Source organism: Ursus maritimus, unplaced genomic scaffold (assembly GCF_017311325.1).
Source record: "Ursus maritimus isolate PB19 unplaced genomic scaffold, ASM1731132v1 scaffold_20, whole genome shotgun sequence".
Taxonomy (NCBI): Eukaryota; Metazoa; Chordata; class Mammalia; order Carnivora; family Ursidae; genus Ursus; species Ursus maritimus.
The window spans coordinates 16138475-16282653 of NW_024424453.1; positions in this window are offsets into that span (position 1 = coordinate 16138475).

The window sequence follows — 144179 nt, forward strand, 5'->3', positions numbered from 1 at the left end:
ATCTATTTTGAGCTAATTTATATAGAGAGAGATTAAGGAAGAAGTCCAATATGATTTTTTTGCCAGGTGGTTATCCAGTTGTTCTAGCACTATTTATTGAAGGGATTACACTTTCCAAATAGAATGTTCTTGACATTTTGTCAAAATTTATTGACCATAGACACTGGGTTTATTTCTGGACTCTCAATTCTATTCTATTTATGTTTATCCTTATTCCAGTATCACCCTCTTTAATTACTGTAGCATTGTAGTAAGTTTTAAAATAAAAAAAAGGGGGGCACCTGGGTGGCACAGCGGTTAAGCGTCTGCCTTCGGCTCAGGGCGTGATCCTGGCGATATGGGATCAAGCCCCACGTCAGGCTCCTCTGCTACGAGCCTGCTTCTTTCTCTCCCTCCCACTCCCCCTGCTTGTGTTCCTTCTCTCGCTGGCTGTCTCTATCTCTGTCGAATAAATAAATAAAATCTTTAAAATAAAATAAAATAAAATAAATATTTGAGTTCTCTAACTTTTTCTTTTTCAATATTGTTTTTAGTGACTTAGGGCCCCTTCAAATTTGGTATGATTTTAAGGATATGTTTTTCCATTTCTACAGAAAAGGCAATTATAGTTTTGGTAGGGATTGTATTGAATCAGTAGATTACTTTGTCAGGCATTGCCATTTTAACAATTTTAACCTATCAATATGTGATGATTTCCTATTTAATTAGGTCTTCCTTAATTTCAACATTTTTCTTTTTTTGTGATTTTCAGTGTACAAATTTTCACTTTTTTGTTAAATTTATTCCTAGATATTTTATTTTATTATTTTATTTTTATTTCTAAAAAGATTTTATTTATTTATTTGACAGAGAGAGAGCACAAACAGTGGGAGCAACAGGCAGAGGGAGAGGGAGAAGCAGGCCCCCCACTGAGTAGAGGGCCCAATGATGCAGGGCTCAATCCTAGGACCCTGAGATCATGACCCGAGCCAAAGGCAGCCGCTTAACCAACTGAGCCACCCAGGTGCCCCCTAGATATTTTATTATTTTGGATTATTTTGTAGATGGAATTGTTTTCTGGATTTTAGATTATTCATTGACAGTATATAAAAACACACCTGATTTTACATATTGACCTTGAATTTGAGCAGTGTCTAACAGTATTTTTGTGATTATTGGGATAGTCTATGTATAGAATCATGTCATCTGCCAATAGAGATAGCTTTACTTTTTCCTTTCCAATTTGGATACCTTATTTTTTTTTCTTGCCTATGTACTCTGGCTAGGTCTTGCATTACAATGTTGAATAGCAGTGGCAAAAGTGGACACCTTGTCTTGTCTCTGATCTTAGGGGTAAAGCTTTCAGTCTTTTACCACTGAATACATGATATTAGCCATAGGTTTTTCATCAGTGTCTTACATCTTAGGAAATTCCCTGTACCTGACTATTTTTTTTTCTTTGTTCTAAGTATATGGCCTACTAAATTAATTTATTTTCTTATGTTGAGCCATTCATAGGATAAATCCTACTTGGTCTTTGTGTATAATCTTTTAATTTGCTGTTGGATTTGGTTTGCAAGTTATCTGTTAAGGATTTTTGCATCAATATTCATGAGATGTGGCTCTGTGGTTTTCTTCTCTGGCGGTATCTTTGTCCTTTGTATCAGGGTAATACTGTCCTCATAGAATGTACTAGGAAGTATTCTCTCTTCTTCTCCCCCTGCCCTTTTTTTTTCTTCTTTTGTTTAGAAGAATTTGAGGAGAACTGGTGTTAATTCTTCTTTAAATGTTTGGTAGAATTGACCAGCGAAGTCATCTGGTATTGAAATTTTCTTTTTTGGGAAGTTTTTGATTACTGAATCAATCTCTCTACCTGTTTCATGTCTGTAGAGATTTTCTAGTTCATCTTGAGTCAGTCTGGTAATTGCATGTTTCCAGGAATTTGTTCATTTTATCTAGATTATTAAATTTGTTGGTGTATGATTGTTCATTATTCTCTTAATACCCTTTTAATTTCTGTAAGATAAATAATAAAGTCTCCAGTTGCATTTCTGATTTTAGCTAATTGCATCTTTTTTTTTTTAAATCTAGGTAAAAGGTTGTAATTTTGTTGAGTTTTTCAAAGAACCAACTTTTGGTTTTGTCGATTCTCTTTATTAATCACCTTTGAGATGCTAGTGGTAACATTATATCTTTTTCCAAAAAAAAAAAAAAAGGTAAACTTAGGAGGAGTTTTGGACAGTTATTAGATAAATTAATTTAACATTTGGAGAATATCAATTTTGCAGCTATAGAGACTGAGTCAGTTCCTTCAATAAATGGTCTAACATCTATGTTAGTGTTTGAAATAGTGAATTTCTTCTATTGAAGTACTCGTCAACTTCTCTACAACAATATCAATAGGTTAGGAGATAGTAAAAAAAATGTTGATGAAACAGATATTATAATTAAATGTACATTGTTATTAAGGAAAGACCTTATGGTCTAATGGTGTCAGGGAAATATAAAAATTGTGGTTTTTACCAGCTCTTTTTAGTGGGTCAGCCAAAATGGATTCTCTAACTTTGCCAGAGATAGATAAAACAATTCTAAATAAATACAAGGGGAAAAAAAGACACTAAAATACTTGAAAAAGGACATAAACAAGAAACCAAGCCAGCTGGTAAAGTAAAATGGAAATTTTACTAATGCAGATTCCTTGATTTTCTTTTAAATTGTAGTTCTACTTTGCTGCTTTTGGTCTGTGGTTGTTGAATGCCCTCCAGTCATCAATCTGAAATGGAGATTTGCAATCCAGCAAACTCCCTCCCAGATCACCATAAACACAAATCAAACTAGAATCAAAACTTTTTGGAAACCCAGAGAAAAAGAGGAGAATGATGTTAAAATACATACTTTTCATTTCCATCAAACTCTGTTTTCCTGATTCCTACTGGAATAGAAGTGTTGAAATCCTGAAAGTGTTCATGTGACAAGTTATCCACAAAACTCAGCAAACCAAATACAACTTTGTAAGATGCCAAAATCATACGTGCTGTTAAATTACTCCCAGACTCTATCTTTTATGGCAAAGTGCAACTGGTTTTAAGTACTGTTCATTGTTTACAATTTCACAAACTTTTTGAAGTTAAATATTTCTAATTTAAGCTTACTGAAGTGTAATAAGCATGTTATTTCAAAAGAAATGCCAGAACACCAGAGATATCTGTGTTGTTTTTCTTCCTGTGTCATTTCTATGCAATTTTTGGCCTCCTCTAACCCATTATTATATCCAGTAAAACAAGATAAAACAACAAAATAAATAGTGCATTTAAAATATAGAGACTTTAAGGAGTGCCTGAGTGGTTCGGTTGGTTAAGTGTCCGACACTTGAATTTGGCTCAGGTCATGATCTCTGAGTGGTGGGAACGAGCCCTGTGTCTGGCCCCACCTCAACAGGGAGTCTGCTTGGGATTCTTTCTCTCTCTCTGCCCCTCATCCTGTTCTCTCTTTCTAAAATAAATAAATAAATAAATCTTTAAAAAGATATAGAGAGAGACTTTAAAAAACATTCCAGGAAAGAAGTTTTAGAGTAGGAAGAAGCCTTACTAAATCAAATTTATTCATTTTATAGGTAAGAACACTGAAATCTCAAAAGGTCAAGACTTGGTGACAGTGAAATTGTTAGTGGCATAGTCAGGGTAAGAGGTGAATTTCCGGTCACCCAAATCAGGGCAATTTCTTAATTGATATTACTGACTTTCATTTCATGCCTCATACAATCTAGAGTACTTCTAGTTAATAATTTATTCTATTGTCCCCTTTTTGTCTATAGATTATTTTACTTGTAATGTGAGTAAGTTCCATTAATGAAGTTGTTATCAACATTCACGGTGTTTAAATCTGCACTTTTAACTTAAGGCTAGTTAATTCTTTTAAAATTTATATTACTATTTTCCATAAAATGCACAGATGTATTGATCTTTAGTATGATTTGACGGTGATCAAATTCATTGTTTAATACTTATGTTCTAACCGACTCCAAAAAGGATATACAAAAAAGGATGACATGAAAGCAGGTATCACAGAACGGTAAGCCAATAAAGCATAAGAAAGAATGGAGAGTCAAGTAGTATAAAGACAGAAGAGAGATACGATTATGCCATAAAAACTAATGTATTCTAGGCTTTCCCAACAAAATTTCAATTTGAGCTTCCTGAGAACCAAGGAGAAAGGAGGAACAAAATGGTTTATAGAACTCTCACACAACAAAAAGAGATTGTCTCCCCTTTCGTTTTATCTCAGGAAACTCAGATCTAAAACACACATGACATATCACCATTTTAATGATTCTACTCTTTTCTTTTGTCTGTTTTCTTAGCATGAGCGTCCTAAGAAGAATTACTCATGTGAATTTTAAGTAAAAGATAATGAGTAGCATAAAACATAGGATCTTTTTTCTTAGTCACTTTATTGTTTTTATTTTAATATCTAATGCAGATGTTTTGTTCATGACTTTCCTACTTCGGTTCTAGATTAAAGGTGTGACATAATTTAAAATCAAATAATTATTGTATATAATCCTATAGAGGCAATTTTGTGCAAAGCCGTGCTAATAAAATGTGAGTTTGCAGCTTTCTGATGCCATACAATAGTGATTGGAATGTAGATAGCAAAGAATAATTGTATTTTATAAATTTAGATACAAAAGCATAAGTGTAAAAATACACTTAAAGTTATTCTACGAACAAAAGGTATTTTTCTGTCTAAACATGTTGTACAAAGTTTTGTTTGATCTTTAAAAGTAGAAAGAAACTTTTTCATTGAGTTGAACACTTGCAATTTTCTGTGTCTTAACACATTCAGTTCAATTATTATAAAGTGGGGAAGATAATTTTTTATAATCTTTGTACAACTCAGAAATGTTCGCACAATTTTTTAAAAGTTCAAAAGCAATTACTGTAGTACAACAAAGCAAAGGATTTTAAAGATATTATTTCAAATTGTTAAGCCAAAAGGAGTTTATGCTTTCAAAATCTGCATCCTCCAACAACTACCATGATGGGAATAAACCTCTTCCCTCCCCCTAAAACTTCACGTCAACCCCTTACATGTGTTTTATTGGATTGAGCTGTTAAGTTTTCACTCTTTTGCTAAATATTCTCTATTCTCTGTCCCATTTCTTAGCTCATGCCTGGAATGTAGGCATGGGCTAAGATCACTAAGATCACTCCTGGTCTCAAGGACTGCTCCCCTACAGGTTACCAGGGCCTTCCTACACACGGATCTTTCCTGAGTCCCAACCCTACACTTCACTCTGTTGCTTTCCTGTGTCCCAAACCAGTCTCTCTTGGTTCAACTGACCCTGCACTTTTCTCACTGCTCTTCTCTGTTGTTATTCATGTTTCTCTTCCCTTACACTGCTGTTTTCTCTTACGGGAACTCACGTTTCTGTTCTTGATATCTACAATTTTAACTTAGCAGTTTTATTAAATTAGTACCTTCATTGCTTAGCTTTTATTTTTTATCCCGATTACTTCTAACTGTGGAACTCCATTCATAACCACTGTCTTTGTCTCTGTGCCGGTTCGCAGCTCACACAAGTCCACATAAGGAGTACTCAAATGCAATCAATACATCCAACAGGGAAATTATTTCTTCCTCCAAGACCAGTACTCCTTTCGAAGAGCTCTGTTTCCATCAGAGGTATCAACATTAGCAATCTTTTAAACTGGAAAGCCCAGATAATGTTTTTCCTTCATATCTTGTATAAAACTATTTTAATATTGTCATCAATTCCTTCCAAACGTATCAGAAAGAAGAAAATCACACAGACCAATTTAAACCAAATCCCCACAGCTGAGCACAGAAGTTAAGTCTCGAAAGTGATAAACACTAGTTTACTAACTTCCATTGGACCTCTACAGTTGCTTACCCGGACTTTTATTTCATTTTGTAAGGGTTCCATGAATGTTTCAGTAAGGGTTATTCATGCCTTCTTTTCATACAATCTCAAATCTTCATTTTACCCGACTTTTGGTGGACAATCTCAGATACAACTCTATGGAGAAGATTTAAAGATGGCACCTTCAAAGAAACAATGACCTCAATTCAGGAGCCCATCAAAATTTATTAGTCAAAGATTAGGCCTAGAATCAGACTAAGTTATATTCAAATACTGCAGTTATGGAAACTTAAACTTTTTATGCCCAAGATGAGTATATTTTCGGTGGCATGTCTCTTGCCTGGAATATTGTAGATTATGCCATATCTATTACGAATGTTAGTAAGGAATAGAAAACCCATCCATAGAGGTTTAGACAAATGCAGTGCTGTTTTTGTTACCTAACAAGGTGCCTCAGGTGAGCAGTTGCTGGTGCTGGTTGAGCAGCTCAGTGAAGTGACGCTGACACTGTTTTCTTGGTGGCTCCCGTTGATACACCTGCATTCCAACAAGAAGAAGCAAGCAAAGGGATCTGAGGAAGGCAACAGGCTTCCCAGGATTGCACGGCCGGCTTTCTCTTCAATGTCATCCTTCAGAACTCTCATATGATCTTCTTCCAACTGAAATGTGTCTGCGACTGGGGATTACGTTTACCAATAATATCCATATGCTTCCTTCGGTCCAAATTATGCTTTTTTTCCCCCAAAGCTTACCTAAAATCTCAACTCCTTCATAAAAATTTGTCCAGCTGCTCCTGACCACACACATCCCTAATTCCTGCAGCTTTCCATTTCAATTATAGCAGTCCCATGCAGTATACTATTCATATTTCCATGCTCTACTATTTTCCATTTAATGCTTTGTTTTCTAAAAATGTAAGTGTGCACTGAGGGCTGAGGCTATGTTGTCCTCTTTTCTGTCCACAAAGAACAGAACACCTTGCTAGGCACATAGTGATGTTCCGTGTGATTTGGGGGTTTCAATTCAGGGCAGCTCAAATCTGAAATTAGGAACCACTAATTTTAATTGCATAGTCCTAGCAAGAGAATTTACCTTTCAAGTTTGTTTTTTCCTCTATAAATGTGAAAAAAAGATAGCTCATGAGAAAATGATGAGAAGCCAATATAATAAAATGTATCGAACATGGTATGTGTCTAATATGCATTATTTTCCTTCAGAAATGCTTGATTATAGTTGATATACATATGCTTTCTACTTACTATGGTGTGTGGAACTTATATATTTAATAGCCAAAACTCAAAACTTTAGAAATTAATCCCTTTAGAAGTCACTCTATTACAAAAGACAACTTTATTTTCCTTAAGTTAAAATGTATTTCAATTTCGTTTAGTACTTAGTTCAAGGCTATTAAATATGTTATTTGCTGATTATATTCATTTTAGATAGATTTCAGGTAATCATATTACAGCAATCTTTAAAGATAATATCTTTTCACATTTATAGTCTTATTTTGCTATAGTCAGAGCTCAAGGGGTCTTACCTGGAAGCTGTGTTTATCAAGAAAGCACACTGTTTTACTCACAGAGCAAGCTTATTTGTGGTAGAGCGAGAACTAGTATGTCATGGGGGGATACCTAAATTATTTCCGAAGTTTCTTCGTGGTGCGGCCTCTACTTTATAGTCCTACATCTTTTTGTTGGTGTGACTTTTCCATTAAGATTTATTTTTTGGAAAGTTGCTGAAAATCGGTAAGGATAATCCAAATGCATATAAATATTATTAGAGAAAAAATTAGCAAAGATATATAAAAGGACTCTTTTTAAAGAAAAAGAAAAGTTCCTAATACTAACTAAAATATCAATAGTTTTCATTTAAATTACATCCTTGCAAAATAAAGAAAAATGAAAATCAATTTTAAAAGTTATATGGATTAAAATATACATGAAAGTAGATAAAATATTATGATAACTCCTCACATTTTTTCATTATCCAGCATCAAAAACTCAACTGATAATCTAGTTTTGTACATACTGTATTAATTATCTATTGCTGCCAAAAAAGAAAAAAAAAACCCACAGAACAACAGCACGTTAGGAGTTTAGAACAATAAACATGTCTTATCTTATTCTCTGTGGGTCAGAAATTTAGGAGCAACTTAGCTGGGTCATTCTGAGAGTCACCCATGAAACTGCAGTCAAGACGTTGGTTTGGGCCGTGGTTACTTAAAGTATGACTGGGACCAGAGGGTCCACTTCAAGGCGATCATCTCACATGGCTATTGGCAAGAGGCCTCAGGGGTTGTTGGTAAGAAGATTCATTTCCTCACCAACTAGGTGGTGGATTGTTCTCGTGACATGGCCAACGTTTTCCCCACACAGCAAGAGATACAAGAGAAACAACAAAGAGGAAACCATAATGACTCGTATGATTTAGTTTTGGAAATCACACACTGTTACTTCTGCCATATTCTACTTGTTAGAAGTAGGTCACTGCATACAACCAACACTGGACGAGAGAGGAATCAATCTCCACATCTTGAAAGGAGGAGTATCAGAGAATTTTTGAACATAGTTTAAAATCACCATAATATATCAGCCACTCTCTGTTCACCATTCCAATGACTTTGAAGGAATTCCAGACGACACATCGTCTCATCTATACTTAAAAAAAAACCCACAAAAAACCAAACCACAATGCCATTCTCACAACTGAAAAACGTAAGTTTAATGTCATCAAATATCCAGTGTTCAGATTTTTTTGATTTTTTTTCATAATTATTTTTTTACAGTTGGTTTGGTTTGTTTGAGTCAGAAAAAAATACAAGATGGCGTTCTTTACAAAGGTTCTCTGGAATGATACGCATCCGCTGCTTTGCTTCTGCCTTGCTTATTGTTCTCTGCATAAGAAACACTCAAGAAAGTAAGCCAGCAGATTTTCCTAGGTTACCTTTGAACCTGGAAGTTGTGCTGCCACTTTGGTTATATTCCTAATAAGCCACAGGTGTATACTACAGGAGCGAGTGGAAACGGAGACAGGGATGTGACGACAGTTAATTGTCCATAATCCATTTATCCCAAGGAGCACTTATACATCTGCTACATATTTAGGTATTTGCTACTTGTCGTTTTTTCATGATTTTTGAGCAGACACGCATCTATACCTAAAGCACCATAAAAAGGGAAAATGCTATCAAGGGGCTTTAAAGTAGCAAGACAAAGAAAGTACAGCTTTTTGTGTCTCGGAAATGAATGGCTCCATTCATTTCAATAGGGATTTTGTTTTATTTGTACTGTATTAGGTTTGGGCACTAAACACTTGACTCTCATTTTAGCATGAATCACTTTGTTAAATGCAGGTATTTGAACAGGATAGGTACTTTAACTACTCAATTCTCCAATCTTGTTTCATTAAATATTTTATAGTGTTATCCTCTATTCTTTCTTTAATATGTGTATATGGATATATGTATGTGTGTTTTATATAGGGGTATGCATTTATAGATAAATATGCGTATGATATATATGTTTTATATATGCTCAGAAAATATAGAAGTAGCTCATAAAATTTGTCCTCTACCCTATCTTTACTATATTTCTAAACTAATTATGGTTTTAGATCCCTAGTTACAACAGCAAATTTTTTAAAGTATAATTGCGTTACTTTTGCATAAATGATATTCAAAATGTAAAATGCTCACAATTTTAAAAAATGAAAAGTCTATAGCTTATTATATCATAGGTGTGTGTGATAAATTTAGATTGAATCATATATGAAGATATAAAATTTGAACTAATAATTTATTTAGAAAACATTTGGAAATACTTAAACATTCTCCGCAGGTGGTTGTTTCCCAAATCAATACATACACGCTTTTTCGTTAAAATAGAGTTTTTTTTCTGATATTTTATTTTCACTCTATGCATTTTACATTAATAAATACCAACTTTATGAATTGCTAGACGATTCATCGCTACGTGAATGTGCAAGTCCACTATGACAAGGTTTCCATAGCTGATTTTTATATTATTTGGTAAAATAGCAAGAATATAATTATTAATAAATTCAAACAGACTCTTCAACTTTATTTCACAAGTCACAGCCATTTACGCCAAGAACTGTACACAAACCAGGCTCCTCTTTGCAGCTGGCAATAAACTTGGAGAGCAGTTGACTTTGTTATCTAGATCCCATTTTTAATGCTTACTGTTAAGTTTTCTTTCTTTCTTTTTTTAAAATTTCCAAACCACCAGAGGATGATTTCCTTAAGAATGTTCTCCCAGGTATGTTCAGAATATTAATTAGGCCCATCTATTTCTGTCGGGAAATAACAATGTCCGCAGGCTGAATGGACGCTGTGACCTGTAAAAGAACCATTCACATGCTTTAGTCTGCCCTAGCGCATTCTTTCACGAGGGAACATAGACCTTTTTCACAGTCATCTGAAATGTTTCAACTGTGTGTTTCACGTTTGGTTCCTGCCTCTCCCGCCATATAGCTTCTCTGCCTCTTTTGGGGAAGACTTCCTTGCTCTGCTCATTTAAATGTTTCTGCCTTTATGACTATTTTACTGCCATACCTATGGGGCTTCTTACTGTATTTGCCTGTAAGTGAAGGAGATTTTAAAGGAATTAAATTTATTCCGACTAAATCTTCTGGGGCACGCAAAGGCATCTTAAACAATTAGCAATAATTAAAAAGCATCTATTCAGACTGGATAAAAGGTAAATAGATTTCATTTAAATATACTAGTGACTTGGTACAGTTTTCCCATTTGCATGTTTTTTTTTAAACCTCCTGTTGGCGAATAACTCTGAAATAACAAAAGAAACATTGACTTTTGTCAGTTTGTGTAATTTTTTACTCCTGAGTGCTATTAACAACTTGCTATACTACAAAATTTAATTGTCTTTAATTTAGATGGTGCGACTAACACTGGGTATAATAGCATGACAACGATGCCTGAGTAAAACCTGGGTTTGCTTTTTGAATTCTTAATCTGAAATTAGTGTGGAACTGGCTGAAAGACCTATGGTTATTCAACTTCTGATATTTTCCTATAAATCTGATATTTATTTGCCTCAATCAGCTATTTGCTTTGTATCGTGAAAGCGTAAAATGCCTAATTGTTTTCGAAAGTCCTCCTTAAGTTGTTTCAAATTAGGACTTCTCTTGTGATAGTAAGACAAGACAGGTAATATTTTTATTCGAGACATTTATAAGCACCAGCAAGTATATGTTTAAATACAGTACTGCACGAAAGTAGTTTTCTGTGTGTACATGTGTATATGAGCAAACACACACACACTGATTTATACAAAAACAAATACACTTAAGCTCTTTTGCTCGAAATATTTATAATTTAGTAGATTAGGCAACCATTTATATGATGTGTTTGAGGGGGGCACCAAGTAAGGCGTCTAAAATCTGTCCCTTGATATTTTGGTTTTATAGTTTCATTCTTGAGAATTTTAAGTAAAATATATTTTTAAAATATGACCAGTTAACATATTTAAAAAATGATAATGAGGCTGGGGAAAAAAATGTGGTGTGGATGAATTAGACTGGGAGAAAGAAAGAAAGAGACATGAAGCACCATTAAAAATACTGAAAAAAAATGTGGCAGCCCTTCTTTTCCCCCAACAGCTGTCTAAACTCAGCCATTCCATGGTAGTCAAAAATATGTGTAATAATTTTTGGTGCAAAATAGGACCACTAAGATCAGAGCAGAGCATTATTTTTTTTTTTAATGATTTTTTATTATATTATGTTAGTCACCATACAGTACATCCCCGGTTTCCGATGTAAGGCTCGATGATTCATTAGTTGTGTATAACACCCAGTGCACCATGCAATACGTGCCCTCCTTACTACCCATCACCGGTCTATCCCATTCCCTAACCCCCTCCCCTCTGAAGTCCTCAGTTTGTTTCTCATAGTCCATAGTCTCTCATGTTTCATTCCCCCTTCTGATTACCCCCCCCCTTTCTTTATCCCTTTCTTCCCCTACTGATCATCCTAGTTCTTATGTTCCATAGATGAGAGAAATCATATGATAGTTGTCTTTCTCTGCTTGACTTATTTCACTTAGCATTATCTCCTCCAGTGCTGTCCATGTTGTAGCAAATGTTGAGAACTCGTTCTTTCTGATAGCTGAGTAATATTCCATTGTATATATGGACCACAACTTCTTAATCCAGTCATCTGTTGAAGGGCATCTCGGCTCCTTCCACAATTTAGCTATTGTGGACATTGCTGCTATGAACATTGGGGTGCATATGGCCCTTCTCTTCACTACGTCTGTATCTTTGGGGTAAATACCCAGTAGTGCAATGGCTGGATCATAGGGTAGCTCAATTTTTAACTTTTTAAGGGACCTCCACACTGTTTTCCAGAGTGGCTGTACCAACTTGCATTCCCACCAACAATGTAGGAGGGATCCCCTTTCTCCACATCCTCTCCAACAATTGTTGTTTCTTGCCTTGTCTATTTTTGCCATTCTAACTGGCGTAAGGTGGTATCTCAGTGTGGTTTTGATTTGAATTTCCTTGATGGCTAATGATTTTGAACATTTTTTCATGTGTCTGTTAGCCATTTGTATGTCTTCATTGGAAAAGTGTCTGTTCATATCTTCTGCCCATTTTTTGATTTGTTTATTTGTTTCTCGTGTATTGAGTTTGAGAAGTTCTTTGTAGATCTTGGATACCAGTCCTTTATCTGTAGTGTCATTTGCAAATATATTCTCCCATTCCGTGGGCTGCCTCTTAGTTTTTCTGACTGTTTCCTTGGCTGTGCAGAAACTTTTAATCTTGATGAAGTCCCATAAATTCATTTTATCTTTTGTTTCTCTTGCCTTTGGGGATGTGTCATGAAAAAGGTTGCTTTGGCCGATGTCGTAGAGGTTGCTGCCTATGTTCTCCTCTAGAATTTTGATGGATTCCTGTCTCACATCGAGGTCTTTCATCCATTTGGAGTTTATTTTTGTGTATGGTGTGAGAGAGTGGTCAAGTTTCATTCTTTTGCATGTAGCTGTCCAATTTTCCCAGCACCATTTATTGAAGAGACTGTCTTTTTCCCACCGGATGTTTTTTCCTGCTTTATCAAATATTAGTTGCCCAAAGAGCCGAGGGTCCATTTCTGGGCTCTCTATTCTGTTCCATTGGTCTATGTGTCTGTTTTTGTGCCAGTACCATGCTGTCTTTGTGATCACAGCTTTGTAGTACAGCTCGAAATCCGGCATTGTGATGCCCCCAGCTTTGTTTTTCCTTTTCAACAGTTCCTTGGAGATTCGGGGCCTTTTCTGTTTCCATACAAATTTAAGGACTATTTGTTCCAGTTCTTTGAAAAATGTCCTCGGTATTTTGATCGGGATAGCATTGAAAGTGTAGATTGCTCTGGGTAGCATGGACATTTTAACTATGTTAATTCTTCCAATCCATGAGCATGGAATATCTTTCCATCTTTTTATGTCTTCCTCAATGTCTTTCAAGAGTGATTTATAGTTTCTAGAATATAGGTCCTTTACGTCTCTGGTTAAGTTAATTCCAAGGTAACGTATGGTTTTTGGTGCTATTGTAAATGGGATGGATTCCCTAATTTCTCTTTCTTCGGTCTCGTTATTCGTGTATAGAAATGCAACTGATTTCTGAGCATTGATTTTGTATCCCGCCACGTTACTGAATTGCTCTATAACTTCTAATAGTTTGGGAGTGGCTTCTTTTGGGTTTTCCATATAGAGTATCATGTCATCTGCAAAGAGAGACATTTTGACTTCTTCTTTGCCAATTTGAATACCTTTGATCCCTTTTTGTCGTCTGATTGCTGTTGCAAGGACTTCTAGTACTATGTTGAATAATAGTGGCGAGAGTGGGCATCCTTGTCGAGTTCCTGATCTTAAGGGAAAGGCTTCCAGCTTTTCCCCATTGAGAATAATATTTGCAGTAGGCTTTTCATAGATGGCTTTTATGAGATTGAGAAATGTACCTTCTATTCCTACACTCTGAAGGGTTTTAATCAGGAAAGGATGCTGTATTTTGTCAAATGCTTTTTCGGCATCGATTGAGAGGATCATATGGTTCCTGAGTCTTTTCTTGTTGATATGATGTATCACGCTGATTGATTTGCGAATATTGAACCACGCTTGCATCCCAGGTATGAATCCCACTTGATCGTGATGGATAATCCTTTTAATGTACTGTTGGATTCTATTAGCAAGTATCTTGTTGAGGATTTTGGCGTCCATATTCATTAGGGAAATCGGTCTGTAATTCTCCTTTTTGAGGGGGTCTTTGCCTGGTTTGGGGATCAAGGTAATATTGGCCTCATAGAATGAGTTTGGTAGCTTTCCTTCTGTTTCTATTTTTTGAAATAGCTTTAGGAGAATAGGTATTATTTCTTCTTTGAATGTTTGGTAGAATTCCCCAGGAAAACCGTCCGGGCCTGGAGTTTTGTTATTTGGAAGGTTGTTTATCACTGACTCAATTTCTTCATAATTAATTGGCCTGTTTAAGGAATCAATTTCTTCCGGTTTCAATCTTGGTAGTTTATAGGTTTCCAGGAAGGATTCCATCTCTTCCAGATTGCTTAGTTTATTGGCATATAGCTGTTGATAAAAATTTCTAATAATCCTTCCAATTTCAATGGTGCTCGTCGTGACCTCTCCTTTTTCATTCATAATTTTAATAATCTGGGTCCTTTCTCTTTTCTTTTGGATAAGTCTTGCCAGTGGTCTGTCAATTTTATTGATTCTCTCAAAGAACCAGCTTCTAGTCCTGTTGATCTGCTCTACTGTACTTCTGGTTTCTGCTTGATTGATTTCAGCTCTAATTTTGGTCAACTGCTTCCTCGTGCGTGGATTAGGCCTGTCCCTCTGTTGCTGTTCCAGCTTCTTGAGGTGAGAATATAAAAACTGCATTTTAGATTTTTCTATTCTTTTGAGTGAGGCTTGGATGGCTATGTATTTCCCCCTTAGGACTGCCTTTGCAGTATCCCATAGGTTTTGGACTGTTGTATTTTCATTCTCATTGGTCTCCATAAATTGTTTAATTTGATTTTTGATTTCCTGGTTTATCGAGTCATTCCTGAGCAGTATGGCTCTTAGTCTCCAAGTGTTTGAGTTTCTTCCAAATTTTTCCTTGTGGTTGAGTTCCAATTTCAGAGCGTTGTGGTCTGAGAATATGCAGGGGATAATTTCAATCTTTTGGTATCGGTTGAGACCTGTTTTGTGTCCCAGAACATGGTCTATTCTTGAGAATGTTCCATGGGCATTAGAATAGAATGAGTATTCTTTGGTTCTGGGGTGTAGTGTTCTATATATATCTATGAGGTCCAACTCGTCGAGTATGGCATTCAAAGCCTTTGATTCTTTGCTTAGTTTTTGCCAGGGTGTTCTGTCTATTTCTGATAGTGGAGTGTTGAGGTCCCCTACTATTAATGTATTTTCATTTATATGTCTCTTTATTCTGGATAAGAGTTGGCTTGTGTATCTTGCTGCTCCCCTGTTGGGGGCATATATATTTATAATTGTCATATCCACTTGTTGAATACTTCCCTTAAGAATAATATAGTGCCCTTCTGCGTCTCTAACTATAGTCTGTAGTTTAAAATCCAATTTATCTGATATGAGAATTGCTACCCCAGCTTTCTTTTGAGGACCATTTGCGTGAAAGATGGTACTCCATCCCCTTACTCTCAGTCTGAATGCATCTTTGGGTTTGAGATGAGTCTCTTGTAGACAGCAAATGGATGGGTCATTTCTTTTTATCCAATCTGCAACCCTGTGGCGTTTTATGGGATGGTTCAAACCATTTACATTAAGACTGATTACTGATAGATATGATTTTAATGTTGCCATGTTAGAGCAGAGCATTATTGAGATTAAACTTAGAGATTTGATCTCCTATAAGACACTCAACTCCACTTATGTGCAACTACCCACCTCCTCAGATATTTTGCAAATGCATCATAAATAAGAGATTAGAAATAAAACAGAGGGAATAAATAATCACCTCTGGAAGAGAACAAACAAAATTGAGAGTATAGTCACTTTATAGTGATGATTGGTTATGCAATCTTTAGGTGTAGAAAAAAGCACATTGCTTGAAAGTATTCTCAGGTTTGGGGAAATAAAGTATTTTTTGCATTATGATGAACTGCAAACAAGACTTTAGTCAAAACAAATCTGGGTCTAGAAAATGGCTCTACTAACACATTGTCTCAGGGAGCTGCCCCTCCCCAAATACGAGCCTTTATAAGGAGAATAATAATCCATTCCTTGAGGAGTAGTTGTGAGGATTAAGAAATAACCTAAGTGTAATAACACAATATAATAACTATCTCAGGAAAATGAAACACTAAAATGTAATTTCCATGTAATTAGTCTCATGTAATATTGCTGACAGCAAAATCACTATCTTCTAAATACAGAAAAAGAGCAATAAAGACATAATAAAGATAAAATAAAGAATTTAATGAAAGTAACATACTTAATAACACAAAAATCAAATATAAGTGTTTAGATGACATTTAGAAACAGACTTCTAGGACTACCTCAGCATGTGAAGTCCCCAAACTTTACCCTCATACCTGCAGGTTGTGTTCCTTCCTGACTGGCACAGAAGATTATGGTGTACTCTTCCTTCCATCCTTCTCTGTGATCTACTGCTTGTGCTGCCCTCTGTTCCTTACCTGACTCACAAAATGCACCAAAGCTTCCAGGAGAACATTCTAGAACCATTTCATCTTTTCAAAATACTTAGCCCTAGTCCCAGTATTAATTTTGTTTCACAAAAGCCTTATTAATACTTCGCTAATTAACATATTATGATCAAATAACTCTACATTTAATAGTTTAGCTTTACATTCTTAACAGTCTAGGCATTTTTAAAATTTACATTAGTGGAAAAAGCACTTACATCTAATTGTACACTGACATCGTATAATTTGTACTTGCAGATTTTGAAAATAGATTTAATGTGCTTACCTATCCAATAGGGAGTCTCGCTTTGCTATAATGTTATATATATAACATTATAATATAATGTTTTATATAATACACTACTTTATTAGGATGAGACACTTTAAAATATGAATAAATATGAATAAAAATGCTGAAATTCAATGATCATTTATGATAATATATGACAAATAAAAACATCTGTCTTTGGAACTGTTTAGAAATTACCATATGCAGCATTCATGGAGAAAATTTTTAAAAGATCAGTTACTATGCTCATGATCTTGATTAGGTAGAGAATTTTAAGCATCAGTTCATAAATGAGATGCCAAATAAGGTGACACATAAATTGTGAAATTATTGGCTCAATTATTGGTTACCAAAATTTACCTCATCATAGGGGGGATAAATCATGTGAAATAAAAAGAATACTTACCTGTGAGATTTGGTGACTTTGAAGAATGTTTGGAAGCTAAGCACAGAGAAAGTAACCACTCAAGGATATTCAAATTCCTATAAGCTTGGCTAAAAAACATTAGCCTGTCCTTAGGGGATTGCTAGCATTACTGGTAACTAACGCTACTAATTAGCTATGTAATTTCTATGACTTTAGAAAGGCCGCTCTCAGCTAAAATAATAAAATTTATTTTTAATCTGGAAGTTTCCCTAAAGAGATCTGTACAAGTTTGAAAAAAGTATGGCTTTATTAATGAGCTTATAATGACTTGCTTTAACTAATGAACGGTTAACATCCCACATCAGTAGTAAATCTCATTCTCTTGATGTCCAATAATATGATTTAATAGCTGCACTCTGCTATACAGATATTTTTATACTATTTTCTTTTGTGTCCATTTTTAATAAGCTATTATCATTCCTGTAAGGTAGATACAACCCAATACAGATCACAGTTCTGAAGATGAGGTGACAAAATGAACACAACAGCAAGACTGCTTTCAATTTTATATCATTGTTTTAATCTTGTAAGGTCAACAGAGAGAGCCTATTTTTTATCATAACTTTTCCTTTTGAATTTCATGAAAACAAGCTGTCCCCAAATATAAAGAGATGATGTGGTGGGAAGGACTTAAGTCAAGGTGGAAATCCTGGTTTACCATGTATTGATCCTATGACCTTAAGAACATGATTCTAACTCTCCTTAAACCCATTATTTCCCTCCAAAGAAAGCTCAATATTACTCACATGTTTCTGACTCTAGGGAAATAGGTAAACGACTCATTTAAATTCTGTGTAATATGAAAAGTATAATATCGACCCTGCAAAGTTGTTACATCCAGGCAATAAGTGAGGCAACTGTAACAGCACTTGGAAAAGGACGAAGTCGCTCAGTAAATGGTTATATAAAAAACATTGCGGTACTTTTCCTTGTTGATAGGGCTCCGAGGCAAAACAAGGTTTTGATTGGAGAGACCCAATGTATAAAAATGTTAGGAGCACTGCTCTTCTGAGGAGTCCATCCATGAGGTACCATTTTTGAGATCTTCAGAACTGCCCAAGACTCTGCCATCCAGAGTTAGTTTCTATTATACATTAATAAAAACACCCTGAACTTTCATTTTGAAATAACATTGATTAAGGAAGAATTTTGCAAATGATCTTACTCAGTTCTTAACTAATAATTCACATGTAAGAAAGAGCAGAGTACTGAACATGGAAGTTCTGCAGATCTCAACTTGTGTCCTGAAGATCAGGACGTAGAGCTTGTGAACAATCAAGTAAAAACAACTTCAAATTTCTTTGTGAAAAGGAAAACCTTAATTTCCTTGTGAAAAAGAATATATATATATCTATGTAATTTTCTGAATAAGGATTAATTTATATTTTATTTTTCCTTTAAATTTTTAAAAGAATCAAAGAAATAAGGATGCAGAACTTCTGCTTCGAAGTCATGTCGGAATAAGCAACTTGAGCCAACCCTCCCACTGAGAACAACCGGAAAAGCTAGATAAAACATTTTTTTAAACCTGCTTCAATACATCAGAGAACTAAAAAGGCAGCGAGGACTCACAAGGCCAGAAGTCAGTGAAAGATGGCTCCCCGGATTGATGACACTGCATTTGTACTAGAAGCATTTGCTGAGCAAAACTGAGCAAAACTTCCATCAGCCTCTAAACTAGGAGGATCGCTCCTGGATCCAGTGTCTGCCTCGAGTATGGTTTGGTAAACATCCTCACAAGCACTCTCTGAGATCGGACCCTGAAAGGCGATTATCTTGGAATGAAGGGGAAACTGGAAGTAGACTACACCTAGCAAGCCCCAAAGCCTAGCTTTAAAATATCAAAAACCTGGAGTACAATTAAATTAGTTTGGATTGCCAATGTCCTAGCCACTTACCAGGAGCAAGTGTGAATTCTATTGAGAAGCCTCAGTTATTACAATGACGTTTCATATAAATAATTGATCCTTAATCAAAATTAACTGTAAATGAAAAGGAAACGAATGAAAGAGCGAGTAGAAACGAGAGTCAGTTGAAATACAGTCACGGATGTGAAGATAATGCAGTAGGGAGATGTATATTATACATGATCTATAGTTATGTGTTTAAGAAGATCAACAAGAAAATTGAAAATGTTGTCAGGAAACTGAAAACTATAAAAAATAACAAAACAGAAATTTTGGAACTAAAAAATACAGTAAATTATATTAGGAACTCAGTGGAAGGTTTAGTAGTAGCTTAAACATATCTGAAGAAGAAAGTTTATAAGCCAGAAAATAAATCAAAAGAAAATGCCCAGAATGAAGTCTTAATACTTTGATTACCAATATTACTGCCCGCTGCCCAATTGCTTGCCAGGTTAAAGAACAGTGAAAGAACAAGAAAACGGAACAAATGTAATATGACTGTTGGCCTAGATACAGACACACACAAAGAGAAAGATAAAAATCGAAGTATTCATACACGCATGCCAGTGTTTATTTTTAATAATGAGTTGCCTTCACAACTCAACTGATACGGATATTTTTTTCCAGGATTCTATTATCAACAGATATACGAGGATAACCTAGGATTTCTAACGTGTCTGAATATTTGACATCTTGAGGATTTATGTTGGCTTTCTGTTTGTCTGTTTACTTGCCCTTATTCACCAGATTTAGCCCTTAATCAACTACAGTCTCCTCGGGGACAGAGGACTTTCTCTATGTCTTTCCAGTTACACCTTCCACACTTTGTACCATCCTCAACAGATAATAGGCCCTTGATTAAAGTTGAATAAATACATGTTTGAGTTAATCAATTAATAAAAACAGTCTGAAAAATATATTCTCCAATAAATTATTTTCTTTCTTTTGGTTTTTGTTTAATATCTTCTTTTGGGGGAACTTTTCCATGTGGCCAGCTCCGACTCACAGCGTGGCAGGCTCAGGATTGTCAGGTTTCTTGCATGGTGGCTGGCTTCCCCAAGGGTGCTCCTTCTGAGAAAGTAAGAAAGAAGTTACTAGGCTTCTTACGACTTGACCTTAGAAGTTACAGTCATTTGGAAATTAAATAAAAACTTTAAAAATGTTTTTAAGATTTTAAAACAGTGACAGCCATTTCCACTGCATTCTACGGATTGTACCGAGCCTGCCTAGATTCAACCTAAAGGGGACTACACAAAGGTACTAATACCAGGAGGCACAGCTCAGTGGGGCATCTTAGAAGAAGTTCTGCCATCTTTCATAACCATGTATGTTTCATAACATACATAACGTAACATACATAGAGTAACTTTCACACTAGGTTCTAGGTAAGTGCAATAGACACTCTCCTGTCGTCTTCAGTTTATGGTTGTTGTTCTGGTTTAGCACATTAATTTCCTGAAGGATTCATGCTGTCTTAACTAAAAATAAAATGCCGTATGAAATTCAAAGTATTTCAGGATATACTCACTGAATACCTACTATACACTACATGCCAAATGCTAGGGATACACCGATTTTAAAATTCTGTCTTATCTTCAGAGAGCTTAGGATAACGACAGAGAATTTTTTTACATTTCAGTTTTTACGTTTCAATTTCCCCTTGCACAGCTCCTTATATATAGTTTGTCCAAAAAAAAAAAATGTTTTTTTCCTGACCCTCACATTTTATATGGGATTCCCTTCATGCTGAAAAGACGCTGTCTTTCAGGTTCCAAAAAGAGGTTAGCAAATGAAACAGTACAAGTGATAAATGTGAACTGTTACTCCTTCTTTCCTTCCCCTATGCGATTTCAGGTGGGATTTATTAAGAGAAGATGTATTTCTTCTTCTGGGTCATGAAGAACATTTTTTTTTTTATCTGTAACCTCCAAGGAAGCTCATGGTGAAATAGATAAAATGTCAGAAATAATTAAGAAAAATGCAGGGGTATCCAACAACCTAAAATTATACCTTTTGGTGAAGCCTCGTTTTCATTTCTTTGGTCCCTTGACAGAGAGAAACACCAACTTATCACATTCTTTAGATGATGGTGTGTTAAATCAATGTGGATGAACTCGTGGTACAGTAAATGGGGAGGATGAAAAAGAAATTCTCTTAGCAAGCAGAGGTCATGGGATCTAGGAGGTCAATATACACTATGCAATAGATACAAGATCTAGAATCTCTTAGAATTGTCTAAAAAGCCTCGTAAATCTCTCTCGACATTTTCTCTAGTTTCAATCATACTTCCATTTTCATCACCTTTTCACCTACTATTTTCTTTAACCACAAAAATTGCTTTTTTGAACGTATGTTTCGGTTTTTCCCCTTCCCTCTCAGCAGCAGTGTTTTCGATCACTATGGTAGTAAAATCAGCACACAGAGCAAGTGGATTGCCTGTATCAGAAAGGTGACACCTCACAATCACGGACTCTCCTTTGTAAAGACCAAGCACGTATTTTCCTACCTCCATTGAAATACTCTTACTCTCCATATATAAACTGTTAAAATGAAGTGTACTTAGGAATCAGTTTTGTTTCTGCTTAGCCATAATCAATAGATATGGATCATTTATTAGTATTCCACTAACTATTTGAAGCACATTCTACAAAATCTTTGACCAAGTAGACAAAATATCTGCAACTACATTAATCTGCCTATCTAGAATTTTTAATTACTCATTAGTAGCAGTAGTTAAAGTAAAATAGATAAAAGCTCTTAGATATACCAGTGTCAAGCACGCTGAGGAAGTTGCCCACGGTAAGCATAAATTTAGCTCTGCTTTCCCTAGGCACGCATTTTACACAGGCAAGGTCATCCTGAGACAACCCTGTCTTTGGATGGGTAAATATGCTTAATACCGAAAATGATAGATATTTCATTTGCCTGCAGATATAAACCACATTCTCCAATATTAGCTACGTAAGTAATAAAAGTCTGTAATTGTCCTTAGCTTTCCTTTTCTGATAAACTTGGATAGGGGACAAGTTATTGGCTTTTAGGCTTCTTAAGATGCCAATGATGCTAAGACCTTATCTGGATAAAAATTCTAATTCATGTAATCTACGATAACGATATTTTATTACATCTAACACATCAAAGTTGCAGTATTGGCTTACAAATGTATTTTTGTATATTTTTCTATAATATCTTGGCTAGCTCACAAAAATTCTCATAAGTGAGGAACTAAAAACTATATCCTTGTATCTAGAGATACATATCTTGGATACGTAAGTAAGAATATATTTGCAATGAGAAAATGTACTTTGAGGGGCACCTGGGTGGCTCAGTCAGTTAAGCATCTGACTCTTGGTTTCAGTTCAGGTCATGATCTCAGGGTCATGAGACTGGAGCCCCACACTGTCTGTTTGGGATTCTCTCCCTCTCTTACTCCCCCTGCCCCTCCCCCGACTCCCTCTCTAAAATAAATAAATAAATCTTAAAAAAAAAAAGAAAAGAAAATGTACTTCGAGGTGCGCAAGACCACATTATGGGTTTAACATGTTCACCTTTAATTTTTTTTTAATTTACCCCAACGAAGAAGTGAAATCCATCGGGGGAGTTCAGATGGAGGAGTAGTGGGGGACCCTGAGCTTGCTTTCTGCCTTGAACACAGCCAGATTGGCATCAAAATATTTTGAACAACTAGGAAATTGATCTGAGGATTAAATTTACCCCAACCTTCAAATTTTTAATTCAAGTTTTTATTTGACAACCATGAGATATAAAAAATTTTGGAACATTTTAAACTAAATGCATACTTAAAGGACATTTTGGACACTTAAAATATACATACTTTAAATAATTTAATTTAAAGTGTATTTTTGAAAGTTGATTTTCCATATGCATAAATGTGTACATATATGTTAATGTTAAGCATTCTATCTTATATACATAAAATTCAATATATTGCTGTTTGATATTTTTTGCTGTTTTGACAATTAATATATATTTAAGGCATATAATTTGATGATTTGATATACATACATATTGTGAAGTAATCACCACATTTGAGCTAATTAACATATCCATCACTTCAGATAGTTACCACATTTTTGGTTTGCTGAGAACACTTTAAATTTACTTTATTAACAAATTGCAAGTATAAGATAGTATTGCTAACTTCAGTCACCTTGTTGTACATTAGATCTCCAGAACTTACTCATTTTGCATAACTGCAACTTTGTACCTCTTAACCAACATTTCTGCATTTATCCCTCCCCCCCAGCTCCTGGACCCTACCGTTCTTCTCTCCCCTTATATGAGTCAACTATTTTAGATTCTACATATAAGTGAGATCATGCAGTATTTACCTTTCTACATTGAGCTTATTATACTTAGTGCAATGTTCTCCGCATTCATTCATGTTGTCACAAATGACAGGATTTCCTTCTTTTCTCAGGATGAATACTATTCCATTGTGTGTGGGGGGGATGTGTGTACACACACTACATTTTCTTTCTTTCTTCATTCATTGTCAGACATTTAGGTCGTTCCCATATTTGGCTATTGTGAATAATGCTGACATGAACATGGAAGTACAGAAATCTTTTCAAGATCCTAATTTTGTTTCCTTAGGGTTTATACCCAGAAGTGCTCCACAGTGTTCCTGCAGCTCTCTCATTGTAATCCAGAGCTCTCCCAGAGCTATTTTCATTGGAGTTTTGTATTCATTGTTGTTGTTTTTGTCTGAATAATGAGCATTGGGTTCTCCTAGCCTGCCATCTTCCTGATGTCACCCCTCAGTTTACTGCTATTTAATATTGAAATGTCAATATTCTGCCAGATTATAATTTTTAAACTATAGTTAAATACACGTATCATACATATTGCCATTTTTGTTGCTTTTACTCTGTCTATTCCCCTGCCTTGAAACGTGGGGGATGCTGCGGAATCCAGATATCCGAAAAGGCAGGTTCCAAATGAGTCACCATCTGAGCATATAGTGAAAGGAAATGGTTGTCTTGGCAACTGAAACAGAATTAATGTCCTCAATTCTGACTCTTCTATCAGGTAACATTTTAATTCAGTAGTTTGCAGATGTACTTTGATACTAAAAGTCAGATCTCTTATTACAAATGGAAATTTATCAATTATCTTTTTTTTTAACTGAAGAAAAGTTGATACATAATGTTACATTAGTTTTGGGTGTACAACGTAGTGATTGGAGAACTCTATATATTATGCTATGTTTACAACAAGGGTAGTCACCATACAACGCTGCTACGAAATCATTAACTCTATTCCCTGCGCTGTACCTTTCACCCCTATGACTTATTCATTCCATAACTGGAAGCCCAGGCTTCTCATTCCCCTTCTTATTCAGAAGTTGAATCTTTTCAATTGTAATTTTATTGGCTGTACTTGGACCATACAAGACCTTCAATTATTCCAGCTGAACAAGTTTTAATACACTTTAATAGCAATTTAATCTGTAAAGCAAAGTGTTTAGAAAATTTTAAAATTTTATCTTTTGTGTTTCATTACATTTTTATGAATTCAAATATTCAAATACTTGTCCCAATTTGAAGTAATATAAATTCCTCAAAAAGAAATTGTAGCATGTAGAAAAGTTAAGAAGAAAACAAAAATTATCTAAAAATTCATTGTATTTATTTTGCTACATTTTATTCCAATATTTTCCTCATGCATCTTTTGGAATGGTGCCGTATTATCCTCTTCATGCCAATTACTCTTTCAGGAACATGTTACTAACAGTCTGTCTTATCACTATGACAGTTTGTAATGGCAGTGTCCTACAGTATCAGTAACGTCACTATTGTACTCAGTGTATTTGAACTGTTATACTATATTTAATTTGTACTATTGTATTATTTAAACTATTGTAAAATAATTGTATGTAAATCTTTTTACGTGTCCTTATGCCCTCAGAATATCTTCTTATAAGTGGAATGTGGGATCAACTAGTGTACCATTTTGCAGTTTTTCTTACATACTGTCAAATTATTCTCTAGATTCTAAAATAATTCTAGAGTCTGGAATTTTTTCACCGATTTATCACCTTCCATCAAAATAAGAAAGCTCCACTCTCATCCTACTCTATTCAGCACTGGGATTTGACAATAGAATAATCCCCATGGGAGCATTTTGAAATTCATTTCTTCATCAGTGAGTTTGAACATACTTTTATACTTTATTGACAATATTAATTTTAAGTAAATTATCGATCTTCAGCTCTTATTTTCTTCTTTGTTGATGTGGTTCCTATTTTTTTCCCTTTTAATTTTTTTTTTTAAAGATTTATTTATTTATTTATTTATTTATTTATTAGACAGAAAGAGACAGCCAGCGAGAGAGGGAACACAAGCAGGGGGAGTGGGAGAGGAAGAAGCAGGCTCCTAGTGGAGAAGACTGATGTGGGGCTCGATCCCGGAACGCCGCGATCACGCCCTGAGCCGAAGGCAGACGCTTAACGACTGAGCCACCCAGGCGCCCCTTCCCTTTTAATTTTTAAGATCAAAAAGTTTTTTTTTTTTAATTCGGTGTAAGTCAAATTAATTTTCTCTCTTGCTAGTGTCATTTTTTGTTTCTATGTTTAGACAATCCTTCCCAAACCCAGGATAAGAAAAAAAAAATGCTTTCTTTATTTTCTTCTGAGTGCTTCATGATTTTGTTACATTTCACTTTGGTTTACTTTATGGGATTTATTTTAACGATTGGTTAGAGGAAAACGCCTCAACTGGGACAGTACATCGACAGTAGTTCATTTAACTACCACATCAATTGCATGAGACAGTTGTCACTATTCTTTACAGGAAAGAGAGCAAGAGAGATGTTTTACAGATGGCCAAACATCTAGTAAGTGGTGTATTTAGCTGTTATAATCCAGAATAGTATACAAAGTCTTCTCAGCAGCTTTATTGCCATAAATTAGCTTTCTACAAGAATTTCCTGGAGTGTTGCCTAATCAGACTTGATTATGGAATTTTGCGATTAGTTAGTTCCAGTCTCTGCATCATGCAACCAAAATGCTTCTTTTGGTTCTGATGAACTTCACCAGATGGCCGCTCTACTATGTACCACTTTTTCACCAGGGACTAGCGTTGCCATCTTTCCTCTGGTATCAAACGCTAATATCTGTTTATCTACTCCCTCAAGCATAGACCAGCCCTTTTTCCTTGTTTTGTATAGGCTCAGGAGAGCAGAGATCAGGAAATAATTTTTCATGAAACTTTGTTTAATGATTAGAAACAATGGAAGGGAAATTCAAAACAGACAACAGTACTACACAAGCCCAGGTGCTCTCCCCGGAATGACCCTAACTTCAATAAGCCAGAGACATCTCACCCCCACTATTGAGCAGACAAAACTCAACTTTATCACCTGTAGGGGTAGTTCACTCCCAAATCTACCACCACAATAGGGCTCCAGGCATCTTTGTGTTTCAGTCTAGGTGAGAATAACTCCTAACCCCAAAGGGAAGAGAAAAGTTTTCCCTTTACAAACTCACTTGTTCACTCACCCCCTCACTCCTTGAGTTTCGATTTCCTGCTCCAGCAGTGGTCTCTTTAGAGTATAATTTAAAGTGGGAATATACACGTTCTTCTGGGGAAACTCTATACTTAAATACATACACACACATGCCCAGGTCTGGTCTTCTCTGGTCCTACGGCACCAATAAAAGGTCTTGAGACAGTAGTCCGATACCCCCAAGACTAGGTTATGAAGACTTAGGTAATACATAAACAATTCTCAGTCTTCTAGATGAAGCCATGACAGATTTGCTCAGATTTATTTTCATACTTTTCTAATCAGCTATCTAAAATAGTCTGTGATCTATTTTGGCTATTTTCATCTGTGTGGAAAAAGCAGCCCCACCACCCCCAAATCAATGACTTAAACAAATTTATTTTGCTCACAAGTTTGTCTATAAATTATGCAGGACTTAGTGTGGCAAACTAGTCTCTCTGTTTTGCGTTGGCAGAGATGGCCTGATTGCTGGGAACTAGAATCATCGTAAGGCTTACTCACTTACATGTCTGGCAGCTGTTGTTGTCTGTCAATTGGGATTTTGGCTGAGACTACCAGGCACAACACCTATACATGATGTTTTGATGTGGCCTGGGATATCGTGTTTGGGTTCAAAGGGTGAGTGTCCCAAAAGGCAGAGAGCCAGGTGGAAGCCATATTACTTTATGAGATAGAATTGAAAATCATGTAGCATCATTTCCACCACATTTTATTAAATCGAAACAGCTACAAAGTTCCATCTAGTTTCAAAGAGATGGGAAATAGACTGTAATTCTTCACTGAGGGATGACAAGGCTCTGGAAAAATTTGTAGGGCCAGAAATAATGTTGTGTCTGATTTTATAAAATACAACCTGACGCAGTCTTCCCTCTGGTTACAAAATCCACATTCATCCCACATGTAAAATAATTTACCTCCCTTCTAAGTCCCCCCGGATTTCATCCCATTATGGTTTCAGGTTCAAATCCAAATTTAAATTATGTTCACTTGCATAGGAGGCTCCTCAGTGGGTAGTTCTTAAATATCAGCTCCTTGAGAATAGTCAGTCTCAATTAAAAAGACAAACTGTAAACTAAATAGGTAAGTTATCAGCTCCCAACACACCCAACGGTCAATGGCAGGACAAGTATTAGGTAACCAGGGGAGTACTCTTATTCAAAAAAGAGACCAAGACCAATCCCTGGTCCACTGTGAAATCCTGGAAGGTGTGTGTTGACAGTCCCTTGAGTGGTGTTTATGTAATAAGGGTAAAGAGGGTTAAAGGGATTTTTATTTATTGACTTATCAGCTTCTTAATATTTAAAATGTATACAGTGAGCATTCATTTATGGATAATTTTGTAATTGTAATAATGTAAACGTGTTTCATTTGGAAAAAGGTTAAATGAGGAATTCATAAGGCAAAAAAATAGAATCAATAATCCAAACACAAAAAAGATTTGAAATCAAAATGATAAATATGACAAATAAATTACAACATAAATAAATTATAAATACAATATAAATTAAAACCTGCTTATAATTTTAAGTGTGTGTTTTGAATATGAATATAGCATGACTATAAGATAAAAACAAATAAGTATGGTGTCCATTTTTTGTTTGTTTGTTTAGTTTAGTTTTGTTTTGTTTTACTTTATATTCTCCTGGGATCTACTGAAGCACTAAGAAATAAATGGAACCGACATATTTTGTGGAGTATAATATAAGCTATTTAGAACTCTTGAGGATTTTGCAATGTGGGTAAGCTCATCCCCAGAACAAGTGATTATTCAACATGAAATTATCAACATTTAAAAATTAACTTTAATTCAGATGAAAATATTTCTAAAATAGAAACAGTCTCGTGATATTTTAAATACACCCTTGCTCAGTTAGGATAATTAGCTTTATTTTATTCAACATAAATAAAAACTTCTTGTATAATTATAAGTTTAAAATCGATTGAAATATGAAATTCAACTTTTTCCATTATCTGTTTCTATGAAACAATGATTACCATCCTCATTGAACGGTTAAGTAACTGAGAGACGGTCTAACAAGCCAAATACAGATATGAAGGGAAAAGTGGAGTAAAACATACATAGGCCTGCATGACGTTTCCAACTCTGGGTTTTGGAAATTAGCACATGGACATAAGAAAAAAAACAAAGTATGATGGCCAAGATTATTTTACTTTATCCCCCTGGAATCTACTGTAGGCAAAATAAATCATAAAATGAAAGGCTGCTGTAGTTTCTGAAATTTTGAATGCTATCACTTTCCACTAATATACATAGACTGGGTTATGGCAGGCCCCGTGTAATTGTTATTCCTAATTTTGACTTTGAAGCTGGATGACTAAGTTCAGGGCACTGTGAATTAAGCAAAAATAAATCATTTCAATAAAATACCTGAAATAAATCATCTTTGAGCAGTAACTCCGCAGGCTTTGTGGTAAGTAAAAGTCAATTTGAACTTCGCCTAATGGGTTTTCTTTGCGGGGGTCTTACTTGCTTGCTTCATGCTTTGTACTGTGTTCCAAACAGGTATTATTGCAAGGTGGCTGGGGCTAGAATACATGGTTTGTGGTTGTGTGATTACATATTTTTGTAAAATATTTGTGTCAGAATTCTTAAAACACCATTTTGTAGTGAGAGTAGAGACAGTAGGAAATAAACTCATATTCATCCTTTGAAATCCCGTTTTCCAAATGCTTAGTTCTGGAAAGGAACTGAAGTCTGTATTTTATTTCTGAGGTTTCTGAACTCTCTTCTGAAATCTCTGATCCCAATCACACACTGGAGAGTAATGGGCAGAACATCTCATTGCAAATGTATATTCCTCAACCCTTCAGTGCCCACTGAATATCTGCTAGACTGGCTTCATAGGACACCAAAGCAGAAAAACAGCCAACCTGCAAGATCCTCTGAAACCTTAAAAACAACAATGGGTAAGACGGTAATTTATGTACTCAATGCCCCTCTGTCCTATTCAGCACATTTCGTAGAGTAGCTCATTTTCTAAAGCACTTTGAGAGGTCACCTTTAATGAAATCAAAGCTTTTAAGGGGAAAGGACTGATGATATTGCAGCCCTGATATTCTCTCTCTACCAGATGGGCATGGCGTTAGATGCTTAACTTAGCACAGTGTTAGCTGCAAGATGCATGAGTTCCAAAATGATTCTAAGTGTTCATTTAACATGAGGCTTCCTTTGAGAAAAGGCTGCCAGTGGTGCATAATTGTGCCAAATGTGCAGTAGTTTCATAATGTGGGCTGTAATCCACTAGGAACTAAATCCTGCTATTACTCTCTTTAGGGAGACTTCTAAAATTCTGCTCTTCTTATTGTGAATAGTAACCTGGAGTAGTTAGAGGTTACTGGAAATCTCCTTAAAAAATTGCTACACATGCACTGAAGCTTTCTTAAAGGAAGTCACAGTAATGTGTTTATCAATTGGGTTTCCCTCCAGCCATAAGATGGGGCATCCAACATATAATCTCTTCTTCTCTAATAAGTCAATGTTTTATTTTTTTATGTACTATGCTTTAGTTTTAATCTAATTGACTCTTAAAAATTAAATCATCATTGCCTTCTTCAATAACTGGAATTTTTTTGTGTGTACTGACAGGAACCATACTTATTTCCATGGTGCTGATGATACAATGGAATCTGGCCTATGAAAACGTGGATGTGTGCGGAAGCGTGCCTTTCCCATGAGATTTCAATTCACCACTCACGTATTTGTACTTGTGAGTGTGTAAATGCTTCTGTATATGTGTGTGTGTTGCAGTGTTGACATTCGCCTATCTAAGGAGCAAACCCAGTAACCATTTCCCAGAGCACCGCCACATTCCGTAACTGTTCGGGCACGGAGTGAAGAGCTCCTTATCGAACTGAACCAACCAGGGGCCTTTAAAGGAAGCAGAATGCAATTACCCAAATTGAAATTTGGCCAGGACACTGGAGCTAGTGACTCCACTCTTCCAGAAAATACCAGGAATCTGGTTTTATGTCCTATTGAAAGTTGATGCCTACAGTCAAGAAGTGCCTTGCTTTCACACATTGTTAGGTAATCCAGAGCTGAAGCTCCCATTAAATAAATAAATAAATAAATAAATAAATAAATAAATAAATAAACAAATAAACAAATAGTGAAATGGTGCAACCAGTCCTCATGGGGGCGGTTGTTCTTTTACTTTTTAAAAGAGAAAAATAAGGATTTTGTTTTTCTCAGAGCAGTTCAGTCGTGTGTCTTACTTCAATGACTAACATACTGCCTCTAAGTGCCTATGATTTATAGGAAAATTTACCCTATCTCTTACCAAAGCAAAACAAGATAAATAATTTTGTTCTGTATCTTTTCATATAATTTTATCTAGAGATAGTACATTTAAAGTTTCTGATATTAGTAGAGCTTCCATATATCATCAGGTAATTAAAGTATTAATGAATTTATATGAAAGGATTTTAGTAAAACAGATTCAAGATAATAATTCAGAACGATCATTATTAATAGAGATAAGATGCATGGTAGGTATCTAATTATCAATTAAAGAGTCTTCATAATATTTGATGGGAAAGAATTACTTGGCAGTATTTAATTATAACCTAAATATATTTCAATATTCAATATATTTCAATTGAAATTTCTAAAAATAACACAATTTCAGCATATGTTTCAAATAGACCTAATAAATGAATAACAAATGCATCTCTTAAAAAGAAAAAGGCTTAAAGACTTTTTAGTAGCCTTAATTATTATAATAAGATTTGGTTCTTATTAACTAAGGAAATATTAAAGAAAAGGTAATTCGGATGTTAGTTAAAAGGAATAATAATGTAATTCAATTTACAAGGGTAATAGTTTTCAGTTTAAGTTTTATGTTTCAAATATCATACAATTATCCAAGTGTCTCTACTTGTGAGAGGAATTTATTTTCTCATTTATCTTTATACTCATAGAACTAATCCCAAAGTTACTCTTAAATGTACTGCTCAAGCTTTTCTATTTCCGTTTGGGTCAGGGGGTCAGAACACTATTCTCATGAGGTCAGGGTCATCCTCATTAGCGTTGCTCTGTTCTGAGACCGCCGATTATGCCTTTCGTCCTGAGAAGCCTGGGGTGCCTGGAAGGAAAAGCAGATGGATCCGGAAAAATCTATCATGGGCATAAGTGCCCCGACTAATGGCAGGTCAGGACTGCCATTTTCATATACAAAGAATAGCATATTATCATTCTTCACCCTCTACATTCTTCTTAAATTTACTCATTAAAAAAAAAAAGACAAAACCCCTACAAAACCTGCCTGTATCAAGCATACACCAAAACAAAGTTAGCATATTTTAATTTAAAAATTATGTTTCTCCAATAATAAAGGAAGACTTTTATAAAAGCATTGCATTTGTAAGATAGTTTGCTAAATAGATCTAATTAAAATTTTTTCACAGAAATTTAATGGCATAGAGAAATTCTCATAATGTAATTTTAATTAAATTATGCTCATAATACAATGTTGAATTGTGTAGGAAATTTTACATAATAAATCTATATTATGATTCTAATTACATTGCTATGCATTAATTGTATGATATTATATATTCATATGTTACACTATTAATATATAATATTAGTGATTGATATATAGCATAGGTTATTATATAATTAATATCACATATTAATTATAATTATATTATAAACTATTATAATTATATTAAATGCATTATAACACATGATTGCAATATTATAATTCCAAAATAATATTACATATTATTATATCCCTGAGGAAACAGCCTTCATGAGAGGTAAAACCAACACACAAAAGGCAGCAGAAGCAAGGGATGGAATGAGAGGAGCAAGAGGGAGAAAGAGAAGAGAAAGGAGGTCATGAGTGACGGCAAATGACATAATTTGACACCCTGGATTCGAGTGTGTCAAAAGGAGACTGATTTAGTCCTAGAATTTTAATTACGAAAAAATTATAAAGCCCTCCTTTTTTTCTTACGTTGATTTGAGTTAAAAACTCAAAAGATTCCTTATTAATACATCTGATATTTGCCCCAATTAACAGGTATTTAACTAAAGAAATAAATTATACAAAACTTCAAAATTGAAAGCATCTGTGTTCATGCCTGCAGAGTGTTTCGTGATTCCAGTGTATATGTATATCTTACAGGGAGAAAAAAGAGCTCATTTTATTAAAAAAAAAAAAAAGATAGAGTTAATAATTTTAGGATTAAATTATTTAAAAGTATTGTTTAATGATAAATAAAAATATATAATAGTAAAGGCAACCTGCGGACTAGGAGACAAGATTTGCAAAAAATATATTTAATATAAAGGTAAATATCCGAAACATGTGATGACCTCATATAACACAATAACAATAAGTATCTGATTTAAAAATGGACAGAGGAACTAAAAAGACATCTTTCCAAAGAAGACATCCAAATGGTCAACAAGTACATGAAAAGATGCTCAACAGCTTTAATCATCAGGGAAATGGAAATCAAAACCACAATGAGATAGCAACTCACACTTGCAAGATTGACTATCATCAAGAAGATGAGATAACAAGTGTTGGTGAGGATGTGGAGAACAAAGGAAAACCCCTCTACATTTTTGGTGGAATGTAAATTGGAACAGCCATGTTGAAAAACAGTATGGAGGTCACTCAAAAAATTAAAAAAAGAACAATCATGTTCCAGCAAAACCCCTTCTGGGTATAAAACCAAAGGAAATGAAATCACTATCTCAAAGATATCTGCACCCCCATCATCACTGCAGCATTATTCACAATAGTGAAGATATGGAAACAACCAAAATGTTCTTCAACAGATGAAAGGATAAAAAAGACGTGCTGTATATACAAATATATATGATGTTATTCAGTCATGAGAAAGGAGGAAATCCTACCATTTGTGAAAACATGGATGAACATGAAGAACATTAAGGTAAGTGAAAGGAACCAAACAGAGAAAGACAAATACAATATGATCTCACTTATATGTAGAATCTAAAAACAAACAAAAATTTGAACTAACAGAAACAGAGAATAGGACCATGGTTGCCAGGGGCTGGGAGGTGGGGCGAGATGGGGAGATGCAGGTCAAAGGGTATAAGCCTTTATGAGTAAGTTCTGGGGACCTGATGGATACCATAGCTGTAGTTAATACTAGCTATTGTATACTTGAGACGTGCTAAGAGAGTAGATCTTAAGCATTCTCACCACACACATAAACAAGTAACTATGCAAGGTAATGGATGTGTTAATTAACCTGATTGTGGCAATCATGTCACGACGTATCAAATCATCATGTTGTATACTTTGGATAAGTACAATTTGCTTGTCAATTGTACTTCGATAAAGCTGGGGAAAATAGAATCGAGACATTTCATATAGTATTGCTCCTTATATATAAAAATAAGAGCTCCAAACTTACCCATTTATTTGGTGGATGTACTGAACACTTCCAGAGTGACACACACTGTAGACACTGGAGGCACAAAGAGAATTCTCTGGCAGCCCAGGAAGAGAGTGTAGCCTAGAGGGATAGAGACAGAAAAGTGAAGGTCAAGAAGCAACTCTCTAGTGTTCACACTGACAGGCATCTTGATTACGATCGAGATGACAGATAGTAGATCGATCGATCGATCGATATAGAGCCACGTCCATTTGATACATACAGCATAAAATACATTTTTGTCTTTGTAGATAGTAATGGCTCTTTCCTTCCATATCAGAGGTCTTTTAAAATCCAAATATATTTTACGTGGAGCCTTAAATAGTTTTCAGATACTGTGACATTCCAAAGTGAAGTTCCCATGAAAATTTTCTTCTCATTTCCTCTTTCTTCTTGACTGGACATGGTAAAGATCAGGCAAGGCCCCAGATGGACAACGCATGGATAAAGAGCCGTTTTAGAGGGGGGGTAGACGTAGAAGATTTCCTGGGCCATTCCTGGCTGCTGCCTTGAGCAGAAAAACTGCCACAATCCTGAAAGTCACCTGGAGACTGTAGCCATACTCCTCTGCTGTGCCTGACCCATTTGGAAGCATATGTCTTCTCCAGTATAAAGGACTAAATGACATCACTCCCCCAGGCCATTTAGCTCCTTCCTCAGTCTTAGACTGTCTAAATTCATAAGTCAAATAGTGAGGGTCCATGACGCAACAGATCTCTCTACTGCCATTTTCACTTTGACAATATCAGCCAACATTTTGGATCAAGCTTACAGGTTTCCCCTCCCTGCCTTATAAACCCATCCAGTCTGCTTTCTCTTTCCTTCCCTCCTGCTGCTTAGGTGCTAGCAAACTGTGACAGTGTATGGATGCCTTGCTTCCAAAACTAGTGAACTGAGGCCCCAACTCTTTAACTTTCAAAGCTCAGCTGAGCTTACAGAATTGTCATTGTATGTTAAAGAAAACCTCCAGGAAAATTGTTCTCTGGAGGATTTTTGTAAAATACTGTACTTACTTTACTTAAAGGGAAGGTAACCCAAGCAAGAATAACAGAACATTAGAATGAGGAAAATGAATTCTAGAAACCACAGTAGAGGAAACCCTGTTAGACTGTAAACTGTGATATTAGTACGTTTTGTAGGAAAACATGATTAAGTTGACTAAGATTGAGTTGCAAAACGGGGTGGAACCAAGCAATGTGTGGGCTGATACAAAATTAGGGGAGATCCTCTTTAAGAAAAGTCATACAAAATTATACATAAAAAGCTAGGAATTAATGTATATTAATTTAAAATGAGAAAAAAATAGCATTCAAAATCATCAAAAAGCTGACCAAAAATATAGCATACACCACAAATAAAGAGGCCCATGCAAACTTTACTGGTGTCTCAGTAATCCATTTCTGATTCCAAATGATTTTCCAAGATAATTGTAAGCAACTCTCCATTCTCAATTACATCATCTTTTTATTCTAGTGCTTTCTTTCATGCATGTCTTCTCTATTCAGGTTTAAACGTGCTCAACATCTGCCAGCTTAATTTTTAACAATTTCCCTATGACCTGTATCCCACTACTAGTATTACCCTAACATTCTGCAACCAGACTTCTGTCTGACATTGTTTCTGACCCCCTCTGACTCAAACGCTGTCAGAAACCTGGCCTTTTACCTTCACCAAAACATCTCTCGCTAAGAGCTACCTAAGGTTAATGACGGCCTTAATATCCAAATAAATCCATATCTTCCCCTAATTTTTAGCATGATTTTATTCTGTTAATATTCTCTTTATCTGAAACACCTTTCTCTTGTCTTTGGTTGGGCCACACTCTGCTTGTCTTTTTCTTTTCTGTCTGTGTATCTTCCCAGTGTATCTTCCTCTGCTAAGTTATCAAATGGGGGCATTTTCCAAGCTCAGGCTTAGGACTCTTTTCTTCTAACATATTTTCTGAGAAATCTCATTCAAGCCCATGGTTTCAGTTGACATTTATGGAGAGAAGACCCACAGATTAGTATCTCAAAGCCACACCTGCCTCTTAGACACCTCCTTTTGGTATGTCAGCCCATCAAATGGTGCTGTGATCTTCCCCATGAGACCTATTCAGGCATCATTATCTGTTCAATTCCCAGGACAGCATTCCATGCACGAGTCAACTCGAACTCCTCCCTTCCTCTTACACTCAAGTCTAATCCAGTATGAAATCATGCCAGTCACACCTCTTGAGTATCTCCCCAGTTCATCCATGGATCCTCCTACAATGCTTTCACTCTAATCAAGTCACCATCATCTTATAGCCAAAGAACAATGGTAGCCTACCAAGAATCTTCCCTTAGTCACCACAGGGTTGTCAAAGGAATACTTGTAAATTATACACCTGATCGTTCACTCTCTGTTAAATACTTCCAATGATTATCTAGTAAGCTTAGGATATAGATGCAGATCCCTTTGATGGCCAGTAACATCCTGCTTGGTCTGGCAGTGCTCCCCTCCCCTCAGTCTCCATGCTCAAGTCTTCCTGGGCATCTTCCACTTACTGAGTCCTGCTGAACTCCCCCATCCAGTCTTTGTGCTCATGAATTCCCTTTGTTTGGAATACTGCTGATTTCCCACACACTTATGGAATCTCAGCAAAAATAAAAACAGAAACAAAACAAAGAAAGCCCTTCCTTGGGAAAGCTTCCCCAGATTTGTAGCTACACACCGTCACCACCACCACAATGGATCTGGCTTCCCTATTCCCTACTGTAATAGAACACCTTTCTCTTCATGATTAGCAGCTAATTTAGTATGTAATTACATATTCATATGATGATTTGTATCTTTTATTGACTTGAGAGCTTTATGAGAGCAAGAACCAATCCTGAATATACCTGCCACTGCATCTCTGCCACCTGACAAATCACCTGGCAGATACGAATCTTTTCAGTGAACATGAATAATGTTGAATAAAGTAGGCCCTCAACCCTTACCTCCAATAGAAAGTATAGCTCTGCCTTAAACAGACAAACAAGCAAACACAAGAAAAACAATGAACCGAACAACAACAACATAAACCCAACTTGGCAAATAGCTCAACTCAAGCGAATTGCTCCAGCTCACAGCTTCAGCCCTCTATACCAGCTTTCTTGGATTCTAAAGCTTTTGATATCTCTACGTGGCTGGTCTTTCTTTGGTTTCTTTGACTTTAGAAATCTCTCTTCATAGCATTTATTTTTCTATTAATTAAAAACTCTCACAAAATACAAATTCTGTCAAGGTTCCTCCTTCACCAGTATCTGTCTATAGCTTGAAACTCCAGAGGCTATGCCCACTGCCCAGCCTGGGCCCTGGTGCTCTAGGGACGAGGACATCTCCAGGTTTCCACTGTGCTCAGGAGACATATCAGACACATAGAACATGAGAGTTTCCAGTTGGTTCTACCAGCTTGAATCACTAACATCAGCTCTTCTTAGATTCTATATCATGCTTTAAATACATTTACATCCCCCTTATGCCCCATTATCACCAAACTGCCCAATGTACTCCTCACTAGGATAATATATTAATGGAGAGTATGTTTTAATTTAAACAGAGACCTTCTGGAAACAGTATTGTTTTAGAATGAGAGCTTTCAGCATCTTTTATTTGAAAAGTTTTTTGATTTTACCTGTTGAGACATATTGATATATTTTCTTCAGCTACCTAAGATAGCTCACATAATAAACTAATGCTCTCCAATAGTTAATGTCAATTCTACAGGATTCTCCCAGAAAAGGGTATACTTAAAAAATTGAGTTCATTGAAAGTCATGGTGGTTTGTGTACTGTACAGAAAATAAATAGGATACTGCATCGGCCTTAGATGACTTCCATCTGCTATTAGGGAAGTTTAACTATGAGGAAATAGGCAAAGTCTTCTAATTCATCAAGAACTTCATGAGAATATTTTAATGACAAATCTGCACCTAAATTTAAAGCATCCTAGATATTAGACTAAAGACCTCAAAAAGTGTCGGGAAAATTTTTCATAACTTCATGATTTAGTGGGACTAAATCAACAAAATGGTTTAAATAGGCCTTCTGAGAAAATAACCGCTTTTTAAAATTAGTCATTCTAAACATCAGTCTATGGGATAACGGTGTGTTTCAAAGTAGCATACAAATGTTTATTTTGAACATTACTTATTCCCTTAACTATCTACAATCGATAATAAAATAATAAGAGCTTTCATTTATTTGAGCACCTATCATGTGCAAGATGTTACACTAAGAGCTTGAAATATATTAACTCACTTATCTCCTTATGTATATGTGTCTCCATATTTATTTCCTACATATATATGTATCAAGGGGCACCTGGGTGGATCAATCGATTAAGCGTCTGACTCTTGATTTCAGCTCAGGTCATGATCTCAGGATCATGAGGTAGAGCCATTCATTGGGCTCTGTGCTCACCACAGAGTCTGCTTGAGAATCTCTGTCTCCCTCTGCCCCACTCCCACCGCACCTCACTCTCTCTCTCAAATAAATAAATAAATAAATTCAAGTACTTTAAAAAATAATTATTTGTATCAGATAAACTGCTCATTTTACAGCTGAGGATATTGGAGTTTGGTATTGTGCTCAAGATTACTTAGCTAGTAAGTGGCAATGAAGATTCAAAACAAAGAATTTGACTGGTGGTTCTCAACTGGGGACACATTTAACAATGTGTGGAAACATTTTTCATTGCCACTACTTGGAGGGTACTACTAGCACCTCATGAGTAGAGGCCAGGCTGCCGCTGACAATCCTCCAATACACAAGGCCCCTCCCAACAACAAAGAATGTTGAAAACGTCACTGTTGCTAAGGTTGAGAAGATCAGTACTAAATAAACCAAGATGGCTCAGGAACACTTGACAAAAATTAAAAACTTTAAACAATTAAGGGTACATATGTTCTCTATTAAAGGAAAGGTGGAATTCTTTCAACAATGATCGGACAGATCAAACATCTATAACACGTGGCCTGCCGCTAACAGGCTGAAATGGACAGGGCCACCATGCCTAGTCCAGCTCTATGAGGTGGCCCTCAGGGCCTCATGCGTCTGCCTATGTGTTCAGTCACATCTACAATCCCAGGAAGTCTGTTAGAGAGAATTACAGGGTGGGGTGGAATGAAGGTTGTATCAGGGACAGAGGGTCACGATGTACTAAAATCTATTTCTGGGTAGAATTAGAAACTCAAACTTTAGAGATTAAGGTGCCTCTGAAACTGGAATAAAAAAGACAGATGTTAGAATTAGAGGGCCACCCAAAAAAATTTCCCCAAGTGAATCACTTCCCAGTTGCTCAAGAGGCCTTAAAGTGCATGTTGATGAATTGACAAATTCAGAATCCATGAATAATGAGGATTGACTATAATACACAACTCGCAGGGAGATTCTCAAGATTATGTAAACATTAGGGACCTCATCCTAACCTCCCTGCCCCACCTTTGATTTACCGTACAGTTATTCTTTTCTTAATAGGTGCTTACAGTGACAGTGGCAAAATAGTTCCTAATTCCATTGTTCCTTCTATATTTATTAGTCAGCACTTGACTGTAAGGAACAACGTTCTCCTCTCTTCCTGCTTATTTATTTATGTATCTGTTGTTATCAGGGACTCATGAAATCTAATTTTATTTAATGAGTTATAACATGTTACTATTATTGTTCCCTTTTTTCATAAGAAGGTCATTTTAGACTGTGAAATCACCAATAAAAGAGCAGAAGATTATGAAAAAATTAGCATTAAATTGACCGTGAAAGGATTGCCTCTTCGCAATATGAAAGCTAAAAAATAAGGCGGAACATCTCCTTGCTTGACCTCAACTCGGACTTGCCCATCTTTAAGAGTTAATTCTGGGATTATGAATAAATTTTGGCAAGTGGCAAATTCATAAATACAGAATCCATGAACAGTGAGGATCAGAGCCCTCACTGTCCCTGATAAATTTTTATGATCAGGGAAATACTAATCAAAGCTCTCATGAAATAGTTCAGTTGATTTTCCCTGTATTTTGTCATAGTTCTGGTGATTTGCCTGTAGATATTAGACAACAGTACAGTATCATGGTCATCATTTTTTAATTATTTAAATTTTTAACTTGGTCACAAAATACTTTAATTAGGATCTAGTATCTTCAAGGCCAGTGGTTCTCAAGTAAGGATATATATCAGACTTATTCATAGTTTTATAAAAATACAGATGTCTGAGACTTACTCCTTACTTACTGAATCTCTTTACATCTTATTCCCAGTGTATTCTTTGTGTATTATGTGTATAATGTCCCAGAATTATCCTCTATAAAATTAGTCTCACCTTGTTTTATAAATCAGGTGTAACATTCACTGACTTTTTGAAAATGGGCTTAATCAGTTATCTCTAGAGAGACTTTATCTGCAATTATTTTTGTGATGACTTTATTATCATGTTTTGCGCGCCACAAAAGCAACCCACATTTTTGTCACTTACAGATTCTTATGACGAACTCTCATTAATTCTTTCACACTTGAAAATTTCAGTAATAGATTTAACAATAGCAATTAAGTCTCTGTCTTCTACAGTCTTTGTTTTACTCTGATGATTGTCTCTGCTAGAAGCTACCAGCGTTTTACTCATATGTTGTTGGTAAAGACCGTGTCAGTTCACCAGGAAAGGACTATTCCAGGGACTGCACACTATTGACAATTCAAAGAATAGACTCTTGCATAAAAGCTTCTGATGACATCACTTAGACAACTTTCAGACTGGGCTAAGTGAAGAATAAAAGAACTTCATGAGAACTGTAACCCCAAATCCAGTGAAAGATGACAACTTGATAGACTCTGCTTTTATAAAAGAAATGAAACGTTTTAAAGTATTTCCCATTGACCCTCTCCAGAAGTTCCTCAGTCTTCTGACTTTTCATGTTCATTCAGTTATTTACCTAGGCTCTGTAAGAATCTGTCCTCATTTCTAACAAGATAATTAGTTATGCAAGCACGTCCTCGTATAGGGCGTTAGAGTTTTAAGGAGCTTTTAAGGAGCTATGATTGACTTTACCTATAAAATTGATGACTACAAAGTCCCCTTAGAGAGACTGGCCTGGTGCAGACTCTAGTTACAGAGTCCCAGGGTTACGGATGGTAAGAAAGTTCACTTCTTGGCATGCCAAAAAACTTAAGGATGATCTGGGGACTTGAAGAGGAGAAAAATTCATCCAAATGTGTAGCTATTGTGGATGAAATCTGGTATAAAGAGGTTTTTTTGGCTTGGTTTCAATACTCTCATGTTGAAGCCATACCTTCATAATAGAAGCCTTTAAAATCCAACCTGAGATTCCTGTGACAATTTGCAGAAAGAAGTTAACTTTGTGGTTGTTCAATACTGTATGGGTCTGGATTTTGCAAAATAATCTTGAGAAGGCATACATAGTAAATTAAGACTCTGGGGCATATATGCAAGAAATCATGCCAAGCCAACTTCATATTGCGATCAAGAATAATCTTTCTTTGAGCTTATTAAGATCACAAAGGAAGGGCAAATTATGGATAAAAGAGATCACTAGATATTTTTTCCACTGAAATGGATAAAAGAAATCACTGGGTATCTTTTCAGTGGAACATCATAGCTTCTGGAGATTAACTGATCCTACAAGAAGGTGCACTTTATTTTTTCTTTGACCAGAATATTTCACAACTTTGTAGAGATATACATTAACTTCTAAAAAAGTAATTCTACTGCAAATAATTTCTATCTATAAAGATACAAATGTGTCTGATAAAATGCATTTGACCGACGCACACTGACCTGTGCATATTGACTAATTTTCCTAATTTTTAAAATATTTTATTTATTTATTTGTCAGAAAGAGAGAGAGAGTGTGTGTACACAAGTGGGGTGAGGGGCAGAGAGAGAAGCAGGCTCTGCACTGAGCAAAGAGCCTGATGTGGGACTCGATCCCAGGACCCTGGGATCATGACCTGAGCTGACTGCCTGAGCCACAGAGACATCCCTAATTTTCCTAATTTTACATCCATTTCTAAATTCATTTTAGTATTTGGTTATCTTGCAATGAACCTGTGGTACTTGAGTTTTCTTTGAATCAGTTTTGCTCCCTCATCAATTAATAAGCTAAAATCTTTCACACGTGTTCATTTTATATCATATGATAATCATGATTTCAACTTTTTTTAAGAAAATTATCTTCTAACATTTCTTATTGAAGAAAAAAATTAGTTTTTGGAAATTGGAAAGTCAACCATCTACTGCTAAAGCAATATAACTGGAAAAAACGTATTTGAGTTAAGAAAACTAGCTCCATGATATTCTCATGGGTGGGAAGTTACTTGTTATCTTTACTATTTATATAATGTATGAAGTTTTCATAACTTTGAGGGCTTATCATCCTTATCTTCATAACATGTACAGAGGAGTAAATCTTTTTGATGGTATGAGCACAGGAATTTTTAAAAAGCCATCAGTGAGACTTCAGAATTTGAAGATAGAAAATATTTATCAAGTGTACATAAAAAAATAGTGATAAACATATTTGATGGGCAGACAATATATATTAAATAGAATGAAAGACACATATTTAAAATGAAGCCATGAAGGTACACTGCCAAATGCAAATGTTTATGATAGCATAGATATTTTTATTTGGGAAAACATCTAAATCATATTCTCCTGATCTAGGAAAGAAAGGATAAAGTATAACAGAACCTTAGAGATTTATCAGAAATTTCAAGGATAGCATGTGCAATGGCGTGCGAGCACTAGAGAGCCTGATGTGGCGCTTGGGTCCAGAGAGTGGGAGGTCCTTTGACACTGAAAGACAATTGAGCTCACGGTCTCCACTCTCAAGGTCTTTTGCGTGTGTTTTAAGGGCAGCGAAGCATCATGCTCTCCCATGGCCATCCATGCTATGGTCTTGCCCTTTTTGTCATTAATGATCAAAGGCCAACTATACAAAAATTTGCATATATGCATTTTTATTTAACCGCAACTGACAAAAAAGACATGTTTGAACCTCTAACAATTTATTCACTGATATTGACCTATGCTAAATATCTTTGCCATTCATTAACGCATTGGTTAAGTAAATGAGATATATGTGCCACTATTTTAATATCCACAGTCCTGTTCTGTTCACGTCCTCTAAAACAGTGAGACAGTCGACATTAAGCATAATCACTGTCATGTACTTCCATGGGGTAGAATGTGAGGTGCAGGGAGGAGTCTTGTATTCACCAGGAGGAGAGAACAACCAGACTAGCACAGGGTGAAAGATTCTGTACGTGAGAATTTTTGTTCCATTGTTACAGGATAAAACTAACTGAAATGGAGAGAAAACAAGTACTTAAATGATCTCAAAAGGGAAAGATGTGTATGTTATGGGGGCAGAGTTCCAACTGAAGGAACAAAATTTTCCTTTAGAAGGAATAGCCAAGAAATCTCAATTGGCAAAAATTAAATTATATGGATATTATTAAATTTGAGAAAACAGAAAAATCTAATAAGATAATGAGTGAGATATACATTACAAATATTTCTTCAGGTCGTTTGGTAAGTTTCTCAGGGGGAAAAGAATCATTGCTAACAAGACATGTTGTACATTTATAACTTTTCCAGGACTAAAAAACATTTCCTAAAAGCACTTCCAACACTATGGGATGTGACTAATGAGCCATAGGAATTTTAAATTAGACCCCCTTGTCTTCTTAGTTAAATTTAGCACAATTTACATATAAAGATAGATAAGAAACCAGTCAGCTAGAGTAAAAGGACACACAATTTTGATGGCTGGAAACCTGTTTTAGAAAGATGGTAGGAAGTTTTAAATATGCCAAGAGGGATTTTTTTCTAGAAATGAAAATCTGGGGAAATGGGGAGGCAGAAAACTTAGATCATCTTGCCGATTCTCTGGGACCAAATGAATAGATTCTCTTGAGATTCTAACTGGAGGGAAAAAATAGAGTACTCATAAATCCACACCACAGCATGAGGTTTATATGAAGCGGTATTTATCACATGTAATTTTAGTAGGGTTTCTGCAAATACAGGTCAGCATAAACTCTAAGGATAGCATGAAAAGGTTTGGCTTACTCTACCTCATAACTCAATTCTTCAAATAGTGGGCCCAATAGTGTGATAGACATTAAGCTCTGCAGAAGGCATATGGTGCAGGATAAGATAAAGTCCTTTCCCCGTAAAGCTCAGCATATATTATGTTGAAAGGCTTTGGTATTTTACAGATTTATTTTTTTAATTGGAAGTTGTACAATAGAAAATTCTGCTCTGTCCAGATCAGGAAATTCTGCTTTGTCAGTCAGTCAAAATAAGAATATAGCTAACCTTTGAGCAACATAGGGGTTAGGGGCACTGACCCCTGCACAGTCAAAAATCTGCTATAACTTTTGACTCCCCAAAAACTTAACTGCTAATAGGTGTTGACCAGAAGCCTTACCAGTAATACAGCCAATCACACGTTTCGTATGTTATGTGCGTTGTACATTGTATTCTTACAATAAAGTAAGCTGGAAAAAAGAAAATGTTATTAAGAAATTACAAGAAAAATACATTTAGAGTACTATACTCTTTCTTGAAAAAATCCGCATACAAGTGGACCTATGCAGTTCATACCCATGTTGATCAAGGATCAACTGTACTTTTTACTACAATAATTATTTCATTAAAACAGGACACACCTCACAGAATAAATTATAGTTCTATGAACTGAATCGATTTGGCTTTATGAAAATGCGCTATCGTGGCCTTATTTTTCTCATTTTGTTATAGGCCACTAGAAAATTCCTCAAGAACTTCACTAATTTGAGAATCACTAAGTTTGACACATAAAAAGAGTTTGCAGTGTTATGCCTCCTACTTTTTCAATAAGAAGAATATGTCAGGTCACTGAACAGACAAGGGGAGGGTGAAGAATGGGTCACATAGACACAGACATGCCTGCATATCGTCTACCAACAAGAGAAAAGATAATATCCAATTTTAGAATGCAACATGATTCCTGGGGATTTCCTATCCACTTTTAACAACTGTATGTGAATTTTTAATCAGACAATTCTGTAACATTTTGAAAAAATCTGATGTGCTAGTGGAATTTGCATTTTCATTGGGGTAACAGACAAAGGTAATCTTGGATTGCTCGGGACATACTTATTGCAAAGCTGAGTCTGAATAGGTCTTAGAATTTGAGGACCATATGGGCTTGTAAGCATCTGGAAGGCAGGTCATAGAAGAATTGGGAATAAGAGGAGATCAAGGAGAATACTGAGAGCGAGCCAAAGATAATGCAGGAATTATGGATGCTTTTGTTATCCTTCTTAAGGTGCTGCTCCAACTCTTTTAAAAATAATCATCTCTTTTTTTGACAAGACCTTAAACAGATACATACAATATTGACTGGGTAACAACTAAGTAGTTCTGGTTGAAGCGGGAATGGAAGCAACATTCTAGCTCTAGGAGCTGTGCCCTCAGCAATCATGTTCAAAACCAATAGTTTTGAGAAGAAAATGTAGACAGGATAATAAAACCCACAATTGGTGGAAACTCAGAGCACTGGTATAAATATTCTGAACGCATGAAATGGAAGGAGTTATTTGTGTTCTAAAACCATGTAGTTTTGCAAGTACTCACATTTAGGCTTAATTATCATGCAAGGCTGACATGTAAATTCTAAGGTGGCAGAAGGAACAGGAGGTTGGATAAAGATGAGAAACTGAACATCTACCTTTCCCCAGCACAAAATTTATTCAGTGTTATGGATTGAAAGTTTGTGTTCCCTCCAAATTCATATTTTGAAATCCTAACCCCCAGTGTTGGTATTAAGACGTGAGGCCTTTGGGATGTAATTAGGTCTTGAGCATAGAGCCCTCAGGAATGGGATTAGTGCCCTATAAAGAGACCCCAGTGAGCTCCCTGGCCCCTCCCTTCACGTGAGGATGTAGCATGAAGACAGCCATCTATGAACCAGAGAGCGTCCTCCCACCAGATGCTTAATCTGCCAGCACTTAGATCTTGGACTTCCTACTCTCCAACTGTGAGGAATTTCTATTTGTTGTTTATAGGCCACTGGTCTATGATATTCTGTTATAACAGTCTGAACTGACCAAGACATTTTGGTTCTTTGAAAGCAGATACAAAGTTGGGGGGGGGGCACTGAGAAACATTGCCTGAGAACACTTCTAACACTATGGGATGTGACTAATGAGCTACAGAACCTGATTGGGATAAATGTGACGTCGCGGGGAGGAGGGAGTACTTAGAAGATACTTTGAGGAAAAATTCTGAAAGAGAGAAAGCCAAAGAAACAAAGCCAAAAATATCGACACAAGACAGCTGTGGGGATGGAAATGGCTCAGGCTTCAAAAACCTATGTTCAACACGACAGCGAGCAGGCATTGGCCCTAGCAGAGTCTTGAGTATTAATTGGAAATAATTAATTGCAATTTAGAGTAGCCAGGCTGCATGACCAATTTACAGGTGTTCCATAAAGAACTGTTGGAGAGAGCAATGGGGAGGAAATAATAGAAGAATGAAGAAGATTTTTCATTACTAGAGAAATGAATCTCACAGTAGAAATGACCTACATCCTAAATTTTTAAAAAATAATTTGAATATCTTGATTATAGTTTTTCCTCAGAACTACAAAAACATCTACTTGCTGTTATGAGCCCAAAGCAGACATCTACAAAGAAAAAGTAGACTATATCTACACCTCCGCACTCCAATATTATCAACTGTGTTAGCTAGTGCTAACATGATGTATTCTTTTGTTTTCACTATGCTCACTAAAAATAACATACACATACCAACCTGGAGAGTAATTTTCCTAATTTCTTAAACAAAAATGGGATCACATTATGCCATATTTTCCTGTCATTTTTCCTTTTTAGTATTATCTGAACATCCCTCTGGATCCATTGATAGTGCTATAAGGAAGATGTTTATTCTGCCTAAAATATTCTTTTCCATTAGGCTTCATGAGGCTTTCTCAGTTTGTTCAGGTCTTAGTTGATCTCCCTATCTATCATTTTCTATTATATCACCCTGTTTTACTTTATTCTTAGTATACAACCACTTTCTAAAATTATTTCTTTATTTCCTTGTTTATTTCCCATCCTCCCTAGTACGTGGGTCATGAAAGATACACTTTACTGTAGAACTTGCTTTAATGTCAGCACTTAAAACAGGACATGAACACTGTAGGTATATGTTAAATGTTTGTTGAATGAATAATGAATAAGCTCATTCCTTTTTTATGGTTGTGTAGCATTTCCCAGCATGAGTGTACCTTAATTGATTCAACCTGTCTCCTATTAATTGACAATATAGTTTGCTGATTTATTTTTGCCACTTATAAAATGCTACAATAAACATTTTTGTACATATTTCCTTATATATCTGTGGTTTTATTTCTATTTGATAGATTCCCTAAACTGAGATTACTTGGTTAAAGGATGTATGTGTGTGTGTCTGTATGTATATGTATATACACAAATATGTATGTAATATAGTAAGTATATGTAAATATATATTTAATTTTAATAGATACTATCAATTTTGTTGCAAAGGGCTCATAGTATTTCATCCTTCTGCCAGCATGTATAAGAATTTCCATTTCCCCATCTTCTCATCAGCACTAGGCACTATATATTAAACACACACACACATAATTTTGCCAAATGCACTGACTAAACAAACTACCCTGTCACTTATGTTTCCATTCCCATTTTCCTGACTGCTGGTGAAATTAAACATCTTTTTATATATTAATATCTCTCTTCCATTGGCATTCCCTCCTCTGTGACTGGATGGTTTATATTACTGCCAAATTTTATGGGTTTTTATGTACTTATCAAATTATTTGTTGTTGCTGTAAATATTATAAATATTTACTCTCGGTCTTATCTGTTTTTAGACCTTGTTTATGGTATATTTTTCCATGTAGAAAGTTCACATTTCTTTGTAATCAAATCTCTTAATCTTCTCCTATAAAGTTTCCTTTTTTGCTTCTGAGGTTCTCCCCACCACATCGTTGTAGAAATAGTTTCGTAATTGTTTTGTGAATATGGAATTTCTTTTACATTTATGTCTTTAACCCGCTTACAATTTATTTTTGTAAATGGTGTAATAAAATAATCTATTTTTATACAGATGGGTAGCTAATTATGTTGAATGTATTTATCAAATAACAGGAATGAAATACCATCTTTACTATATATTAAAATCTTCCTATTTATGCATTTTGGATATTTTTTCAATCCCATTAATCTATTGTCTATTCTCGTTTCAGTAAGTTTGCTAGGTATACAAATTTTGATTTTTGAAGTTTTGCAGTATATTTTAAATCTGTTTGGGTAGGTCCTTCCCCATTGGCCATCTACTTTTTAAAATGTTGGGCAATTTTCTATTGAAGTTTTAAAATAGATTTAATCTTTTTTAGTAGGGATTCTGATAGACTTAAAATTAATTTTATATAATCATTTGAAAGATTGACATTTTAATGATGTTGAGTTGATGCTGTGGTTGGCTTCCCGTCATTTATTACTCCTTCTCATGGCATGAACTCTAATTTGAATTCAAGCATTCACACATCCCCCATACATCCCATCAGCTTGGAGAGATGCTGCACCCCTCTGTGTCTCTAGGATGGGGGCATGTGACACACGGTAATCAGCATTATCCCATCTCCTGGCCCATATTTATGGACAAACCCACAACCCAAAGTGGGCAACGAGGCATAAGGAGAAAGTATGTGTGGGCTTTTGAGAAAGAAATTTCTTTATTTCTGTAAAGGAGCTCCCATATGTAACCTACTCTTTCTTTCTCCTTCAAGTTGGTAAGGAAATTTACAACCCTAAGGTTGTTGGCAGTGCCTGGCAATCCCCAAAGGAAGCAGAATGAGAATGAAACTGACCAGATAGAGACAGAACAAAAATGCAAAAAGATACATTGAGCCACAGAATTTAACTCTACACTTCCAATTTGTAAACCAATAAATCTCCTTCACTTGTGCTTCTTAAACTTCAATGTGAATTAAGAGTCACCTGGAAGGCCCAAAACATAGATTCCTGGGCCCCACCTCTCAAGATTCTAATTCAGTAGTTCTGGGGTAAACCCTGAGAATTTGCCTAACAAGACTGCACGCAGGTGATGCTAAGAACGCAGCATGCTCACTGACCACATTTTTGGGAAGCAGTGCCCTGATTTGTTGCAGTCCGTTTGAGTTCCATTTCCTCAATTTGCAACCAAACACAGCCTCACTGTGACGTCATCTAGGAGTGGTTTAGGTTTTGTTACGGTCAGGGTCCTTGTCCATCAGTAAAATTTGTTTATTTATTTATGAAGTTTTATACTTTTCTTCATCTAGATCCCTTTCCTTTCATGGTTAATTTATTACTTGGGTAAGAGGTTTTGTCAACTAGCATAAGCACTACGTTAGTCCCCCCTGACTGGTGAGGGATATGTTCTAGGACCTTGCTGGATGCCTGAAACTGCAGATAATACTGAACCCCATATAGATTATGTTTTTTCCTATACATACTGATGATAAAGTTTAATTTATGAATTAGACACAGTAAGAGATTAACAACAATAACCAATAATAAAATAGAATATTTATAGCAATATATTACAATTAAAGTTATATGAATGTGGTGTTTTGCTATCTCTCAAAATATCTTATTGTTCCTGTACTCATCCTTTTTCTTGTGATGATGTTAGATGATAAAATGCCTACCTGATGAGATGAAGTGAGGTGAATGGCATAGGCATTGGGAACTAGGATTAGGCTACTAGTGACCTTCTGATGCTGTGTCAGAGAAAGATCATCTGCTTCCGGACCGCCACTGACCATGGGTAATGGAAACCTTGGAAAGTGAAACCACAGAAGGGGGCAGGGGGAGACTTCTTGGTACATTTTTTTAACCTGTATGTAAAAACATATGTTGAGCATGGCATATATATGTAATATATATCTATTAGTGTTCAGTTTCCTAAATGATAATAAGAGATGGTTTGCATCTCTTAGATTTTCAAGATATAAAATCTGTCACATTCAAGATCCTGGCAGAAACCAGTCAGCACACTAAATTTTTCACTGATGAAAGTTTAATGGGCTATGTACAGAGAACTTAACATGTTTAAAGGAACATGGTTGAGATGGGGAAACATTCAAGTGAAAGATCAAAATAGATATTTTTCATACTTGAAATGACTCCCAAAGATAATTTTCATGAACGCCCAAGGCACCTGCGTGGCTCAGTCAATTAAGTGTGTGACTTTGGCTCAGGTCATGATCTCGGGATCCTGGGATGGAGTCCCATGTTGGGCTTTGTGTTCAGCACAGAGTCTGCTTGAGATTCTCTCTCTTCTCTCCCTCTCCCCCTCCCCCTGCTCGTGCTCTCTCTTGCTCTCTCACTCTCTTGCAAATAAATAAATAAAATCTTTAAAAAAAATAGTAATGACCCCCAAAAGGGAAAATGTTGGGAAAAGATGGATAGAGGAAAACAGTTTCATAAAATGAATAACTGAATCTAAATAATTGAGGGTACCATTTAAAATAATATTCTCATAATATTCCAAATGATCACGACATTTAGTGTTGACAAGTGAGGAGGATGAAGAAAGGTAGGCAAAGTTCCCATTTTATGGTAAGGAATAAATTAAGATGGCTAAATCTAAATAACAGCAGAAAAGTGAATTGAAATATGTACATTAAGATTTTAAAAATACACACAAAGCAGAGAGAAGTAGGATTTACAACATCAACCCACAAATGAGAGAAAAAGAAACAAGTATGCTTGATGGATCAAGTTAAAAGAAGATAAGAAAAACGTAACAGAGCCGAAGAGCATGGGTGATACACAACAATACGGTAAGGAAAAATACGAGCATTAGAATTCGTACACACACACGCGCGTTCTCCAAGTCAACGCTTTTTTAAAAAGGAATTATAAGGTTTGGGCTTTTTTTTTTTTTTTCCAAAGAAAAGAGGAATATCTATGAAGTAATGCAGTAGACTAAAAATTAATTGATGGTAATGAAGTACTAGGCAAATACTAACTCAAAGACAGCAGGCATCTAATTATGCGGATTGGACAAAAGAGAATCCCAGGTAACATTCATTAAAAAGGAAAAGGAGATACATTGGACGTGATAAAGCTAGAGGCCCGTAAAAAATATGTCAGTCATGAAACTGCCACATCGCTTTGGAAAATTTTAAAGTATAAAGTGTTACAAGAAACCAAGGGAAATTGACAACTTCACATAGTGGGGGAAGTCAAGTGCTTAGGTGACTAAAAATGGAGAAGGATTTAAATCAAGGGTGGCAAACATTTTCTGCAAAGGGCCAGGTAGGAAATACTTTAGACCTGAGGTTACGTGGTCTTTGTCGCACAACTCAACTTTGCTGCTGTAATGTGAAAGCAGACAAAAATAATACATAAATGAATGGGCATGGCTGTGTTCCAATTAAACTTTATTTTCAACTGTAGAGGAGGAAGAATAATTTTCCCTCTACCTTTATGAGTTCTGGGCCAAGATCCCTATAATAAAAGATTGATTAACAAGAGGAAAACTAACAGAAGTTTATTAACTTCTTATATATACATCAGAGATACCCAGGAAAAGTGAATAATTTTCACAGAAGTGGCTTAGAATTCAGGATTAAATGTCATCTTAATAGTAAAAGGGGTGGGGGGGTGCCTGGGTGGCACAGCAGTTAAGCGTCTGCCTTCGGTTCAGGGCGTGATCCCGGCGTTATGGGATCGAGCCCCACATCAGGCTCCTCCGCTATGAGCCTGCTTCTTCCTCTCCCTCTCCCCTGCTGTGTTCCCTCTCTCGCTGGCTGTCTCTACCTCTGTCAAATAAATAAATAAAATCTTAAAAAAAAAAATAGTAAAAGGGGCGGGCTGTAGTCTTCTTAGGGAAGAGTAAATGATTTTTAAGAGAGAGTAGACGGGAGGTATGATAGTCTGTGACAAAGTCTGTCTGGGCTAGGTGTCAACTTCTAGTCTCCTCTCCTGGAATAAGAGTCGATCTTCCCTGGTCAATGAAAAGTCCTGGGGAGGGGATCTACGACAATCAGGTTCCTTTTGGAGAATTTATCTTTAAGCAAATAAGGGAAGTACAGAGAAAAGCTCTACCTGCATGTACTATTTTTTAAGTGCCCAGAGTTCAAAATAATCAATGTGCCAAAGTGCATATTTTGGGGTGGCATGTCCTGAACTCCTACAGTCTTATTTTGGGGTGGCACATTCTTCTACCCTTCATGACTACAGATGACACAGATTTGGCCTATGACTGTAGTTTGCGAACCTCTGATAGAAATTATTTGAATAGCATGGCAAGGAAATGATCTACACACATATAAAGCAACCACTGAAGAAGTGAGACTCGAGAACACAATTAGGAAGCAACCACTTCCACCCCAAATCACCGCTCTGTTGGGCTAGGCTTCCTTCTCCTAGGGTAAACGCTATCACTTTTCTGATCACTCTCACCAACTAAAAAGTCCTTCAGATACTTTGAATCATAATGCACACTCAATTCAATAACTAAATGTCCAGTACAATGCAATAGTTGAAACTCGGAGCATGATTTAATGTTAGCGCTTCTGCCTCTTCTCCACCTGTCTCCATGTTGATGGGAAGCCTGCAGTGGGAAAGCAGGGAGCATGGTTGACTTCCGTAGCATTGTCCTAGCTTGGGATTCTATTTCTTTTCCCTCCTACTCACTGGGCTCCTCCAATGTGGAAACAGGGAAGGGAAGAAAATTAAGGCACAGAAAAAGGCTTTCTTGATTAGTGTTGACTCTGGCCATGGAAGATATTGACTCTCAGTCTTTCTTTCAAGGATGTTGTGCAGGTTCTTCTGGAGACACCCGAACACTGGGTCCCTTGATGCAATTAAAAACATACCATCTTGAGTGTGACTGATGATCCAGTCTTGGGTTCTGTTATGCTTCTGGACTCTTTCCACAGAGGTCACCTCACCCAAAACCCAGATAGCAATCTTGAACTTTTCCTAGAATTATCCCAGCTGATTTTTTGCCTATGATCCACACCTGGTTGGGTTTAAAGAATGTGAGTTCATGAATTGTGATGCTAAATTCCAATCGCAGCCGCAGTATCTTGTCTGCAGCAGCGAATGAGGATTGTTTAATTGTTGAATCTATAAAAGCTATGGTAATATGGGTGTGGGTTGCAGAAAGAACATACAGGTGCTGATAACACCTAGGATTAACACATTAGGATTAGTTTACATATACCCAATCATAGCCAAGGGTCTGAACGGGAACCACACTCCTAGGGAAACCAATTAGAGAAAAGGAGCTCCTTGCTACAGGTGGGAATAAGGCATTTTACAGTTCAAAGGCACTTTTCTTTCACCCCAGGGCCCCAGCTGTTCCTCTGGTCTCCCAACACTGGAGTCATCTGGCCAGACAAGTGCAGATCTCATTCTAACAAGGGTCATTGTGCGGGACCCAATTCACAGTGATGGTCTAGACTGCTGCTGGGGAGAGAAGCCTGCCACCCAGGGGATAGAGGGACTTTACCAAAGTACTACTGAAAGTAATATGCATGTGCTATGTGCATTAATAGGAAGACTTAATTTGAATTGATTGAATAATTTTACATTAATATCTTTTTAGGCTTATAATCCCGTAGAAAATATAAGTAGTTTGAAAAGTTTGCCTTTGATCAGTTTTCACATGTATGACAGTGGAGTGAATGTCACAGCCCAACGGCAGCTTCGGTCCACTCCCTGCACGTGTAGCCTTTACCAGGAGACATGCACATCTTTGGCCCTCTGTCGGTGGAAATTCTCTTCCCATCCACTTTAGCTCTCTATTCTGATGACACAAGGAGCTTCACACAATTTGCATTCTTGAAATTTCTCAGGAATGTGTCTGATATTGTAAGGAACACATACCAAGCTGTCTGGGTGGTCTCAGGAAAGTCTCTTTCACACTAGACTTTATGTAAATTTGAAGCATTTCTCATCCTTCCACAGAGGAGTGGGTGGTACTCAACATCCGTCAACAATTCTCTCCCGAAAAAGCCTCCCCCAACTCTCTTTACTAACCTATCTCTGGCTGTTGTGTGGGTCTGCAGTTTACACGAGCTGGACTCTTGGTGGGCAAGAACTGCAAAGCTGATTCCAGGCCCTTCTTTGCAGGAGTTACATAACGGGATAGAGCCCCTCACGGTAAAACATGAGAATACTTGCTGCTCAGTTTTCGTGACATCAGCCAGACCTGAGGTAGAAAGAGTTCCAATATAACATTGTGTTACACAGAAATGGTTCCGTATCCATGGAAATTTCATTTTAAAAGACCATGTAATCTTTCACACAAGGGAAATCTCAGTGAGGACCCCAAATCAGAAATCACTTAGGGTACATTTCAGGGAATAAACTGTGAAAATAAAGGCAAATATTTATTTAGACATCAGGAAGACTTCTCTAAGTAACCCCAGGTTAACTTGGGAGATGAAAGCTAAGATTAAATTCTAAGTAGAAATGAGCAATGAGAATACTACATGGTTCATCGTGTGAACATGATGGAAAGCATTTATTAGAAAATAAATAGAACTAAAATAAGTGTAAATATGCTCTGGGACAGAAATTAAAAGACAGGTATGGCTGTTGCAATGTGACGTCAGGTTACACCTGTACACAGTTGGTTGTCATAGCAACAGCTGAACTAAAAAAGGTGGATTAAGAGAACATGAGATTGGGTGCCCACGGAGTTGAGACTAAGCAAGATTATGGGGCAACATTGATCTTCTTAGACACCCAATGCGATAAAATGCCATGAGAATTACTAAATTTGGTCAGCATTTTCTCCCATTCCCTTCTTGAAGCTATTGCACAGTTGAAAATAAAACAAAACAAAACACACAAAAGTGAGCTTGTGATTGTATAAAACCAAATAGGCTTAAGTAAAGGGCCAAGCAGATTGCAGTAAATGAAATGCTGGTGTCTACAGTTAAGTAATTCCATCCTAATTCATTTCGTCGTAATAAAACATTTAAGCATACACATTATGGATATAAGGTCACCCACTGTTTTGAGTCTCCCAAAAAGAAGCTCACAGCTAAGTTGTAAATTAATTTAAAGGGTTTTATAAAGTTGTAAATGTTTTGCTGAGCCTTTAGAAATGTTCCATGGGAAATTACTAAGAATGCAATAAAAATATTTTTAACAAGCTTAAACTGGCAATTTAAAATTTTTCTAACACGAAAGACGTTTATTTTTCAAAATCAGCTCAGCATCAGAATTTTTAAAGATTTGAATCCATTTAAAAAAATAAAGTAATATTAAGATATTGTTGCTTTTCTCTCCCTATTTTACCTTTAGTAAAAAATTTCAAATAATTCAGGAAAACAAAACCGATGTATACTCCTTTAAGAAGGTCCACCTGATTTTTGAGTTTTTAAAAAACGCTTAGGTCTATTTTATGTTGATTTTAATTGTGTCTTATTCACACGTTTAAAATATCCAGTCAGACTCTACTCAGTTTTTGATTACTGTTTTTATTAATTCTTTCCAAATACAACATTGATTGTGGTAACAATGCAATGCAAAGAAATCAGTCCCATCCTGCCGAAGAATCAAATTATAAATACATTGTAGAATTATACCCAAATGCAATAAATAATTTAACTAATTAATAATAAATGGAGTAGTTTAGATTTATTCTCTTTTTCTCCTCTCCCCAGATTGGAAGTGTAAGGAAAGGAGAAATAAATTCTACTGGAGGAAAGGGGGATCAGAAAAACCCCAAAGAATGCATACGTCTCAAAATGAATCTTGAGTGACTCAGTGGTTTACCAGGTGGGCAATAACTGTGCTCATGTGTGCCCCTTTTCACGAGCGCCATCTCCTCAAGTTAAAGAGGGAAGATGAGGGTTGCGGAGACTGAACGACTATGTATTATGTGGAGTAAATAACTTTGGGGATGTCTCTTGACTTCCCAGCTATAACCCTTATGTCAAGTGTAGCATCACATGAGGGAATAGTTCTCTGTAGCATGTATTAAATGCTGGTTCACGCAACAGGTTGTGTTGGCATTGCGTTGCAGTTGTACAGTTGTTCACTCATTACTCTAATTGTTACCATACCACATCCATTGAAACTAGTCGTCAATTACCCGTGCTTCTAACCTTGTCAGAAAAGGGTAGATAACATCACACCAAGAACAGTTTTAAGGACAATGACAGGAGTGGAAGAGGAGACAGAAACTAGAAAAGCTGTAATATATTAAGATGTTTTACAGAACTAAAGGACAATATTTATTTGAAAATTTAGTGAAATGCAGAATATCTACCCCAAAGTGGGCTCTGAATAACTTGCCGTATTAAAACTTATTCTTCGCAATTTATCACACTTTTTTTAAAGGATGCTGAATTAAAAACTTCATATGACTAATGAAATTACTTTCAATGAGTTCTAACAAAAGACTTCTGAATACTTTTTTTTATGCTCTATGGCCTTTACCTATACTCACTTCCCTGAAACTTTCCTTCTTGGATGTAACTGTGGTTAACCTGGGTTTTGTTTTAATACCACTCGCTAAAATCTGTATCTTTCTCTCTCTTTTAAAAAATTATCTGACATCAAAGCATTTCTGCTTGTACTGAAAACCCTCATCAACTGCTGTTTGTTTGTCTTTGGGAACATCACCAATCCCCCAGGAGCGAGGCAACCTTAGCAGGATATATTCCTTTCCCATGTTCTCCTATTTTATTTCCTGCAGTGTCTGATGTAAAACAGATTTTAAAGTTCATAATAGAACAGAGGTCAACATGAAAGACTCGAGGATCCTGGCCTTTGGTTTTGCTTCTGGTCTTTATTATTACAACAAATAGTTAGTTGCACTATTATTTTCCATGTCATGTAAAAACATTGGAATGACAGCTCTTTCTTTTTAATCCTAGCTGAGGATTTTCAAAGGAATCTCAAATATGCGAGAACAGGTATAAGGAAAAAAATATAACAGTAACACAAAGGAACCAAAATGAACTGTAACAGTCTTAATGTTTCTAAATCTGGGAAGCAGCAAGTATACCATCTAACTCCCTGCTCTTATCCTTCTTTCCTGTTTTGATCCAGAACCTGTCTTCAAATAGTCTAAGGCCAATCCCTCCACCTGTGGTTCCGATTCTGTCCTCTGCTCCTTCATTTGGGAACATACATTGAGCATTCTCTTTTTTTCTCTTCTACCTAATCAGCTTTTAAACGCACCCCAATCTCATCCATTTCAAAATAACACCCCGTCTTGCTCCATCTCCATAGCACTCACAGCATCCTGCTACCTCTCTTCTCTCCTCTGCAGCCAAACTTCTTCAGTGGGTTGTCCATTCTCACTTCATTTCCTCGCCTTCCTCTCCCTCTTTAACCCATTCCAGTCTGCTTCTACCAGCATCATACTACCAAACGGCTCTTACTAAAGTCACCAAATCCAAAGGCCACTTTTCAATGTTCCTCTTAACAGCAGTCAACTGAGAAGAGCCACCTTCTTCTTGAAATACTCTCATCCTGGACATCAAAATCCTACAGGAAATGACTCATCTCTGCAGAGTCATCCCTGCAGAGCTATCCTTCCCACCCTCTCCCAAGTCCTTTTCTTCTCCCATTGTCCTCTCCTAAATCTGAGAAATTGTGGGGTCTTCTCCTAGATCATCCTTTGGGATTTGACGACATATAGTCTGTAGAAAGAGAAGGAAAACAATAGAGGGACTCAAGAAAATATTGCAGAGGAAGAGAAGTATGTCTATAATAAAGTGTTGGATGGGTAGGTAGGAATGAGAAGAAAAAAGTCAAATACACTCTTTGTGAAAAAAATAATTTTATCTTTTATATCAAATTTCTTTTCTCTGAGTGAGATGGAAAACCACTGGGGTAGTTTAAGAAAGACACATTGGAGCAAGTGGAATCTGATGCCATTGGAGCAAGATTAGAAAGAAATTATATTGAATATTAAATAATTAACTAGATAAATAACTTCAAAGTTGTTGGCACACTTGCAATAAGGGGTAGAGATATTTTGAAAATATAAACAGAATTATTCAATTCAAAACAGAATTCATGGTCTTTATTGCATGTCTTCTCTGTTCTCCTCTAAAACACATTCTCCTCCAGGGTCATTTGGCACCCGGAATACTATCCTTGTCTATTGAGTTGTTCTATAAGCCTTGGATTCATCCACGATGCACTATTAAAAGAAAAATAGCACAACTTACAGTCCTGAGCCAGTTAGAATGTTTGTAGCTACAAATAACAGGATATCTAACCAAAGTGGCTGAACAATGAGGGATGTTTTATTTCGTATAACAAGAAGTAAGAAAGTAGTAGTTTCCAGGATAGTTAATTAAATGTGATCAGCACAGTAATGATTTCCAAAAAGCTTCCCTTAAAAGCTCAAGGTGGTTGGTGCAGCTTCAAACATGTTGTGTGATCACAACGACAATTGACCAAAATCATAAAAAAAAAAAAAAAAAAGAAGTGGAGAAAGAGATACCAGGATCATGCTATACCAAAAGAAATGTTATGTAGCAATATTAATATCGAGCGCATTGGCACTGATTCTAGAATAAAATCCCTTGGGTTTGAATTCTAGCTCTACTAGTTGTTAGCTGTGTCACCTTGAGCAAATTACTTAGCCTCTCTGTGTTTCCATTGCCTTTTTACTCTGATCAATTGATTCTTAGGAGAGTCAATCGCAGTGCGTAACAGTATGCAGATGACCCTGGCCCAACCGGAATAGAAACACAGCCTCTGGCCACTGTGCTTTGTCCAGAAGTCAGGCACACTTACGGGAGCCAGGCCAATTAGAACTTTTACTAGGATTATTTACAATAAAGCCAGGAAGATCATCTTCCCTCTGGGGCTACCAAACATGCCACGACCTTACTCCACCCTCTACCTTTACGATATAAAGGAAGCTTTTTGAGCTGAAGAGAGAATTTGGCCAGAATTTAGAGAAAAGCTAAAATGAGAGCTGAGGAGACAGATGAAGAGTCTAGATAACATTGTTAGAATCTGGCTCTACCTTCCCATTAAGATGAGCCACAGTTCATGCTCTTTTTGGCTTCGGCTAGATTAAAATGGATTTCATTTGCTTAGAGAGAATATTCTGGTTAGCGCTGTATTTCATGAGTATAAGCTGGCTGCAAACTACAGTTTTTAGCCCCATTACACATAGTAGTCAAATTCTTTCATATGTGTATGAATCTTGAATGTCCCTTCTCCAAACTTGGAACAGCAGCTGAAGCTCAAGGAATATGGACCAAGAGGAAGAAGTTGGACAGCTTTAATTAAATCATAGGAAAATAGGAAACTGGCATCATCCCTGGACACATGAATCATTTTAATCGCTTAGCATTGTGCGTGACACATAGTAGGTGTTCAATAAAGACTTATTCCCCCGGGGAAAAACTTTTAAAGATAATAGAAAAAAGAGGTAGTCCCCATCTCCAACACATAGACAAATATCATCAGTCTTGTTCTCAGTTTGAAACTTTAATATTTGAGTTTGAAGATAGGAAAAATGGACATCTTTTCTGGTCTTTTTAAACTGAAGATGCTATAAATTCTTTCTTTATAATTTCAGAATTTGTCAGTATATGTGCCCGGCTTAACTCTTTTATGTAACTACTTTTCCACTATAAGTTTATTTTACTATTTTTTAATACACACCCTTTCACATTTACTTAGAACCCCGTTGCAGAGCATCATAAAGTTTGAATGATCTACAGAATATATTCAACCCCTTACTACAATGCCCTATTAACATATTAAAAAAACGCATGGGCATATTGGATAGAGAGAGAGAGGGAAGAAAAGAGTATGAGATAAATTTGAAATTGAAGACTTCGAAAATACAATGTTTATTTAAAAGTACACAGCAAAAGACGCTCCAGCAGTGTGTTCCTCCCAAACTAACCGCTGCATCCCCACCCCAAGCAAGGGCATCTCAAAGAAGAAATCCCAAGACAAAAATTGGACTAGGAATCAGGAATTATATAATTTCACTCCTGAATCTGACACTGACCATTAGAAGGAATGGTTTTGGATGAATTACGTTCTGGACTTCATTTATTCATCTGCTTTGGAATATCATAGCCCTATAGGTTAAAAAATAAAACAGATTCTGTATGAGAATTCAGTGATTCTCATCAGGGCAAAAGCCACGCAAAGAAGTTAGGTGAATGATTTGTTTTGTGTCTCTCCAACTTCCTTGTGAGTGTTCCTCTATTAGGCATTATTGTTAAATAACAGCCTTGCAGTTGTCACTCTTCCAAAGAATATTTTCATTTTGCTAGGAGTGTCCATCATTCAAAGGAATTGGTATCTAACTGGGGGACTTAGGGCCCTACCATTGGGAGACTTCAGGTTAGTTAGGGGAATATTGGGGAAACATGGAAAAAACAAGAATAATCTAGATTTATCTAAAGCCCATCCAACTGTAATTAAACATGAATTTTTAGTCAATGACAAATCATTATGAAACTTAAAATCTTGATTGAGATTTTCATGAATATCCCCAGCCTATTAACTTTTCCATCAGTTTTATTGTCATTTTATAAGCTGAGATTTGGACTTGTTTTCTCCCGCCTACTCCACTTTCGTTGTGCGGGAGAGGGACGGGGCTGTCTAAGGGAGTGGAGGAAAGGCTGCGGTTCCAGCAGGCAGGGCTGGATTCCAGAACTGTTCCTGGAACTGGAGGGAGAATATCCTTGCAGGTATTCCAGGCCATAGCTCTCTGAAAGATCTTCCCACATGGCTTGCTTAGCTTTTACTTTCATTCTGTATTAAACAAAAAGTCATTTGAGGGCTATTTAATGCTCTGGTTTGTGTTTTCCAATACCAGATAAAAGTTAAACAGATGAACCATTTGGGGGGTAAGGATTGGGAAATCCACGGCTGCTAAAATGCTTTAAAGTTTCAAAATGGTTTTGTTTTTTTAAACCCATTTTCCATGTTCCAGCAGCTGTGGGTTTTCCCAGGGCTCCCCCTGTGGCTCAAAAGGGAGCTGCTTAATGCTTAACAGATGAGCCAATTGAGTTTTTAAATGCAAAATTAAACTTAAAGTGCACAAAGAGCACAGGGGAATCCACAGCCAAGAATAGCTGAAGGAGGAGAGTGAGCCACAAGCCCTGGGCTGGGGAGTTTCAGCCTCTGTGGAAGCATGCAGCCGGCAGCAAATGGGAGGAGGGTGCAGGCCCATTTATCTTTTAATCAATCCTCCAACAGGCTGCAATTATACTCCATATTGCCAAAGATTTTCATAACTTCTGTCCTTAGATTTACTTATATATATTTACATTTTGAGCATAGAAAAAGGTGAAAAGAAATAGATGGATGGGCTCTATGGAATACAAGGACAACTATATTTTGATCTCCATGGGGTTTGTTCTCTCAGGGACAGTGAAAGAACTGGGTCCCCTCAACATTTCCCCCTCAGATCCCCAGGTGCTTTACCTTGTGCCCCAGACACTCAGCAAGAGATCATCCAGATTCTCAGAACATTCCGCCAACACGATGTGGACTTTGGTTGGGACACAATTTGGTGAGTCACTGGATACACTGATCATTCATCTAAATATGTGGACATGAGAAAGCAGCGCATTTTTGTGCTTAAAAGTAAGATTTAGCAACTTTTATAAAGTCTTCTCTGGTTCAGGACAAATCATCCTAACACCTTAAAGAAAAAAAATCTCCATTTGAACTGTATAAGTGCTTTTACTTAAGAGGCCCCCCACATCATCAAGGCTAAAATTCCATAGGCATACTCTCTTTCTTTGAAGGTGATAAAATAAACTGTTGGATTCCAAATTGTGAAAATATTTGGGGGAATCGGTCTCATGATCTCAACGTTTTTCACAGAAATAAGTACGTTGGCATTCCAGAATGGAATACAGTGAATCCTTGTTGTGTAGTGCATTTTAATTGCCTCTGAAGCATATTTGGATAATCTACAAAAGTGCTGGGAAATGACAAACCCTCCGGAAAAACCTCCATTGTTCAGATCTTGTATTCATACTTGGCTTTTAAGCTAGGAAAACATTGAAAATCCTCTAATAGTTCACTTTTGGAGAAATCATCTTAATAGAGTGTAAACAAAATCCTGTTATGCCAGCAGAAACTTCCCATTAGGATACCAAGAAGAGGGCACTAGAAAGCTTCAAGTTCACATTTAATGTATCACCAAGTTCAGAAATGACTAGTGAAGTCACAAGGTGAAATAGGCCTATAAAAGTACAAGTGCATACACATATATGTTTCTGTATGTACATGTGCGCACACACACACACACACACACACACACCTCTAACCTTATCTAAAGCTACCTGTTCAACTACAAATTGCATTCCTTAGGCTTCTTTATCCCTTTCAAACTCTCAACGTCAGGTTTGTTATGTTAGGTTTTGCGGGCTCACTCTCAACCTCCAGCCAACAAAGAACAAAGCAAATAAACCAAAACCAAACACACACACACACACACACCAACAACAACAAACTATAAAACAGATCATTATTATTTGGTCTGAACCTTTGCGATGAAACTTGCCAACTCTTAATTCTTTAATGGAACAATTATTTTACCTTAATCATTTAAAGTGTTGGTTGTGAAATGGCAACTTCAAAAAATAGAATGAGGATGAATATTCCTACTCTGCATTTGGGAACTGTGTATTCAGAGACTTGTACCTCTTAGGCAATCAAATCCACTTGAGTCATTGACTATATCCAGCCTTGTCAGTTTGCCGGAAGGAAAGATACTGATGAGGTTGGGCTTCTGCGAAAGCAATCATATGGTTAATTGCTTTAGTGTGAACCTAGCCATTGTGATTAAAGCCTAGGACTCGTGTTTAGGTAGAGCAGAGTTCCATGCTTCAAGGCACTCCTTGGCGGATCTAGTACTCTCCAGGCCTCGAGAAAACGTGCTGAGGCATCAGCATATTTCCCTAAGGAGTTGCAGTGTTTGGGGGATCATTCAATCATTAGACCATATTCAAAGAAACTGGGTTAATTTGAATATGTAATCATTGGATCACATATTCATATATTTGCAACCTCTTTGAAAGGGTGATCATCAGAATGCAGATTTAGATAAATAAGAACATATTCAAACTTGACATATTATGTGCTTGAATTTAATGTGGAGCCATGTGTACCCCCAAAGCATCTTATACCTGTCATCTCATGATTATACATGCCTGTATACTCCGCTGGTGCACATCTCACATATGTAAATTAAATAGAGAATCTGCTCTGCTTTTTAATGAAATCCTATGGCTTATCTTTTCAGAATTCCAAATTTGGTTCCCTCTCATGGAATTTGATTATCAACAATCATCAACACACACATATATATGTGACCTAATTGTTAATAATCAAATACATGTACATATATGGATATACACACACATACATGTGCACATGTGTGTGAATATATCTGTAGATTAATGCATATAACATTTCAAAACTTTTGCTTAATGCTTTTTTCCCTTTTTGTAAAATTATATAGAACCAATATCATTATTCCTTCCCTTGCCAATGAAATGTCGGCTTCAGAGTCCACTTTTTATAAAGAAATTCTAAATCGTGAAGCAAGTAGAATACTATCCCCCCCTCTTCTTTCAAATTACCCAACATACTTTTGGGGCTTATACAAGTGGAGGCTAACATTCATTGATGCATAAAAAAACAGCTATCCATGTTCCAGTAATTCAAATCCAACGCCATTTTGAATAGAGTTTTAATATACTCATGGGAGTCACACAAGGGTAATTGATGATGATTTCAAATTACTTGCATCTTATTTCTCTTAAAATCTATCCCATAATCTGTTACTACATTATGGGCGATAATATTCTGTTAATTGTAAAAAACAATGAGGTTTTATTAATATAACTGTATTTTATTGTTCCTCTCCAACCTCATAAAAACTGACCCCTCGGTTTATCAGGTATTTTAGAAACCCTACTTCCTCAGAAATAGATGCAGCTATTAAGGTTTTAAGAAATATTAACGCGAAGGGGGAGCATATTATGGTATAGTCCTCATCATTTTGCATTGTTCTCCAAACAGTTGCCTTCATTTTCAGGGTAGGTCTCTGAATGTTAATAGCGGACGCATCACGTGCAGAGGCTGGAGCACGCAAGCCATGTTTGGCATATAGATTCTTTGTAGGGGAAAAATGTTACACAAAGCACGCTGCACCAGTGCTTTATTGCTGACATGGAATCTTCCTCTTAGACCAATTTGACTCACTATTTTCTATCAGTGCAAAAATTTACTCATAAAAGAGTTAACTATTAAAATTGAATGGGAAGTAATAGAAAAACATAACCTCTATTCCCCAACGCAAAAATCAAATATGCAAATATGAAAATGAGGGGACTCTGCTTCTTCCCCTTCTACGACTGATTAAATTGTCACTGCTGGAGATTACATGGGTTTTATTCCCTTTACAGCCATATTCAATTGGACAGACAGAAAAATATATTGCCACAGACGAGTCCCACCACCTGGGTACACTGTGCTTCCAATTGCCTGCAGAGGCCTTGTCCAAAACTTTGCAGCTATCCCTTTAAAAAAAGAAAAGTATTAGATGTGATCATTCATGACAAACTGGATGATCTCTAAAGTCCTCTCCAACTTAGAGATTTCAGAAAGACAAAAACTCCTCTCATGACCGGATATTAGCCTGCAGTTCACTTCTCATGAACAAAACCCTCACTAGCACACTCCCCTTCTCTCTAGATCCTAAACCACTGCATTCATTGTGCATGAGACCTTCATTCAAACAAACAAACAAAAATTATCAGAGTCTCTTCTCTGTGTTGGCAACCGATTTCCTAGCTGATTGATCAATTTATTTCCTTGCTTATCAGTTTTGACACTGAACATACCACCTCCCCTTTTGCTCACTCGTCCCTTCCAGATGGAAATATCTGATTCTTGCAAAAAATTGGATATAGAAACAGAATTACCTTTGCTTCTCTCATGTCTTGACGCGGTTCCGATACGGTTCTCACGGTCTGCCTGCATTTAATAGAAGTTAGTGCTCAGTGACTATGTCGCCTGGCTGTGTCACTCGGCACTGCAGTCTGAGCAGAGAGCTGCCGCCAGCTGCAGGCGAGGGGCCTCAGTGTTCCGGGCGCGCAGAACTAGTTTGTTAATGAGATCCTAGAGATGTAGCCACAAGGACAAGAGGAATTAACAACTAAAAAAAGGTGATGGGATGATGTTTTGAATTGGAGCATTTGGGCAAAAATATAACAACAGCAAAAAACCCAACCAACCAAACAAGCAAACACACACAAACACCAGGGAACAGATGCCTCATTGCAAGGACAAGTGAACAGGAGCAAGTCGATTTGCCTGTAGATTTGTGGTGGATAGACTCATGCTACTTTGCTAGAGAAGGGAAAGAACTGATGCCCAAAGAACTTTTAGGGTTTTTTTTTTGTCTGGCCAGAAACAGTTTTTTGGCTGTTGTTGTTTTATCCACTCAGGAAAAGGACTCTTAACAGATTTTTAACTAGATCAGATCTCTACTTCATCTATTGATAGAACTACAATTTGAAAAAAAAAAAAGTATCTTCTCTGATTGGGTGGATGAGTAAACAATCAGGGTTTTCACTTCTGGCATCCAGATGGGTAAATTTATAATGAAATCAAGTGATTTCTTTATGCCCCAAACCTAGAATGCCATACGCATTTAAAACATAGACCGGTATATCATGCTTAAACATAGCCTTCTGTTTTGGGAATTGGAAAAGCATTGCTTTCTAACATCGTATATGCCCTTTTCTTATAATAAATCTGCTCGATTCAGGTATCTTTTTGCAGTCAAAATTAAAAGCAGAGTTGTGCATGTTCACTGGCTTGAACACATGCCCGCTTCAACCCTGCATTCTCAGTGTGTGCTGTTTGCCTGTCTTTCCCATGTTTCTTTGCTTTTCTTTTGTTTTCTTTTCAAGACTTCCTGGGGCTTTTGTTTTATCATATTGTTCTCTTTGTATTGTTCAACTGCTCTTTGACAAAAGTTCCACATTTAATCTAATTTTCTTGTTTTTCGTTTAATTTCCCCATAGTTTTATATTGTTGGGTTTTTTCTTTCTCTCTTTTCTCTTCTGGGGCATTGTGCTTATTTGTAAAAATACAATTCCAAAAATCAGAATAGTACTCTATGGACAAACTTTTCTGTTGAGTGTCTTTATCTTTTAATATTTTGGCTTTTGACATCTTTATTTTGTCAACCAGTACTGGCCATTTTAAATTATCTTTTCATCTATTGCATTGCCTTTGTTATTACTAATATCCTTCTTTTTCATTCTTCTCTTGGTGCCTTGATTTCCCAGGCATCTAGTTATTACTAAAAGGTGCCCATCATTTAGTCAACACTTAGCACAAGCCCTGTGTGCAATGCTTCATGGGTATTCCTTTGAACTCTTGCTACAACCCTGAAATGTAGGCATTCTCATCCCCCTCTGGTACTGGGCCTGATGAAAGGTATTGTCTTAAGGCCACACAGTAACTGTGATAGCAAGCAATTGTTCCCAGAACTATTAGGCACCAACTCACCTTCTCTTTTAACTAAATCATATTGAGGCAGAGCATCAAAAGTATGTTTTGAAATTCTGTAACGGATAGGGGAAAATATGCTCACTTGTTAAACGCCACAAGTGTATACTTACTTCATTATTTGTTTGTACTTCTACCTGAAACGATTAAATAAAAATCAGTCCTTACATCTTCTTTTTAATAGCATTTAACATTAGTTTTACTTGTGATTAAAAAAAAGAAATTCGAATCTCAAGTTACTGCCCTTAACAAAATTGTTAACTAAAACTAGGTCCAAATTTTCTTTGTACATACACCAATTTACTAACACATGGGTGGAAATGTAAACAAATTGTGATAGCAAGTTCCTGTAAGTCAAATAACCAGGAAATGGCAATTCTAGAAGCATGAAGAGGTCGTGTTGTCTGCAAACCTGTAGCATGATATCAGGCTTTCCAGTAATGACATCAGTGATCAAATATGTTTTTACAGTTGTCAAAGTCGTGGATCAGACATTTAATCCCGGCCTGCCTGCAGCTGCTTTTCTCCATCCTTCCCTCCCTGTATTACATTTGCCTTTTGGGAGAATAAAAATATTATGTGTTCCTTTATGTTCCTCATTCAGATTTAGAAGTTCTCATACTTTCCGCTATGATGATGACATGCAGGTGTCATTCTCTAAACAGGTCAGTTTGCAAGTTTCATAAACCCACTGTTCAATCATTACCACCTCCTTCATCTTATTCTTGCAATGATACACACACACACACACACACACACACACACACGCACACACACGCACACACACGCACACATATTTACTTTTAATAAGCAGACACTTGATATTTCATTAGAAGTCTTTAAAATTGCTCCAGAAGTTATATTTCTAGACTTTGGACAAGAGCTTAACAAAATTCTCTTCGATGGATTGCAGTCCTGAAAGCTGTTCTTGTACTTAGCTGCAATTAATGTTTGTACCCAGCAGTCTCCTAAGGAATTGCAGAAAGAACAGAGCTAGCGTCTAGCAGACCCAAAATAGGTAGAGGGCTTTGGCCGCAAGAATAGGATAACAGTAATGCAGTGATTAAGAGGAAAGACTGAGAAGTGAGGGGAACTTGACTTTGAATTTCAGTTCTATCCCTTGCTACGTTTGCGGTTTAGGCAAGTTACATTCTGAACCTCAGTTTCTCTATCTGTAAAATGGGGATAATAATGCCTGCCTCCAAAGGCTATCAGAAAACCTGGGATACCTGGGTGGCTCAGTCAGTTAAGCATCTGACTCCTGATTTCAGCTCAGGTCTTGGTCTCAGGATCATGAGTTCAAGCCCTGTGCTGGGCTCCATGCTGGATGTGAAGCCTACTTAAAAAAAACAAAAAACAAAAAAACTGAATTATGTAACATAGAGAACATTCAGGACAAAATATGGTATTTCATAAGCTCAGTATAAAAGACCGCTGACAGCATCATGGTCATTTTCACTTTTATCATAACTATGCAGTAACTAAAAACTGCATTCCTCTTTCCTTCTTCCTTCTGGCACTATGTACTGAGCCATATGGTACTTTATCAAACTTATGAGTGACTTTCGAGGTCTTAGTATTTTCTTAATGTTGTTTCCCTCACACTATAATAAAATACATAACTCGCATAACAACTTTAAGACCAAGACCAAACCTGTACTACATGAAGCCTACAGGGGCCAGCTCTTCCACAGACATTGTAGCACTGGAAATGAATGTCTCCTGGCAATTATTTAAGAGTCTAATCCATACAAGGGTTCCTACCTTGCTATATCAACTTTTGCTAGTATTTTATTTCCCTAAATAAAAATTTCCAAGAGTGACCACAAAACCTGGCACGTGGAAGATATTCAGTAAGTTACTGTTAAAAGGAGGTGAACTGAACCTATCTATCTTATCTGCCTTAGGCAAAACACAAATTCATTAAAGGTATGCTTTATTCATTCATTTGTACATCACATGTGCCTTCATTCATTCAGTAAAATACTTGTTACATGTCTACAGCACGACAGGCGCTGCTTCCAGACTAATCTATACAAGGGCAGGAGCCATTTCTTTCTTGTATATAAACATATCTTCAATATGTAGCACAATGCTTGGCATCTGAGAGGGGCTCAAGAAATATTTGCCGGATCAATGAAATTCCACTTTTTGATGGATTCCTTTCAGGGTACACAGGAACAGCCTGGAGAACGGCATGGTGAAAACAAACACAACAAACAATGTATTGGTAATCTGACCCGTCTTTCACATTGCTTGCCAGATTAAGTGTCATCAAATCTGAAAAGTTTGCTTCTAGGTTTCACTACTATGAGCCAGTATGTTTTCGGCTGGACCTGTCAGAGTTTGAGTGTGTGTGTGTGTGTGTGTGTGTTTTAAGATTTTATTTGTTTATTCTTGAGAGACAGAGAGAGAGAAAGAGGCAGAGGCAGAGGGAGAAGGAGTCTCCCTGCAGGGAGCCCGGTGTGGGACTCGATCCCGGGACCCTGGGATCATGACCTGAGCAGAAGGCAGACGCTTAACTAACTGAGCCACCCAGGAGCTCTGTCAGAGTTTTTCTAACTACAGTTGCCCGATCAGCAGTTTTCCCTTGAAATAAAAAAGAAAGAATGAATAGTAGTTGAAAAGCAGTAACAGCTATAAGCAACAGTGGAATTATATAAAGATTGGCAGATCTAATTATTGGCAGGAGGGGAGGTCTAGGTGTGATAGCTTTATTGGGAGTTCCTTCTATAAGAAAGAAGTAGTATATTTTGATGGGAATCATAGGACTTAATTGGTTAGAGACCTTAGAAATCAGACCACCACTTTAATTTTTACAGATGAAAAAGTAAGACCCAAAAGAGGTTCAAAGACCAACCCAAGGTACTTGGAGCCAGAACTAGTTTCCTGGCTCTGATGTTTAAGAATATAAATATCTCACCAGTGTATCATAGGACCTTCCAAATATAAATGCTAACATGGGTAATTCCACGAACACATTTTAAATTATCTGTAAAACATCAAAAATCTAACCAAAAGCAGAAAATGTGCAATAAAATATTCAACATGCAATTGGTGTTGTTTTCTATTAAAAAGGCTTAAAAATAGTAGAACCGTCAGTTGTTCAAGCATAATGTACTTCTATACAATTGATCCCCTAAATCCAGATTAAGACCGGAGTAGGTTCCAATGGGCATGCATTTTTTTCCTCCCAGCTATTCATATTGTATTTTAAATTCACGTTAGCAACTGCCTATACAATCCAGGGAGGAAAAGGAGGGAGTAGGGTTGGGGGTGGTGTTAAACAAGTTTCTGAATGTAAGTTTGCAATTTAATCTTGGAAGATGAGACTTTTGAAGGGTTCTTATATCAAGAACACCACACAGAATTGTTTGCAAATAGCAACTTGGAAATATTTTTTAAAAAATCTCGTAATTACACAATTGCAACTGACTCTTTACAAATAAAAATTCAAACAGGCACAAGAAAATGACGATGAATTCTATAGTAGATTTGTTCATCTGGAAGAACAAGGTGCAGATTGGGGGGGGCATGTATTCAGAATATTGCTATATGAAAGAAACAAGAGACAGTTACGTTAATTTTCTAGGATGTTACCACTTTGGGGTAGGTTATAATTAAGCATTCACTCCAAACTATATCGTCTTCCCACTGATGTTTAAGTGGGTGGCATAAATGTTCTTGAAAAATCAATTTATCTGTATAATCTTCTATAGATGTAACAGTGAAGGGTGACCCTGGAGGACCAGGATCAAGGCTTTAAAACGAATGAATGTAAGCATGTGTAATTATTTCCTTCAGATTTATAACAACGTTCTTGCTGTTAACAAATATAAATGTAACATTTACTAGGAAATAAGAGACTGCAGACGGAAATAAACAAACCTAGGATGTAGTTCATCTAAGTAAACACTGAGGTTATAAACCTTCAAACTCAAATATCAAGAGCCCTGCAAATTAATGCTACACACAATAGACCCTTTGGAAGCTAACTTAATCCACCCCCCTGAATCTACATGCGGGCCATGCATAACAATGCAGGAGCTGGGTTTCTATTAAGAGTTTCCTCTGCAGGCTGTCAGCTGTTTGAAGAAATAACAATTTCCTAGGCATGAAAGCTTTTTCAGAAGGTTCCCACTGATGTGTAATAAAAGTGACTTTCCTTTTTTTTCCTTCTACTTCTTCCTTTCCCCCCCTCCTCAGATGTAACTTTGTAGGGAGGAAAGGGGTGGACTAAGGCCATAGGCCCCCTACTAGTTTACCTTACGTGGATTATCAGTGCAGGTGTTAATATAATTGAAGGTGTGGTAGCAGATACAACCCCCTAATAGCTTTCCCTCTATGGAGATTACCTAGGTAGAGAATGCCGGAGTACCTGAAGAATAGGCAAGTGAGTACCTTATTAACATATCACCATTCAGCGGCAGCTGCGTATCTGGAAGAAGAAGGGGAAGGAAAAAAAAAAAAACCTTTAAAGAGCCTATTCATCTATGTTAATGGGCCCATTGCACAGCACATTGTGTGAGAAATTAAGTCTCTGGCTGTGAACTTCCTGTGCTGTGCAAGCTGCCTTGACTCTTTTTTATTGCTTCAGTGTTATTATCTCCTCCTGGAAATAAAAACAATCATGTTCTCACATTTGAGAAGCCAAAACATTCTGAGATAACAAACTGGAGATGCTGGTTGAAAGTTTCTTTTGTCTCCCTTATTAAGTGAAAAAATATGTTTTGAAATTAAAGCAACCCCCAAATTTACATCAAAGCACATCAAATTCACTGAGCTGCCCTGTGAATAACAAAGTTTTTTTTCTCTCTCTCTTCTTATAAAATACACAATTAAATTGCTTTCCTAGTTATCGTCCTTTTTTAGAATTAATTTTTGACGACCAAATATGTTAATTTATTCAAATTAGACATGATTTTTAAAAATGTGCAACTGGCCAAAGAATTGCTTTCTTCCTAGAAGATAAGTATAATAAACATTAAAAAAAAAAAAGAAGAAGAATGGTATTTATCCTCAGCAAACAATTTCAATTTCAGGACAGGCTTGGCTAGCATTTCAAACATGAAAATGGAAAAGGTAATTTAAGATTAAGGAAATTCCTCCTTTTAGATTAGTTAAAAACCCGGAATGTTCGTTCCTGCCTTTTTCTTGGTTGTGACAAATGTAAACCTATATACATTTGGCATAAAAACGAATCCTCTTCAGATTAACAGAACACATTTCCATCCTTTTGTGTGCACATTACATCATCAGCAGCACCATCATCACTAACATCCTCATCATAAAGGAAAGGGCTCACGATCAATACTAACTGATTACAACTCAATTAACAGAGGATCTCCCTGTGCAATTTTTTAAAAATCTAGTTTCCTTCAGACTTGAAGCATTTCCAAGTTTACCTAATATGTTTTACTATTTAACAGGTTTAATGAGTATGGGAGACAGTAAAAAGAATACTGTAATTTAATCTGCTGCTTTACTTTACTAACATATATTCTGTTTCCACTGGCAATATTTATCTGAAGAGAATAATAATTAGTATCTGATGTTTCCAAATTTACCAATAATAAATCTTTATTTTAAGAGTATGGCAAATCAGCCAATGATAAAACAAAAGTTGGATACATTCAGGATGGATATATGAACATGGTAGAGTTTGTCAAGGAAATTCTTGGGGCATTACGGACTTTAGATTGTTCATTGGGTTTGGCTTGTTGTTTTTAAGAGAAGGAAGGAAGGAAGGAAGGAAGGAAGGAAGGAAGGAAAGAAAGAAAGAAAGAAAGAAAAGAAAAGAGAAAAAGAAAAGAAAGAAAAAAGAAAGAAAAAGAAAAGAAAGAAGGAAAGGAAGGAAGGAAGGAAGGAAGGAAGGAAGGAAGGAAGAAGGGAGGGAGGAAGGAAGAAGGGAGGGAGGGAGAGGGAAGGAAAGAAAGATTTGAAAAAGTAGAAAATAGTGAAACAGACCCCTCTGTGAATGATGTGAGGGCAAGGATGATTCCTTAATTTGTACAGTAAAATCAGCATCCATTATTTGAATTAATATGCACTGTCAAGCTTTTCCCTAAAGGGCAGGTAAGCAAATTTTCCAAATTACTACTCACTAGTACTTCTATGTTGCACTTGTTTATTTATCAGCATATTTATTAATGGGAAGCATTGGAAGAGATGAATCTATTTCCTCTTAGAGTCAGCTGCTTTAGTCCCTGTGGCACGTCTATAAATGGTACATTTTGATAGATGTTGGAAGGGGTTGCTAACTTTCTATTAACTTCTTAAAAAGAACAGTTACTAGAAAGCAGTACAAACAAAACTTGATTATCCATTCTTTGATTAACTAGTTTATATTTTATGTTGTTTTACGTAGACTAACCAAACATGGAGTTTTCTAGATTGAGTTGCCTCTCTCAGATTTTGTTCTTTAAACACCCCTTCTTTAGATGAGGGTCCTTTCATAAGAGAAACATAGTTTTGGTTTTTTTTCCCCCAGACAAAATGCCCTCTCGTTTTAGGGGCTAACATTTAATAGAGTTATACTCTTTTGCTGGGGGTACTGAAGCACAAGGAAGATCTGTACACTGCTGTTTTCCACATCAACGGAGCAGTTGATATTTCAGAAATCATGGAGACCGGTGATTTAAAGAAGAGTTAAAATTTTTTTAAAAATGTATTCCCCTAAGATAATTCAGATTAATGGGCCATTCGCAGTCCTGTGAACCTATGACCACTGTATGCACCAGGTAATCAGGATTACATTGTTGCCAGTGCAAAAGTGACATCAGAACTTGTCTTCATTGGCATCAGAAATGCCAGCCATCTCACCTCAGACTGCGTGGCCCCACATCTATTAACCTTATTGATTTGGAGTCCTGCTGGGCCTCCCTGGAAAACTGCTCCCTGCTGAAAGGCTGAAGTGGATCAATCCTGAACCATGAACAAGAATTCAATAAAACAACACAGTAAGGACCTTTAACCATTAAGTATTCCTTAAAGTAAATCAAATTAAGGACCTTGCCATAATGAAGCCCTTTAGGATTTTGAGATGTCAATTGATTCCAAGTCTCCAAAAGTAAACTATTGTCTAGAAGGGACATCAGGCTGTCACAAGAGACACCTTTTTTCTGTTGTGAGGTAATTAACTGAATATAATGAGGGCTGGGTTTGTGTAATCAAGATGTCTGTCATGAGTAAATAGGTAGTTTTAACGTCAAATATTAAAATCTTATTATTTTTATAACAAAATGGACCTTTATGCAGATTTGCAGTAGAAAATATCTTGGTACAAAGAAAAATGTCTTTCTCAATGGCTGCTAAGATAAATTTATTTTACTTATTAGTTGTTTTCCATAACATGCTACTGACTTTACTAAGGTTTTTTAAAAATTTAAAATTCTTCCCAAATTCATAGGTAACAGAGAAGATGGCTGGAGAGGCTTGGAGCTTCATATTTCTCTGCAAAGGTAGAGGGAAACAAATCTCATTCTCTGAAAACCAAACATGATTTTTCATTTGCAAAATAGGAGGATGGTACCAATACTTATCCTGAAGTCCTAAATTCACAACAAAGGATATAGATAGATTAGATAGATTGATCTAGATCAGATAGGTAGATAGATGATAGATATAGATAGATAGATAGATAGATAGATAGATAGATAGATAGATGGATGGATTAGATAGATAGGAAGTTTTAAATAAAATAGTTTTGCAGTTAAAAATACAGAGATACAGTCTGTGATTTAAGAAATAATATCGGTTGACATTTTGTTTTCCAAAATACTTTGTGTGATAGCTTAGAAAATTTAGTGTTGGGATTTTTTCCTTTACTGGAAAAGAAATAGTATAATGTCTTGTTCATTGAAAAAATGACCCAGTCGATCAGTTAATATGGTTAAATTAAAGCCCTGTAACTAGAATAATGGAAATTCACGTTTGCTTGTTATAATTAGTGTTTATCTTTGATCAATAATGCATAATAGCCTATGTGAAACATCTTACGTAGAATATATCATATGTTATCTCCATTCAGCACCTCTAGGCAAGAATATTGTATAGGGAAAAAACCCCAAATTACTGTTTTTCTTTATTGACGGCTCTCTGAGGAATACACTGGAATGAGTTCTGTCTGCCAACTAATTGATAATTATTTAATTAGCAATTTATAATGACAATGGGATTTTACCCCCCACTAGTCCATCTCTTCCTTAAGACCGAAGTAGACAACCTTATGCATTTGTGCTCTACTTCTGGGAGCCACGGCAGGCCAGAGTGTGCCCTCACTGCGAGTTCCCAAGTCAAGCCCTAAAAGCAGCGTGCGCCGCCGCCGCCGCCTCTGCGTCACAGCGTTCCCTTCTCCCATTACGGCGGATGACTGACACCTTCACAGTGCGTGTGGGTGGATAGCCTTGTTGTGTCGCTGTGGACAGTTCTAACAGCGGCTTCATTAGTTCTTTTTACGACAAAAGATAGGGTTTTTCCCCCTGCCTTTTTCTTTCTTTCCCTTAGTTGGCATGCGGGTGGAATTTTCCTTGGACCCCCTGCTTGACTTTTTTTATTCCAGAACTTCTTTAGAATGGTGCAGCTATTGGAACACTAGGAATTGTAACTGATAGACTGTTTGCAGGGGAACTCATGAAAGTTCTCTTTGTTCTCCCTTCTTTAGCCAGGTTTACCAGCCCCTCCCTCCCACCAACCAAAAAGGAAAAGGAAATCCACTTTTAATTATACATTGATGGAAATCACGGCGTAGGAAGGGAGCATTCACTGTAGAATGCCCATTTTATACTTTCTTACAAGGGAAAAGAGGTGCTTGCATCAGAAGAGCAATTCTCAATCCTGAGCAAAAGCTCAAGTTAAAACATATCTTTCTCCATAACATTTCCGTTCAGTTTAAGATTTCTCAGCTAATGAAAGAGTCTTGTTGAGAAACAAAACTGGGTAGTAGCTTTTATGTATATCTTAAATTTAAAATATTTATATCTATTTTAAATATATATATTTTGTATATATATTTTAAATAAATACACCTTTTAACACAAAAGGGAAGTGGCTTAAATACGCATGTGGTGTGGGTATATATATAATGTTAATCTTCAATTAACTATATAGAAGGGCTTTGTACAGATAAAAAGGGCAAGATTGAGTCTATAGATAAATCTCAAGACATATTTTCAATAGCTGTTTATTTCATTGAAGTTTTCAACCATTCATTCTTTCTGTATCTTCTATGCAAAGAAATAGGCATAGAATTAAAAAGGTTTGAAATGGAAGGAGGTGGAGTTGCAGGATCTAGTTGGGAATAATAGGGGAAACGTATATTTTAATGTTAATCAGTGACTCATAAGGAAACCTCAATATTCTTTCTAGGAATAAAAAGAAGGAGACAAAATGGGAAGGATCAAGAAATAGGCACACTCTTGAAAGAGAATTTCAACTGCAGTTGCCTATTTATTTATTTATTTTTACTTCTAAGGCAAACACTTGCTTGACAATAGAAACCACTTTTTTTCTTTTGTCTTTTGAGGGTCTGTTTACCCAAGAAAGAAGCGTAGTAAAGTCCTGTGTGCTGGAGCCAAGGCTCTTGCTCCCGAGGCCCAACAATCAGGCTGCAATAATGCCACATAGTCACAGTTTACACACCAGCCTCATTATCACTAGATTCTCACTACAGCTGTGCGAGTCAGGCAGGACAACCCATTTCTTACAGGCAAAGCAACTAAGGCTTAAAAGAGTAACCGGCCCTATTAGATACGGTAAAGAAAACAGAACCAGTAAAAATACTTTGGGAATCAGAGATTCAGCATAGAAGTCAGCTCTTTTCCAAATGTGGGGGGAGTATTTGAACACAGGTCTGTAAAGGAGGGAGGAGGGTAGAGTTCAGAGGTACAGTAATAACCAGGTCCAAATGAAACATTAGCCCAGGAGGACAAGGGAGAACTTACAGGAAAATTTGAGATGAGTTCCTCTGGACGTGTATGTGGAAACTGTCCCCTCAGGAATGCGTTGCTTCTGTAATCTCACAGCCAAGTATGCAATGGTGGGCTGGTAGGGCCAGCAAGCAGAGAGACAAGCTGGACACAGACCAGGGGAACAGCAATGCCAAGCTGGGGCCCACTGAGGACCTTTGTACCACCCTTCACCATGTCTGATCCCCACAGCCTTCTAAAGGTAATGTCTTCTTCTTCACTTCTACGTTCTGATATCATGCAAATGCCTTTCTTGGTTAACTCTAACTCAGAACCAGGCAGGGAAGGGAGTTCTGGGAAATGTAATTCCCATCCTTAAATGAGAGTGGAAGTGCCAACTTGATGACCCACAATCCAACACATCTGTCTAAAGTCACATCGCTCAAAGTGGCAGAGCCCAAATTATGGTAAGTGTTTGACTCTGAGAGCAATGCTGCTTCCATCCTGCCAGGCTGTGTAGAGTTGTCAGAACCAATGAGAAACTTCCTAGTGAAAGAGGGAAAGCATCAATCTAAATGTCATGGTTTGTCGCAAATGCTAGAAATCCAGCCAAAAGTGGTATTAAGTCAAAAAGGGGATTTACTGTGAAATGGGAATTTGTTGTCAAAAAGAAATTTATTGCTTAATTGAAATACTCAGACTTCAGGTTTGATTAGATCCTGGAATATAAATGGTATTGTTAGGACTAGATTCTTTCTCTTTCCCTCCCTTGGCTCTGCACTCTTCTGGGTTGACCTTACTCTTATCTGCTAAGAATGCTAATGCAGAAAGACTGGGGGGAAAACAAAGCAAAACAACAAACCCTTAGGTCCTGAAAACAGAAATTCTTCCATGGAAGACATGGTTTTTGGCCTCTATCCCACCAGTTTCAATTCCAAAGTAAGGGAATGCTTCTCTTTCCTAATAGTTTGTTTTAAAATATTTTAACTGAACCATGTTGGCCTGCCTGGCTTGGATCAGATGCCCGTTGCTGCATCAATAAATGAGGCCAATGGATGACCTGTTCATGCCTTGGATCTGTGTTCCTTCCAGGAATCAGATAGGGGGAGAAAGTTCCATCCAAACACAAGTGGGAGAAAGGGAGCTTTCCTGTGCTTAAGAACATGGAATGGACAATAAATACCCACCATACTGATTAAATCTCCTTTTTTCAATGAATTTTGTTATGAAGGAAGGATGAGTTAACCAACTCTAAGAATCTAAATGTTCGTGAAGCAAAACTGAAATGGATCAACAATTTTTTTATTAATTAATGTATATTGTATGTGCCCAGTACTGTTCTGGGCATTGAAAGGAAAAGAAAAGTATAAGTTGCAGTTACTATCTCCCTTAACAATATTTACATTTGTTTTGAGAAGAGAAATTTTATATACATAGCAATTAGCAAGCAATTGAAGACAGGATGTAATTAGTGGCAGCTTTATGTGATATGCATCAAAAAGAGTACTAGTCCATTAGGAATAGACTATATAGGGAAGTCTTGCAAAGGAGGGGGTACTATGGTCTGCCTTTGAAGAGTAACGAAGATTAAAAAAAGAGATCTATTTCTGGAGAAATAACATAGATATAGACATAGAGACAGGACTAAGCATATATGGGCTAATATGGCAGATATTACTTTCTCTTCTTTACTAACAGAATTTTTGTTGTTGTGGTGGGGAAGGACAGCTACTTGCCAAGCTTAGAAGATGAATAATCATTGTTTCAAGCCAAATATAAGCATTCCACTTTCTAATTTCCCAGCCTTCTGTGCATTGGGGGATTGCATGGGTTCCCTGCTCTAACCGATGAGATCAGTAAGTAAAATCTGTGGGGGATATCTGGAAAAAGATATTGTTTTCTGATATTTGGCTGGTGATGGGGGCCGTACTGAATAGTTAAGCGGAAGGGGCTTCTAAGACTAGCAGAAGCAGGAAAGTCACTCTGATTTTCCACTCACCTGTCTGCCCTGAATTAGGTCATAAAGCCCTCCGAAGAGAGCACCTTCCCTAATCCCACAGAAAAGGAACGTCCTCATCTCTGAAGTCAAAGGGTTGCCAGGAGAATCTGAACAAATAGGTCTTGCTAAGTTTTTCCCAGTTCATGACACTTAATTCACACTCTTGGATCTATCATATTTATACATGACTGTCCACACTCTATTAAAGTTAGGATAAAAGAAACACCCAGGTTTCATTGCTTTTTCCCGTCTTCATTTCTTTATGAAGGCTCCCACGTCACATAAAACTCATATAAATTAATTTGTAGGCTTTTCTTCCATTGATCTGTCTTTGTCCGCTTAATTGTCAGACCCAGCCTGGAACTTTAAGGGGGCTGAGGAAAACTCCGTCTTCCCCTACGTTAATTGGCCAAGCTTCATCTGTCTCTTTCTGACTTGACTATAGACAGTGTCTGAACATATGGCAGCCAGCCACCTTCAACCAAGAGGCAACAGGCTTTTAAAAGAAAATCAATATACTAAAAAATGGTAGAGCTGCACAGAACAAAATCTAAAAGCCATCTATCTCCAGACATTTTGCTGTAAAAGACCTCTTTACTTGTTTAAGTCACTGTAAGTAAGGGTTGTCTTATTTGCAGCCCCATCCATTTTCAACTTGTACAGATAGGAACAAAATTAACCTGGGGACGGGTTGGACATTATGGGAACTACTACTTCACTCTTCACCACATGCGTATTCACATTTTTTTGATTTTATGAAATGCATACCTTCATTCTAAAATATCTTTCTTTATCTCTTCACCTAAAACGTCATCTATTTAGGCCCAGCACATTTGTTATTTCAGTCATGCAAATTTCTCTGATTACCACAGACGGACTTAGTAAAGCCCTTGTCATGGGCTCTCCAAAAGTAAAATATTATTTCTCTGGTTTTTAGGAGTTTTGTGAACTGGCACAATGTTTCAAGCTATTAGAAGACATTGACTCTCCTTTATAAAACTCATGGGGATATGTGTCCTGCTTCAATTGTTTCGTTCTTTGTGAAACTTTTATATGAGTATTTTAACATTTAACCCAGAGTATTAATAAAATTTTTCATTTGGTCTTAACTCGATTCACATGGACTTGGTTATTCTTGAGCAAGAGTCAGATCCTGACATCACACCTCACTAAAAATGTACCTGTTTTATACATGTATGCCGTGTGAATCTCCAAGCCGTAATTAAGGTTCCTTACCTTTGAACTGCTTTAACTCAAGGGGAGTTAGGAAAATCAACGCATCTCTGAGGCACTTTTCAATCTATTTCTTCTTGTCCCTTTCCACTTAGAAAGCCAAGGGGAGACAGGAAGCAGAAAAAGGAAGGGAATGCAGTTGGCTGGATGATTCTGTCTAAGTCCTAAGTTTTTGTGGGAGAAGGTGTACGTAGGATGCGGAGGAAGTTCTGGATATTCTGAAATGTTGAGGACATCAGCCAGAAATAAAGCGTCACTTCTCCTAGAACTAGAAGATAAAGGCTGTCTGTCTTGGGATGCCTCCGTGTGATAAAAGTCACAGTTCTCAGACTTGTACCAGAGAGGAATCTTCTCTGTAATTAGGACTCCACCCACCCCAGTCCCTGGCTTGAAAGACCTTTTGTTCCTACTGTGGAAGATAAATTTAAAGATATGTTTTTAATCCCCCAAATTCATCTCTAACTCTTTTCTAATATATCCTTTCCCACATCTTAGATGGTCTACAGAAAAGAACGTAGGAATACATGTGAATGTATTTTTTATATAGATCACTTCCAACTTTACAATCTGAACAACAGTTTGTAGTTTTAAGCAATATTTCCATAGTATTCTTGAAGCAAAATTGGAGTTCGTTTTAATGGGCTATGGGTACTAAGAAATGAGGCTTCTGATAAGCAGGGGTTTCTCCCAAGCCCCTCACAGCACTAATATTGAAAACAGAAACTGGGATCTACAGAGTCATAATTCTGATTTTATTTCCTAATTAAAACTTTTGTTAGTTTTCATTATATTATGCATTCTCATTCCTAGATCGTTCGAGAGAGAAACTACTCCTGAGATATTGACCTTAGAGTCATTTAGTCTTGTCATAAACACTTAATAATGTGCTGGAGTTAATGGTTACTTATAAATTTTGAGCAGGAAGATGAATGGCCAGAATCTCTAAATCAGTTGGGAAAGGTAAAAAAAAAAAAAGTATAGTGACCCTGTATGGGGGGAAAATAGTGCATCAAACATGATAGAAATTTACCTCAGGGTCACATAAACATAGGCAGTTCATACTTGGTATGGTAATTACATAATCATTGGGGGCTTTTGTTTTTTTTCCTTCTAAAAATTGTTGTTATAAACTGTGGTAAAATACATATAACATAAAATTGACCATCTTAACCATTTTTAAGTGTACTGTTCAGAGTACATTCATATTTCTGTACTGGCATCTCTACCGTCCGTCCACATAATTCTTTTCATCTTACAAAGCTGATACTCTGTAGCCCTTAAATAATAGTTCTCCATTACCCCATCCCTGAGCCCCTGGCAACCAATGGCAACAAGACTAGTCTAGCCATTGTCTTTATGATTTTGACTACTCTAGTATCCCATATAAGTGGAATCATACAGCATTTGTCCCTTTGTGACGGGTTTATTTCATTATGATGTCCTCAAGTTTCATCCATGTTGTAGCATGTGCCAAAATCTCCTTCCTTTTCAAGACTGAAAAATACTCCATTGCATGTATATACCACATTTTGTTTACCAATCATCAGTCTATTTTTTATTTATTTTTGCCCGTTTTGTTGAGATATAATTGGCCTGTAACTTCGTGTCAGTTTAAGGTATGCAATATGATGAGTTGATACACTTACGTTTTGTGACTAGAGTATGATTAGTTAACACACCTCCATCCCCTCACATAAATACCTTTCATTTTTTGTGGCGAGAACATGTAAAATACACACTCTAAGCAATTTCCAAGTATGTAGCACAGTCTTATTAACTATAACCACCATGCTGTACATTACATCTCAGAATATATTCATCTTATAACTAGAAATTATTACCCTTTAACCAACATCTTTTTGCCCCCTCCCAAGCCCCTGGTAACCACCATTTTAATCTCTGTTTTAATGAGTTTTGCTTTTTCAAATTCCACATATAAGTGAGATCATATAGTATTTGCCTTTATCTGTCTCATTTATTTCACTTAGGATAACGCCCTCAAAGTTCATCCACGTTGTCACAGATGGCAGGATTTTCTTCTTTCTCCTGGCTGATAAATACTCCATTGTATATGTTTATACCCTATCTTCTTCATCCATTCATCTATAGATGAACACTTACGTTGTTTCCATATCTTGGCTCTTGTGAGTACTGCTGCAAGACATGGGAGTGCAGATATCTCATTGAGATCCTGGTTTTATTTCCTTTGGATACATACCCAGAAATGGGATTGCTAGCTCAAATGGTATTTTTATTTTTTTGAGGAATCTCCATGCTGTTTTCCCATAGTGGTTGCACCAATTTACATTTCAACCAACAGTGCAGAGTTCTCTTTTCTCTACGTCCTCCTCAATACTTATCCCTTTTCTTTTGATGTCCATTTTAACAGGTGTGAGGTGTTACCTCATTGTGGTTTTGGTTTGCACTTCCCTGATGCTTATAGATGTTGAACATCTTTCCATGTATCTGTTGGCCATTTCTATGTCTTCTTTGGAAAAATATCTATTCAATTCCTTCTCCATATTTAGTCCAATTGTTTGTTTTTTCTGCTATTGGGTTGTCTGAGTTCCTTATATATTTTGGATATTAACTTATCTGATATATGATTTGAAAGTATTCTCTTCTCTTCTACAGTTGGCCTTTTCATTTTGTTGTTTTGTTTGTGTGTGTGTGTGTGTGTGTGTGTCTGTTTGTATTTACTATGCAGAAGCGATGTAGTCCCCCTTATTCATTTTTGCTTTCATCCATTGTACTTTTGGTGTCATATAAAAAATTTCTGTCATACAAAAAATCATTGCCAAGACCAATGTCAAAGGGATTTTTCTCTATGTTTTCATTCTAGGAGTTTTATGGTTTCAGGACTTATATATGTCTTTAATCCATTTTGAGTCAATTTTCTTAACTGGTATAAGATAGGAGTTCAATATCATTCTTCTGCATGTGACTATCCAGTTTCACTAACACCATGTATTGAAGAGACTATCCTTTCCCTCTTGATTATTCTTGGTTCCCTTGTCAAATATTAGTTTACCATACATGAGAGAGTTTAATTCTGATATCTTAATTATTTTCCATTGGTCTATATGTCTAGGTTTATACCAGTACCATACGGTTTTAATTACTATACCCTTGTAAGGTTTTTTGAAATCATGAAGTGCAATGCTTCCAGTTTTGTTCTTCTTTCTTAGGATTGCTTTGGTTATTTGGAGTCTTTTACAGTTTTATACAAATATAAGATTTTTTTCTAATGCTGTGAAAATGCCATTGAAATTTCGATAAGAATAATATTACATCTATAGATAACTTTGGGTAGTATGGACATTTTAACAATATTAATTTTTCCTTGTTCCACAAATTTGGGCAGGGTTTCTGTGCCCGCTCACCAGCTGTATGCCAAAATCTGCTGTTATCTTCACTATCAGGAGAGCACACAGAGATCCAGAGACAGGGTGGGGGTGTGTGTGGGTAAAGTGCATGGAGTGCCAGGGGTGTCCATTGGTCCATTTGGGGAGATTTGTGGGTGAGCCATCCCAGTGCCTTCTGAGTAGGCTTCTTGATAAAGATGCAGTTAATAGAATCCACATCTCTTTAATGCTTTCTGAGAGTTCTATCTTCGCTCCCTGCACCAGCCCTTCCCACCCTTCTGTCATACAGCACCCTATTCAGTACTCTGGTTAGGGTAAGATTGAAATAAGCCTTTTTGGCACTGTCCTGCTGTTAGAGAAGCCAGGGGCTCATGCGTACATCCTCACTTTCCCTCACAGGAGAAATCATGGGCCATAAGATCTCTCTTGGCCTTGAGCTGTGCTGCCCTTGGGGAGCAGTGGTGCAGGTAATGTCAAGCTATTCTTACCCTCTCCAATGCATTCAAAGTTGTATTGTTTTTGCTCCAACAATGCACTGGAACTTAGTTGTAGGAAACCTGCACTTCCATAAAGGTTTTTTTCATCGGTGGGTGATTTTCTGAATCTGCTCTCCAGGGTCTTCTGGACCATGTCCAAGAGGGGCTGAAGCAGGTTTATGGGCCACTGCAGGATCTATAGCCAGGACAGGTGTGTATATATATTCCCCAATGCACATATGGGTGAGATTCTGGGTTTCTTAGCATATGGTGCTATATCCCACAAAAGCATTTTTGTCCATGGATGAATGCCAAATTTTTGTTGGAGGGGGGTGGACACGGATGAAGGATGTCTTATTCAGCCATGTTGCTGTTGTAACTGTCAAGCATCAATCTTTATTGGCTTGTTTCACCATCCTCAAGTAAAGCCAGCTGCTAGAGTCTTTCAACAGTCCAATACAGCAGAGAGAAAAGAAAAAGAGACAATATGACTCTTATCTCCACGAACACTTCTCAGAAGTTGAACACTACACATCCTCTCAACTCCCATTGGCCAAAACCTAGTCAAATGGCCAAATGCAGCTGCATGGAGGCTGGGCAATGTAGTCTTTATTCTAGCTGTCGCTGTCCTGAGATTCTCCAAAACGAGAAATAAGCAGATAAAACATACGGGGGAAAATTATTAGTCTTTATTCTAGAGTTACTAAATGTGCACAGACTTTTCTCAGAGATGCCCTTCTCAGAGTACATGAGGAAGGTTCATGAGTGTGATGTGGGACTGGCAATAGTAACTCTGGGTACCAGTCCAAAGAGATATTGGTATGATTGGGTGTTTATGTTTTACACAGGATTGCAGAAGGAAAAAACAACACACTCAGTAATAAGAATTAAGTCACAATGACTGAGATTAGGTTTATGATAGTAAGTAAAAAGTATTGAAGACGTCATTTGTTAATTTTTGAAAATTTTTGTATTGTTTTAATTTTATTCTACTTACATATTACTTTTATATTTAGAAAAATTCCTTTTTGTATTGGTAGAAATAGGAATTATTTCAGTGGACTTTATTTTTAGAGCAGTTTTAGGTTTACAGGAAAATTGACCAAAAGGTCCAGAGGTTTCCCATATATCCCCTATGCCCATACATGTGTAGGCTTCCCCCACGATCAACATAACCTATTAGTATGGAACATTTGTTACAACTGATAACCCACATTGATACATCATTATCACACAAAGTCTGGAGTTTACATTAGGATTCATTGTACATTCTATGGGTTTGGGCAGTTGACATGTGTCCACCATTATAGTATCATAAAGAATAGTTTCACTGCCCTAAAAATACTCTGTGCTCTCTATTCATCCCTCCCCTCTCACCCACTGGCAACCACTGATCTTTACACTGTCTGCATAGTTTTGACTTTTCCAGAATGTCAGATACTTGGAATCTTTTCAGGTTGGCTTCTTTTGTTTAGTATTATGCATTTGAGACTCCTCTATGTCTATTCATGGCTTGATAGCTAATTTATTTATTTTGTTAGTTTTTATTTGTTTGATTTTTGACTGGCTTACAATGTTCCAGTGCCAGAATGACTGTGTGAACAAAGCAGCAAAGAAAGATAATACACCATATGTTGAAAAATGTGGATTTCATACTGTTAATGAAGAGGGGAAACAGCAAAAAGTGTTTATCAAAGAAGCAAAATGATGAAATTAGTAATTTAGAAAATAACTCTTCTGAGTTTAGTGTGACATAGATTAAATGGGACAAAAATGAGTAGGGGAATTCAGGTAGGTGCTTTGATAACAGTGTAGACAGGTAAAGGTAGACTGAAAAGGAATTTGGAAGAAGGATCCATGTCCTGAAGAGATGAAATTAACAGGACATATCACCTGAGGCATGAGATAGAGAAAGAAAGTTAAGAATAAAGGTCTGGTGAATGGAACAGAATAGAGAACCCAGAAATGGATCCTCAACTCTATGGTCACCTAATTGTCGACAAAGCAGTAAAGAATATCCAATGGAAAAAGGGCAGTCTCTTCAACAAATGGTGTTAGGAAGATCAGACAGCCACATGCAGAAGAATGAAACTGGACCATTTCCTTACACCATACACAAAAATAGAGTCAAAATGGATGACAGACCTAAATGTGAGACAGGAATCCATCAAAATCCTAGAGAAGAACACAGACAGCAATGTCTTTGACCTCAGACACAGAAACTTCTTGCTAGACACATCTTCAAAGGCAAGGGAAACAAAGGCAAAAATTAACCATTGGGACTTCATCAAGTTAAAAAGTTTTTGCACAGCAAAGGAAACAGTTGACAAAACCAAAAGACAACTGACAGAATGGGAGAAGATATTTGCAAATGTCTTATCAGATAAAGGGCTAGTATCCAAAATCTATAAAGAACTTATCAAACTCAACACCTAAAGAACAAATGGTCCAGTCAAGAAATGGGCAGAAGTCATGAACAGACTTTTCTCCAAAGAAGACATACAAATGGCCAAGAGACACATGAAAAATTGCTCCACATCACTCAGCATCATGAAATACAAATCAAAACCACAATGAGATACCACTTCACATGAGTCAGAATGGCTAAAATTAACAAGTCAGGAAACAACAGATGTTGGCAAGGATGCAGAGAAAGGGGAACCCTCTTACACTGTTGCTGGGAATGTAGGCTGGTGCCGCCATGCTGGAAAACAGTATGGAGGTTCCTCTAAAAGTTAAAAATAGAGCTACCCTATGATGCAGCAATTGTATTACTGGGTATTTACCCCAAAGATACAAATGTAGTGATCTGAAGGGACACCTGTACCCCAACGTTTATACCAGCAATGTCCACAAAAACCAAATTATGGAAAGAACCAAGATGTCCATTGACAGATGAATGGGTAAAGAAGATGGGATATATATATACACACAACGGAATACTACTCAGCCATCAAAAAAATGAAATCTTGCCATTAGCAATGATGTAGATGGAACTAGAGGGTTTTAAGCTAAGCAAAATAAGTCAATCAGATCTCACTCATATGTGAAATTTAAGAAACAAAACATAGGATCATAGGGGAAGAGAGGAAAAAAAATAAAACAAGACAAAATCAGAGAGGGAGGCAAACCATAAGAGACTCTTAGTCATAGGAAACAAACTGAGGGTTGCTGGAGGGGTGGAGGTGGGGGGATGGGGTAACTGGGTGATGGGCATTAAGAAGGGCATGTGATGTAATGAGCACTGGGTATTATATAAGACTGATGAATCACTGACTTCTACCTCAGAAACTAATATATGTTAATTAATTGAGTTAAATTTTTTAAAAAAAGAATAAAGACTTGATGTCTGACATGATCTTCAGGGTAAATGGTGGAAGAATTTACTGAGGTAGAGAATACAAGCAGAACAGTTTTGTAGGAAATAAGGATAAATGTGGTTTTGGTGCTCTTGAGAGCAAGATATCTGTGGGCTGTGTTGTGGAAATGTCCAGTTGAATCTTAAGATATATAGCAAGCTGTAGGTATGGGCAGTCCTCCTGCTTGCCTGGATTATGTTCCCCCCCCCCCCCCAGTGGACTTTCAGTGATAAAATCGGGAAGGTCCTGGGAAAACTGGGATGAGTTGGTCACCCTACAGACTACAGATATGGATTTGGGTATTGTTGATACACAGATGTTGAATAGGTTCAAGGATCATCCTCATGTCACTCTTGTCACCACTTAAGTGTATTTTTTTTTTTAGCATTCTCTATAATAACTTGCAACTTGCATCTCTACTAATATTTTGTGTTTAAAATTTTGTATATAAGATATGATGTCTCCCAATACAATTTTAAGCTCCATAACAATAAGGATTATATCAATATCTTTGTTTCCAAGGAATCCAGTTGAAGATATTGAAACTAACTTTTAGTAAATGGAATTGATTGACAGATACAGAAAACTGAATTCTAAAAGGTACCTATCTGAGAAAGAAATAGGTAAATGAAAGAATAGAATCATAAGGATGTATGCCAAGTCCTTCAGAATTTTGCCAATTTTTGATCAAAGGCTTGTGTAAGGATTGCAGGTATAAGAGTACATAGAATGAGATAATTCAAATTATAAACATTAAAGCACTTTCCACATTTGGTTTTAATTAGCCACTGATACTTGACTGTTACTTGTCTCTTTGAAGTTATATTCAGAACAAGGCTTTCTCTAAAGATACAAATAAAAACAGAGCTGTGAGAACACTGAGAATTAAGTAATTCCTTAATTATTGAGTGGAAAGATACATTATGATAATATTAAGGAAACATTGAAATGTTAGCTCTGTGAACTTAATGAAACTTGTCCTTCAAATATTTCAATCCCAATAATTAAACTCTGCTGCTCTGCTGCATCATCGACTGCTCCTCTCTTCCAGATCTTTCCACCAGAAAACACACATTTGGTAAAAAAAAAAAAAAAAAATCCTGCCCTCATGGGGAACTCAGGCAACAATATTGTAAATGAATGAATAAAACTTAATAGTGCTACATGCTATGGAAAAATGAAGCAAGGAAGGAAATTAAGGAGAGTTGGGTGGGGGTTGGCATTTTATTTTATATTAATTTTTTTAAGAATTTATTTATTTGAGAGATTGAGCCTATCAAGCAGGAGAAGGGTGGAGGGAGAGGGAGAAACAGTTTCTCCACTAAACAGGGATCCTGACACGGGGCTCGATCCCAGGACCCCAGGATCATGACCTGAGCTGAAGGCAGAGCTTAACCGATTGAGCCTCCCAGGCACCACCACAGGGGGTGGGGAGGCATTTTAAACAGGATGTTCAGGGACGATCTTACTACGAAGGTGATATTCGAGTAAAGAACCCGAAGGAGGTAAGAAAATATGATAGCTTCCAGGGGAAGAGCATTCCTGGCAGAGGGAACAGCTAGTGCAAAGCACTGAAGTTGGGGAGAGCTGGCTGTGTGTGCCTGGGGCCTGGCGACGAGGCCAGTGTGGTACAAGCAGAGTAGGTAAGGGAAAGAGATGGAATCAGAAAGATAATGCTGCAAACTGTCCAAGGCCTTGGGGGCATTGGGAACACTGTTGACTTTAAACAAATCCTCTTGGATATATTTTGTAAAAAGAGGCATATAATACGCTAATATTCAAATGTCCTAATTTTTATTTTGCATCACTGGCGGCTGCTTCTTATTCTCCTTTGCTGGCCTATATTCTTTTCAGCCTCTAAATGTCAACATGTTCAAGGTTAGTTCTGTTTTCTATCTACATCCCCATCCTAGGTGATCTCATTTTGTTCAACAGCTTTAAAGATCCCTGCTGATGACTGCCGCACCCCACCAGACCTTGATGCTACCCCCGAACTCCAGACTCTTATCTTTCCCTAACTGCTGTTCACTGCATGGGTGTCTAATAAAAATACCAAACCTAACATATCCAAAACAGAATTGTCAGTTCTCACCCTGTATCCCCAGTCACAGTCCTGATTTTTTTGTTCCCTGTGAGTAATTCATTCAGTCACTCAGTCTAGAAGGTCTGGATCTGGTGTAACCCTCTTTTACCACATATCATCACATCTTTACACTAATTATAAGATTCTGTCTTCCAAATAAATGTCTCACAAATCTGTCCCCTTCTCTGCATCTCCATCGGAACTTCTGACTAACCTAACATCTTCTCTTACCTGAATTACTGCAGTAATTAATCCCCTGCTTGTCTCCCTGATTCTAGTCTTGCTTGCTCAGTCTACTCTTTACCAATATCCAGTAGGAAATCCTGTTGTTCCCCTGTTTAAAAATCTTTCAATGGCTTCCATTTTCTTATAACAGTCTTAGGGCTCTACGTTATTGGCCTATATCTTTAATTTTATCTTACACTACACTCTTCAAGCTTACTGTGCTCCAGAAACACTGGCCTTCTTTCTTTTCCTGCACTATGATCATCTTATTCCTGCCCTGAGGCCTTTCCGCCTGCCATTCTCCCTGCATGAAATACTCTTGCCCCACATCCTTGCAGAGATGCCCTCTTTCCCTTGGTAGAATTTAATTCAAACACTACGTCCTCTCAGAAGCCTTACCTGACAACCGTATCTTAACTATGTTCCCCTCCAACCTTCAAGTACTCTCTATTCCATTATTGACTCAATATCATTTACTACTGTCCGACATTATGTGGACCATTTATTTGTTTACTGTTTTTCTTCTCCAACTAGAATGGAAGCTACGTAAGAGAAGACTTTGTTAAACAATAAAGACGTTCACTGCTGCACCTAAAACGGCTGCATATGCAAAAGTCACACGATAAGTATTTACTAGATGGATGAGTGAGTAAATATTATTCAACTTACTATACACTATGAGAAAAACTGTGAGACATGAACTACAACTTTTAAAACAGAGATACATGGAAAAAATAACTTGGAAGGTCAGTTAGCTCACATAAACTTTGAGCTCCCACCACTCCGTGAACCCCTCTCTGATTGAAAAATCGGGTAGATTGTCTGACTTGCATTGAAATGCTCTCTGGGTCAGATTGTTTTCAGAATAACCACTCATGCTGTGTTTCTACTTCAGGGCTGAACCTGATCAGCCTTCTCTCAGCTTATCTGACACCACGGGCACCGAGGAAGCTGGAGACTAAGGAATGAATCACAGGAGCCATCTACCTTTGGGGCGCCCCCGTGTTTCCTTTATTATAACATCGCAGACTACAGATGGTAGGAGACATATGGTCCCTGAAACATCTGACTCTTGAAACATAGTTCAAAAGAGCCACGTGAATGCATTACCTGAGCTTACCTCTGGAGTTCTCTCTATCTTCAAAACAGGTAGACCTGTTTGGATATCAAAAAGCAATATAAAATTTATTCTTCTTTTAATAAAATTTATTCTGGTTGATGAACAGAGGTAGGTGGGGGATGGGCTAGATGGGGGATGGGTATTGAGGAGGGCACGTGTTATGATAAACGCGTAAGTGATGAATCATTGAATTCTACTCCTGAAACCAATATTGCACTGTATGTTGACTAACTAGAATTTAAACAGAAATTAAAAAAAAATTCATTCTGAATTGCCTTAGATAGAACATGGCTATTGTTAATTAAGTGAATATTTACTTCCCATCTCCTTGTGTCTTATTGCTGGGGAATACTGGAAATAGATGGGGACACAGAGGCAGCTGGGAAGTTTTGGAGGTGGAACATGTCCAGTTTTGAAGTGGATTTAAGCCTATACTCTTAATATATATTTGGTCTCGTGTCAATCTCTTTCATTCAACTGGGCCTAGAGCATCTTTCTCTATTAATTACCGAAAGTCAGTTTTTACTGTGAGATTTTCTGTTGTTGTCATTTCATTTGCTGTTTTATTTGGTTTTCAATGGGCTAGAGAGAGAACATGCTTTTTAATAAATAAACACACATACTACACTTTAAGTGCTCGCTATGATATTCTAGTCGAGTGTCCATGTTCAAGCACTTTGTTTACAAGGGTTTTCATATGAGAACACTTTGTAAACTGTAAATTCCGGCTTAGTTATTACTAAGTGAGCGTGCAAGTTATCAAAGGTTTTAATTAGATTAGCTAGTTTACTTCTCCTAATCTCCCCAGATGTTGACTGTCAGCTCTGGGGAAAAATCTGCAGCTAGATCTTTTTTCCTGTCTGCTTCTCATTTCCTGCAAACTACAACCACAAACTCTTTGAAAAAACAAACAAACAAACAAAAAACACAAAGAAAACAAAACAAAAAAACCATGGCAACTGTCCAGTTCCATAGCTTCTGTGACTGTTTTCATCTGGTCATGGAAAAAGGGGCATATGTTTACTGTTGGGCAGCTGTAGGAATTCCTCCTCACTCTTCGTTTCCTCGTTCCTTGCTCTTCTGTTGGCATCTGTAGCTGTGATTTACTGATTTTGATGGCTTTCTCCTCTTGCCTTCTATTAAAGGTTTCCAGTTTTCAACCCACCTTCCATAACTGACTTCTATCTTTTGAACAGATCTTTTTTATTATTTTTTTTGCATTGCAATCTATTTGACATTCACTTTAGTACAACAGTTACAGCATTGTTACATTTTCATTTCTGAACATTTATATGCTATACTTTAGTCATTTGTTCTCTTAGATAGCAATGAGTTAGTTCTTGGAGATATAAATATACTTTTGGAAGTATCTTTAGAAGATATCTATAAATCTTATGCTTAAATATCTTATAGAAGTATACTTATAAATAACAGTACATATTAATAACATCAACATTTAAAATACCTACATATTTTTAAGCACATTAAACACACCCATGTTTTAAAAGTTTAAAATAGAAAATTTTAAATGTTTTTAAATTTGTAGGAAACTGGATATTATCTTTTTGAAAGAAAGTATTTGATGTCAGAGGCCAAAATAAAAACACTGTGAGAGAGCCGTGATAATTATGGGGACCAAAAACAGGATGGGAGGAAGAAATCTGGATGAAATTGACCTGGGGTAGAAAAATGTACAAAGTATTGTTTTGTGATTGAAAAGGGGACCTCATAGGATTTTCACACATCCTGATAGCACCACTTTGATCCTTAAATTTACTTGTTTTTAACTTTCCCATAAGTCGAGATAAAGAAATGTATATAAATGAGACACTTGAGAAAGTGAATCTGTTTGGTCCCTTGATCAGTTGGAAGTTGGATGGTGTCAGGCTTTCCTGTTCAAATACAATCTAAGGTCGTACATGTCTGCCTACAAGTTCCCCAAGTGGTACTCAAGCTGTGCACACACTGGTCAGTTGTTACATGTTTGCTCTTCCCCTCCTCTCACACAGCATTAAATCATCTTGACCCTCTATGATAACGGATAGAGTCATTGTTGCAAAGTCATTCAGACTGCAGACAATTGTGTACTTTTTTTTTTTAATCAGAGAATCCAGGCAATTCACAAACTTTTTTTACTTGGCTCAACTCAGAGCATAAAACAAATCCAATTAGGCTTAGATGATAAGTGAACCAGTCAGTTTATAGTGTTTACACATGTGCTTGAAATAACGGCTGTTCTGTTAACAGCTCTATTCATTAGAAGCTGCAATGCTATCAGATTCTTTTTAAAGACTTAACCTTGCACTGCTTTTGCTTTGACTATCCCCCTGCTCAGATGTAATCACTCTCCTGTATATATGTTTATCATCCCCAAGCTTTCTTTTAAAGTTATTATAATTGTTCTTATCCAGGAAGAATATTTGGCTGGACCACTGTAAGTATGGCAATCACTGCTATCCCTTCCAAGTTCTTCCAAGGTCTTCCAAGGTCTTCAAAGGTCTCTACATTGCAGAGGAGAAACAAAGAACGATATTTTAGAGTTCCCTTTTCCCCATGGCTCTGGGTTAGAGTTTACCAATGAGTGGCACTCCGGTGATATTTGGAAGGTAGAAAAGAAGAGGTGGATAGGATTTTCTGGAGGTGCTTTCAGACAGACACTGGGTAGACTGCAAACAAGAAGATTACAACAGCTTTCTGGCAGGCTCACCTTCTTTAGTGCTGTCGGCAATTGAAACATCAAGTAACGGCTTCTTGAGAAACAGTGTTGCCTGCTGGGATAGTCAGGACCGTCCCTTGGTTCCTGAGACTTTCAATGGTTTCTAAATAACCTCTTGAAAACTACCAGCTCAGCTCTGTTGTTACAACTGAGATTGTCACCAGTGCATTTCCTAATTATACTCTCCCGGCCCTTTCAATTGTTTTGTATGCCTCTAATCTTTTGTATCAAAATCCTTGATAACTTAGAATGTAATGTGGCTTCTAATATCCTGATCCAACTTTACCTGATAGAAACAGTGAGTATTGTTTTATGTGATTTTAAACTTTATGCAAATGGCAATCCACTATACCTACTCTTACTCAAATTGCTTTTCGACTCATTTATATTTTTGAGATGAATCCATGTTAATGCATGTGGTTTTAGTTCATTCCTTTTAATTAGCATATAATATGCTAATATTTTATTTACTGCAATTTATCCATTTTTTGGTTAAGGTATATTTAGTTGGTTGCCAAAATTTTATTATTACCAACAATGTTATAATGAAAATCCTTTTATTAGTTTTTTTCTACCCCAAAAATAATACTTTTTAGGATCTGTACTGGGAGTAGCATTGATGCCTCCAGTGATATGAGAGTTTCCTATGTTCTACATCCTCATAAGCCTAGTAATGCCAAACTTTAGAATTTTGTTAATATTATGAGTATTTAATGTATTTAATTATTACTTTGATTTGAAGTTTAAAAATTCCTGGCAAATAAAAACATAAATATACCTGCTTTTAAATGTAATATAACATAAATTTTGCTTACATGTATATTTTTGCCTAAAAGCTATTTTTATAAGAGCTGATGAAGGCATTAAATAGGTAAGCTATTGTCTACTATACCGTATAGCATATGAAATAGGAATTGTTTAAGAACGATTTCCTCTTACCACACTATGAAGGTCTTGACAACTGGATTTATATTTTGATTTATAAATTTTTTGACTAAAACTTCCAGTTAAAGATGAAAGAATAAAGGCATTTCTATTCCTCCTTCTCTCTAAAAGCAGCCAAACATTGCAAAGAACAAAACAATTATAAACCCCATCTCCAATGAACTAGGCGACAGCCACAAAACCCAATGACAATGATTGCAATTTGAAATTTGGATCTATTTAAAGGAGAAGGCCAAGTAGAAAACATACCTCAATAGAGCTAGAGTAAATTTCAGAATTCTGCTAAAGTAAACGGGTCTGTACTTGGCCCACAAGATTTGGGGAGGGATGGCTTGAGAGAGTTATCTCTGAGTCCAGGAATATACATCACAGGGTAGAGATAAAATAGAGTCAAGTCATTGCTTAAGAATAAAGGCAAAAGCCTACATTTCCAAATATGCAAGAGCTCACAGCACAATGATACCATCAAGATGATGAAATTTGGCCAACCAATCGATGACTACAGAAAACAGAGAAAAATATTTGGAAACGAGTATGGATCCACTTAAATAGAGCTAAACAATTATGGAAATTTTGGTTATAGTATAAAATGTAATACTATCAACTAAGAAAGTAGGGCCAGAAATGGCGAGAAAATCAGAGAGTTAGCCAGATCCCGGATGTCAGAGGATATTATAATCCAGGGCAAGCATTTTTTTTGTAGTAAGCACTAAAAGAATTTTTAGATTGGTGGGTGTGGGAGAAAATGAGGGATCAAGAATGACTCCAAATGTTTGATCTGAGCAATTTCAAATGAAGTGTCATTTACTGAAATGAGGAAGCCTTAGAGATAAGCCAGTTTAGGTTGGAGGGTATATAAGAAGTTTGGCTTATGCTATTTACAAAATGTTTGTGTTTCCCCTAAATTCATGTTTTGAAGCCCTAACCCCCAATGTGACGGTATTTGGAAATGGGGGCCTTAATTAGGGTTAGATGAGGTTATAAGGATGTGGACCTTGTGTGCTATGGGACTAAGCGCCCTTGTAAGAAGAGATAGCACACTATTTGCTCACGCATATGCTTGTTCTCTGTCCTCTCTCTGTCTGTCTCTCTCTGTCTTTCTCACTCTCATGTCACCACACAGAGACACATCAAGAAGGCAGCAAAGCCAGACATAGCTCTTACCAGGAACCGAATTGGCCAACACTTTGACCTTGGACTTTCCATCCTGCAGAACTGTGAGAGGATACATTTCTGTTGTTTAAACCACTCAGTCTATGTTATTTTGTTATGGCAGTTTGAGCAGACTACAATAGTACAATAGTATGTTAATTTTGAGATGGCTTCCATACAGGTAGGAAGTTGTATATACGGTTTTGGAGTTCAGGGGAGAGTTGGGTCCAGAGGTAAGAATTTAGAAGTTATCATCCCTTAGAGTTGGCATTTTAAAGTTGAACTGAAGACACTTAAGTCCAGCGTGTGTTCTCTCTGTGCAATTCCTATTTATAGGGAAAAGAATGGGATTGGTAAAGTGTGCTTGGAGTCTAATTTATTTAAAAAATTCACTCCAAGTTTTGTCTGTTCTCTTCTCAGCTTACTTGGTTTTATACATAATGACTCATTTTGTGCTTTCTACCTATTTCTAGATACAACCATTCCAGAAGATACGCCTATTGCTTCTCTTTCTTTAATTCAGTGAGTCAAATCTCAAGGCCCAAATCCTATAACACTGGACTAGCTAAATTCGTATTTCTCCCTGCTTTGCTCCTTATATGACAAAAAGTTACTACAAAGCCAAATATATAGAGATAGTGACCAAACAACACAGTGTGCACAGGACTGATATGGTATTACACCTTTTGTCCTGGCATGACAATTCACAGCATTCCCTTTCACTCTTTAAAGTGTGCTGGTGATTCTCTTTTTGTTATTGTTAATTGTTTATTTGGGTGTAGTTGACACACAATGTTACAGTAGTTTCACCGTACAACATAGTGGGTCAACATCTCCATAGGTTCACTATACCTGCAGTGTGCTGGTGGTTTGAGAGATAAATTTTATGGTCATCTTAACAACAGTAGATATTTCTTCTTCTCAATTCATTAGGTAAGTGCAAGTTGTAGAGTTCAACTGAAACTATGTTGGTCTGTGATTGTGCGTCACACTGTTGAATAATATAAAGCCATTTTTTAAAAAGGAAAATAGTTTTAGAGGCACCTGGGTGGCACAGTTGGTTAAGTGTCCAACTTGGTTTCTGCTCAGGTCTGAACTCAGGGTCCTGAGATCAAGTCCCGTATGGGGCTCCAGGCTCAGCAGGGAGTCTGCTGAAGTTTCTCTCTCCCTCTTCCTCTGCCCCTCCCCTACCCTGTGTGCCTCTCGCAAATAAATACATAAATCCTTAAAAAAAAAAAAAAGGAAAACATTTTTAAAGACGCCTGATGTTAATTAAAATTAATTATATATTGGCAAATAAGAGCAAATATAAAACTCAGTATAGAAATCTTATTATACTATGTTTACAAAGCTGAATTTTTAAATTAAATGACAATGAAATCCTTATAAGAAACCTTAAAATTCAAGCCAACAATAATAATTAAATATAAAAGATGATGTTGTTTTGCAGAAACTAAATGTCTTCTTAGAATATGCTATAGTACTTATGCAAGTTTTTTTTTAGTTCTTCCAGAAATGTTCTCTTTTGAAATAACTATGGCATTATTATTCATAGAGCACAGCATGGCATCATTTGGCCTTCATTTGGTATGAAAACATCATTATTAAGTCTGCTTTTTTCTTTTCTCACTATTTATAAGTAAAGTTGTGTTAAGTAGTTCCTTTTTTTTCCTTATCATAATGCAAACATTGGTACTAAAATTACTTGGTAAGACTTGATTATATGGTGGTTCTCCAGAGGGCGAGAATATACCTGTATAATTTCTTTTTTATAATTTTATCCAGATGAAAACACAAAATTTGAAAAAGTATTGCAGATCTCCAATAAGAAATTTGTGGAACCACAGGAATATATAAATTTCTATTTGTAAGATGCTGCATAAGGGTTTAAATCTAAGAACTCACACCGTAGCAACAAATGGTTAATAAACATAAACAAATACTCTTTCTTACTGGAAAAAAATGAAAATTACGACAGAGGCAATTATAAGTATTTTGGGGGCTCGAGGAAAAGTGTTCTCTCCCTTACATACTGGTCTTGGGATTTTAATTAGGTACATTTCTTGAAAACAAATTGATGCATGTATTAAAACTGTAAAAAGGTGCACAGCCTTTGACTAAATAGCTTCCACTTCTAAAAATGTATTTTAGAAGATGCTTAAGAACACGCTTAAGAAAATTCGCATAGATACAACAATTAACGTAGGACTTGGCACACAGTACATATTTGATAAATATTTTATACACACACACACACACATACATACACAACACATGTACTTGTGTCAGTCAATTTGTGAGGTATTCAGTAGACCCTGCCCTCAAAAAGTTACAGTTTAGTGTGAAGACGTATTTAAAATCATACAAACATGTGGTGGCTGCAGCAAGCACTATGTAAGGGAGGCATGAATGTGTTTAACAGGTGTATGTAAAGTTAAGAGATCAACAGTGGCTTTTCTCAGGAAGGGCCCTTTAAGCTGAAAGTTGAAAGATGAACCCATGTGAACCAGAAGAGGGGAGAAAGCAGGGTTCAATCAGAAAAGTAATAGGTGCAAAGATCCTGTGGTAGGAAGAGACATGATGAATACAAGGAACTGACAAGACATCACTGTGGCTAGAATGGCAAGGGAAGGGGGAACGTGGTCCATGAGGCAGGAAGGACCAAAAGCACCAAAGTTCTCTCTTTTTTTCAGTGCTTTGTTCTTTTTCTCAAACAACTAAGATTTCCTTTCAAAGCTTTAAAGGGTTTTAAATATAAGTAGATTTGTCTTTGGAAAAGATTGCTTCAACTGTGTGTGAGAAAATAAATTGTTGAACATTTGTTAATGAAGTTAGTTATAATTGTGTTCTTTACAGCATTTTAAAATCATAATAAAAAATGGAAAACAGTTTAAATGTACAACAATAGGGGTCTATTTGAGTGAATTTTAGTGCATTCATACAATGAGATATTTTGAAGTTGTTCAAAATTATACTACTGTAGAATTGTCTTTATTGGCATGAAGAATTGTCCCCTATACACTAAATGAATACTCTTAATGACAATAAAATATCTTTGTTCTTACCTTAGACTGGCATGGTTCTCAGGACAAAATACAACTACTGACATAAAGTATTGGCCAAATGCGGGTCAGGATAAGAGGAAAGAATAAATTCAGCAGTCATTAAGCAAATTTGTTGCTTTTTAAAGGGAACATAAAACAATAGCCTATACAGCCCTGATATGCTATCCAATCCACTTAGGAAGTTTTATTTTCTTTGCATCACAGAAAAATAAAGAGGCACAGAAAATTAGGGATCATCAATACAAGAAATCATTTGACTGAATAAATAAATGTGCAACTTTTTCCCAAGATAGTTACTTTCCTCCATAAAACTATTTTATGTTAGCTCCCTCAGAAGAAAAGGGAAAAGAAGAATGCAATCATATGACCTCAAAATAAATAAAAAAAATAATGGAAGAATCTCAGAACAGAATGAGGCTTTGCTTTGAACTATCCAATCTTCTCGAGACTGCAAATTGTAGAACGAACAGGGGATAATTTATCTCATGAGTTTTCTCCCAATCAGGAGGAAAATACAACATGAGCCTTTCTCATGGATTTCAACATAACTAATCATGTACCTTGAAGCAATCTAGAAGAGAGATATATGAAAAATTCATAAAGAAATTATGTACTAGTATGTTCAGCTCAATTTTTATTTCATACAAAATTTTGAAAGAAAAATCAGAATTATTTTGACGTAATAATTCACATTCTAATTCATAGTGCATAAATGCAACTAACATAAATCGCTGTCTGAATTCCTCTCGGATGCCATTTTGGTTAAATGTTTTCAATGTAGTAAAGTTTTTGATACCTTTTTTCCAGCAGAGGGTTGTTTTCCATTTTATCTTTCTTTTCTGTCTCTTCATATTTCATAATATATTTCAGAGAGTCAAAATATGTTGCTGCTGATGTAACAGACTCTTTAAGCAAAAATAAACTTTGGCACAAACCCAAGCTTTGAGTTTAAGATTTGATTTGGATAATAATATCAAAAGTAAAGCAATACTCTGGAGCAGGGATTGTTAAAAGCTAGCTCAGTGTTTGGAGAACAGACCTGAGTTTGAATCACAACTTCTCCAATTGATAAGCAGTGTAATCTTGGGCAATTTACTTAACTTCTCCAAATGTATTTTACGTCATGTTACTGCGTGTTTAAAACCCTTCAAAGGCTCCTTATTCCACTGAGAATAAAATTCAAAGTCTTTTAAATTGCTTGTGGGTTTCACATGATCTAGTCCCTGATTATCTCTGTGACCTTCCCCCTGTTACTTCCTACCTACAGAGGTGTCTCTCAGGGGACCTCACACGTTCTCCATCCTTCCCTTATTTCCAAAGCCTACCCAGCCTATCTATATACAACCACGCACTGGTTCCTAATTATTTATTTAATTTCCTACTGACATCAAAAGACAGCATTGGGTGTCTACAGACCCTAAAAATACATTAAAAAAAAAAAAAGAATTCTATGCTGGGAGTACTCCCCACAGCATATTGTGAACAAGGAGGAGTGTGTCTTCAGTACTGCTTATCTCAATGGTCCCATTTCTCAGGCTATTCAGTCTGGAGTTAATAATAAATTTGATCAGTCATTTGAAATAGTAAAAATGTCAGTGGGGCCTGTCTGGTATGCATCCCCTCAAATCAATTATTTAGCAAAAAAGGTAAAGTTGCAAATACACATAATAATTTTTTATTAAAACAATTAATTTTTTTATTTTGTATATTGCTAGCACTATTATGAGGAAGCTCATAAATCAGTCAGCGGTTGAAATGATGTTATTAAAAATAAAAGTAACCACTTACTGTATAAGATACAGTAGGTATCTTATAACCATGAAGGAAAAACCAACAAGATTTCCAGATACAGCATCCTTGACATTGTTGAAACCACAAATCAATGCAGTAACTGCCTATTTGTAGCCTATGTGAGAAAAATGAAGTCCTATTTCTCTAAACCTTTATAAATCTTGTTTGCTGCCATATACATGCAAAATCATCCCTCGTTGATATAATTGATAATTCAGTTGTATCAAAGCACCGAAATCCGTCACAATCAATTCATGCTAGCATCTTCAGTGTTTATTGATTATGTAGTTAGATCATATTTGGTTTATAAATTAGTTTTTTTATTGTTGCACAATAAGTAGAAAGATAAGGACTTTGTTGTTTTAAAGGAAGTCATACCTTACTCAAAAACACAGTTCTAGAGAAACAAACTCTGAACTGGAGTGAACATTTGAAGAGTGAGTAGAACACTGGACCATTAAGTTGACCAGATTTTGAATCCCTGTTTTGTTATTTTTTAAAGATTTTATTTATTTATTTTAGAGAGAGATGAGAGAGAGAGAGCACAATTGAGGGCAGGGGCAGAAGGAGAGGGAGAGACAGAATCCCAAGCAGACTCCGGCTGAGCACAGAGCCCGATGCAGGGCTCGATCCCAAGACCCTGAGATCACGACCTGAGCCGAAATCAAGAGTCCAATGCTTAACTGACTGAGCCATCCAGACACCCCTGAATCCTTGTTTCATTGCAGGTTTGAGAATGTCAGCCCTGACAGCTATAGGCTGCATTCTTCATACAGGGAATAAAGGGCGCACAAGATGATCTGCTGGGGTATGAGAGGAAAATATAACTCCCATATTTGCAAGTCACTATTTATACATTTTTATTTTGTGTGTGTGTTTTATAAGAAGCATACCATAGTAGTATATAAATATACACTGGAGCATATGCTCAAATGTTTTTATTGATAAGAATATGTGATCTGAAAATTTTGAAGACAACCACACTTATAATTCTTTTATCTTTAAATTAAAGAAATCAGTGTTTTTTAGACACTACTTCGTGGGGTCCTAGAGGTTCTTTGAAAGTGACCGGGTTGAGGAAGACACAGGCAATGGAAGGTTCGCAGAAATCCAGTCTACTAGGTGCTGCCTTTCCAGCTCCTTTTTACATCTCTTTTGTACATTACACACCTGAGTTATATTTCTTCAAGTTCAGATACTTACACAAGAGTTTGATGGACACCGGACTGCATGATATCTAAGGTCTCAACAAAATCTAACCTTCTTTGATCATCTAAGGTCTGAGTTGCCCTCTATTCTGAAGGTAAACTAGTAACAAACATTAAACTCATACATAGAAAATTTTCACATTTGGGACCGTGTGTTATAGCTTCCCGGTTCATGATCTAATTAGTAATATGGGACATACGTATGAGAAGATAACCACCAATATATGTGCAAGCCAAGTGGCGGACACAATGTGCAATAGTGGTTAAGCATAGAAACAGACCTCTTCCAGGTAGAATCGTAGTGAAAGGTATGTTTAAGAGCTCCCTAGGATCGTCCCATATGAGTTTCTACCCCATGCCATCTTTCAATGAAACTTTCATACTACCCTAAAATAGTTGCCTTCTGTAGATCTTGTTTGTAAAGTTGGCTAATGCAGCCATTTTAAAGCTTCACTTAAAATAAAAGAGCATAACTGGATTCTGGTAATATACTTTTAAAGTAGTGAACAGCCTAGACCCTAAATGCCTGGACATCCTTGGTGAGAATCTGGTGTGGGCCTGGTTGCCTCAAAAAGACAGCGTGTCACAAGCTCCTTCACTTGTTTGCCAGTTTATCCTCAAGGAGTAAATACAGATGCAGCATTTCTCGGATTATTTCTTCTCTGCCCATTTCATTAGAATCAACCCAAGTAGTTTGTAAAATCTAAAAGAAAAAGCAGCTTGCAGTTGTCGGTATGGTCAAGATTTTCTGCCAAATGTTTGGCATGGATCATAAACAAACATATAAGAGGAAATCAACTGATAATATGAGTCATGACTATTACCAGAGGCAATTCTGAGTCATTTTCAAAGTCTGTTAATCTGTTTAATATTACAAAGTCAATAGACACACATGCAAACTATTTTTCAGGCAATACCTCTTCACAACGATTGTCCCGAGGAATTAAGCGGCAGAGGTGGTATGGGTGCACTTGTAATTGGAATTGACTCCCCATGGCAATGAACCTCACATTGTCCTTTAATGAAGGGTCGGGGTGCACAGTGGGAGAAAACACATTCTGTCTATGTCTGCACCCATTTGAGGGAACATTGTTCCCTGAAGAGAACCTTTTGCACTTTTGCAACTAGTCTTGCCTAGCTTCTTATTTTCCTAAGATGTCCTTACCTTCCCTAGCCAAAGTGATACACATTTTTCTCCCTCTTCAGTTAGAAATTCGAATACCAAAATCCAATGGTCAATGGGGGAACTTTGTCTATAAAGCAACAAGTCTTTTTATATATGAATATTCACGTATGGATATTTTTGTGCTCTCAATCAGCCTTAATAGTTGAGTAAATAATTGCTAAAAAAAATTATTTGCTCCAAAAAAAGGAGAGAATGAAAAACATATATTTTAGTGCTTCTATCCTAAAATGTGCCACTAAAAGCTGAGGCTTTGTGTGTGTGTGTGTGTGTGTGTGTGTGTGTGTATGTGTATGTGTGTGTGCGCGTAGAAAGCCCAAGCCCCAGAAATGCTTCACATTTAGACTCTTGATATTAGCAAAATATTCAAAGAAATATAAACACATGGAATCCAAGACATAACACTCAAAAGCTTGGGGAAAGATGCTCACCCTGCAATTTTGCATTTTAGAGATAATATTTCAAACCCTATCTTGCCATTTCTCTACTTTTTATCTTTCTGGGGGCCTTGGAAGACGTAAGAGCCCTGATACTTACCTTACTCTAAAAGGCTTGAAATATGGGCACATTTGTTATATCTTGAATACGGAATGCCTGATTTTCTACACTTCGATGCAGAAATAATATCTCTCCCAGAGTCCACAAACCAACTAGAGAAATGCTCACTGTGTTTGTTTTTAGGTTTTTCCCCTTTCATGGACCCAGTAAAAAGAGGAAAGAGACCAAGTGCAGAAGCAAGGAAAGGACTTCGAGGCAGTGCCGTAGGGGTGGCATCACTGATGACAGCAGCCCCACCACCCGGCGCTCTTGATTTCTTGATCTTCTTGGCAGGATGTAGTTTCTGTTCGTGTACACAGTTTATTAGTCTCTGAACGTCCATTACACTCTGAGTAGGCAAGGCAGTAACCATCTCTTAGCTAAGAACCCCTTGACCTCTCCGTTTATAGTGGGTGAGCTTTCATGGTGGCGTGAAAGCTGGAGACGAAAGAGAGAGGCAGGAGGTTTTGCCCGTTTGAGTCACTCAGGCAGTCACTGCCCCAGGACCAGGGCTGGCACCTATTTAGGGGAACCGTACCATTTATCATCCCAACTGGGACACTTCTGTCTGAGAAAAATGCTAAACTGGACAGAGCACTGAGTCCTCCCTGGCAAACTGGAGAGAGTCACATAATGGGCATTCATTAATTATTCATTGAACGAATGAATAAGTGAGTAAGAATTTGGCCAAGTCATACACTTGTTCTGAGGGGTGCCATGGATAAAGGTCAGGAAGTCATTCGGTTGTTTCCTATGGCGACCCAATGAACTGAAGTGTTGAGGTGATGAGCTTCAGCTTTTTCTAAGGCCTGACCTTGAGACCGAAGAAAACAGATCCGTAGCCATTGAAGCCATCAGACACTAGTACAAGCTGTCTTAAGCATGTGGTAATTCAATACATTCTCAAAGTAGAAACATTAGATTGATTTTCAAATAAACACTTACCTCATTTTATTTTTATAAATAGAAGAAAGTGAGATCAAAACAAAAACAAAACAAAACAAACGAAAAGTATGCTGTAGAAAAACAGGGTTTGAAATGGAACTATAGAGACCTGAGCTCTTGCCCTCATTCTTCATTCAAATTGCTCTGAAATAATGGGAAACTGTTTAGATTTCTGTAATATCTTACTTGTAAAATTAATAAAATAAGACACCTAATAATCTCGGACTTTCCCAGCCCTGCCTATCTATCTCACAGGGTTATTTATTTATTTATTGTAAGACTTTATTTATTTCAGAGAGAGAGAACGAGAATGGGCAGAGGGAGCAGCCGGCAGAGGGATAGGCAAAAGCAGTTTCCCCACTGAGCAGGGAGACTGATGCCGGGCTTAATCCCAGGACCCTGACATCATGACCTGAGCAGAAGGCAGTTGCTTAACCAACTGAGCCACCCAGGCACCCTCACAGGGTTATTTTAAAGAAAGAGTGACAAATTCTAGGTCAGAAGTTTTCTTTTCCAAAAATAGAGCACTGATGAATGAAGTTTTTAAAAAAAGAGAGGAGGACAAATGTTCATTTCAAATAAAGGTGAACACTCNTTCAGACCAGAAGTGGGACATAAATGCCATAGGATAATCTCGACTCCAAGGCTGAAGGTGGGTTTTCTGGGCTCAGCGTCCAGAAGCAAGAAGAGTGGTCAGGAATTGGCCCCTACAGGACAAAGGAAACAAGGACCCACCTTAAGCAGGGGCTGGACTCGGGCTCACTGCTTGTTGCCAAGGATTTAGTGCTGCTCTCCTCATTTTAAAGGAAGCTGAAAATTTCCGCTACCAATGACTGTGTTTGTATGGGGCTCTGGTTTCAGGAGTACTGCAGGCCTAAGGCTGCAAAGGGAACAGGCACAGCTTCCAATCTGGACCTAAGACAGACTGCTGCTGAGTCAGAGGCTGGGTCTGCAAACCTCCAATGTCACTGTGCACTCTGAACTGCCTTTAAAAACCACTGTCTTGGGGCGCCTGGGTGGCACAGCGGTTAAGTGTCTGCCTTCGGCTCAGGGCGTGATCCCGGCATTATGGGATCGAGCCCCACATCAGGCTCTTCTGCTATGAGCCTGCTTCTTCCTCTCCCTCTCCCCCTGCTTGTGTTCCCTCTCTCGCTGGCTGTCTCTATCTCTGCTGAATAAATAAATAAAATCTTTAAAAAAAAAAAACAAAAAACACTGTCTTGGGGCATCTTCGTGGCTCAGTTGGTTAAGCGTCTGCCTTCAGCTCAGGTCATGATCCCGGGGTCCTGGGATCGAGTCCCATGCAGGGAGCCTGCTTCTCCCTCTCTCTCTGCCTGTCACTCTACCTACTTGGGCTCTCTCTCTGTCAAATCAATAAATAAAATCTTAAAAAGAAAAAAACAAACCCGAAATCACTGTCTTAGGTTGGGGGTCCAGTGTGGTGGGTAGAGGCAAGTGCAAGACCTGCAAGGACAGGGAGAAGTAGGCAAAGAGGGGAACTGGCGGAGAGGAACAGATATCAGGATCCATCCACATTAAAATTAATCTGCAAACACAAATTTCTGAACATGAAAAAAACCAATGCTAAAAATGACAAAGAATAAACAATTAGAAATTCATTCATTCATTCCATGTAGAAGAGTCTGACAAAAACTTTAAAATAAATATGCTGTGGAGGGGGCGCCTGGGTGGCTCAGTCAGTTAAGCAACTGCCTTTGGCTCAGGTCATGATCCCCCGGGATCCTGGGATCGAGCTCCGAGGTGGGCTCCCTGCTCAGTGGGGGGTCTGCTTCTCCCTCTCTCTTCCTCTGTCCCTCCCCCTGCTAACGCTTTCTCTCTCAAATAAATAAATAAATTCTTTTAAAAAAATGTTGTGGATTTCCAAAGAAATGCAGGTATCCATTCTTCCTTTAAAAAAAAAGAATGACAATTTATGAAACAAAACAGTGAAGAGGAAAGATGAAACAAAAAATAGTTTTAAATTCTTGAAAATAAAAGGTATAATTATTAAAAAGAAAAATAACGTAATAGTTGGGATAAACTGAAGACTGGATATGGTCATAATGAAAATTAATAAACTGGAATATGGTACCATAAAGAGTTAAAGATATAAAGATGTGAAAAGCAGTTAAGAAACATGGGTTAAATCAAAATGCTCCAATATTGATCTAATAAGAATTCCAGAACAGACTGGAGGAAATGGCAGAAAAATCAGTGTTTGGAGAGGTAATTACTGACAACTTTCCAGAATTGAAATTATTCTCCAAATACAAGCAAAATAAAGAAAAAAGTAAATCCACAGCTAGATACCTAATTATACCCGGATCATCAATTATAAACAGATCATCTAAAAAACTGCCAGGGAAAAAATATATTTTTCTTACAAATAAATGACATTTAAAGTAACAGCCGCAATTTTTTTTGCCAGCGTTATTTGGCATCGATTCATGCCAGAAGCGAGTAGGATTATATCTTCTCACAGAGAGGGAATGTATCTGCCAACATAGAACTTTATTCCTAGCCAAATTCTTCTTCAAGGGTAAGGGAAAAATGATATTTGCAAACATATAAAAGTAAATAAAGGCTATCACTCAAATGTTTATTAAAGGGTGGAATTCTGGTAAAATAAAAGTGAACAGGGAAGAAAGTGTTAGACATATGAAATGATAGTGTGCACTGACATTGACAAAATATGGCTGAAACATTAAATATTAACTGTTGAATACAAACATTCGATCATTTTTATTTGATGAAGAGATGGCAAAATTACAACTGTAGACAGCAATATCATGATGGAACAGAGGTTGTTAAATGACAATGTAAAGCATGCCCAAAGTCTCACTGTGGTTGGATGGATAGGAAACTATTTAAGAGAGTTACATATGCATCTTAATAATCTGAAAGTCATCCCTAAAAGGAGAGAAATAAAAATCTACAGTTTCCCAATCAGTAGAGAAAAAAGAAATATGTATGATATGGTATATTATCTCTGATATATTTATATACTTTATATTTATGTACATTTTAATGTGTATAAAAGGAAGGACAATAACAAGATGACACAAAATAAAAGGGCAGGAATAACTGTAAATGTGTCAGTAATCACATTAAAGTTAAATGGGTAAAACTGTCCCACTGAAGAGATTATCAATTTGTAAAGAAAAAAGAAAGTGAAATTAACTAAGTTGTGCTTACAAGGAACAGTCCTAAAGCAAAACCACACAGAAAGGCTGGGTCTAGAGTGATGGGAAAAGATATGACTTGTAAATTATTATTTTTTTTAAGATTTTTTTTTTTTATTCGACAGAGATAGAGACAGCCAGCGAGAGAGGGAACACAAGCAGGGGGAGTGGGAGAGGAAGAAGCAGGCTCATAGCGGAAGAGCCCGATGTGGGGCTCGATCCCATAATGCCGGGATCACGCCTGAGCCGAAGGCAGACGCTTAACCGCTGTGCCACCCAGGTGCCCCGACTTGTTAATTATTAACCACAAAATAGTATAGCAATATCAACCTCAACCAAATGGAATTTAAGGAAAAGAGCATTAAGAGAAAGAACAATTCCATACTGATAAAAAGAAAAAATAATGATCACAAACATATGCAAATAGCTTCAAAATATATCAAGCAGTAACTGACAAGTACAAAGAGAAATAGACTGATCTGTACTCATAGTGGATTATTTTAGCACACTTAGCAGAAACTGATGGATCAAGCAAATTAGTAAAGATATGGAGACTCAGGATTGTTAACATGGGCTATCGTGATAATGCCCTAACTGGTCTTCCTGCTTGCACTCCTGACTACTTTGTGGCAATACAATATTATTCAGCTTACCGGTTCTGTATGACGTGTTATGCTCTCCAAGAGGTAAAGTGTTCCCATTGTTCTATGTTTTTTTCTTTCAAAATATTCTTACCAATTAGATTTTCCCTCGCAACTCTAAAATTTGCCCTTCAAATTCTAAAAATTAAATATCTTGTTATAAACTTGGAGAAATGCCTTACATTTAGAGATTAATTTGTGGAGAATTGACATCTTTTACACCATTGACTCTTTCCATCCAGGAACAGTATACCTCTGCATTTATTTGGGTCCACTTTAACGTCCTCAACAAAGTTGTACAATTGTCTTCATATCATCATTGTGCCGTCTAGAAGAAGATCGTTTGATATAAAAATTGCTAGTAGTTAAAAGTATGATATGGCAATCTACTTTACTGTGTTGCTTTGACTAATAATGTTCTGAATGGGTTCATCCAGCTTTTTCAGGTAGGTACACAATGAAGTTATCCTTATGACAGTCAGTCTTCCGTTCACTGTCATTCATTTAATCATTTAATTAATGCTTACCTGGGATATGATTCGCACACTCTGACTGAGCTCAGGGAGGTAAAGAAACATAAACGATGGTTTCCACCCTCAAGAGGCTGATAATCCTAGAGTAAGGAAAAAGAAGAAATCAATAGATCCAAAAAGTAAACAAGAAAATATAAGAAAAAGATACCAAGGAAGGAAAGAAGGAGAAAAAGAGGAAAAAAAAAGAAGACAAGGCAACTGCAGACTACATGTTATGAATCCTAAAGTAAGTCTTAGTTCCTTTCTCAGTCTACGCCAATGCAATGTAATATATAATTCATTAAAAGCTACACGATAATTGAAATAGATAAAATGATTCTGTTAGCAAGTGCATACTTAAAAATACTGTGAGAAACTGAGGAGAAGCGAATTCTGAATCTTATTTTTAAACTAAAGGACACTATCATGTTTTGCCACCAAATATCTTTTTTTCCGGGTATCTGAACTGTTTATTTTTGGTTTAACATTGTTGATTGTGGATTGTTTTGTGGCTAGTTCACGAGCTTACCCTTTAAAATTTAAATATCTAGCAGGCATCTGATTGACTGGGGTGATTATCATCCTCCCCAAAATGAAACTATTTGTTGACATTTTAAAATGGCTTATTACTAAGATGCTGCCGAGGACTTTTAAAAATCAAATTCTGCAAAGAGCGGCTTGAAGTAGGTGAACAAAAATAATTTATGTTACTCAAAAAGATATTTTTTATTTAATACCTAGGGTAAACTAATTGAAAATCTAAAATTATGCTGCTTTCCTATAGAGTATGAAAAGGGATTATAACATGAAAAGACATCTCTTAAATCTAAATATTCCATACCTTTCTTACTCATACCTCCACTGTCATCTCTTGCTATCAGGTGATATTTAGGTCTGTGTTAATAGATTAAGGTCCATTGATCTCAGTTGGAAAATATGAGTCACCCTGGCTGATCACTGTGGGCTGTTGCCAAAGCCGCCTTCTTTGTAGCAAAGTATGATTCTATTGAAGTCTGTCCCAAATAATCATCTGTCTAAACAATGATATGTGGTTTTAAACTTGAAGCACATTTTCTAACCAGCTGAACTAACTATTTTATTTAACTTTTACTTAAGAGCAATGCCACATGCTGTGATTTTTTTTTAATGAAAAAAATTGTTTTCGAATGGAATATAGTGATTGTTTATTTGATCAGATGCTGGTTGTTCATCACAGGGACAGCAATTTTTGCCCAAGATTCATCACCACATTCAACAATCCATCTTAATGGGATCCTTTTGACTTGTTTTGGTTGAGCACATAAATCAGAACAATAATTCCCTCCTTCATTTAACGGACCTTTATTGAACGTGTATTGTAAACCAGGCACCTCAAGGGGTTCTTAGGATTAAAAAATAAAAACAAAAATCGTGATTCGTGCCATACGTAGAATATCTCTGAGATGGCCAGTGCAAAATGAATCGCATTGTAGTGACCTGAGCGCTAACAGAGGTTAGCACGAAGTACATTAGAATTGGGGAGGATATATAGAAACGGGAAGCTGTTGGTGAAATGTTGAAGGTGACTTTCGTAGGAGTGGGTCACACACCGAGTTTATGAAGTGGAGGGGTTAGGGTCTGATGAACGGAGTGTACCTCCTGGCTTCTCCACATTCCAGCCATGTGACTTTGGCGACGCTATTTGACTCACCAGTAAAACCAGATTAATCTTGCCCACCTCATCAGAGTGTGTGAGAGTTAGATGTAATAATGAAGGGAAAGCGATTGGTGGAATGCCTGGCATAGTAAATGTTCGGCAAATATTAGCTAAAATTATTACTGCTCCTGAGGGAGGGAACAGAATGTGTAAAGCAATAGAGTGTGTCGGCGACAGCTTGGGATCTAATTGACTAAGTGCTGGGCGGTGAGGTTGGGCCAGAGTGTAAAAAGCTGCTCCATCCATCAACTCTGGAACTGCCTTACGGCTTGACACCGTATGTCAGGTAGTGCCCAGGTTGTCGAAGACAGTATTCCAACAGGTTTACCACCACTTGTGACACGTGACACTTCCCTTTACTGGGAGCAAAAGGGGACCAACGGCATAAACAAACAGTTAAGTCCTAAAGTGACTCTGCATGACCGGGGTAGTAGGAGGAATAGAATCCCCCCTGCAGGGACATTTTTTCATTATTGTTTCCAGGGAAAAAGAATGAAAGACTAATTCAGGCAGTGTGTCTCACGGGGGCTGGTCAATGAAACATCGTATTTTTGCCTCTGTGGAGTTTCCACTCTAGAAATAAACAAATATGTAAGATAATATTTAATCACAAATGGTGTGGAGCACCACAAAGGCAGCAAATAGGGGTTAGACAGTGGAACTACTTTACGTAAGTATTTATGAATGGCCGTCTGGAAACAATGATGTTTAATCTGAACCCTAAAGTCAGTCATGGGAGAGATGGTGGGAGCAACATCCTAGCCAGAAGAATGGCATCCATAAGGACCTTCTAGAACTGAATAGAGATAAGTATGGCTGGAACATTGTGGGTGAGAAGAAGAGAAGCACGAAAATCACAGGGAAGAGGTAGCCAGGGGCCAGATTACATACTGTTTGCAACTTATTTTCTACATTTTACAAGTTGTTTTTCAATTTGAAAGGATTCCTATTTTATTTTATTTTTTTAAAGATTTTATTTATTTACTTGACAGAGAGAAAGGCAGCAAGAGAGAGAGCACAAACAGGGGGAGTGGGAGGAAGAAGCAGGCTTCCCGATGCGGGGCTAGATCCCAGGACCCTGGGATCATGACCTGAGCCAGAGGTAGACACTTCACCAACTGAGCTACCCAGGCACCTGAAAGGATTCCTGTTTTAATTAGGAAACACACACACACACACACACATGCACATATACATACACTTATGCGTGCATGTCTTCTTTAAAACCACTCTCTTATTTTCTAAGTATTTCATAAAAATAATCAGGACAGACCTCTGGAAATTCAAGCCAACTAAATTTCCCTCTTGGTCTCATTTCCTTGTAATTCCAAAACTTTCACTAAAACTTTTCTTTATCAAAGATGCCTAAAAGAACCTAAAATCTCTTCAATGAGCAATAAATTGATATGCCAGCTATTTTTTGGTATACTATTGTATTCTGAAAAACTAATCAAAAAATTTAAACTCAGAGAAAATTGCGTTACCTTGCTGTTTGAGGATTAGGCACTCAACTTCTTTCTCATTAGCGCATAGTTTGTGTTTTGAAGTTTCAAATCTCTAAGGGCTTACATCTTAACTAAATGGGATTGATGGTGGTGTAAAACATAATATGTTTACTTCAAAAACCTGACACTACTTTTTTTTTTGAAGAATAGGCACAATTCCCCTCCGAGGGGAAAAAAATCATTATTAAAAATTCTCTAATAGTTTTCTTCAAGAAATTTTAATATAATTCATAGTTTTGAGAAACTAATTTTAAGATCAAGGGAATTTTTCACTGTTCTCTCAATAAAATATTTCTCTATAACTTAACATGGATAAACTTGTGTTTTGCTTTCTGTATAGCTTAAAACCCTCCACAGAGCAAGAGCTTAATGCAAAATAAAAATCTAAGTACAAGTTGAATTCTATTCTCACTACTTAACTGTTATAAACTCTCGTTAGCTAATAACACAGCTCTTTTTGCAGTCTTGCTAACTCTGGCCTCACAGGTACTTTTTAAAGGCTACCGTCCATTTTATAATGTTCTTTAAAGTGAAGGCTGAAAAGCTTTCTCAGCTCATCCTAGCTACTCTGAGCACTGTAAAACCTTCCTTCCCAGGGGACAGACTTCTAAATTCCTCCCAATCTAGGTCAGGCTAGACCCATTATTCTCTGTCTGCCTACTGGCATTTATTTTTCTCCACAGAAAAGGGTCAGATATTCTCCGACTGCGGTGTGTTTGGTGTTCCTTTTAATTGTTAAACTAAATCTGTTGAAATAGCATAGACTAGATAATGGAATCGTCTCACCACAGAATGGAATCTGTCCGAAGCAGTCACTTGCAGGTGCTCCGCCCGGATCCCCTGGACGCTCACCTTTCCTGCGCTTACCAATGCTTCTTCACCTGCAACTCTCCCCTGGGGCTGTCTCCGGTGGCAGGAGCATGCGCAGCTGTGTTTGAATCAGGCAGACTCCCTGGGGGTTAACAGTTTGGAGGAGCAGCTGTCAGTGATGAGGTGTGGGAGTTGGTAGGTAAATACCTTCGCTTTCTTATCATTCTGGTAGAACAGCTCAAAGCTGTGTCCCATTCTGTCTCCCAGAGACTCACAGCAGCAAAGTGTTCATTAACACACCGCGTGTCGCCCCCTTCCCTTACCTGTCTTACCTCCTACAACCTTACAGGTGTTTTCTGGAATCACCTTCCAAACCAGCTGCTTACACTCAAATCCTTGCAATAAGGATAGCATCTGGAGGAACGCAATGCAAGATAGTGCCTAAGTGTTAAGAAAAGTAAGGAAAAGAAAAGGAAGGAGAAAGTGGAAGAATAAATTAACCAATCACTTATTTTGGAGATATTCAGGTCAATAAAATGAATAACCTAATTCTTATGCACACACACACATTTTGCACAAAATTATGAAAATAGATGCTGCTTTAAAAAATAGCCCATATGAAGAGAAATATTGTGATCTTTTGGCCTTTCTAGCTTTCCGGAATGGAACGTAATGAAGAAAATATACAGGCTTCGGAATCCAGCTGACCCCTGCCTCCTTCACCAGCTGTGTGGCCTGGAGCCTGCTCGCTGTAAAATGGAGACAATCTGAAGGAAAGTAAACGCCGAGTCAGCTGGACTGCACTGATAGGGTGCGATAATCACCATTTCCCTTTCCTTCAGCCTAATTTGTTATATTCGTGTCCTGGACTAAACTCTTTTTTGGAAGTTGATGGGTCTAAACCAAAAACTGGATGAATGGCTTAACTATCAGTCCTTCAGAGAGGACATTGTACTCGAGATATTCTCAGCAAGATTAGGATTTCATCATAGTTTCTTAGGACTTTTTCTTAATAGTTGGAAGTCATAGAAATTTATCGAATTTGTCAGAAATTGAAAACATCCTTAATGGCTCTTTTAGTCATCTTTAGTAATGACTAGAAGAAAACATTATGAGATATTCTCTAAAGATTTCATACACTTTTCTTATAGCTCCCATGTAGGTGACATTCGTTATTCTTAAAATTAATTATTTTAAAAATGCAAACCCAAAACTTCATTTGAAAGAGTAGGTGATAAAAAATATTCTGCTTTTCCAGCACCATTTGCTGAGAGGGTAAAGTGTTAACTACTAGTATTTGGTTGTAATCAGAAATCTTCTCTCTGTTCCAAAGTCTGGATAAGGACCTGATGATACTAAAATCACATGCTTTTAAAAATTAATAATTAAGTCAGCAAATATTGATTGATTGCATCTTAGGAATGAGAGATGTGTGCTAAATGCTATAGAGTACTACATAATTTTTTTATTTTTGTTTATTTTTTTACTATTGCTCTTTGTTGGTTACTCTCCAGGTTGGCCAAGCGAGGTGGATATTGGGACAGAAGGTCTTGTTGCTCCTGTTTTATTACAGGTAAGGCAAGTCAGATTCATAGACAGGGAGTGCCTTTTCCAAGATCTCAAAGCTTCACAGAGGCAGAACTGGGAACTTGGGTCTTCAATTAGCACATTTTCTTCTTCAGCATGCGACTTTGTTAAGTTTTTAATTCAGCATAGCAGACTGCATTTATGAAAAAACAAAACAAATGTGATCCCTTTCAAAACCTAACAAATTTCTTAATGGACTGTTCTGACTGAAATGAAGTAAGAAATCAAAATGTAGAGAGCTGATTTTCAGTATCTGATGACAACAGCTAGTTTTCTTCCATGGATATTAAAAATGCCGGCTTTCGGATGAAATGACAGGGGGTGGGAGGGCTGGGGGAGTTCAGTGATGTGCCCTCCCAGGCAGCTCCTGGGTTTACGCTCCAGCATCTGGAACCCGATTAGCTTTTGCCCAGAATAAGATTTCTTATCTCATGGTTCTGTCTGTGAAAACTCTGCAGTGTGAAAATTAACAAAATTTTTTAAATTACCGTAAAGGACTCAAATATTTTTAGATGTCTCCTATGGTCACACAGGCCTCCTATCACATCTCCAAAAATTGAATCCTAATACTGATTTTTTTTTCTTACATTTAACAATCTGAGTTTCAGCACGGAATTCACTATTGAATCTTTTGCACATTCATTCCCAATGCTTCACCCAAAGAGGAAGGGAACAAGGTAAATTGTACATAACGGTTCATTGTAAACGAGAACAGGAAAAGGATCCTTGCCAAGGGCATCTGATTAGGGCTGCGCCCTGTGCAAAGTGAGGGCACATTCAAGCCTTTCTTATCGAAGAGATCTGTCTGGCACTCGTCAGGCTGTGTTACTTGATCACAGCGGGATGAAAATGCACACCCAGGGCAAATCTGTAAACACCAGCTTAATCTGCATGGGAAGAGTCACTGTCATCTCCTCTGACAGAAAAAGCCTCCAGGACACATTCCAGCAGTGACAGTCACCTCAGTGTCTTAAAAATCTTGTTAGATTTATCACAGAACTGTTAGAAATGTTAGAAAGCTGAATTGGGGGGGGGGAGAAGAAGTATTTTCTTTACAATTTTATTTCTTTGAAAGTAAATTTTACACTGCGACTAAAATAAAAATAACTTTATTACTCTAGAAGCTGTAATGTCTTCAACATTATTAAATGACAGCATCATTTTAATATATATTAAAGCTTCAAGCAATCTGACCACTCTGTAGCTTACTTAGCACCATCGTCTGTTAGAATAGGTTAGAGAGGATTTTCCCAATATTTAACTTAGTTTTTTATTAATGAGTGTCAGTGGAAAAAACACAAAATGATTCAGGGTATTATTTATGGACAGACATGAGCAGACTTGTAGAGACACCTGGAAAAAAATGATCAGATAATGGTAAAAACTAAAGTGTATTAAGTAATGAAATATAATTAACCCACAAAGTGTAATTTTCTCCAAGTCCTGGGAATGTTGCATGTGAATCTTCATAATACTAAATTTAATGAAAGACAAATAACCATCCACTCCCCCCATGCCACCCCTCCATGTCACACAGAAATCTAAAGAATCCTCACTTCTGAAGTCTTACTTCTTTGTAAAACGAAAATTGTTACCATTGGAGGTGGTTGGCAATGGAGTAGACAAGAAACCCTCTGAGAATTTGATGAGTGCTATGAGCTTTCTCTTCAGGAAAAAAAAAAAAAAATCACACACAGAATGTATTTGGTAACAGTTTCAGGGACTTCACCAACCCCCTAAAACTCCTCCTATCCTGAGTTAAGAACCTCTAATGGATACATTGAAGTGAATGATTGGTTCTGAATGTGGTCGAAGCACTATGGAGGGGTGCGCAATTCCCAAAGTCATTCTGAGCTGTCATCACAGCTGGAAAATGTGGACTTTAAATTTCCTCTTAATGCCCTGCCTGAGTTCACCTGAGAATTACTTAACTTTAGGCTCTACTTTCATTTAATTCAACATCCTGGCTAATTCTTGAGTAAACATATGTTTGGCTATACATATATGGAGAGGAACATATTGAAAACATTAAGTGTTTAAAAAATGGTCTATATTAGTCACTTCCATATATGTTCATTTGAATAAGGTGAAGCATCAAGAAAACTAGTTACCAGGAGCCTTATTTATCCAAGATGAATACCTAGAGGTATTCCTTAGTATTAGTGTCAGCGTTTGCAAGAAAAAATTATCCCATTAAAATAGCCCTCATGAATAATTCAGAGAGTTCAATTTAATGGAGAAAGGGGGAGACAGAAACAGGTTATCGAATTTGTTGGAAACCCGTGTTGCTGCACAGCATTTTTTTTTTATGAGCAGTCATAATGTAGGTTATTCTTTGTTCTGTATCTACATGAAGAAGTAGATCTCAACATTTACATTTTTTTACCTTTAGTTTTCTGTTTTGTAGCATTCATAAACACACTTTTTCAAATAATATTTTCTGAAAAATGTGTTTTGAACTTTGGATTCTTGATTCTTTTTCTTCTTTTTCTTTTCTTTCTTTCTTTCTTTCTTTCTTTCTTTCTTTCTTTCTTTCTTTCTTTCTTTCTTTCTTTCTTGTTGTTGATTGGAACTCTTTGCCAATGATGAAAGTGTAACAGACTTAAAGGAAATAGACGAGGGATGGCAAACTTTCTGTATGGAAAAGACCATCACTAAGGTGATTATAGTGGACACTGGTTGTTTACCTGCTGTATTTTTTGGCCAGGTATAGTCCAAAAAACAAACCAAAAAACCAGAAGCCACTCTAGCAATTCCTTGAAGGAATGGTTTGTTAGAGAGAACTGAGCTTATATGACATTTGGAAGAACTGGGGGGGAAAGGTTGCAGAAGGGAGACAGATAGATTAAGGAGAAAGGAGGATAGCAATGGGATTGAGTAGTTCACCAAGCATGGACAGTCTCTTCTTTAGGAAATTTCAGGAACCACTGCTTTTCCTGTAGAGAAGCCTGATATATGTAGAATGTTTCAGATTTGAAATGCAACAGCCAAAGGTTTTTGAGTTTTAGCTATTAATCAGTAAGTACCTTTCCTACTGTGTGGATAGCATATTATTTACTAGAGAAAAAAAAAGAGAGATGTCATATTCCCTGCTTTTCTGTTCTTCTGTGCCTAATACATACAGCATTAATCAACTTACACATATTTTGTAAAGATAAAGCTGCAAATATTAATAATTATGAACCAAATAGCCACTAAGTTATGTAGTGCTGATACTTTCAATATCTCCTCTTTTTCCTTCTCATCCTTCTCATCATCATCACAACAGAGACAACAAGACTTCAGGGTGGGAGGAAATTATGTAAACTGAAGTGGCAGAAAAATCTCTGTGGGAAGATAAACTCCAAATGGATGAAAGACCTCGATGTGAGACAGGAATCCATCAAAATCCTAGAGGAGAACATAGGCAGCAATCTCTACGACATCGGCCAAAGCAACCTTTTTCATGACACATCTCCAAAGGCAAGAGAAACAAAAGAAAAAAATGAACTTGTGGGACTTCATCAAGATCAAAACTTCTGCACAGCCAAGGAAACAGTCAAAAAACTAAGAGGCAGCTCACGGAATGGGAGAATATATTTGCAAATGATGCTACAGATAAAAGACTGGTATCCAAGATACTAAGAACTTCTCAAACTCAATATGCAAGAAACAAATAAACAAATCATAAAATGGGCAGAAGATATGAGCAGACACTTTTCCAATGATGACATACAAATGGCTAACAGACACATGAAAAAATGTTCAAAATCATTAGCCATCAGGGAAATTCAAATCAAAACCATACTAAGATACCACCTTATGCCAGTTAGAAAGGCAAAAATTGACAAGGCAAGAAACAACAATTGCTGGAGAGGATGTGGAGAAAGGGGATCCCTCCTACATTGTTGGTGGGAATGCAAGTTGGTACAGCCACTCTGGAAAACAGTGTGGAGGTCCCTCAAAAAGTTAAAAATTGAGCTACACTATGACCCAGCCATTGCAATACTGGGTATTTACCCCAAAGATACAGATATAGTGAAGAGAAGGGCCATATGCACCCCAATGTTCATAGCAGCATTATCCACAATAGCTAAATCGTGGAAGGAACTGAGATGCCCTTCAACAGATGACTGGATTAAGAAGCTGTGGTCCATATATACAATGGAATATTACTCAGCTATCAGAAAGAACGAGTTCTCAACATTTGCTGCAACATGGAACACTGAGGAGATAATGCTAAGTGAAATAAGTCGAGCAGAGAAAGACAATTATCATATGGTTCTTCTCATCTATGGAACATAAGAACTAGGGAGATCGGTAGGGGAGAAAGGGATAAAGAAAGGGGGTAATCTGACAGGGGAGTGGAACCATGGGAGACTATGGACTCTGAGAAACAAACTGAGGGCTTCAGAGGGGAGGGGGTGGGAGAATGGGATAGACTGGTGATGGGTAGTAAGGAGGGCACATATTTCATGGTGCACTGGGTGTTATACACAACTAATGAATCATCGAACCTTGCATCAGAAACCAGGGATGTACTGTATGGTGACTCACATAATGTAATAAAAAAACATTAAAAAAAAAAAAAGAAACCAAGGATGTACTGTATGGTGACTAACATATTACAATAAAAACTCAAAAAAAAAAAAAAGAAAAATCTTTGTGGGAAAGATGGTACTTCACTCAGCCCTTGGAGGGAGTTTCTCGGGGGGTAGATATGGGAGCAGTGGGAATGGCAGTTCTTAAGAGGGGCAGGAATGAGAAGGGTTACAGGTGCAAGTCGGATTCCCTAGGAAGCAGAATCTCTTGGGGCTGAGATCTAAGGGCTATCTGCTAGCAACACTCACGGTATCTAGGAGAATAAGCCCCAGATTCCCAAAGAGAATCACAGGAAAAATGAGATGGACAAGTATTAAAACAGTTCAGGTAGAAGGAACAGTACATGAGAGCAGTCTCCGAAGTAGAAAAGAGTGGCACAATGACTAGGAAAACCTATATGTAAGCAAGGTATTTGTAGGACTTAGGGCAAGGATAGTTGAACCAAATTATGAAAGAGCATTAAAAGCCAGGCTGAGGTTTCCCATGTAATGTAGTACACAGGAGTAATGTAATACACAGGAGGCTCTTCTATCTGATTTTGAAAGGAAAGAAAAACTGCATAAAGAGGATAAATCTGCCAATGTGTGTTGTCAATGAAGGAGAAGGAAAATCTTGAGTCAAATAGGATGTGGAAGAAATTGATAATCACCTCTTCAATATTGTATGACTTCTTTTTCTTTAGTAACTGATCCCCGTTACTCCCCATGGAGGCTTTTCATGAAGAGAGAAGTGATCAGTGAGATATAAGTCAGGTAGGATTTTAGGGAAAGCTCTTTAAAGTGTGACTCTTCTGCCCCCTCCCCCTCTTCCTGATTGAAGATCAGAAATGATGGCTAGAGCTCCAGAACCCATCTTACCCACGAGGAAAAGACCAGGAAGAATGGTGAAGAACTCAGCTTGCGCTTTCTTGAGCCACTGAACTAATGCCATTTGTCCTTTTCTTCTAGATTTTTCATTATATGAAAAAATCCTTATGTGTTTAAGTCACTGTACTTGGATCTCTGATACCTGCAGCCAAATGCAGTTCCTACAGATAACCAAAGGTTTGGCAATAGACAGGGCTTGCAATTAACCTATGCCAGTGGGAGAGAATTAAAAAAAAAAAAAAGAGTTAAAAAATTATCTATCTATCATCTCTTTATCTATTTCTCTCTCTCTTTCTCTTTTTGCCCCCAAAGGGGCTACTATTGAGTTACGAAGATAAGACTTTTATCTTAAAAGAATAATAAATATGATGTATAATGATAATGAAGCACCTATTTAAATTCATACTACAAAAGATACATCATATAAGAATTGAAAGGAGAGGGAAACTAGTGGAAACTTGGTCACCAGAGAAGGCTTCACTGTGAAGGGAAGACATGAACTCAGCCATGAAGCATGGATAGATTTGCACAGGAAAAGAAGATGGCAGGGGGCTTCGAGTAAAACCATCACATTGAAGGTGGCATGCTTTATGGAATAGAATCAGAAATATAGTAGGTTGGTTAATATAGTAACAGAGAATGGTGGGGGGCTGGCAAGTCACACAGGGAAGAGTGGATTTAATGTGAGAGACGGCAGGGAGCCACTGAAAGTGAATGCAGTGCAAGAGACTTTGAAGAGTCTGGGTACAGCCTGGAATGAATTTGAGAGAAGCCTGGACATGAAGAGATCAGCCAAGAGACCCAGTAACCCAGAGGCCAAGTGCTAAGAAGGTGAATCATATTGTGCCAGTGAGAAGGAATGGGAAGGTATGGATTCAAAAGATATTTCCGTCTTTCAACTAGTGGGTAATTTCTACCCTCATCCTTAAGAAAAGAAACAAGACAGGAACCAGTTGTGCCCAACACTGTAGCACACACTCACATCACTGCTCTGGGCAACAGGCTGTCATAACTTTCCACTGGCCTTGGGGATAGAGGAAGCCTTCACTGAGAAACCCTTCTAGAAGACGGTGTATTTTTCTAACCACTTAAATATTCTTTAGGCCCATCAGTAAGATTTTATAGGTTTATTGATATAAAATTATAATTTTCCCATTAAATGTGTTGTCATTTTTTATTGTTCTGATTTTTATCACATTGTGGTTAAGAGTGGGCTCCAGAGTTGGACCACTTGAGTTTTTGAGCCCTGTCTTTTCTGAGTCCCAATTCTATGACCTTAGACAAAGCTTAAGCTCTGCATGTCTTAGTTTCCTCATACATAAAATGAGAGCGACACTTTGTTCATTTGAGGGTTAAATGTCTACATTAAGACATGTAAGGAATTTAGAATGCCCTGGTATACAGTGTTCAATAAATGTTAGTGTTATTATTATTTTGAGGTTAGCTGGTTTCTATCTGGTTCAATGGCTAAGTAATGTCTTACTTAATAAATAATGCTATTATGACATGCTCTCTATTGGGGAGAAATAATTATTTGTAGTAAGAAAAGGAAAATGAAAGAAACCTTACCTCCAAGGCTTTAATATAGTTGTTTCCTCCAAAAGTTCGATTTTTTTTTTCCAGTTCCTGGGAGTCAGGCCCTCAGAGTCCTCTCTGTATCTTTGCTCTGTTCTCATTGTCTCCAGTGTATAGTGTTAAGGTTACTCAGCTTGGAAACAGAGAACCATGGAAAAGGCACCTCTCCCAATGTTCCCCCAATCTGTTTTCAAGTTATTTGTCTTTTCTCAATCTTGATTTCCCTTCTGTAAAATATGGGTCCAAATATGTGCTGAACCTATCCTGCTTTTTCAAGAAATTAAGAGGAACATATATATTTAAAAGTGCTTTATAAAGACTAACTACTGTTCAAATGGACCTTATATTCATCAGTAACACCATATTCTCCATTGTCTACCCTTCGCATCCAGCAGAGTTAACAGACAACTAAATCACTTTCGTTTTAGGAGTTTGTCTACTAACGCCAACCCCAGGGCGGGAAATGGGAAATGGGAGATGCATGTGCTGGAAAGCTTGCCCTCTGAATTCCCTCTCTTATCTTCTCTTGATACCACTTCTTGGTAGTCTGCCTCTATCCTTCCATTTGTGTTGTTCCTCCATCATCAGTGGTTTTCCGGTCAACTCAGACCACCAAGAAAATTGTCCATTTGAATTTCAGAGAAATTAAATCCCTCCCTCAAGTTACTGGACCAAGATTTCCAGAGATTCTGAAACGCAGTGTGCCAGTATTCCATTTTGAGCTAGATCAAAGACTTCAGATCAGAACAGACACTGCTGGCCTCACTGGGCCTCTGACAATGCCTGAGGTCTTCTCACTGGCTAGTAGTCTAGAGGCCAGTTAGTTTCATGGAGTTGCTAATCGCTGTCATGCTTAACCCTCTAGCTCTCAAGTCTACATTCTGCTGGCGTTTCCCCAGCACTGTGTTACTGTGTGCTCCTGGCCATGATAGCCCCCTTCTTCTGAGCCCTGTGAAATCCCAAATCCACTGGAAACATCTCCTCTCCTTCCTGAGAAATTCCCTTCATTTCCAACCTTGCGTCAAATTTGCTTCTCTCCACAGCACATTTCTGCCCCAACTTCCTTTGTGGGTGGACAACTGAGGTTGGTTTACTTCTACCTAAGGATAGACTTCTATTGGCTTCAATTATGGGGACAATAGTGTATGACAGGAGGGCTCACATCTACTTGTTTGCTTGTATGAACGTAGTGGTGGCTTTGTCTTTGACCTGCCTCATAAGCACCAACTTTCAAATACACCTCTAGACAAAATGAAAAACAAGTAATGATAAAAATGTGGGAAAGGGAACTACAATAGCAGCTTTAAGTTTCCCGACCAAATGTCTACAAAAAATCAGTACATCGGTACATCCGAAGGTATCATCCTATATAAATACTTGAGAAAGTCTTTACTCATGCATTGTCTCATTCAGAAACTTAAAACGGCCACAGGGAAGGACAGCTCCTCATTATTGTTACTTTTTTAAAGAGGAAATTGTGACTCCGCGTGGCAAGTGACATCCTTGAGGTTACCTGGTAAGTGAGAAATAATTCCCTATTAGACATCTGTTGTCTAACGCTTGTTCAGAACCTTTCTACGTAGCTCCAGGATTTTCCAGTTAAGACATTAATTTTAATAATTCATATGTCATAGAAATGTGGGGCTTTTTAAAAAATGCAGTAATTTTATCATCTAATTAATTCATTATTTGTACTTTCAGAACATGGCCTTGTACCAACTCACTCTCTAATCTTACACTTAAATAAAATGACCCTGTAAGAACGGTTTTCTGCACAGCAGAGCCCGCAGAGCTGTCAAGCTCAGATGCTCGTTTCCCGCTTAATGGAGAGGGCTTGCATGGGTGAAATGGTTTTATCCGAACCTAAACCCTTGCCATCAATAAGTGACTGGCCTGCAGGCATGAAGTGACAGAGTAATACTTTCACAATTAATTTCCTTAACTGGCGTTGCTGGTCTTTGGAGACCGGTCTCCTCTATGGGACATTGCTTCAGAAGGAAAAGTGAACATTTTTCAGCATACAATTGTCGCTCCGTTTCTTTAATCCCATGGGGTGAAGTAAATCTATGTAAGCTTTGCAGTTCTGTGGCTGATTCAACACAGCCTCAGAGAAGTCTATTCTTCACCAAATCCAAAGAAAACTTTTTTTTTTAATTAAATAGCAGCCAAATCACCTTTCAGGAGTAGATAAGACTAAGAAAACTTCCATTTTTTTGAGGACCTAAATACAATATTCCATCCTAATCTTCACAGTAGCCCTTTGAAGCCGGCTATTATACTTCTCATTTTTTTAGATTAAAAAGTTGAGGCTCAAGAATTAAGTCACTTAAATAAGGCCAGAGAAATAAAAAGTGACAGAGTTCTGTTAAACTCTGAATGTCAGGCTTTCCCCACTTTGCTGCATAGTTTCACAGGAACTACACAGGAGTGTCTTCTCTGGAGCCATCGTGGACTCATTTTCTCTGAGTATTATGGAACCATCCAAATTCCTCATTTTAAACAGGTTTACAATTTAAAACACTATTGCAGGCCAGTCATTGTTTTTCATGTGCATTAAAAGGCTGATCTATCCCGTCAATGAGGAGTGTGCACTCTTCTTTCTTTCTTTCTTTTTCTTTTCTCTTTCTTTCTTTCTTTCTTTCTTTCTTTCTTTCTTTCTTTCTTTCTTTCTTTCTCTCTCTCTCTCTCTCTCTCTTTCTTTCGCTTCTCTTTTTTAGAAGGCACTCTATAAACAGCATTCTGATTTAGAAAAGAAAGTCTACCTTGAATTTATACTTGGTACCAATTTATGTTGTAACATTACTGACAGTGTCACTTAATTTGCCTAGTTGCCTATGGTCTAAATGTAGGTAATTTACAAACCTTTAACAATTTTCAGCTTTGCTAAATGGTACAGAGAACTGCAATTACATTTAAAATGCACTGGCGCTCTATATGTCAGTAAAAAGCACCTACAAAGACATAATTACAATGTAATTGCCCACAAGTTCATGAAGTAAACATACATTATTAGAATGCACTCATCTGTTCAATTTAAGTAACATTACAGCTAACATATTGCATAAATAGGGAGCCATTTTGTGACTAGTTACTGTAATAACAGGAGTTTAAATTAAAATGTGGTGCCTAAGTATATGTATTCTTAAGATCATTTCAGATATGTTATTCAATACCCAGTGGCTTGATTTTAACCTGTAAAAAGTGCATTTTAAATATTATATTCATTTTATGGAAATATTTACAATCAATGTATAGTGTCAGATCTGACTGAAAACTGGCGTAATAACAGAAAAAGCTTTCAAAAAGCTTTAACCCTGAGAAGAAATACACAGATTCGTATTTGCTATACACACATCTAGTCCTAGGTTCAAGAACAAGAAGAAAAGAGCAAAGGAAAAACAATGTCTTATCCAGTTGCCCAGGACACTCAGATTTTAGCCAGAATGAAAGAATGCAAAGAAAGTAAACCTTTGGCAAGATGTTCCATGAGCGCTTTCTAAGTAAGTGGGGACTGTCGTATTGCAAGATAAAATCTTCTTTCTTATTAACTCTCCTCCATCCTCATTTTCCCAGAAGATAGAATCAATCCCTGCAAAATAGCATTAATCATTAGAGGAACTCTCCTGGTTTAGGCTAATTAGAGAAAAATAAGCAGATTACTTCTATGTAGACACATTTTTTTTTGCAATGTCTACCCACTTGTTTTTATTGATATATTGAGGATTTAGGTACAGTATGAGACTTTTAACCTTTGTATGAATTTGAATATAATTACTGCCTTACCAATTACAGTTTGGACCTGTAGATTTGAGCCAATATCTTGTCATCCTTGTACAGAGCAAAAGTCCTTCTCATTTTCAACAATATTTGATGAAAGTAAATTTGAATTAGTAGAAATGGAAAGGAAGTTTAAAAAGATATATTCCTGGGGCGCCAGGGTGGCACAGCGGTTAAGCGTCTGCCTTCGGCTCAGGGCGTGATCCTGGCGATCTGGGATCGAGCCCCACATCAGGCTCTTCTGCTATGAGCCTGCTTCTTCCTCTCCCACTCCCCCTGCTTGTGTTCCCTCTCTCGCTGGCTGTCTCTATCTCTGTCAAATAAATAAATAAAATCTTTAAAAAAAAAAAAAGATAAATTCCTGCAAAGAATACAATAAAATAGTCTTTCCTGAATGTATTGTTAAGAAATCATTAAACTCATCTCCTGGTCCAAAACAGCAATGGAAACTTGGAGAGCTTTCCCTCTATTAGAAGGAATGTGGACAAAGCCCGCATTAAAAGTATTGCTTCCAACAGGTATTTTTCTAGTTTTTCAGTATTCTTTGGTTTAAATTCTTTTGGTTTCTCCAACACACTCTCAGCTGTCTGCCTTCCCCTGGAACTAACCCTTTTTAAAGATTCATTTCCAGTTGCTGCATCCCATCTTACACATGGAGAAGAACAGTGAAACAGTGAGTGGGCCATGACACCCTATATAGATCAAGTCCTCCATGATTTTTCTGACTTCTGACTAGCCACCTGGATCCTGCCAGCCAGAGTCATGATCAGTACCTACCAGATGGCTGGAATCTGGCTTCTGTCTTGGTCCAGGCTACTTGGGTAGTTCAAATCATAGCTAAATTAGTAAATACAACTCTATTATAATCCCATTAAGCAGAGTTCATCTTTTGCTTGTGCGTTGGAGTTGTGCTTCTACTTGAGACACTTCTACTCTCTCTTTTCACTGAAGAAGCTTGCCGCCATTTTGTTTGATGCTGAAGCATGGTTCTTATAGGCAAGTATGCACTGGGGAAAGAGAAGGAAGGAGATAGATTTTTCAATCCCATAAAGCAATGAACACTTCCCCTTTTTTATTACTATAAGCATTATAGCTAAAGCTCACAGTAGCTGCCTTTGTGGAATGACTTCCAGGCCTCTAGGAAGAACGTTTGTCTCTCTGAATATCTTGCATGTGTGCCTGTATAAAATGTTTATTCTCATTTAATAAGACCTGAAATTCTACAGCCGGACATTACTTTGAATGTCTTAAGGAGTGATTGCTTTTAAGGTACAAATGATCATAATCTATGTAAGACTTTAAGCCTAATTAGTATCAGAGGGTTCAAAATTGAAGTTTTAACTCAAAAGCCAATGTGACATATTAAATTCTAGTGTGGGCCTGAGAAAATAATGTCCATATGAAGATTTACAATGGAACCCTTGCTTTGTGAATGTAAGAGATGCATGAGAATTCTTCTTACTTTAAATGGACTACTAAGGAGAAAAATAGACAGTATTGTCTGGGTTCTGTTCAAAAGAAGAATCTAAGGATTGCAGCAGGAAGCTAAAGGCAAATTTGGATCCTAGAACCTGCAGAAAAACTTGCAATGAACCACTCAGTATGGAGTAGTGTCCATAGGAAGCCAGAGGAATTTCACAAGAGTGGTCCCATTGATAGGAGTCTCCAAGAACCCTTAAATTCCCACTGAGGACTGACTTACCATCTGTCAGACCCAGAAGGTAGAAAGCCACTCAGCCTAATAAGAAAAGCCCTCTCACCTTTCCTCCTTCTCTTTTTGAACTTGAAATGGCTTAACACAGCAGCTACCAAGTGAAGGAGAAGGTAAGTAGGAAAAAGGGAAGGTAATTGCACTGTAATCCTTTTATGATGTTGTAGGCAACCACTAACTAGCTTGTGGAAAGGGAAAGATTTAACTTGGGAAGAAAATGGAAGTGTTGATTATCTTCCACTGGACATTTTCTAATTACTGAACTAAGACTATATCTTAAAGAGAGCATAAAATTATGGAATCTGCCCAAGTTTCTATCCAGGGAGAGAAACATTTGTCTCAATGAAAAATTTTTAAACTGATGGTGAGACAGGAAGATAAAATTGTACTTTGATTGTATCACAAATTGTATTTGTTCAACATATGTATTTTAACAAATATCCCTTTGTGTGAGTAGGTTTTCCCCAAACATCCCTAAATAGGGTAGTTATAAGGTCGGTAGGGGGTGGGAAGTGGGAGCAGGGGGGGGGGTGAACTGGAGAAAAATTAAAGAGAGGAAATAGCAAAGAGCCTATGATGGGCAGAAAAAGAAGGTGCAGGAAGAGCAAAATCAGCCAGGGGAAATGAGAGCATTGGAAGAGCAAACTTTCCAGTGAGTTTACTAAGGAAATAAATGAGTGAAAGTGTGAATGGGAAAAATAAGTGAAGTAAGAAACTTGTAGTCCTTCAGGGGGTTAACTTTGAACTTTCTAGATAGCATATAAATGCCACGACACTCTAATAAAAATTGCCTCTCACTGGAAAGACTTATAAAATTGAAAAACAAACTATTCCTTGATTTAAACACACTAGGATGTTATATTTGATTCTGTAGTAAATTCCCAACTGGCTAATTCTTATACCTGCTGTGAAATTCATAGGAGATGAGCAATACAGAACTTTACCTATGGAGAAAGGTCAGAATCTGCCTTGGGGCATTATTTCATAGACATCATGTTTGTACATATTTATCTTCTTAGAAGGCCAACCATGATTTCATTAGGAACACCAAACACATAGGAAGCTTTGGCAGACTGTGTACATAAGTAAACGAAAAGGGGTCTTTATCTGTCAAACTGACAAATGCTTTTAGTTTTCCTTAAAAAAATGCAATACCATTTAAATTTGAATATCTTTGCTCAAAAACCATTGCAGAGCCATGTAACACCTCCCCAAAAGATTCAAGATTGATTAAACCTCCTTGAGAGTAATGACTGTTGTTCCCCTTTGCTTTTCTTGTAACTTGTAAATATATAAAAGAGCTATAGAAAACCATGCATATTTTATTTTATTATTGAATTATTTATTTTTTAAAGATGGCATTCACCCATTTTTATTTATGTATTTTTAAAGAGGCTCCACACCCAACATGGGGCTTGAACTCATGATCTGAGATCGAGAGTCACATGCTCTACCAACTGAGCCAGCCCGGCACCCCATCCGTGCACATTTTAGAAGGACCCTTTTATATATTTTACATGTATACACCCATGAATCTGGCACCACAATCAAGATAGTGAATTTATCCATCATCTCCCAAAATTCTCCTTGCCACCACCTGCCCTTCCATGATTCCACCATACACGGCAAATGCTGAACCCCTTCCTGTCACTATCAGTTTGCATTTTCTAGAATTTCGTTTAAATGGAATCATACAGTATGTGGTCTTTTTAATTATCTCTAGATTCAACCGTGTTGCTGTGTGTACCAATATTCATTCCTTTCTACTGCTGAGTATTATTTCATTGCATGGATAAACCACAATTTGTTTACCCACTTACCTGTTGATGAACATTTGGGTTGTTTCCAGCTTGGGGTTATTCCAGATAGAACTGGTATGTATGTTCATATATAAGATTTTGCTTCATGAATATGTTTTCATTTTCCTTGAGTAACTATCTAGGAATGGAATGGTTGAGTCATATGGTAGGTATATGTTTAACTTCTAAGAAACGGCCAAGATGTTTTCCAAAGTGGTTGTTCCATGTTATACTCATATTAGCAGTGAATGAGAGTTCCAGTTACTCCACATTCACACCAACACTTGATGTGATTACTTTGTAAAAATTTTGGCTATCCTAATGGGTGTATCATGTTATTTCATTATGGTTTTAATATGAATTTCCTAAGGAATGATGATGTTGAGCATGTATTCATATGGTTATTTACTATCTGTATATTTTATTTGGTGTAGTGCCTGTTAAAATATTTTGAACATTTTTATAATTGGGTTGTCTGTTTTCGTCTTATTGGGTTTTGAGATTTCTTTATATATCTAGATCCAAGCCCATTATTAAAGAGAAGATTCACAAACATTTTCTCTCAGTGTTTGGCTTGTCTTGTTTTATCCTCCTAGCAGTGTATTTTGAAGGACAGATGTTCTTAATTTTGATAAACCCAATTTTTTAATATTTAATTTTTGGATGATGATTTTGGTGTTTTAAGTAAGATTTTTTATCCTATGTTTTTATCTTATGTTTTCTTCTAAAAGTTTTATAATTTTAGGTTATACATTAAGGTCTGTTATTCATTTTGAGTTGAATATTCATATACTATGAAATATGAATTCAAGTTGGTTTTTTTTTTTTTTTTGGAAGTCCAGTTCTCAGCTTAATTATTTAAAAAACTATCCTGTCTTCCCTGGATTGCTTTTGCATCAGCATCAAAAGGCAGAATGAATAGATGAAGAAGATGTGGTTCATATATACAATGGAGTATTACTCAGCCATCAGAAAGGATGAATACCCACCATTTACATCGACATGGATGGAACTGGAGGGGATTATGCTAAGTGAAATAAGTCAAGCAGAGAAAAACAATTATCATATGGTTTCACTCATATGTGGAACATAAGGAATAGCACAGAGGACCACAGGGGAAGGGAGGAAAAACTGAATGGGAAGAAATCAGAGGGAGACAAACCATGAGAGACTCTGGACTCAGGGAACCAAACTGAGGGTTACAGAAGGGAGGGTGGTGGAGGGATGGGGTAACTGGGTGATGGGTATTAAGGAGGGCACGTGTGGTGAGGAGCACTGGGTGTTATATGCAACTAATGAATCATTGAACACTACATCAAAAATTAATGATGTACTATATGTTGGCTAATTGAACATAATAAAAAAAGTATTTATGTAAAAAAATCTATTAGCAAAAAAAATCATTTAGCTACATATGTATGGGGCTGTCTCTGGACTCTCTTTTCTTTCATATATTAATGTATCTATCTTGATGTTAATATAGAAACTTGATCTCTGTAGCTTTAAAACAAATCTTGAAATCAGGTAGAGTTAGTATTCCAACTTTGCCCTTCTTTTTCAAAGTCATTTTATCTATTCTATGTTCTCTTCATTTCCACGTGAATTTTAGAATCAGTTTGTCAAGTTCTACAAAATAACCATACATGGATTTTTAATTGAGACTGCATTAAATCTAAAAATCGATTTGGGAAGAATTGACATTATAATAACTATCAAGTATTCTACATGAGCACAGTATGTATTTTTACTTGTTTAGGTCTTTTTTAATTACCCTCAGCAATATTTTGTAATTTTCAGTGAACATAAGTCTTGAATACCTTATCTCAGATTCATTCCTATGTTATATTTTCGTTTCTGTTATAAATGGTATTATTCCTTCAATTTTGTTCTTGATTTTTTTGTTTTTAGCATGTAGAAATACAACGTAACTTTATATTGATTTTACACTTTTCACCTTTCTAAACTCACTCATTGCCTCTAGTAGCTTCTATTATAGATTCCATCAGATTTTGTATGTACACGGTCATGTAATATGTGAATAAAGATTTGTGTTTCTTCCTTTCAATTTTGGATGCCTTTTATTTCTTTTCTTTTCTTTCCTTTTTTCTTTCCTTTTCTTTTTTCTTTTTTCTTTCTTCTTTTCTTTCCTTTTCTGGACTTGTTGTGTAAGGTCCAACATCCAGTAAAATTGATGACTAGAATGGATAAAAATGGACATCCATGCCTTGCTCTTGATTCTAGGGAAAAAGCATTAGTGTTTTATCAGTAAACATGACGCTGACCGTAGGTTTTGTAGCTGTCCTTTATCAGGTGGAGGAAGTTTCCTCCTGGTTTTAGTTTGCTGATGGTCATTATTTTTTAATCAAGAAGTGATGTTGGATTATGTCAAATGCTTCTCTGCTCCTATTGAGATGATGTATAGTTTTTCTTATTTTGTCTGTTAATATGGTGAACAATGTTGATTGAATTTTGAATACTAAACCTTACTCCACAGGCAAACCGCATTTGCTAGTGATATAGTAAACTTTTTTATACATTGTTGGATGCCATTTGGTAAAATTGTGTTAAGATTTTTTTTAAAAATCGATATTCATGGAGGATATTGTTATGTAGTTTTCTTATAATGTCTTTTTCTAGTTTTAGTGTGAGAGTAATGTTGGCCTCATAAAATGAGTTAGGAAATATTCCATGATCTTCAATTTTCTGGAAGAGTGTATGTAAAATTGATATTATTTCTTCTATTCCTTCTATTAAATGCTTGGTAGAATTTTCCAAGGAAGCACCAGGATCTGGAGTTGTCTTTGTGGAAATATTGTTAACTCTAAATTTAATTTCTTTAGTTTCTTTAGTAGAGATAAGGATATCAGGTTATCCACTTTCTGAGTAATCTTTGGTAGTTTATCTCTTTCAAGGAATATATTCATTTAATCTGAATTTTCAATTTTTTTTTGGCAGAAGTTGTTCATGATATCCCCTTGTCATTTTAGTACATTTTAGAATCTTTAATGATGGTCCCCTTTTTCATTCCTGATACTGTTTATTTGTGTCCTATCTGTCATTTTTTTCTGATCAGGTGACTAGAAGTTTATAAATTTAATTGATCTTCTCAGAGAAGCAGCTTGTGGTTTCATTTATTTTCTCTATTGATTTTCTGTTATCTATTTCATTGATTTCTTCTTTGAACTGTATTATTTTCTTTCCTGTGCTTTCTTTGGGTTTCATTTGTTTTTCTTTTTCTATTTTGTAAGATGGAAACTGAGGTTATTGATTTAAGACCTTTCTTATTTTCTAGCATAGGTGTTTAATACTATAGCAAACAAAACTATTAACCTAGCATCATTGCCCACTGAAATTATCTTTCAAAACCAAAGTGAGTTCAGTGGTTCTTTAAAAAGTTAAATGGAATTACCAAAGATCTAGAAATTCCACTGCTTTTATACAAGGAACATGTTGAAGAAAAATGTAAGATGAGATTCAAAAGGGAAAGAAAAATCAAATGAAGAAGGATCTTGAATGTCATTTTGAAGAATCCAGTCCTTACTTATGGACAAATAAGAGAACTCTTGAGATATAAGTAAAGGTGTGCTATAATCAAAGTTTCACATTACATTAATCTCCCTGGAAGAAGTATCAGTTGGGTTAGCAAGAATCAGATAATTACAGTCCATGGGCCAATTCCCAGCCTACCAGTCCCTTTTTGTGAATAAAGTGTTGTTGGAACACAGCCATGCTTATTTGTTTACATGTTGTGCTACAATGATCGAGTTGAGTAGTTACAGCAGAGACCATATGTCCTGCAAAGCTGAAAGGATTCACAATTGAAGACTTCACAGAAAAAGTTTGCCGACCCATGGATTAGAGTGAGTCAAGAATGATTTCAGAAACTAATTAGAAAGGTTCTAGCAATAATTTTAATGAGGCACTATAAGAGCCTGACATTTAACAGGGTTTCTCAAATGTTTAACATCATTGGACCTCGATGTTCACCATTTCCTTCATCACTAAATCAAAACCAGGAGGCATTTTGTTAACCACCAACTGGTCTCTGAGAATAAAGCAGTATGTGGGCAAAACAGTGTGTGGATTGGCAGTGCTGCTTTATTCGTTCAGCAGTGCCTTTCTCGGTGCATGTCTTGCTTGCGCTCCCTCAGAAATGAGCCTGAAGCCCCTTCTCCAATCTATATCACGGCTCATAAAATAAGTATTCTTCTTCTGTAGTTTAGGTGTTCAGAAAATAATATAAGTTACTGAGTCTGTATCTTCCCTACATATATATATACACACACGCACATATACATATATTAAGAACGGGTTCCTACTCTGGAGGTCTCATCCAACTATAAGTCAAAATCTTTTCACACCCACTCAGTATAGTAATTCTCTTCCTGATTGTGTGCTATTGATGTCCAAAGCCAAACAGCGTCACTGGATAAGGAATTTTGCCAACAGCTTGCCTTGCTTTCTTCTGAGTGTAATACTTGTCACTTTACAGATGGTTTTATATGCTTCTTGGCAATGTGTGACTTGGAAGTGGTTTTATTATGAAGGAAAGGGTAAGTTTTGACCGTTTTCTATTTTAGCAGAAAAACCCAATTTCATGCTAAAAATCGTGATTTGGGGATTGTTCTGGAGAAATCTGATTGTTTTACCAGTGAGATCATTTTGCCTTTAAAAACTGGCATAAAAGTCTTCATAGCTTTATGTCACTATTTGAGCGTGCCTTATAACAGACAACATCTTGAGGATTAGAATGGTCTCTGGCTATTTGAATAAAATGCAGTTTTCAGATATTACATGTCACATTTTGTATTTCCAGTTTTCAATTTCTTTTAAGGCGTTGTGATACATTCCCTTAGTCCTACACATACAGGTTTACATTTTAGAGTTATACTGGAGCATTGTTCAATATTTAAAACTATCGCTTTATTCTGAATACTTCCATTTGATTTTCAAGGCTTTTGCTCCTCAATGACAAATTCTTGAGGCATTTATAATTTTCAAAATTAGGGATGTAGAGACAATCAATTAAAATAAAAAAATGCAGCTTTAGCAGATGTGAAATATAGAACAATAGGAAAAAGAGCAGATGAACTGTCTTCTGATAAACAAACACAGCTGAGATAAACTGATAAACACATTCTTTTCGGTACCTTCGCAACCTTTAATACTGTAAAGATTATTAGTAAGCAAGTGTTACACGAACTACTGAAATGTATGTGGAAAAAAAATGTAGTTTTTACATCCAAACTGCCAAACTCTCTGCAGACCACTTGATCAATTAACCATTCTTTGACACCCCAAATTATAAATTCTTGGTTAATATTTAAGTAATCTATAAAAGGTATACAAAAAAGCTTATTCAACTCTGTGACTAAACTGTCATATATTTCAAGGTTCAGTGAGAACGTGTATACACATTGCACTTAGGGAAATATAATCATTTTCTTAACTTTCCATAAAATATTTATTTATTTTTTTAGAGAGGGGGGAGGGGCAGAGGGAGAGAGAGAATGCTAAGCAGGCTCCACACCCAGCACGGAGTCACACAGGGCTCTATTTCCTACCCTGAAATCATGACCTGAACCGAAATCAAGAGCCAGATGCTTTATTGACTGAGCCACCCAGGTCCCCCTCAATAAAATATTTTAATCCAATATCCAAAATATTATCATTTCAATATGTAATCAATACTACAAAATGAGATATTAGCTTTCCTTTTTCATTCTAACTCTTTGTAATCTAGTGTGCATTTTGCACGGACAGCAGCTCATATTCAGACTAACCACATTTCAGCTACTCAACAGCCATGCATGGCTAGAAGCTAACATGCAGTGATTTTTGTTAAAGAAAATTAGCAATTCACACTGGTTATTTCATTTGATAGGAATATACCTTGTCTTGAAAGATGGGTTAGACTTTAGGAGGTGGGTAAAATTCCCATCAAGAGGAAACACATGGGCAGAAGCAACAAGGAAGGACCATAGGGTTCTATTAGGAAATTAGAAGTCAGGGAGGTAAACCTAAGAAAACATATCAGGCAAACCCTCAATGCCAGACCAGGCAGGCTGGGTGCTATTTGTTGGTGGTAGGGAGAAACCAAGGTTGTGAGCAAGAAAGGAACAAGATTGGATTAAACAGACAGCTAAATATAGGATGAAACAGAGTGGGAGAGGCTACAAGTAGTTCAACAGGAAATCACTGCATCAAATCTCAGGAAGAAATGATGTATGTAGAAGAACAGAGAGAAGAGATAGCCTAGCAGTGTCTGGTACGCAGGAGATCCCAATATTTCTCCTTTGAGGTTGGGGAGTTTTTAAAGAACCTTTTTAGGTTCTTTAGAAAAATATTTCTCTCTCTTATTCTCAACTAACAAATAACTTGCATACCTACTACCTGCCAAGAACTACGACAGACCCGGGAAATACAAAAGGGAACAAGTCAGGTAGGGTTCCTGACCTCTTAGAGCTTATATTTCCTTCAGAGAGACAAAAACCAATAGTCAGGTAAGTAGAATGATTTTGCATTGTGATAAGTACTCTAAAGAAAATAATCACGGAGATGAGTGGCCAGGGAAGGACACTCGGAGCTTGTGACGTTTAAACTAAGAGCTAAAGAATGAAAGGAGCCGGATATACAAGACGTCGGGGCCAAAGTGTTCCTCCTGCAGAGTCCTGGAGGCATGGAAGAACTTGGGGGATGCAAGGAACTACATAAAGCGTTGCTAGAGCATATTTGAGTGGGGATTGTGGCAGAGTTAGAGTAAAAGGGGCAAATAAGTGGGTGGGTCATGGTGAGTCTGTAGACCATGACAAGGAACTGGATTTTCTTTTAAGAGCAATAGGAAATCACTAAATTGTAGCGCTTAAAAGGTTGGAGGCGAGTGAATGACATGCTTTCCATTTTAAGAACATTCTTGCTGCAGTGGGAAAAAACTGCTTCAGGCTGGTAAAGGTGGAAGCTGGGATATATTTCAGTTAGAAGGCAAGCAGAGTAGGACAGGTAAGAGATGATGGTGGCATGGCCTAAGTTAAGAAAGGTCCATGGGCAAATGAAAGAACCCCTCCAATATTCCTGCAAAAATAATCCTCTATGATTGTGCTACAACAATTTCAGATGAAGCAGAGGATGTATTCTTGTCCTGTTATGCACCTTTTTTGAGGAAAGGCTACTAAAAAGTCAACATGAAATTAAATCTTTGTTTATTCTAGATATTAAAACATACTTACAATCTTAGCCCCCACTGTTGTTAAATGCAAAATAGAATTACTTCCAAAATTAATTTTCAGTTTCATTTTAGTTAAGGCGCTTAGAAATCTCACCCAGGAAAAGAAGCAGCCATTAAGACTCCGTGAGGAAGAACAGCCAAATACAAGTCCCTGAGATAGGCAAGGGATTGCCATGTTCAAAGAATAGAAAGTAGCCCAGTGGCCAGAGCAGAATAAATACCCATGAGCGCATGGTCGTGGTGCATATTTGATCAATGACCATGAGATTTCTTATTTCCCTGTCACTTCCACGATGCTAGCTAGCACGCAGCAGCCGTCAGTAAGAAACAAACAGAAAGTTCTTGTGCTACCCCACACTACAGTAATTTATTTTTCACAGTTGCCTCACGAAAGCTGACAACAGCTCCATTACTTCTGGTGAACTAAGAGCAGAAACATTGGCTCTAAAGAGGATGAATACATCTAGGGGTGCTGTGTACTCCCAGAGGCGTGACAGTAAATCTCTTTATGGTTTGATCACTGCCTCAGCCCTAAGGCACTTTGTTGCACATCCTCAAATATCAACACTTCTAGAAAAATTTGAGGAACTTTCTCCTGCAGCAATAGTCCAAGCCACTTCACACGTGACAGCCTTGCTTCCCCGGACCCTGGGCCCATCAAACAACTAGAAAGCAGCTTCTTTTCACCAGGTGGTACAAACAAGCTCCCTAAACTCAAATCCTAAAGGAGACGGGAAAGCCATAATAAACAAGTTTAATGTAAAGAGTAGATACAGGTAAATAAATTGATAGAATGATCCTGTATAACAGTGTTTATGTATTTATTTCCTGTCCCATTTCATGGAGGATTTAAAGAGGCCTAAATAAATACTTGTGATACAAAAGTCTAGTATTAATAGCCAAAGCAATCTGATTAAAGGGAAAATGTGGTGAAGGAAAAAAGGTCTTTTTTTCCCCTTGTGCTGTGTGGTTCTACAGAATTTAGAGTACTGGGTCTTCAATTTGGCTCAGTTTTTCTGGTAGCTAAAAGCAAAATCATGGCATTATTTATTTGGAAGAATTACTATTTGATGATCCAATATCCAAATGAGGATGCCAGAAATCTCTCTTACTGAAGTCCCACTGACGAAAACCTCCCCTCATATCTTCCTGTAGTAGTTGAGCTGTTTTATAGTCATTCATTGCCTAATATATTATATATAATAAATAATAAATGTTGAATGAATCACTCATCTTTTATCATCTTCTACTGGCTGAATTTGTTCATTTTTAAAGTTATTACTCAAGTTTTAAGACATTTTAAGATAAGCCCCACAGAGTACCTATCTAATAAAGGATGGTCTTGGTGAAAATTACTCATGTGTGGCAGGTTGATAGGAAAGGTATTTTGGAGTAGCCAGACCTTCTTTTCCTCTTGAATCATATCCCATGATACATAAAAGTAGGGATATTTCTTTTCCTGTGTGTGACTATGTGGTATTTCCACAGAGTGTAAATATGCCCAAATACTTCTTCATTAGGAACTAATCACAGCAAAACAAAATTCTGAAGAAATTATGATTGTTAAGCTCATTCTTGAAAACTGGGTTAGATAAAAATAGCCTCTTGATAAAAATATTGATGAAGTAATAATTTTATATCCAGACCTCAGGAATTAGCTGCCTCTTGGCCATTTCTACTTCGTTATCACTTTTAAGTACGACATTAACAAGAACACTCAGAAAGTTTAATACGCGGGGCACCTGGGTGGCTCAGTGGGTTAAGCGGCTACCTTTGGTTCAGGTCATGATCCCTGGGTGCTGGGATCGAGCCCCATGCCGGGCTGCCCACTGATCGGGGAGTCTACTTCTCCCTCCCCTCTCCCCTTCCCCCTTCTCCCACCCCTCGTGCTCGGTCCCTGGTGTGCTCTCTGTGTCTCTCTCTCAAATAAATAAAATCTTTTTTTAAAAAAGTTTAACCCATGATGCTATGTTACAGGTAAAAGCAGGCATGAAAACTACTCACTGACATCCAATAGTTAATAATTTGGTTGATCAGGGCACCTGGGTGGCTCAGTTGGTTAAGCGTCTGCCTTTGGCTCAGGTCATGATCCCAGGGTCCTGGGATCCAGCTCCAATTCCGGCTCCTTGCTCAGAAGGGAGCCTGCTTCTCCCTCTGCCTGCCTCTCCTCCTGCTTGTGTTCTCTCTCTCTCTCTCTGACAAATAAATAAATAAAATATTAAAAAAATAATTTGGTTGATCAGAGAAAACATAATAATAATAGAGTAAAAATAATTGAGTAGAATGGACTTGATGGTTATTTATTTATTTATTTTTAAGATTTTATTTATTTATTTGACAGAGAGAGAGACAGCCAGTGAGAGAGGGAACACAAGCAGGGGGAGTGGGAGAGGAAGAAGCAGGCTCCCGGCAGAGCAGGGAGCCTGATGCGGGACTCGATCCCAGGACCCTGGGATCACACCCTGAGCTGAAGGCCTATGCTTAATGACTGAGCCACCAGATGCCCGTTGATGGTCATTTAATATCTAAGTTAGAGGGACCACTGATTTGTTCTATCACAAACTCAAACCAATAGATGCAATGAAATGGATTTCTCTTCCCATTTAAAAGACTCATATGCTAAAACAGAAATACTGACGTATTGCATGGTGCACTGGGTGTTATACGCAACTAATGAATCATCGAACTTTACATCAAAAACTAGGGATGTACTGTATGGTGACTAACATAATGTAATAAAAATAAATAAATAAAAATAAATTAAAAATAAAAAATAAAATAAAATAAAGAAATACTGAAACTTCGGAGCTGAAGGCACTTGTTGGAAAATAGGAAGAGTGCCCAGAGAGCTGCATAGAATTATGATATTTAGAAGTTCTAGTAGAAAGTCTTACACTAGAAATGCTAAAGCATCTCATGCCCATATACCTGTCAGCTGTATATATAACTTGTAAGTCTGAGAAGATACATTAGAACATTAGTAATTAAACAAATACAACATTAAATCCAGAATATATCCTAATAGACCTTTATAGGTGTGTTACCTTTTCAATACGAAGAATAAGAAGCAGTATGTTCATAATTAAGTAAATATTATAGTAAGCATAACTTATACTTTAAGCTTATCACTCCCCAGGGAACAGATATTTAATTTGTGGTCATGATAATAACAGCCTAATGAACTTCACATCTTTCAGGAGAGCTTAATAAACTTCAAAGTAGACAAAACAAGAATGTATGAGTAAAAGTACATCCTTAGCCTTTCATTAGGCAAAATGAGCATGAGTCCTGGCCCAGCATGGTTTCCAAAGTTAGCACTCCCAACTACAAAGCAAATGTATGCAGAGAAATGTACAACAAAAGACATAGCTTTTAAAGCTCCAGTTGCATTTCCACAAATGTTGCTTACAAAAGCCACCATTCTCTGTGTTAACAAAAAGTTGTGGATCCGTTCTTCACTAAATCCTCTTTTCTTGCATAATCCACCTTGTGCACTTTAGCTTGAGTGTGTTTTATCTGATCTAATCCTGGGCTCATTCACTCTCAGATAGAAGCAACAGGATTATTTCATACTTAAAGAGGTCCAATCTTTATGTGATCCGTAAGAGGACACCTGGCTGATACAGAATTTAAGCAAAAGATTAACCAGGTGCTCAAGACACATAATGATTTCAAATATAATAACAGTTTATGATAAAAAGAATTACTGTCAGACCATATAAAAATGCATTTTAAAATGCACACATTAAGGTCTATTCAAGTCTATTATATAGATATTTTAATGCATGTAATGTTTGCACACCTATACACACAAGAGTATTCATTTCAAGGAAAAAATGCACATTTTATTAGGAATTTTATGACCCAAAGAGCATGTTCACATTTTCATTCATGCCTTTCTTTCATATTCAGCACATCTACAGATTAAAATGGGTTGAGTAGGGCTAGGCTTTGTAGCTTAGCAAATTAGTCCCTGGTTTTCTTTTTTAATGCAGTGGACAAGAAAGCTCAATAGAAAATAATCTAAGCCCCCATGAAGCTAGAAAGCATGGATTAGTATTAAGTGAGTCTAGCTTCCTTGGCTTGGCTCTACAGGACCATTACATTATGTGTGTGTGTCTGTGTGTGTGTGCGCGCACGCATGTGTGTGTGTCTGTATGCACGTGTGTTGTGCGCGTATATATTTTACATTTGTTGATTGTGTACACACGTTTCCCATGGGTCTTAGATGCTAGCTTATCACTACTAATGTATCAAAGGCCCATATTCATTCATATTAAACACAGCTTTCCGACTCTAGAATCTGCCAGGGTTTTAAATACAAAAAAAAGTTAAGTTAAAGCCAGAGCTATAGAAATATTCTTTTTGACTATAAAGTTTCTATAATAATCTATACAATTGCTGTATATTTTTTTCTTTGAAATTTGTGTACTAGTTGTTTTTAAAAGGAGGAAAGTGTTGTAGGCACTTAAGGAGAACAGAGGCTATGAATAACAACACTGGTGTATATTTTGTAGAGTGCCTCTTGGTTTTTACATCTGCATCGGAGAAATGGAATGTGAATGATACATGGGAGAAGTCGGAAACTACAACAATAGTAACACTTGGCTATTTTAACACATTAAAATTTGTTAAATAAAATTAATCATCCAAAGAACTGAAAAGCCAATTCCAAGTGGAAATGTTGTAAATCAAAATTCTGTCTCCTTAAGTATTACTCACCAAAAGTCATAGCTCAAATGATTAAAACTTCCTCATCTTCCTGAGGCTCAGCTTCTTTACCTACAAAGTGAAGGAGATGGAGCAACGCTTAATTCCCTTTTTATTTTAACAACAATCTCAAATAGATAAAGATCCCTACCTTTTACTGATGGAAGTATGCATTCCAGATATTTACACTTCTGATAATCTAGAATGATACATCAGTTAATGAATTTCCTAGGAATAAATAAATTTGATAGCAGAGTTAACAGTGCTATTAAAATAACAATAAATTACGAGAAACTGTGTTTCTGTGATCATTCAGTGCAAGTGATTTTGTTTCCACAAAGCTGTGTGTCAGTATAGGTGTGCAGAAAATAAGTAATAGTCAAGAAAAACGTTTAAGTGAAGTAACCTCCCGGGTTATAAGATATTACATTATGTAATTTGAAGTGCACACTATATTGCTTATGCTAAATTTATAAGTTTAATCTTCAAAATGAATATTGAAAAGTTTATGAGTCAATACTTAACTCAACTTAATCGTTCCAGGTTAAAAACAAATGACTGCTCTTTTTTTTTTGGCAATATATTGGCAAAATCATAAAATTATTTTTACCTTTAAAATCATTGTCATATTGACACAACTAAGATATATGTCAGAATAGAATAAAATGTTTGCAAAACTAGTTCTCTATCTTAAAAATGAGTAATGGTCACATGCTCATCACACATGACCACTATTGACATTAGTTGGGCCAGAACCCTTTATTCTTATTAATCAATAAACTAAAAAATATATCTCTCAAAGAAAATTAAAATTCAGGTACATAGCTGACTGCACTGCAGTCAGTCCTGGGCATAGGTAACTTAGATTTTCATTGGTGAAATGGAAAACGAAATAAAAGTGAATTTTTGATGCATAGAAAATGGCATTAAAATATTCCATGAACTTTAGTAGGAAATCCAAAGAGAAATGTGTGGAAGAGTGAGGTCAGAGAAGAAGAGTTGCCTATATTGTCTACATACAAATCAATTAAACGTAACTGGTTAAAATATAGAAGGAATTATCAGTATCCCAAATAGAGAAGGCACTGTGTGTATATATACATCATTATATCACCGTCTGCTGGTAGATGTCATGATAATAATAGTTAAACATTTGCTTACTGATTATTATTTGCTCAATACTAGTTCAAACACTTTATACACATTATGTTATTAATTGCCAGGCCACCTGGACAAAGAATTAAAGTATTGTTTTTCTGTTTTACAAATAAAGAAACTAAGACGAAGAAAGGTTAAATATCTTGCTTCATCATAAGTCTAAATCCTTCTCACACTTCACTATTCAGAATATGCATCATTTCAGGGAATACTTTCCTTTCTTTCTTCTATAAGTTGGAAAGATCTACACAAAGTCACTTGAGCCCATAAAAAGTTACATTTGCCAAAGCTGCTAGCAATTTACCAGAAGCAGTGGCAGAGTTCTATCAATATTAATGTCATTCCTTAAATAACCCACCAAATACTTCATGGAAGCAGCCAAAGTGTCCATTGATTGATGAATAGATAAAGAAGACGTTGTATATATAGAAAATGAAATATTACTCAGCCATGAAAATAATGAAATCTTGCCATTTGCAATGACATGGATGGAACTAGAGGGTATTATGTTAAGTGAAATAAGTCAGTCAGAGAAAGAAAATACCATATGATTTCACTCATATGTGGAACTTAAGAAAAAAAAACAAAAAGCAAAGGGGAAAAAAAGGGAGAGAGAGAGACAAACCAAGAAACAGACTCTTAACTATAGAGAACGCACTGATAGTTACCAGAAGGGAGGCGGGGAGGATGGTGGGTTAAATAGGTGATGGGGATTAAGGAGTGCACTTGCTGTGATGAGCACCAGTGATGATGTATGGACGTGCTGAGTCACTATACTGTATGCCTGAAACTAATATTACATTGTATATTAACTAACTGGAATTAAAATTAAAACTTGAAAAAATTACCCATCAGATACCTCCTATATTTTTTCATTAATGTTTTTTTTAATTCTTGTTTCACTATTTTCCTAATAACATAAAAAAATAAAGCAAACAAAATACACAACATCACAAAAAGGTTGTTTTACCACTGTGGCCAGGTAAAATATAGAATACCCTGTTAAATTTTAATTTCAGATAGCCAAAAAAAAATTATTTAACCAGATGTTTTGTTTTGATTTGCAAATTATAACAAACTTAGTTTTTACATTTATTTTATTTTATTTAATTTTATTTAAAGATTTTATTTATTTATTTGACAGAGAGAGAGAGCCAGTGAGAGAGGGAACACAAGCAGGGGGAGTGGGAGAGGAAGAAGCAGGCTCCCAGCAGAGAAGCCTGATGTGGGGCTCGATCCCACAACACCGGGATCACGCCCTGAGCCGAAGGCAGACTCTTAACAACTGAGCCACCCAGGCGCCCCTAGTTTTTACATTTAGTACTATGTCAGTTCCCTATCGCAGTAGTAATAAGTTACCATACACTTAGTGCCTTAAGACAACACTAACTTATTCTCTTATAGTTCTGGAGGTCAGAAGTCTAAAATCAAGGTGTCCACAAGGCTGTGTTCCTTCCAGAGTCTTCAGAGGACAATCTATTTCCTTGCCTTTTCTAGCTTCTAGAGGTTGCTCAATTCCCTTGGTTCATGGCTCCTGTCTCCATCCTCAAAGTTTGCCACATGGAATCTTCTCTCCTCTCTGAACTCCTGCCTCCATCTTATAAGGACCCTTGTGATAACATTGAGTCCACCCAGATAATTCAGTGTAATCTTCCCATCTGAAGACCTTTAATTTAATCACATATATGAAGTTCCTTTTAAATGTAAGGTAACAAATATGCAAGTTCTAGTTTTAGGACATGGAGATATTTTGGGGTGGGGGGCATTATTCTGTCTAGTATGAGTAGTTTCTTAAACTGGCTAAAATAATTCATCCATTTCTATGTTCCTTGCTCCTGAATTTACTTTTCCTCTTACTGATTTGGATGCTGTGATGACTCTTTGAGTAAGAGCCTATGGGCGGTAGAGTCTCTTACTCTACGTGGATCAGAAAATGTGCTGTCATTGCTACCCATTCACTCATACTTTGTATTTGACCATACTGTGATTTTTCTCTGTCCTCAGCCACTCTAGTGACTCAGGCCTACAATCAGAGAGCATTGTATTTTGTAGGTTAGTCAGGTGTCCTATCAGTGCCAAAAAAGATACACTGGTATTTTTGCTGAGATTATTGAAAGAGATCCACCATAGGGAGATTTAAACCAAAGATCACTGTTATCTTGAGGATCGAAACTAACTGAGAATGGAGCCAACACTGCAGAGAGCAGAGTTGGGGATGGAAAGAAACGTTGCTTTGTGCCCCTAGATCAAGCTACTTGTGAAGCCAAATACTCCCCCAGACTTTTCAGTTAGGTGCTCCAATAATTTTCTTCTTTGTTTAAACCAGTTTGCCTAATTTTCTCATTACTTCAAATCAGAAGAAACTTATAAACATATTAAAGTCATTATTTACATGCTGATGTATTTTATAGTATTTTTAAGAACATGTGTTAATTTTAAGTGAGGGGAAAAAATTAAACTCTATAGTTAACGTATCTATTAATGTTGATTTGGAGATCCATAGCATTGATTTCTTTCCTAGGATGGCCACAGTTCTAAAAAGCTTAAAATACCAACAAAAGAAAACTAAAAGATGGAAAGTATAGAGGGCCCCTTAGGCAACAGCTCAGAGCTCACCATGATAATAGTTGCTAGTTTGGTCTCCATTTGTCCCCAGGAATGATTCTATAACCTACTCCTTTGAGGTTCTTTGATGTCAGTAAAGGAAACTATAAGAGAAAGAAAACATTTTCTAATTATTTTGTGGCCATGGGCCAGCTGTGTAGCCTTGGAAACTATGAATT